General features: G+C 45.3%; 3 protein-coding genes across 4 annotated transcripts; 2 read left to right on the top strand and 1 right to left on the bottom strand.

Annotated features, from left to right (window-relative positions):
• The first annotated feature begins 12,856 nt into the window (after window positions 1-12,856).
• Window positions 12,857-62,787, top strand: B4GALT1 (beta-1,4-galactosyltransferase 1). Its single transcript, XM_024753792.1, has 6 exons — window positions 12,857-13,432; window positions 39,524-39,759; window positions 53,338-53,525; window positions 55,904-56,026; window positions 59,499-59,603; window positions 59,842-62,787. Exons 1-6 carry the CDS (start codon window positions 13,009-13,011, stop codon window positions 59,972-59,974), a joined length of 1,209 nt encoding a protein of 402 aa, XP_024609560.1. The 5' UTR covers window positions 12,857-13,008; the 3' UTR covers window positions 59,975-62,787.
• A 7,920-nt stretch (window positions 62,788-70,707) lies between these two features.
• Window positions 70,708-96,221, top strand: SMU1 (SMU1 DNA replication regulator and spliceosomal factor). Of its 2 annotated transcripts, XM_024753769.1 has the most exons (12): window positions 70,708-70,824; window positions 73,894-74,104; window positions 75,674-75,826; window positions 76,861-76,971; window positions 80,069-80,197; window positions 81,908-82,027; window positions 83,463-83,579; window positions 84,212-84,339; window positions 85,109-85,235; window positions 87,565-87,732; window positions 89,367-89,519; window positions 90,831-96,221. In XM_024753769.1, exons 1-12 carry the CDS (start codon window positions 70,799-70,801, stop codon window positions 90,927-90,929), a joined length of 1,542 nt encoding a protein of 513 aa, XP_024609537.1. In that variant the 5' UTR covers window positions 70,708-70,798; the 3' UTR covers window positions 90,930-96,221. The 2 variants fall into 2 exon arrangements, with proteins under 2 accessions (XP_024609537.1, XP_024609538.1); XM_024753770.1 differs by lacking the exon at window positions 73,894-74,104 and having other exon boundaries at window positions 70,724-70,824.
• A 497-nt stretch (window positions 96,222-96,718) lies between these two features.
• Window positions 96,719-107,771, bottom strand: DNAJA1 (DnaJ heat shock protein family (Hsp40) member A1). Its single transcript, XM_024753771.1, has 9 exons — window positions 107,617-107,771; window positions 106,381-106,522; window positions 106,051-106,228; window positions 103,717-103,821; window positions 102,499-102,726; window positions 99,735-99,849; window positions 98,255-98,370; window positions 97,852-97,952; window positions 96,719-97,104 (listed from the first exon to the last, which is right to left on the bottom strand). The coding sequence occupies exons 2-9, from the start codon at window positions 106,510-106,512 to the stop codon at window positions 96,886-96,888; spliced, it is 1,194 nt and encodes a 397-aa protein (XP_024609539.1). The 5' UTR covers window positions 106,513-106,522; window positions 107,617-107,771; the 3' UTR covers window positions 96,719-96,885.
• Between the last annotated feature and the right edge of the window lie 8,187 nt (window positions 107,772-115,958).

The raw sequence follows: 115,958 nt of genomic DNA, 5'->3' as shown, positions 1-115,958 counted from the left end.
GTGTCCTCTGCATCGGCAGGCGGACTCTTAACCACTGCGCCACCAGGGAAGCCCTCTCCTACCTTTTTATGGGTACATCTGCTTTTGTTCTATTTGAGGGGACAGATGGTACCCTATGGAGTATGGTACAAGGGAGAGATTCAAAGCACATTAACTGAATGGATGGAACCATGTGGAGCACTAAGATGGACGTACAAAGGGCTGCAAGGGGCCCATCCTGACGAGCTGGCCTTCCCCATGGGTCTTGGCTGACTCTGGGGATGGTGTTGTTACAGATAAGTTCTCACTCCTGAACCAACTTCCTGCACTGCTGCTTCTGTCTGACCTGCCGTCTGCTGTCGTCTTGTGCGTCTGTGACCATGAGGTCTGAGCTCCCAGCTTCTCTAATTCATTCCTTTACTCACTAAACCACAGCGATGCCTCCTGGGTGGCCAGTTCTGTGCTCGCTGTTAGGGGCCCAGGGACGATGTCCTGCCTTTAATCCTATCACTGACTTGGGGAGAGTGGGGCAGAGGTGGTGGAAATACGGAGACCTGAGTCCTGGGATTCAAGGAGAAGAAATGTGGGTCCTAAGACAGGAGTAGGGAGGGTGCTGCGGGAGAAAAACAGAGGCTTCTGGGGCAGGGTCGGGGTGGAGGTTGTTGATACATCCACATCCACCAAATTACCTCTTTCTCTATGCTCCTCAGCACCTCATGACTGGGTTGCCTGATTGTCACTGCAAGCTCTGTGCTCCCAAGTTTCAGGGCCCGTATAGATGGAGTCAGGAAAAAAAATTTTTTTTTAACATTTACTTATTTATTTATCTGGTTGTGCTGGGTGTTAGTTGCGGCAGGTGGGCTCCTTAGTTGTGGCTCATGGGTTCCTTAGTTATGGTTCACCGGCTTCTTAGTTGCAACACGTAGGCTCCTTAGCTGTGGCATGTGAACTCTCAGTTATGACATGCATGTGGGATCTAGTTCCCTGACCAGGGATCGAACCCAGGCCCTCTGCATTGGGAACGTGGAGTCTTATCCACTGCACCACCAGGGAAGTCCCAGCGTCAGGAGAAATTTAAACAGCCTCAGTGCATCCTACCACTCCCCATCCCACACAAACACTCAGACCTCAAGAGCCCAGCGCTGATTACCATTCCAGGCCTGAGATCCTCATGCCACCCCTTGGACTCCCTTGAATCTCCTTTGCTGCTGTTCACACCTGGGACTCTGGGCCCAGGTAACCACCCGGGCTCCTGAGCTGCATGGGGGCCCTGGTGTGCCTGTGCCCTGGTGACCACCATGGGCATCTGTGATGTCCCCAAATTATTATAGGGGCTCCAGAATGATTGGCAGATTCACTCAGGCTGCTTTGTCACTCTGGGTTTCTGGTGCCCACCTCCCTCACCCTCCTACCCACTTCCCCTGCTCCTCAACCCACAAATGTGTTTAGGCTGCAGAGCCAGCTGCAGAGCTGTATAGCACTGTTGGCAGGAGATGGGCTGGCTCGAGAGCTGCCTGGAGGGGAACGTGGCAGATCACATTTCTTCAGCTCGTGCCAAATATTATTCAGATGCAGCTTTTCAGACAGACACAAATTGCTCATCCAATAAACACAGAAGGGCTAATCCCAAGACATTTATCAGAGTGGGGAAAGATGAGAGAAAAGATAGACACGAGAGGCCTTTGAGAGCTGGCCTGGTGTGGCTGGCCTGAGGGGAGGTGGGGAGACCTCCAGGCACTCCTGGGGTTTTCTTCTTAAGGGCCTGAAACCCAGCACCAGGGCTTTGGGATTTGCTTTCATTGTGACATACAAAGCCGGCGTTGGTGCAAACACTTCCCCATGGTGAACAGAGTAGAAGAAATGAACACAGGCCAGGGTGCCTCTGTGGGTAGTCAGCTCCCACCTCCAGTTGTCAGTGGTTATGGGGATTAGCTGTCTGCAGAGGCTCCATACACTACCCGACCATGCACACAGAGAAAGTCCTCAAGCCATGCTGTGATTGTTCGCAGAGTTCTCAGGAGACAATGCTCCTGGCCTGGAATCTCTTACTTCTGCCTGACAAGTGTGAGGGCACAGCTGCTGAGAAACAGGTTGAGGGACGCAGCTGACCACGATGGCAGGGGACCAGAGACATGGGGGCCCCCCATCCATACCAGAGCGCTGACCAAGCCATTGAGGTCCTTTGCGCATCCCTTTCTGCTAGGACCTTCTAACGGGCCCCATGAGCGTTCCTCCTCAAGGATTCTGCCCAGAAATGAAAGAAATCAGGCCCTCCTCTGAGGCCCCATCTCAGAGCCCAGGGAGAGGAGGACCAGGTGAAGCCTCTAGAGTCAGGCTGGTCCTCCCACTGTCTGTGCCAGGGTCTGCGCCAAATGTGCCCAGCGGAGAGGTGGGAGTGCCCATTGGAGGGAAGAGGCACTGACTAGATCAGGGTGAGGGCATGGGAATAGTTGCCAACATTTGTATAGTCAGGGACTATTCTCACTTTTCTCACAGCAACACGATGAGCTAGCTGTACTATTATTGGTACGACTTTCCAGCGGGGCACTGAGAGGTTAGATAGCTGCCTAAGCTCACCCAGTTAGTAAGGCCTCAGAATCTGTGCACTTAACTTGCCATACTGCCTGCAGGCCTATGGAGAGATGCGGTGGTTTCAGAAATGCCAGTTGTATGGGAATCCTTAGGAGAGTAGGATTTGGAGGCTGGAGACCCCAGACCTGGGATGGTGCCTTTGAGGCACAATGCTAAGGCAGGCTTCCACTGAGGACCTGGGGGCTCTATAATTAGGCTGATTAACTCTCCTGGTTTTCCCACAACTGAGAGGGGTCCTAGGCTGTGGATTTTCAGTTTTAAAACTGGGGCCACTGTGGGCTAACAGGGGTAAGTTGATCATCCTACCTGTAACGAAAGGGCTGGGCTTGGATCATCGTCTTCAGGACCAACCTGCAGGCCAACTTCCTCCTCACACTCCCAGGCTAGAGACAGACAGAGTGACGTGCTGATGGGGAAGGTGAGCAGAATAACCACCAGCTGGCAGCAGCTCTTTCCAGACACTTAGGAGGAGAGGACTACAATATCAGGTGGCAACAAAGCAGGGACACTGTAGCCCTCAGAACCTAGTGGGAACAGGTGCCTTCTGGCGTGGCCAGTCTTACACAGCTAGAGAAACTGGGAAATTCCCAGGTGAGGATTGGCAGGCAGGCCAGGTGACTTCCAAGGAAGTCTGGGCAGGGCCCAGCTCGCTCTGCCTGTCGGGAGCAAGTTTCTATTCTGGTTCCTGAAACTTCGTTCCTGCCAGGATGGCCTCTCCTCTACTCACCTGCTTGGTGACCCACGTTGACCTGCATTCCTAGGCTCAGCAGCCCTTACCTTTCACCCTCTCCGATTTGTCCCCACCTGTTATATGACCATGGCTCTTTGTCAGTCTCTTTGATTGTAAAGATCTGAAGTTCACTCGTGCAATACCTGGAAGATTCCAGTAGAAGGAGAATGGATCCTGAGGCACAGAATCCATGGGCAGAAATGCTATTAGGTCTCAGGAGGGACAAATGGGGCAAGAAGCCTCAGGAACTTGGGCAGCAATCACTCTTCACTTCTGGGCCCACTTCTCTTTGTGGTCTGTATAAAGCTGGAAGACATTGCAAGAGATTGTCCAGCTGCTCAAAATAAATTTGTTTCCTGGCCAAATGAAGTCAATCCAAGGCACTAAGAGAACTTCCAAATGAGATTGCTCAATCCCTGTCAGAGATTTTGGAGGATGAGTGCAGTAGGAAGAAGTCTGGAACATTGGTCATGTGCAAATGATCTTCCAGTTTTGAAAAAGGAGGGGTGGTAGTTAGTTTCTTTCTGTTACTTCAAACAGACTTAAGGGGGAAAAGGGAAAGGGGATTTGCCAGTTCACATAACTGATCAGTCCAGGGAGAGTCTGATATGGGCATAGCAGGGCACATCCCCCTGCCTCCTTTTTGGCTTCTTGGGCAGGCTCTTTCTGCATGGTAGCTGTAGGGGGCTGAATAGTGAACCTCCCAAATTCATGTCTACCCAAAATCTCAGAATCGATTTTATTTGGAAAGAGGGTCTTTGCAGATGTAATTAGTTAAGGCAAGATGAGGTCATACTGGATTAAGGTGGGCCCTATTTACAGTGATTTGTGCCCTAATAAGAAGAGGACGCATCAACAGAAGAAAAAGATACACACAGAGAAGGCCGTATGAAGACAGAGGCAGATTGGAGTGACGCAGCTAGAAGCCAAGGAATGCCAAGGCTGCTGGGAGCCACTGAAGATAAAAGAGGCAAGGAAGGATTTTTTTCCCTAGAGCTTTCAGAAGGAGCATGGCCCTGCTGACATCTTGTGTTTGGACTTCTAGCTTTCAGAACTGTGAGAGAGTAAATTTCTGTTGTTTTAAGCCAACAAGCATGTGGCAGTTTGTTAGGGAGTCCTAGGAAACTAATACGATACCCTCAGCAACTCCAGGCTGGCCACCCTAGAGGAAAGGAAGAGGCTTTTTTCTCAACACATACAGAAATTTTGGGGCGGAGGGGATCTTTGCTTCCTGAACGTATCACTGTGGCCGAAGGGAAACAGTGCTCTCATTGGCCAGATATGAGTCCCACATCCATTAAGGGGACCGTGGTGAGGTTAGACTATCCCAACCACATGGGGAAGAGTGGACATCTTTTACCAGAATGAGGAGTGAATACAGGGAAGACAAAATTAACACCTGTCCATTACAGGGCGAAAAAGTTGATTCTGCAGACTATGCTCTCATCCAACAATCGATTTTTTTAAATATAAAGGAAGTAGAGGGACTTCCCTGGTGGTGCAGTGGGTAAGAATCTGCCTGCCAGTGCAGGGGACACAGATTCGATCCCTGGTCCAGGAAGATCCCACATGCTGGGGAGCAGCTAAGCCTGTGTGCCACAACTACTGAGCATGTGCTCTAGAGCCCCTGAGCCACGACTACTGAGCCTGTGTGCCACAACTACTGAAGCCTGTGTGCCTGGAGCAACAAGAGCAACAAGCTCCTTAACAAGAGAAGCCACCACAATGAAAAGCCCGTGCACCGCAATGAAGAGTAGCCCCTACTCGCCGCAACTAGAGAAAGTCCACGTGCAGCAAAGAGGACGCAATGCAGCGAAAAAATAATAAATAAATAAATAAATTTTTAAAAAAATAAAGGAAGGAGAGTTTTCTCAGAACAATTTAGGGCAAGGACAATCAAATTGCTTTTTTGACAGGTCCCTGAACTGACAGATCACAGAGCTGCATTTGATAGCCTGTCTGTTAGTAAACTGGGTCTTCAGTAAGGCTTTTAACAATCTCTGCCATGATATCCTTGTGTGGATAAAATGGGAAATATGGGTTAGATGACAGTATGATTAAGAGGAAAAGTAACCTGCTAAATGAACCTATGTCATTACATTTGTCCACTCAGCATGCAAACCCCTATCTTATTTTGCAAGAATTTCCTAATAATAATTTAGTACTAGAGGGCTGTAGTGCCCTGGCTCCCACCATGGAAGCAGAAAGGGGAAGATTTTCCTTTTCACTTCCTTGCAGCCAGGGCTCAATCATGTGAATTAGGCTCAGCCACTCCCACCAAGGACTTTTAATTTTTAGGAGGTGAATTTAAGGGGCAGATGTAGTGTAGGAAGTATTCATGGCAACAGCATCAGCAGCTTGACCAGTCCTGAAGTGGTGATGTTGAGTGTTCCCTGGCAGTGGTGGCCGTGGCAGAGCAGTGGTGTAATTAACTGTTTATGCAATCAAAAACCTTGATTGGTACAAGGACTGTTTTTAAAAGGATTCAAGTTTCCACTGTTCCAGGATTTGTCTTCAGCTCTGTCTTTTTCGGGCCTCTCACTGCTGTGGCCTCACCCGTTGTGGAGCACAGACTCTGGACGCGACGGCTCAGCGGCCATGGCTCACGGGCCCAGCCACTCAGCGGCATGTGGGATCCTCCCGGACCGGGGCACGAACCCGTGTCCCCTGCATCGGCAGGCGGACTCTCAACCACTGCGCCACCAGGGAAGCCCCTACAGCTCTGTCTTTAACATGAACATCAAAAAGTGAAAGTTGTGTTAGAAGGCATTGGTGAAAAAGTACAGTATTTGGGACTATGGAGGTGAGTGATGGTCCTGTTCTCTTCCGTTGCTGAGACCCCAGCTGGAATGTTGAATTCAGTCCTGGGCACTGCTCTTTTTTGGAGGAAAGTGACAAGCTAGAGCCTGGTCAAAGAAGAATGATCAAGACAGGGAAGGAACTCAACTATGAAGCATGAAGAACAGTAGAAATGATGGGTATTAGTCAGCCTAGAGAGGAATTGTCTCTAGGTTGGGAGAAGGCATATGTCTGATCTTTTTAAATAAGTTAAAGACCATCAAGGGACTTCCCTGGTGGCACAGTGGTTAGGAATCTGCCTGCCAGTGCAGGGGACACAGGTTCGATCCCTGGTCCGGGAAGATCCCACATGCCATGGAGCAACTAAGCCCGTGTGCCACAACTACTGAGCCTGCGCTCTAAAGCCTGCAAGCCACAACTACTGAGCCCACGTGCCACAACTACTGAAGCCCGCGCGCCTAGAGCCCACGTGCCTAGAGCCCGCGCACCACAACGAAGACTAGCCCCTGCTCCCTGCAACAAGAGAAAGCCTACACACAGCAACGAAGACCCAACGCAGAAAAAAATAAAATAAAAATAAAGACCATCAAGTGAAAGAGGATTCAGTTTATCCTCTGTGGCTTCATGGAACGTAGCTAGCATCACTGCTACTAGCGAGTTTCAGCTTAAAACGAGAAGGGTTTAATTGTTGGGTCTGTGATATCCACAACAGAGCAGGCTGCCTCATAATATAGTGAGTTCACTGTCGCTGGATGTGTGCACACAAAACTGGATGAACTCTCAGAGAGTATATTGTGTTGGGGGATCCTACTGTGTGGGGGTGAAGGGAGAGTTGGTGTCCTTCCAACTTCTCTCCAATTCTTAAATCTGATCAAGTCCATAGGACAGGTTGGGAAGGGCAGGAAACTGGAGGTGGGGAGACCAGAGGAATTGCAAATTGTGAGTTATTAAAAAAAAAGGAATGGAAGATTGCATTATTCTGAATTCTTCACCACTCCCTGTACCCAATCCTTTTGCCATGTGACTTTGAAGTCCCTCCCACTAGAGACAGAATACACTTTCTTGTCCTGCTAATGTTGGGTTGGCCAAGTGATTTGCTTTGGCTCACGGAGTGTGAGTAGAAGTGACCACTCCAAGCATAGTCTCTAAGAGGCAATGGATTTTTTGCTCACCCATCTTGTGCTTTTGCCATTACCATGTGAAAAACATGCCCTTGGTAGGTATCACAGAATAGAGACACATGGAGTAGACTCATCTAGCCAACTTACAGACCTATAGCCTTAAGCAGAGCTGCCCCAGCTAACACATGGACACATGAGAGAGAAATAAATGCTTTATTGTTGTATAGCACTTAGATTTGGTGGTTATTTGCTATGTAGCATCATTATGGCAATAAGACAGATCGGACATTCCAACAGACTTTCAGATACAGTATTGAAGGCAGTTCTCAGGCTTCTGCTGGCCTTTCTAGGATCTGAGGAAGTAGCACTTGAGGGAAGGAACTCATCCCAACAGATTGTGGGTATATCCTGTCCTGAGTATAGATGTTGCTGGGAATGGATAGCCAAGGTCACTTTGTGGGGCACAGACCCAGTGCTGGAGGCACTTTGTGGGTTTGGGGTAAAGAGTGAGAGGAGGAAGCCAACCTCACTTCAGGTCATGGGAAGAAGTCCAGCTGGACACTCAAAAGAAAGTGTGGATGGGAGTACCATCCTGAGAAACAGTTTGTGTTGTGGTGGATTAAAGATGACCACAAATTCTTTACCACATCTCTCATCAAGAGGTGAAGTCTATTTCCCCTCCTCTTGTATCTGGGCTGGCTCTGTGACTTGTTCTGACTGATAGAATGTGGCATATGTGTCACTGAATAACTTCCAAGGCTTGACCTTAACAGATCTTCCACTCCCTCCTATGCATTTGGAATATGCCTTCTTAGAGTCTAGCTGCCATGCTGTTAGGAAGCCCAAGCAGTCATGTGGAGAGGTCCACATGGAGGAAAACTGAGACCTTTGGCTAAGGGTTCCAGCTAAACACCCAGACAGCAACCAGCACTAACTTTTAGCCATGTGAATGAGGCCATCTATACCTTCCAGACATTCTATTACCCCAGCCAACACTATATGAAGCAGAAAACCACCTAGTTTTTCTAAGAAACCCCAATCAAGGTTTTTGACTGCAAAAACAGCTTACTCGGGTTTCTCTGGTGGCACAGTGGTTGAGAGTCTGCCTGCTGATGCAGGGGACACGGGTTTGTGCCCCGGTCCGGGAGGATCCCACATGCCGCAGAGTGGCTGGGCCCGTGAGCCATGGCCACTGAGCCGGCACGTCCGGGGCCTGTGCTCCGCAACGGGAGAGGTCACAGCAGTGAGAGGCCCACGTACCGCAAAAAAAACCCAAAAAAACAAAAAAACAAAAAACAGCTTACTCAAAGTAAACTAAAACCTAGAGAAAAGATTAATTCTAGGGCACTCCCAGTAAAGTTTGGATAAAGTCAAGAATGTGACTGTGACTCTTTACGATCTCATAGATTTCAAGCAGTGTCTTATAGACCGCTCAGCTAGACAAAAGTGCTTCTAAGAATCTTAAGGATTTGTCCCATAGTACCCCGACTCACAGCCTAAAGAAGGGAGGAACTTATCTTAAGATTTGGGGATATAGTTTTTGTCTAATGGAGTGAAACTCAATAAGGTTCATGGGAAATGCACAATATTTTTGTTTATTTTCTTCCCCTCCAAGGGAATTGTACCAGCATAAGTACCACTAGCTTGGACTAAAATAGGCAAAGACAATTCAAATGAAATGAGGACACTGGGCACTTAGCGAAGCAGACTGAACAAATTACTCTGCTGCAAACAAGGGAAAGGAGCAATGACCAAGAGGATGGAGCCAAGAGCCCAGAGGGTGAAGAGCCACAGAGAATCACATTCCCTGCTCCTGGAGCAGGGGGAATTGGTGACATTTGCGCTATTGGATCTCAGATTTCCTAAAGACCTAAGGACCGCTATGTACCTTTTATTACCCCTTTTTAAGTGGGAGTTTCTATTATGATTTTCCTGTCTCTGTCTTCCCATTGTATGTTGGATCTGTACGGGAAAAGATAACTTACAGGAAAGTTGCAAGTTTAGTACAAATACTTTTTTGGACTCTTGAGAGTAAATTTCTGACATGATGCCACATTACCCAAAACCTTACATGCATATTTCCAACATAACCACAATCATCAAAATAAATAAACATTATATGTTACTATCATCTTTTTGTGTGTGTGTGATGGCCCAACAGGGCAAATACTTTTATTTTTTTTAATTAATTTTTATTGGAGTATCGTTGCTGTACAATGTTGTGTTCGTTTCTAATGTACAGCAAAGTGAATCAGCTATATGTATACATATATTCCCTCTTTTTGGATTCCCTTCCCGTTTAGGTCACCACAGAACACTGAGTAGAGTTCTCTGAGCTATACAGTAGTTTCTCATTAATTATCTATTTTACACATAGTGTCAATAGTGTGTATACGTCAATCCCAATCTCCCAATTCGTCCCATCCACCCGCTTCCTCCCTTGGTGTCCATTCATTTGTTCTCTACATCTGTGTCTCTATTTCTGTTTTGCAAATAAGATCATTTATACCATTTTTCTAGATTCCACATATATGCGTTAACATATGATATTTGTTTTTCTCTTTTTTTTTTTTTTCTCGGTACGCGGGCCTCTCACTGTTGTGGCCTCTCTCATTGCGGAGCACAGGCTCAGGACGCGCAAGCTCAGCGGCCATGGCTCACGGGCTCAGCTGCTCCGCGGCATGTGGGATCTTCCCGGACCGGGGCACGAACCCGTGTCCCCTGCATCGGCAGGCGGACTCTCAACCACTGCGCCACCAGGGAAGCCCTCTCTTTCTTTCTTTTATATGTAACTCTTTTTTTATTCTTTCATTTTTAAATGGCAGTGAATTGCTTTTTTTTTTCTGTTCCTTTTATAATTTTTTTTAATTGGGGTATAGTTGTTTTACAATGTTATGTTAGTTTCTACTGTACAGCGAAGTGGAGTTCCCTGTGCTATACAGCAGGTTCTTATTAGTTATCTGTTTTATACATATTAGTGTATCTATGTCCATCCCAATCTCCCAATTCATCCCAGCCTCTTCCCCCATTGGTGTCCATACACTTGTTCTCTACATCTGTGTCTCTATTTCTGCCTTGCAAACCGGTTCATCTGTACCATTTTAATAGATTCCACATTGTTTTTCTCTTTCTGACTTACTTCATTCTGTATGACAGTCTAGGCATAGACTGTTGGGGCCAGCTTCACCCTCACCAGTTCCCTGGTGAACAACTCTTGAATTTGTGTTCTAACTACAATAGTTCTTCCCCTCTTCCCTTCCCACATTATCAAGATGATCATAAGCATTCATTAACAGGTATTTTAACAAATATCTATTCAGTGCCAACTACGTGTCCGGTTCATTTCTAGGAGCTGAGGATATAGTAGTGAACAAGAGAGAAAGTTCTTGCACTCATGCAGCTGATCTTCTATTGAGACAGACAGACAACAAACAATAAATTAAATGTATAATTCTGGGTAGTGATACCTACTCTGAAAAAAATCAAGCAGGTTAAGCAGCTTTGGTTGGGGGACTATTCTACATAGTGTAGTCTGAGAAGACCCCTCTCATAAGGTGACATTTGAGAGATCTGAATGAAGTATGGGACTAAGTATTTCATAAGTGTTTCAGGCTAAGTGAACAGCAAGTAAAAAGGTCCTGAGGCAGGAAGTAACAGGGCAAGTTCAAGGAATAGCAGCAGTTAGGTCAGTGTGGCTAAAGTACATAGAGCGTGGTAGAGGGTGTTAGGAGAAGAGGGTGGGGAATAGAGATAGAAACCAGATTAGACAGGGCTTCTACAAAGTTGGAGTTCGTTCTCAATAAAATGGCATGAATTGATTTACGCTTACAAAGATCTCCCTAGCTGCTGTTTGGAGAATAGACTGGGGAGGGGGCATGGTGGAGGTAGAAGCAGGGTGACCAAGTAGGAGGCTACCTTATAACCCAGGTCAACATGATGGTGGCTTGGTCTAGGACAGTTAGAGCAGAGTTAGCAAGTGGCTAATTCTGATAATTTGAAGGTAGCACTGACAAGACTTGCTGACGGATTGGAAATGGCATTTAAGAATAAGGAAAGCACATTGAGGACACCTTTTAGGTTCGGGGCTTGGGGGAAATGGATGAACAACAGTGCCATTCTCTGAGGTAAGTAAGAATGGGAGTGGAGTGTAGGGCGTAGGTGCTGAGTTTGAGATGCCAGTAAGAGGGAGTAGAATATGAGTTGGTTGGTCAGGGCTTGGAGATGGAAAATTTTGCAGTCATCAGCATACAGGTATTACTGAATATAAATCACACTCTCTTCTGTGTAGACAGAAAAGAGCATCATGGACTATGGCCTGGGGCCTTCAACAACCAGGAAAGAGAGAAGCCCAGAAAAGAGACAGAGGAGTGGCCAGTGAAATGAGGAAGATCAGAAAAGCCTGATGTTCAGGAAGCCAAGTGAAGAAAGTAGATTCTGTGTGATCACAACCACGTCAACTCCTGAGCCTCAGTTTTCTCATCCATGAAATGGTGAGAGTAACAACTGCCCACTTCATGGTGTTGTTAGGATTGAGGCAATGTATGTAAAGCAGTTAACACTTGTGTCTGACTGGTATATAGGAAACTCTCAGTCTATGGTAGCATTGTTATTATTTCCTCCACTTCAGAGTAGGCTGCCACAGCCCTCAGCTTCCCCATCCACGTAAGTGACAGCACCTCCATGAGTCCTTCTCAGAAATGAGGTGTCCCTGCTCACTCAGGCAACCAGGTGGGCCTGACGAGTGGCCTCTGGGTCAAATTTGAACCAAGTGACTTCAGTGCCTAAACCTCTCACCCACACAGATTCCAGCCCTTACTTGGAAATCAGCAAGTGGTAAATAAAGGTTTTAGAGCCAGAATTCTGCCTCTGCCTCTCACCAGCTGTGGGATCCTAAGCAAGCTTCTTAACCTTCCTGAGCCTTGAATTCTATCTGTAAAATGGGAATAATTCCTACTTCATGACATTGTGTCCAGGCCCGCGCGGACTATAAATAAAGCCGGCTGATCTCCTCCTGCATGGCGGCGTGGGAGTCACTGGGGCTCTTTGACACCCTCCCACGCATCCCCACAACCTAGCTGGGCGGGTCTCTGGGATCCCCTAACCTGCGCTGTAGGACAGTTAGCTCAGAGAGGTGGAGACTCGTTCACTTTCTTTTCCGCAGGGCGCCGGATGAGCCGCGCCTAGTTGCTGGGCCCCCACCTCGGTAGAGGGGCCTAGCTCGGCCAAGGGAGGGGGTTCCGAACGTCCCAGAGACTCCCTCTTCCGCTGTCCTACCTCCGGCTGGGCGTCGAAGCCGTTTGCTGGGCAACCCTTCTCCGCCCCTCTTCCTGACCCTCCCCCCAGGTCTACCGAGGTCCACCGTCAGGAAAGCCGCCGCGGCCCCCGACCCCTCAAGACCACGACCACTCTGCTCTGTTCTCTTCCCTCCTCTCTGACGCCGCACTGCAGGCCCAGGCGCATAACCCAGCCCTTCAGCACCGCAGGAAGTGGCGGCTCCTCTTGGGGGCAGCTCGGAGGAAGAGGAGGAGGAGGAGGAAGCATGGCTTAGTAGGGACCGAAGCCCCATGGGGCAGGCTGCGGAGCAGGGCGGCGTGAGGACCTGAGAGCTCAGCTCCAAGGCTGCGGGCTGCCAACTGCCGCCCCGAACGGCTCCGCCCCTACGGCCCACCCTCCACAGGGTGATCCCTCCCCCAATCGCAGTCGTCTGGTAGTGTCTGGCCGGAGGCCCGCGGGCGGGCCGCCCTCCCCGCGGTAGCCCACCCCCCCTCTTAAAGCGACGGCGGGAAGATGAGGTTTCGGGAGCCGCTCCTGGGCGGCAGCGCCGCGATGCCGGGCGCGTCCCTGCAACGGGCCTGCCGCCTGCTCGTGGCTGTCTGCGCGCTGCATCTTGGCGTCACCCTCGTCTACTACCTGGTCGGCCGCGACCTGAGCCGCTTGCCTCAGCTGGTCGGAGTCCCCACACCGCTGCAGGGCAGCTCTAACGGCGCCGCCGCCATCGGGCAGCCCTCTGGGGAACTCCAGCCCCGAGGGGCCGCACCGCCACCGCCTTCGCGCACCTCTTCCAAGCCGCGCTTGGGTGGCGCCTCCAACCCCGACGCGGACTCTCGCCCCGGCCCCGGCCCCGGCCTCGGGAGCAACTTGACTTCGGCCCCAGTGACCCCCGCCACAGCACTGTCGCTGCCCGCATGTCCTGAGGAGTCCCCGCTGCTCGGTAAGGTACCATGCACGTTCGCCCATGCCCTCTTCCTCGACAGCCAGTCAGTCTCCTATTCCGGATCAGAGCCCCTAATCCCAAACAGGTTCCGGGCTGGATGGGGGTGAGAGGTTGGGAGGTGAGTCCCTTCGGATTCATGCTGGAGACTGGGTCGGGGACGGTTTAAGTAAGCCGTAAACACCGCCACCCACCCACCCCCGATCCCAGAACCGGAGAAGGCCTTGGAGACTTCCCTGCTCTGGCCCAAGCCTCAAGAAGTTTTGGGAGTTTGAGTCTGCTTAGAACTCGGAGCAGCCTTCTCTCTGCTAACTCTGGACTACGAGGCAGCTCAGAGTAACCCGCTCTCTCTAGTTTGGAACGCTGATGATGAGGCCTCCAGGAGGGAAGGGAGCAGACCTCCCAGGTCACATCTCCTGTCTTCACATAGAACCACTGTCTCCTGAGTGTGGGTTAACCCTTTTCCTAAGCTTTTGGGCAAGTGACTTGTCCCTAAACCTCTGGTTTTTCATCTATTAAATGGGAATAATAAGTGGTACCTGTTTGAGGGGGGTGTTTTGGAAGATTAGACCAAACAGTGTAAACAAGCATTTACAAGAATGAGGGTAACCCCTCAGTAAATTGTCACTATTGTGTTCAGTTCCTCCTCTGCTTAGATCCCTGCCTTGGGGCCCTCCTACCCTGCTTCCTGCCCTTGTAGCTTCCCAAGAGCAGGGCCCTCCCAGGGGCCGAGGGTATTTGTACCAGTATAATGTGTGTACCCTGGGGGCTGGAGGGCTAAAATATAATCAGTTAGCACCAAGTTGTCCCTTCCTGGTAGCAGCAGCCTGGAGTCTCAGGTATCTTGCCCAGATGTTCTGAACTGGAACTCCAGCCTCTGTTTCAGCACTAGCAGAGAGCTTGGGTCGGTGGGTTTGCATTCCTTATGTCACGAGGAGGCTGAGCCCATGCCCACCGGGACCTCCCCTTGACCTGTAATCCACAGGCAGTCAGGCCCAAGGCAGCCACAGGTTGCTCCCAAGATTACCAGACAGGTGGCTGCTCAGTTTCAATGCCAGGGTGTAGAGAATGTCGTTCTGAGTGAGGGGCCCTGGCAGGAGAGCAGGCATCCTGCCAGTAGGAACTCTGTCACTTTTTCACAGAGCCCAGACAGAGCAGGCCTCCTACCCACTCTTGCTCAATTTCTCCAATAATTACTTCAATATTTTCATATCAAGTTTGGGAGGATGCTCCTGGAACTGGTCAGACATGAATTGTGGTAATAAAGGGGACTTTTTTTTTTTTTTAAAGCAGAAACTTGAATTCTTTTGGACTTGATGGTTAGTCTGGGAAGCAGACTGGTCCTGTAAAATGAAATGGAATCTTTGCCATGCTGCTAAGTGTCTGACCTCAGGCATGTTAGAACTCAGACTCTGAGTTCCTCAGAGTCTCTTTCTCTTGTGTAAAATGGGGTTGTCCATGCTTAACTCACAGAGTTATTTTCAGGACTAAATGAGATTGTGTATGTTAAGTACATGGCAAATAGGACCTGGGACTTGAAGTTTCATTTTTCTCAGACTCTGGAGATGGCTGTGAACAGCAGAGAAGGAGGAAGAGGGTTGGTGAGTTCTCAGACCCCAGAGAGGCCAGATTTTGATCTTTTGTTTTTAATTGTTGCCTGGATATTATGTAGAAGGAAAGAGAAATTAATTAGCAAATTAAAGGAAAGTACCCCAAAGTTCATTAGATTGGTGTTTGAGGTGTAGGATCTTCTCAATGAATCATGAGAGGCAGTGGTGGCCCACCTTGGTGTTGCCCAGTGACTGGGTGACGAGTTACTGCCGTTTCTGCGTTGACTCTGAACTGGAGGCACGAACAGACTTCCTGAGAGATACAGTTTTGGAGGGTAAGGGGAGAGGCCCTAGGCTTTCTGTAGCTTGTCCGCCTTTGTGTGACATGCATGGGACCGTGACGTTTCAGCTGCTGCGGAGGTAGCCCCGGAAGGTGAGGGTGGAGTGTTTTTCTTCACTTTTATTGAGCCCTTGGGTTTGAGGTTTGGGTGCTCTCTAAGTGGAGGCTCCTGGGTAGAAGAGAGCCTTGAGAAAGCTGAAAGTCTCCCAGGGAGTGTGTGGGCTGGGGGAGTCAAGCCCATCTGTTCAGCTGGCCAGGTGTCAGCCAAAGCCATTACGTGGTGGTTTCGAGGTTGGTGGGAGAAAGCATCCGTGGGGTTTAAAGCTGTGGCTTTTTCACTACTTGCAGTTCCTTTCCACAACTGGGCTGTACTTTCTGGTGTCCAAGGGTCTATGCCAGATGCTATGATCCCTCCGGGCTGGTAGGTGGTGGGTAACGGGCATGCCCTTCCCTGCAGGAGCCAGGCACCAGACTGGGCTGCCGACGGGTCACTGTTGGATCTGTCCTGGGTTGTTAGAGCCTCAGGATAGACTTCAGATAGACTTGGGTTTGAATCCTGCCTGTGTCTACACTGTGCATTAGGGCAGGTTGCAGTGTTTGGAGCCATAGTAGGCTCTGCCCCGGGACACCTGCTGGGCTGATGTGAGGCTTTCAGGAGTGAGGGCTGCAGGGGAAAGGTGGGTCTTTCCTGAGGATTCCTGCAAGTTCCCCAGGGAGTTCTCCCGGGGAGTCCAGGCCTGTAGGTGCTGTCGTCTTGGCCCTTGGGCTGTGCGGCATCTCACTGACCATGGCAGTGAGGCTCCCTTTTCTGGCAGCCTGGGTGTTTGCCTGAGATGTAGTCAGCCTGGGAGGAGCAGCAGCCTTGCGTTGAGTTACTTTTCCCGGAATGAATGTTTATCTGTGCTTAGATTTGGCGGCAGCTCCACGTGACTTGACTAGCACTGGCGCTGCCCGCCCAGAGAGGGGCTGGCTGGGGGCGGGGCGGGGTCAGTATCTCAGGTAGGACTGGTTAGGGGAGGCTGGGCTGACCTGGACAGTTGGTACAGTCTATGGGTGGGAGGCAGGCGGTGGTGAGTATAAGACTGCCTAAACCTGAGGCGGCTCTTGCCCAGCTATGCTTTGAAGAGAGCCTCTTCCTTTGTTCAGAAAAGGACTCTGATCTAGAGGTGGGCACCAGAGAGTCATGGGCACTAGAGAGTCATGGGCACCTGGGCCAGCAAACAGCCACAGGTAGCCAGGGCCCTGGGAGAGCACTTATCCGTGAGCCGTTTTCCCCAGGTTTCATGGGGGGTGTCAGCCGAGCCTCTGCCGTGGTTTGTACCCTTGGCAAGACAGAGCACTTGCTGGGTGTCTGCCGGGCTCTCGGCTGTCAGGTGTTTCTCCACCAGCACACTGTTCCCGCTTCTCCCCCTTCCCCCATATGCACACATGTGGACACAAGCACGCTGCCTGGGACATAGTGTACTTTGAGGACATCTGTCTTGGCCTCAGCTCCGGAAGGGGCTCTCTATCTTCTTTGGGATGAGTCCTAGAGCCTCATCACCTTCTGGCTTGCGGTGGAGCCTCATCCTGAGGATTGGGGAGGCACCAGGAGCCTCCCCTGTGTCCAGATCTTTAAGCTTTGGGAGGTTAGGTAACTAGTTTTTTAAACCAGTTTTGTCCTGTTGCTTTTCCTGGGGAAAATAATTTCTTGACCTACACACAGACATGCCTTCTTGTCTAACAGTCTGAGGTGGAGAAATACCCTCCATGACTATTTGGCTCATTTTTTTCCACTCAGCCTGATGGTCGCAGAAGTGTCTCCAGCCTGTTGTAATTCGTCCCAGACTCTGAGCAAGCACGGGGGCCTCCACCTGATGAACCAGGTGCAAGTTCCTTGGGTTACAGGTTGCAAGAGCCACATGTGAGATTGGACTCAAGCTGCAGCATCTTGGAACCACAGCATCCCAGGATGGGTCTCTGCAGTTCCCTGGCCCCCATCCCACATTGTGCTAGAGGGGAAGGGTCTTGCCTCAGGCCATACAGCCAGGCAGTAGCCAGCTGGGGCTGCAAAAACCAGGTCTCCTGCTTCCCAGTCTAATGCTTTTCCTTAAAGTTATTGCCCAGTAGACAGTTAGTGCAGAGGCTCAGGGTGGCCTAATGTGGCACTGAGTTTGGGAAGATCCCTGCTAGGTGTGTCTGTGGGTCCATCTGAGAGGTCTGATAAGGTGACAGCTTTCCTGGATTCAACAATATGCCTGTCCTAGTCTGGGCGCTAGAGCTACAGAGAGGGAGATGACAAAACGCCTTCTCTTTTGGAACTCACAATTTAGGCAGAGGAGGCATAATTAAACCATGCCGATGTCATTTAAGGAAGCCAGAGTGTGTGTGTGTGTGTGTGTGTGTATGTTTAGTCTCTGCCTCCCTAGCCATCCCCTTCCCTTCCTTTCTTCCTTCTTTCTTTCCCTTATTCAGAAACCCAGAGTTGGTATTAAAGTTCTCCAGTTCCGGTTTTATCTGATTGTGTGAAAATGTTCCTCTAATTTCTGAAGCCGTGCATTAGCTCTGTGGGTAATCTTTAACTTGCTGCTTTATAATGACTATAATGATACATCAGCAGCCATATGGTTGGGTATTACGGTCTTTGGATAGCAGCAGAGTAGGGGTTTCCAGGCTGGGGCTAGACTAATTTATGGTTTGGGAAAGACGGGACAGTTAATGCCCAGGTAGTCCCAGCCCTTCCGTGGATTCCACCCTGGGGACCTCCCAGACTTTGGGGGCAGGGCCAGGAGGCTCATACCCTTCGGGCTCAGCTGGGCTCTGGATGTGTGTGAAAGGGGCCCAGGCATCCTGGGGCCAAGCCAAACCTGGTGATTTCTTCACTGACTGTTTACCCAGTGCCTCCTATGCCTTATTCCCTGCTCAGTGTTCCTTGCCTGTAGTTGATAAGAAGCAGAGACTGAAATTCTGCTTGAATCCATGTCCACCTGGAAATTCCAGTTATTCTTATCTGGTTAAGCAGCAGTCCAATTGTTTTAGGACAGATAGTCTAACTCCCTTGAGGGCCTCCGCTGTGGCCATTTTACCTTTGCCTCTGGTACTGCCCATGTGGCCCAGGTGATGAGGTCACTGTAAGACAGACCCTGACTCCTGGGGAGTTAGCAAGGCATGAGATTGGATTCGGTGATCTCCACAGGGTCCCTCCTGTCCCTTAACTTGGCGAGGGATCCTAAGAGCCAGACTGTGGCTGTGATGGCAAAAGCCTCAGTTGTGAGGCCCTCTGTGTTTACCTGGGCCTACGCAGGTCGCCGGCTTAGGGGAGAGATCTTGGATAACTTTTCTAAAGGTCAGAGACCTCCAGGTTGGAAGGTTGTGGTGGCTTGGCGGGTAGGGGACAGGGTCTGGTGGGGAGCTGGTTCTGGGAGAACGTGGCCTAAGGGGATTCGTCCTTAGGAGGCAGAAGGGCTGAGTCACACTCTCAGTGTTTCAGGTTCTACTTTTCAGCCTGGCTCAGCCCGCCCCTTCCTTGCACAGATGAAGGCCAGGGGCTGTATTATTGGCTGTTGCTGAATTCTTGGGCAGTGATTTTAATGTCTGGTCTGGGTGTGTAATGTAGCTGCTTCTCTTTCCCCCTGCCGTCTCTCCAAGCCCCTCACAAAGCCCTGAGAGAAAGGAGGAGGATTTGTCTCCCCGGGATGCCAGGGAGGCCAGGGTTGTGGGTCTTTGCTTTTGCCTGTTTTTTTGAGGAGTGGGTAATCTCTTCCTCCTTTTTGTAAAAAGTAATGCAGGCTCATTGAAAACCATTTGAGAAGTTAAAAGAGGTTGAAAAGCACATCTATATTCCTATCACCTAGAGGACACATGTTGGCAAATTTCCTGCTAGTCTTTTTTCTCGTACATGTTTCAGAATTTAGTTGATATCTTTATAAATGGATAGATAGATTGGTATAGATAGATATAGATAGCCTGGTGTCCAGGATTTTTCCCTTAAGATTCTGTCACAGGCTTGGTCCTACACCTTTAAAAACAACAAAGGGTTTTATTATTCAACTGTTGCCGAACACATACAGATAGTTTTTGGTTTTTTGTTAGTGGTCCAGTGAGGCTCATGCCTAAAGCTTTAGGTACTTTTTGGATTGTTTCCATAGTAGAGTTTTTTAAAAAGGAAGAAAAGGGATGAATGCTTTTTGAGAAGGGCTTGGTTTTTAAACCAGTCTTTCTAAAGGATAGACTCATTGAAAATTTCAGGTTTGCTTAGTGGTGGCAGATGAACATCATTTATTGCTGAATAAAAGATGTGTCTAGAATTCTGATTAAAAACTAGGTGCAGGGGCTTCCCTGGTGGCGCAGTGGTTGGGAGTCCGCCTGCCGACGTGGGGGGCGCGGGTTCGTGCCCCGGTCTGGGGGGATCTAAAAAAAAAAAAAAAAAAAAAAAACTAGGTACAGGAAGCGCTTGGGGCAGGGGCAGAGGGCCAGGCTGCAGGACGGACTGTGCAGCGGGGGTGATGCCCTAGGAGTCAGCTTCCTCAGGAATTGCTCCGTTTGTCTCCTTAGCAGCCAAGTCCCTGGGCCGGGCTTACGTGCATGGCCCTGGGGCCATGGTGCTGGGTGAGCACCAGTGCTAACCCAGTGCTGGTGACGTGACTGAGATGTGACCGTGTCCACAGGAGGTGTGGGAACAAGCTAGCAAACCAGGTTCTGAAACATACAGCACAGTTCTCCTACCTCCAGAGGGTCCGGAGATCTGGAGAAGGGCCAGGAGGTGAGAACCTGTAGGTTTCTGGGAATTCCTTTCAGGAGAAGCCTCAGAGACCAGCAGAGCTGGCACTCAGGCTCTTCACAAGGCGCCTGTTTTGAAGTTATGCCACTTTGTCCTCACTGGAGCTAAATTCTCCTCTTCTGAGGGGCACTTTGGATTTGGGACTCTGCCGAGGATCACTGGCCCAGAGCCTGTGGGTCAAGGGGGAGGCTGCACTGCGGGAAGGGGCAGGGTATGTCAGACCAGCGTGACCAGTAGGGTGTGAGGTCAGGCTCCTTCCTGCCTCGCCACGTGGGTCTCCAGGTCCTGGGGAGGGGCCCTGGCAGGGGTTTCAGTAACTACCTGGCCTCATGACAGGTTGCATTCTGAAAATGCCTTTAAACATTTCTTTAAAAGTTTCTTCCTGTTTTGCATAATGTCCTTTTGCCTTTGACGTTCCTGAAACTGAACTGCAGGGCTGTCGTTGTGTTTCAGGACACCACCAGCTTGAAAAAACAGGAAAGGACTCCCAGTTAGGGTGGACCTAGGGAAACTGGTATTTGCAACATAGGACCTCAGACACTCGGCATGGAGGTGTTAGGTAGCTCCTGTCATTCAGATGATTGCTTCAGGCAGCCTGGGCAGGGTGCCCCCCTGGCTGAGAATGGGTAGACTTTAATCTTCCCTCCAAAGTCAGAAGGGCACCCGCCCCCGAGGAAGAGGATGAATGGGGACTCATTTGCTCATTCAGCAAACTTTTCTTGGTAACTACACTATATGAAGCATAGGAGACAGACATGAGCAAGGGCTGGCCCCCACTCTCGGGGAGCCCCTCAGCGGTGGGCAGATCCTGGCAAAGAGAGGACGAAGCGTGGGTGTTCCCAGGGCACTAAGGAGGTCCAGGGAGTTGGATGGGTGGTCTGGGCGAGGGCCAGAGTCAAAATGAAGGGCCTTTCTTCCAAGCACTGATTTCTAGCATCCCTGTCTCTCAGCATGTTTGAACAGTCTCCCTGGTTGGGAGGGGCAGGGGTCTACTGCCTGTCATTTCCTCTAGTTGCTGTTACATGGGGAGACTGCCATAACCAAAGTCCCAGCTGTTGCATGCAGTTGCCGGCAGGGCAGGAGAGGACAGGAAGTAGAGGCGGCGTGAAGGAAAGATGATAAAAGAGAGAGAAGATGGTGTAGCTGGGACTGTGCTGGACGAGGGAAGGCCGAGGATAGCTAGACTGGGGACCAAAGGGAGGAAGGAGAAGGGAAGAGGTCAGAAGGAGGTGCTTGTGGTCTGCAGAGCATGGGGGCGAGCCTTGAGGGCCTCTGGAGCGAGGATTCTGAATTCTGGTTCTAGCTCATTATATCATTTAGGGCAAACCCCGACTGCCTTGGTCCCTTCTCCCCTCTCTGAAGTTTGAGTCATGCTAAACCTGTTGGTCTTTAGTGCCCTTCCTCTTGTTCCTCCTGGAGTCTAGGCTGGGGTGGAGGGAAATCCTGGTTGTATCTGCAACGTTAAAGCCCTCTGAGAGTTCCTGTGAGGCTCATTACCCACTACCCATTTCAGGGGTCTCGTGGTGAAGCTTCTGCTGAAGATTTTGTCATCTCTGTTTAAGCAGGCATAAAGATTTTTAGGTGGGTGACCTTTGAAATGGCGTGGGTAGTGTTTCTTTCTGTCATGCTGACTAGCTGTGTGATTTGGGAAAGCTGTTATCCTCCCCGTGCCTCACTGCTCTCACCTGTAAAATGAGGATAATAAAAGTACCTCATAGATGTTGTGAAGTTAATAGGAACAAAAGGGCCTGAAACAGTGCCTAACACAGAATAAGCTCCAAATATATGTTGTCTTTTATTGGTAGTACTAATAGTTCTTATTTGTGAAGATTTTGGCATTTGCTTTGTAGGATTTCTTCTTCTTCCGTTTTCGATTGAAAATGCAATGTCACCACATTAAATGTTTAAAAATGTATCATTTTACTCCCTACCATTGTAACAAAACATGCATCTATCACTGTAACAAAACTTGCCATTACTTTCCAAATGCATACATGTTTTACACTGTTGCAACCATAGTGTGAACTATTTTGCCTTCTGCTATATTTGTTCAACATTATCTTATCAACTGTTATGTTGCTTATAATTATCAGAATTATCTTTAGTAGCTGCTGTCTAAAATCCTTATGGCTATTCCCTTAGCGCTCAACATCACGTTTCGCCCTCACAGATCATCTTGAACATCTTTGCTGCATGTAGCTCCTTGCTTCAGTTGAATTATTTCCTGGGGATAAATTCCTAGAGGGGAATTTCCAGGCCAGAGGATATGGTCATCTTTAGGACACTGGTTCACACTGCCACTTTGCTTTCCTGGAGGGCTGGAATAATCCACAGGCCCTAAATTGTAAATTCCAGGGACAGGGATATGGGCTTTTAAAGAGTGTAGATTCCAAGAGAGAGTCAGATTTATCTGGAGTTTCACCCTTACACTCTCAGCTCTCTGTGTGTGAGCGTGTGTGAAGTTCCCTGTGTAGGACACTGCACCTGCTCTGGACATGAGGCTTTTCCTACAAGCCATTGCTTCTGGGCAGTTCCTGCTGAAGTTACTGGGTATCCACAAAGGAGCCTTACTGGTGGCTCTTTCTACACTTCACACACACACCTTTGCCCAAAATGTTGATTTACACAGCATAAGGACCTTTCCTTCTTCCTTTATTTGTGGAGTCAAACCTGTAGATTGTGGACAGATCCTAGCTTTAAAAGCCTGGCTTTAAAATGTTGTTGATCTAAAACTTTGCAGGTTGGTTGCTGGAAACACTGCATGCAGAACCCATGTTTGACTCTAATGGGTTAGCCTGGGCATCTGACCATTTACCCCATGCGGACTAACTCTGATCTGACAGCCCTGGTTTATGGGATCCAGACATGGGGCCCAAATGAAGAAAGGCCTTTAAATTATATTGGGTATAAATAAGTTGATCAGTAGCCCAAGGTCTGCAAACATGAATTGCCGTTTCTGTCCCTGCCACCCCCCATGCACATGCCTCTTTTGTAGACAAACAGGAGCCTGCTACTTGCATAAATGTAGGAATGGCTTTAGAGCTAGTGATTTCAGTGACCAAAGGTTTACAGACTCAATAGACGGAGTGCATTCAACCTGTGACAGCTGCTCCATTCATCTTGTAGCCCCTCCACGTGTCCTCTCTTCTGCTGCATTCCTCAGCAATCAGCTGTGACTTAACAGGGTACTCTCAGGGGTCCATTTGGAACTAGGCCAGAGCTGCTGTCAAGAAGCATCTTGTTCCTGGGGGACCCAGGGCAAGAATTCCTTCCTGTGTAAAGTGGAGAGATAATTCCTACCTCAGAGGTTTGATAAGAGGATTGGACGAGATGAGGTACTTGGTAATGGCAGTACTTTGTCTTTTGATCAATTCATCCCCTTGGGCAGCAAAGGTATACATTCAATACAGTAGACTGCAGGGTAAAAGTTTTTTCAAATGAAGTTTTTCCCCCCGCTGCCCTGGGGCAGTGAAGAGGAAGAGGAAGAGGTCTGAGACTGTAACCACAGTTTAGGGACAGGGTTTAGCCTGGAGCCATAGTTTGGTAGAGATATTGGCCTGGCTTATCTGAGCAGACCCCAGGCCACAAGGAGAAGCCTCCATCTTGTTGAATCCACAACACTGGGAACTTGGAGTGCAGGTTGCTGTGTCTTAGGCGTGCCAGGATTCTGTGGTCGTCCAGAGCCTTCCCTTCTCCATGTGGCCATTGTTCATCAGCGTCCTGGGGAGAGGCCATCACAGATTATATGTAGCTGAGTGGTCGGGGAGAGGAGCTGGAGGGAGCATTGGATATTTGGTGGAGTCTCAGGGGGTAAGAAAAGGGCTGTGTTAAAAAAAAAAAAATGAGGGCTGGACATAGGTGGGCTTAGGCTGGGCTGCCCAGTGGCCTATACCAGTGTTGTTAGAAAACCTAAGACACAGGCCTGTAGATCACTTGTCTTTACTCTACCCAGGGGCTGGTGATGGAAGCCAGGATGCCAAGCCCTGAAGTTCAGTTTTGACATCAACCTACTGAGTGATCTGAAAGAAGTCACGTTCTCTCACTGGGCCTCACTTTGCGCATCTATAAAACGAGATGAGGGGGTTGGCCTGGATATTCTCCGGAGTCTCTTCCTGCCTGGGAATTCTGATGTAGCCTTGTACTCCTGCCTAATACAGCTTAATGTCTTGGCCGCAGGTGGGCCAGCCATGTAGAGCTGGGTGACTGTCAGTGCACCCTGAGCCAGGATTGAGTCAGTTACTGGGCAAATCCACACCCAGCTGACCCTTCCAGCAATTCCAGTTTCTAGGCCCCAAGTCACAAGTAAATTGGTCAGCTTGAAAACCCAATCAGTGGGAGCTGCTGTGAATCTTGGGTTCTAGGCTCCAGCAATAATCATACCAACCACTCCCACAACAGGTAATGCTTACTCGGCACTTACTGACATGCCAAGTGTGGGAAGAGTACTACATATGCATTATTTTCAGTAACTCTCACAGCAACTCTTTTTCTTGCCTAATTGACCTGGTTAGACCTTCCAGCACTAGTTGAATAGACACAGTAAGAGAGGACATCCTTGTCTTGTTTCTGATCTTAGGGGGAAAACATTCAGTCTTTCACATTCAGTCTTTAAGTATGATGTTAGCAGTGGGATTTTTGCAGATGCTCTTTATCACATGAGGAAGTTCCCTTCTGTTCCTAGTTTGTTGAGTGTTTTTTATCATGCATAGGTGTTGATGTGTTTTGTCACATGCTTTTCTGTGTCTGTTGAGATGGTCATGTGGTTTTTTGTCATTTGTCATTCTATTGATAACGGTGTTTCTCAGGTATAAATCAAACTTGATCCCTGGGATAAATCCCACTTGGTTGTGGTGTGTCATCCTTTTTATATGCTGCTTGCTTCAGTTTACTAATATTTTAGTTGAGAATTCTTATTCATAAGAGACATTGATCTATAGGGACTATTTTCCAAATTTATTGAGGTATAATTGGCAAATAAATCTGTAGTTTTCCTTCTCATCCTTCTCATGATGTCTTTGTCTGAATTTGGTATCAAGGTAACACAGCCTCACAGAATAAGTAGGGATGTGTTCCCTCCTCTTCAGTTTTGGGGAGAGTTTGTGAGGGTTGTATTAATTCTTCTTTGAATTTCTGGTAGAATTCACTAGTGAGACCATCTGGGCCTGGGCTTTTATTTGTGGGAAGCTTTTTGACTACTGATTCAATTTCTTTATTTGTTATAGGTCTATTCAGATTTTCTTTTTATTCTTAAGTCAGTTTTGGTAGTTTGTGTCTTCCTAGGAATTTGTCTACTTCATCTAAGTCATCTAATTTGTTGGCATACAGTTATTCATAGTATTCCCTATAATCCTTTTTATTACTCTAAGTTTGTTAGGAATATTTCTGCTTTCATTCCCAACTTTGATAATTTGGTCTTCTCTCTTTTTTTTTTCTTGGTCAGTCTAGCCAAAAGTATGGCATTTTTGTTGATCTTTTCAAAGAACCAACTTTGGGTTCATGGATTTTCTCTATTTTTCTGTTCTCTTTTTCATTACTTTCTGCTCTAATCTTTATTATCTTCTTCCTTCTGTTTTGCTTTAGCTTTGGGTGTAGTTTGCTTTTCTTTTTCTTAAAACCCTTTTTAAGGTGGAAGGTTAGGTTATTGATTTGGGATCTAAAGATCACATACTTTTAACATTTTAATACATACTGTCAAATTGCCCTCCAATTTAGCCTCATCAGCAGTGTATGAGAGGTGCCTGTTTCCCACACAGGATGTTATCAGTCTTTTTACATTTGTCAATATGATGGTCAAATGTGGCATCTTGTTTTAGTTTGTTTCTCTGATTACTGATGGTGTTGAGCAAATTTCATGTGTTAGTTGGCCATTCGTATTTCTTCTGTAAACTACTTGTTAATATTTTTACCCATTTTTCTATTATTTTTTGAAATAAGTTTATAGGAGTTTTTAATACTATGGATATTACTCCATTTGCAAATATGAGCTCCATGTGTCACGTGTCTTTTAATTTTACCTCTGGTATCTTCGATCATACAAAAGTTTTATGTATTTAAGTCTGTCTTTTCCTTTATGACTTCAGGTTGTTTTGCACTTAGGAAGGTCTTCATCATCCCAAGATTGTAAAAATTTTCTTTTGTATTCTTTTCTTTTTTAAAAAATATTTATTTATTTTTGGCTGCGTTGGGTCTTCGTTTCTGTGCGCGGGTTTTCTCTAGTTGCGGTGAGCAGGGGCTACTCTTCATTGTGGTGTGCGGGCTTCTCATCGCGGTAGCTTCTCTTGTTGTGGAGCATGGGCTCTAAGCGTGTGGGCTTCAGTAGTTGTGGCCCATGGGTTCTAGAGCGCAGGCTCAGTAGTTGTGACGCACGGGCTTAGTTGCTCCGTGGCATGTGGGATCTTCCTGGACCAGGGCTTGAACCCGTGTCCCCTGTGTTGGCAGGCAGATTCTTAACCACTGCGCCACCAGGAAAGCCCTGTATTCTTTTCTAAGCTGGTTCTTTAACATTTTAGTACTTGTCCCTGACAGTAAAAGATGAACAGAATCACTCTTTAACCCTCATATGTTGTAAGAAGCCTTGTATCATACCCACAGGACCCTTTGAGGTCCTGGACTCTTTTTCCAAATCTATCACTTATGCTGGTGGCTTAGAATAGAAATGTGAAATTTTAGCTGCTTGTGATTATAGAGTTGTAATAATCTGTAGGCTTTGAAGTTCTAGGGAGTCAGGGGAGAAGGCGGAGTAATGCTTATTGAACATCTGTTAGTGCTAAGCACTGTGATAGGAATGTATATGTGTTATCTCATTTACCATGTAAAGAGAACACATTATTATCTCCATTCCTTAGAGGAAGAAATTGGAACTGGCTGCATTTAAAGAGGTCTTGATGCCAGAGAGGTATTGCTAGGAGTGCATGGCTGGCTGACTGCCCAGGTGGCCTATAGGGCAGCAGGCTTTCCACAGTGCAAGGTCTGGGTCTAGTGGGAGAGAGAAGGATGTACTTGGAACCAGCATTGCAGATCCAGAAATGCATTCAGGGCTCCAAAACTGATCAGAGGGTCAGCTGACTCAGTAATAAAACTTATTTGCATTCTGGAATGCTAAATCTCTGCACTACTGCAAGATTGGAACTGTCAGGTGGCTTAGAATTCTCTGGCTGCTGGCAGCACTATAAGGGAAGCCATAGTATAATCAGGGCAGCTGCTAAGTCAGAAGTCACAGCAGGGAGGTGAGTTGTACTCTAATGATGGATGGTGTCAGGCTGTCAGGCTGATGAACCCATCCCCACAGTGTTGCAGAACTCCTTCAGGGACCTTGGTCTGATCCAGAGGTCAGGGCTCCTTTCTCCCTTGTACACCCCTGGAAGGACACATCCAGCTCCAGCCTCCACCACTCCCCTATTTATTTCCTTGTGTACTTTCTTCCTTCTTTTCTTCCTTTCCATCCAGCCATCCAACTTTTTATTTCATGCCTATTATCATCAAGGACTCTCTTGCCTTATTTTCTTGTGTTATTTTATCCTCATTCCCCCTTCCATTTCCCAACCCCACCATGGGCAGCGATTCTAAAGTGTTTAATGTGTATCTGTTTTTGCTCTTGCTAAATGGGAGCCACTGCTTCATATATATGCAATTTCTAATTTAAATTCAATTTTTTAGATTAACATACAGTAAAATTGGCCCTTTTTTGGTTCTATGAATTTATATATATGTGTGTATATATACATATATATAAAACTACCGCCACAATCCAGATGCAGAATAGTTCTGTCACCCCCCAAAATCCCCCTGTAGTCACATTTTCCCCTCACCCTTCACCCCTGTTAACCACTGATCATTACTGTTGTTTTGTCTTTTTGAGAAGGCCATATAAATGGATCATACAGTATATGTATTTTTAACTTATGTAAATGGTATTTTTTATAGCTCATTTTGATTCTATTTCTTTTAACCCAGATCTGCTTTTTCTTTTTTTTCAATTTTTAAAAATTTGACATAACGGCAAACTTACAGAAAAGTTGCTAGAATTATACAAAGAGTTTCTGGATATCCCTGGATCCCCCTAAATTCCCAAAACGTTAACATTTTACTGTATTTCCTTTTTCTTCTCTCTCTCCCTGGTTGTGCCTGTGTGATATTCCAAATCATGCCCCTTTACCCCTAATTATTCAGTATGTATTTCCTAAAAACAAGGATTTTTTATATAACCATAGTATAATGATCAAATCAGGAAGTCAACATTGAAAAATTTCTATTATCTCATCTACAGACCTTATGAAGATTTTGTCAGTTGTCCCAAGAATGTCCTTGTAGTAAAAGAAAATTGAAGAGCACGCATTTTTTTCAGTCATCATGTCTCTTTCGGCTCTTAATCTGGAACAATGCCTGACACTTCTTTGTATTACACGACACTGAAAATATTGAAGAGTGTGGGCCAGTTGTTCTGTGAAGGCCCCTCAATCTGAGTCTGTCTGATGTTTCCTTGTGATGAGGTTCAGGTTATGCCTTGAATAAGAATACCAGTGAACGATGCTGAGTTCTTCTCGGTACATAATATCTGGAGGCACATGCTGTTAATTCGTTCCTTACTGGCCATGTGAACTTTGATCATTTCATTATGGTGGTGCCTGCTGTTTCTCCATTATCAAGTTTGCTATTTTACCCCCCCCTTTTTTTTTTTGCGGTGCACGGGCCTCTCACTGCTGTGGCCTCTCTCGTTGGAGAGCACAGGCTCCAGATGCGCAGGCCCAGCGGCCATGGCTCACGGGCCCAGCCGCTCTGCGGCATGCGGGATCCCCCCGGACTGGGGCATGAACCCGCGTCCCCTGCATCGGCAGGCGGACTCTCAACCACTGCGCCACCAGGGAAGCCCTATTTTACCCCTTTTAATTAAAATGTGTCTTATGGGCATTTACTTTGAGATTATGTAAATACCTTGTTATTCCTCATACTTTCATCCATTGATTTTTAGTGCCTATTGATGATTCTTACCTGAATTATTATTATCATGGTGGTTGGTGATCTATCATTGCTTCTACATTTATTAGTTGGCATTTTCCTGTGAGGAAGAGTTTTCCCATTTCCCTATTTTCATATATTAGTACAGAGTTGTGGATTCTTACTTTATTCAATAGTTCATAATCCTTTACTAACATTATTTATTTTGATGCTCAGACTGTCCCAGCTTTGGCCAATGAGATCCCCTTCGAGCTGGCTTCTGTGTCATTTTGGCATATCCCTTCATTCTTTGAGCATTTCCTTTCTTTTAGGCAAATCAAGATGTTCCGGGCTCCTCTTGTTAATTCTCTGACCCAGCCCTGGAATCAGCCACTTCTCCGATGAGCACTGTTTCTTTTTAGTAGATAATGGTATTTAGAAACTAAGAGCTGGGCTGCAGATGCTCACCCTTGATTATAAGGTCCATCCACATTGCTGTGTGTAATCTAGTGTCTGTGGTGTTCACACCAATTTTCTCTCTCCATTAATGGTAGACTCCCACACTGCCTTCAACACTGCCTTCACACATAATGCTGTAAGGAATGGCCTTCTACGTGTCCTTTATGGACCTATGTGTGTATTTATGCTGCTTCGAGGGTGCCAGATATGGGTCCAGAATGGCTGCCCCCATTTATGTTTCCACCAGCAGAGCAAGAGCGACTCTACAAATACTTGGCATTAACCAACTTCCTAATTTTTGCCAAACGCATAGATACAATGGGTGAGCTCTTTTTAAAAATAATTAATTAATTAATTAATTTACTTGACTGCGTTGAGTCTTAGTTGCAGCACACGGGATCTTTCATTGAGGTGCGCAGGCCTCTCTCTCTAGTTGTGGCACGCGGGCTCTAGAGTGCGCGGGCTTAGTTGCCCAGCGGCATGTGGGATCTTAGTTCCCCGACCAGGGATCAAACCCGTGTTCCCTGCATGGGAAGGCAGATTCTTAACCACTGGACCACCAGGGAAGTCCCTGGGTAAGCTCTTGTTTTAACGTGGTTTTCTCTGATTTCAAATGAGCTGGAGCATCTTTTCATATGCTTGATGGCCTTTGGGATTCTTCTTTGGTAAATTGTTTATTCATAATAATTCTTTGGCTGTTTTTTCACAGGGACTCATATTTTTCTTGATGACATGGAAGGTTTCCTTATACATCCTGGATACTAAACTGCAGACCTCTTCTCTCAATCTGTCAGCTCTCTGTTTGCTTTGCCCACGCTATCTTTTGTTTGAACAGAAGACTTTTTTCCCCATTGTTTTGTGCATTCTCTCACCAGTACTCTTTTTGTGTAACTATGTTAATACCGTTAGTCCCTCTGCATTTTAAATGTGCTGGTATAATTTAACTCTGCTGATTCTCCTCAGCAGTCTGTCTTAAGACTTTTAGCCTCTATTAAATTCTATTAAGAATGACTTTGCCTCTTAGAGTGTAAGGCCCGCACGCAAGTATTATTCATATATTTACTCAGCAAATACATGTTGTAGACCTACTGTGTGTTAGGCACTGTGCTATATTACAGACAAGGTTTAGAGGTTATGAAACGTGCCTGTGGCTTTTCAGAGGTGGAGCCGAGATTTGAATCCTGGTCTGTAACCTTTCCTACCATGCTGCTTCCCTTGCAAATTGCATTTGGTTCATGTAGAGCTGTGTGTCAAATTTCTACATCTTTTCTAACAAATGGCCTAAGAAGGTGCAGAGCAAAGTGTTCTCCCGCAGCATCCTGAGGAGGGGAAAATCAGGCAAGGAATGGAGGTAAATGTGGCTCTGGCCATCCTGGGCCTGGCAGGCCCGGGGCCTACCTGCTGGTGACTGACCCCAGGCTGAGAGTGCAAGACCCGGAGGAGACTGGGAGGCTGCCTCAGCCTGCAGAGGAAGGTCTTTAAATAACGCCCAGGCCTGTATCATCTAATCCTTCCTGAGAAGCTCAAATCATCCTTTCCAGAAGTGCTCTAGTTCTAAGGGGTGAGAGATCCAGCACGATCATCCTGGGGCTAATTTCCAGGCAAGTTGGCCTCCCAAGCCTTTCCTGGTAGTGATAACTGTGGGCAGGCACAGTTTTCACAAATTCCAGTGGAGGGAGGGCAGCCAGTCAGGAGAAGTGCTGGGTGAGGAGGAAATCTGCGTTTGGGCCGGAACCAAACAAAGCAGAAATTCCTCCTGGGACAGTTTTTCCCCAGAGGACAAACACTGGGAAGCCTGTTTACTGGGCTTTAAAAGCCTTGATCCCTGGCCACTGCTTCTTGACCTCAGGCCTTGCATCTCTGTGGTTCCACTGCTGGTGGAAACCTCCTCGGGTCACCCCAGGACAGACGTGTACTGTTATGCCCCGAGTTCTGGGGTCTCCCAGGGTTTCCCAGTGCTCTATCCTTGTTTCTACTGCCCCCTTGAATTCTGAGCCATGACCATGTATGTATAGAAATGCACTTGAGAAGGGTTTAGATCAGTGATGTCACATCAGGTTCACTTTTAGGCTCCTTGGATCAGTTGGTGGCTTGCTGGAATCCCCACAGATTCTGAACCCTAGGATTCTGAGATGGAATCCCCATGGGCACAGTGGAGGGAGAGTGGAGGGGCACATGAGCTGTAATCTGTTGTCTGCTGTGTAGATGCATCCATGAACATCAGAACCCTAAAGGATTAATAAGGAAAAGATAAGGATGGCTTTTTTGCAAATCCAAGAGTGTCCTTGAGGAAGGCTGTTAGTCTCTCTGGCCTTCAGTTTCCCTTATGTGTAATGCTGGGGTTGAAATATAATTCTCGAGGTCCCTCCAGCCCTGGTCTGCCAGGATTATCCACAGGTCTGTTTCAAGGTGGATCCTGACCCTTCGAGGTGATGGAATCTGACCTTGACTTTGCTCCCTTAGGTTTAGGCCTTGGTACCCTTGGTAACAGGATCCTGGACTGAGTGACCACCCAAGGCTTTTCTGGTGATCTTAATGACCCATATTAGACTTTGAGCTTTGGGGTTATTCTCTCAAGGAACAAGTGGTATTTGGTGAAATGCCTGTTTGCTCTGGCAGTGTGAGGTTTAGGTGAGGAAATAGCAACATTTTCATTAGGAGGTTAGGCTGTCCACTGCCACAGTCTCAAATTATAGGTCTAGAATCTGGAGGAAACTCATTTAAAATTGAGGGCAGGGGATGTGCCTGTAGATCATGAATCAGGTGCTATACCTGGAAACCAAAGGCATCTTTGGAGCCCGGAAAGGAGAGTGTTCTTGCCCTTGGTCGCCTTGGGTGTAGGTGTGTACTTAGGACAGCACTCTAGATTCTCAAGCATCACGTAGGCAAGATGGTTCCCTACTCTGCTAATTCACATTCTTACCTCGTAGTTGAATAAGTGCTGTGGGGTCACCACATGTTTGTGCAGCCTGTTCTGCCAGAAACTGTCCCAAGTACAAAAAGGAATGGTGTACAACTCCTGCCCTCAAGGAGACGAGGGTCTGCTGGAAGAAGCAGGGAGGTAGACTGGCACCCGCCCCCTGTGGGGGGGGCTTGGATGCGTGCTTGTGAAGGTTGTGATGTTGGTACGTAAAGGGTGTTTGTAGGCATCTGGAGCAGGGACCAGTTGGCCTGAGGGAGTTGGGGCAAGCTTTGAAGTTCAAAGTTTGAACTTTGAAGGACTGTTCCCTTACCTACTTCACAAAGGTTTTTGAGGTAACTTATAAGAATACACACCATAAAAAGGGTCAACATAAATAAATTAAAACAAGAGAAAGAGAAAATGTGGCTTAAAAAGTTAAGATTCGGGAAGAGTTAAAATGTAGATATTCAGGCTCTGCAGCCCAGAATAGCTATTACATCTGTCCCTTTACAAAAGCCAAAAGTGAAACATCGTCAGAGAGCAGCCGTACGCGGTAAGTTGTTTTTCTTGGTGCCTCACTCTTAAAGAGCTTCATGGGGGTGGGAGGGAGGTGGTGGTGAACAGGTGAGCCTGTAAACCAGCGTTTCTCAAAATATGCTCTAGGGACCTGCATTAAAGCTACATAGAGTAGTTGTAAAAAGGCAGAGTCCGGGACCCCAGCCCCAGACTTTGCACCTCAAAAGCTCTGGGGAGGAGGATCCAAGAATCTGCAGTTTTACACGCTTCCCCAGATGATTCTTTGTGTACTCCACAATTTGAGAACCTCTGCAATAGATGGAAACCTCAACAGTATCTTGAAAGCAAATGCAATAAAGCGAGTGAGGGTGCTTGGCCCTTGTTTGAAGGCTGGGTGAGAATTTAATGGGAGCGAGAGCAGTGCACAAGAAAAGGCAGTTCCCCTGAGGTTCATCCCTCGCCGGGTCACTTGCAGGTCATATTTTGGAAGACCTACACAGTGTGGCAGTCCAGGCACACGGCAGGGCCACGCCTTAGCACAGAGATGGACGGAGGAGCAGCTGGCCCCACTATGCCCTATTGGCCCAGCTTCCCCTTGGCCACCTGGGTTCTGCTCTGCAGCCTTCCTCTGGCAGGATCTTTTATTTTTTGAACAAATATTTTGTTTTTCTCTGCACCCCCAAATGCAGGGTTCTGAGACCACAAATATGCTCTGCTTCCTGTTGAAAAAGTGTTTTTCCCCCCAGGGTCTAATAGTGGCTTGGATGGTGAGTTGGCAGAAAGAACAGTGGGTGTTGAAATTGTATTCTGCACGCACTGTGCCCAAGACATATCAAGTCAGCCTTTGGAATAGATTATTCCTGTTTTCTGGTCACGGAGTTGTATGTTTTGAAGTCTTTATTTTGGAAGACACTTCTTTATTGAGAAAGGGATGAAGGAGGGGTCACAACTGTTGTCCTTGGGTTATATTTTTAAATATTTATTGTTCAATTTTAAAGATATACCGAGAGGTATAAAGAAAAATACCCTGAACATCTGGTTTAAGAAATAAATCATTTCCAGTATTTTTGAAGCCTTTGTGATTTAGATTTTAAAACCCAATAAGACATGGTTAACGTGAGCCTTGAGCAGTCCCAGCTGGTGGCTCTCTGTCCTGTGCTCCTCCATCAGGTTTTCTTGAGGTTTATTGAAATCCTCTTGGTTGCTTGTGTTGGTGGCAGGGAGAATAGCTGTGCACCATTCACTCAGCTCAGAGTTGTTGACATACTCCGTGTCCATGGCAGCCAAGTGGACACTCACAACTCTTCTCCCAGAGGGGAGCTGAGGGGCCCAGTGGAGTCAGCTGCTTCTCTGCAAAGCTTTTCTTGACTCTGTTCCCTGGCCCCGGAGTTGACTCCCCTTCCTTTGTGCCATTTCAGCTGTTCTCACCACTGTCACCCTCACCGTCATTGTTTGCTTTGCTGGTCTCCCCCCTGCCAAGGGCAAAGACCTCTTCTTAACCCAGCCCCACTGCTGCATGCCTGGCACCAACTGGCATGTGGTGTGTGCTAACCGGGTACATGGTTGAATGGATGTGGTGCTATGAGTGTTTAAAGAAGGCGGAGGAAAAGTAAGAACCAACCTTGAGTGGTCTGAGAAGGCTTCCTAGGGGAGGTGATGTTTGAGCTGAGGCCAGGCAGCTGTTAGATTGGTGATAAGGAAGTCCTTGGAGAATTCTGGAGAGCTTCTCTTCCCTGAAGGACTGGGGAGAAGATTTGGAATGAGCCCCATGCAGTGGACGGTGCTTCTCATTTTTAGTGTAAGGGGTTACAAGGGGCATCATGAGTTGGTGGCTTGAAGGGGGGCTCTGCCGTACTGTCAGGTCTGAGGCTTGACCAAGGAAGAGATTCCAACACCTCAGCTTGTTGAACCACAAAGCTAGTTCCCAAATCAGTGAATTTCATTGCTCAAGAAAAAAATTGTTTTTAAACTTGGAGGCCTGACCCATGGCTGCAAGTAAGGGTTTTTTAAAAAATTAAATTAAAAAAGATCAATCCAGCATCAAAATCCACTGTGATCATTTCATAAAAGAAAGGGAATTTTAACATTTAAAGAGTAAGAAGCACTTCATCTTGGAAGAATGGGCATTCTGATATATTGATTACCTTGAGCTTAATGAAGGACCACTTACATTATCTTTGACCATTTTGTCTCAGGCTCATGAAACATTGTCACCACTCCACAACAGGCCAAGGACTGTCTTGACCCATTGGTTGGTCCGTTGGGAAGCAGTGGCTAGACGTTCCAGCCTCTTTGGCTGAGGCTAGAGGAATGAACGAGTGGTTCAGCCAGCCTGGAAGTGAGGCAGGGAGTCTGTGCTGGGCTGGCTCTGGATTCACAGGGCTTTTGATGGAGGGGCATATGTGTGTTTGGGTTTGCCGTGCTGGGCGAGGGAGCAGTGGAATCTGTCTGAGTTGAGTTCACACATTGAAGTTATTGAGCGACTTACATGCAAGGCTGTGACCTAGACTCCCAGCTGAGAGGCCCACGTGGCAGGGCTTTAGTGGGGGGAGCCGAGGACAGGCTCACATCTGCTCATCTGCTTACGTAACCCTGCTTCCCAGCTCTTAGAGCCAAGAAAACACACAAGCCGGCCCAGCAGGGCCGAGGGCTTGTGGTAGCACGCGCCACGCGCTGCACAGCAAGGGGGCCTTGGCTCGGCCCGAGGACCGTCAGGAAGCCTCAGCCCTCTGCTTCCTCCCCCACGCCTCTCCCGAGGCCCCCGCGGTGGCTCTGAGACCTGCTGGCAGGTCAGTGTGGTTCTAGGCAGAGCTGGTCACTGCCCTCTTGGAGTCTGAGCTCTTTGGACTTTCTAATTAGGGCAAAGCCAGGTGTGCCACGAAGGACGTCCCCTGCCTCGTGGCAGGAGGTGTGCCGGGTATGCAGGGAGGCCTCCCGGCTAGTGCCGGCTCCAGGAAAACGTTCAGCCCCGGATCTGGAGCCACCACAGCTGCCAAGCACTGACCCATCTCTGGGGTGTGAACGGGGAGGGGCGGTCCTCAGAACGGTGGCAGCTTCAAGGAAAGAAGGCAGGGAAAAGAATTGCCAGATTGAGCCAGAAGGGGTGTCAAGGTGCTCTAGATGTGTGGGAGACAGGGCAGGGTTGTGAGAGGGCACAGGGAGGAGTAGGGGAGTGAGAAAGGCTGTTTGGTGATCAAGCTCTGCATGGAGCCGCTGGGGCAGCAAGTCCCTCGGACAGCCTTGAACGAGGGTGGTTTTCACGTGGGTCCTGCCACGCTCAGCAGGGGGCTCCTTGAAGTCAGGAACTGTCCTGTCCATCCCATCACCTCCCACCTCCCTGACCTGGCACACAGTAGGTGTCCAGAAAGTATTGATTGAAACGAATTGAAAGTGGCCTTGACACACCACAGAAAGCGTTTATGTTAAACAAACTCTTCTGGCTTGATGGTTGAGTAGGCTCCCGTGGATGGACGGTCACATGCTGTTAACCCCTATGCGGGGGCTGAAGGAAGAGGAGGGGGATAGAAGATGGACCACCCAGGTTATCAGCTCCCATAATTGGGTAGACAGTGTTTTCAGTTGCTGAAGGAACTCTGGAGCAGAAGCGGATTGGCCATAGGTGGTGGTGGTGGTGGTGGTGGTGAGGTTAAATAAGTGTTCGTGTGAGTTCCAATCCCTGCAGTTTGCAAATGGAAGCCAGTATCCTGAGAGTGGCTGGCTGGTAGTTGCCCAAAGATCATCCAACAAGTCACTTGTAGAGCTGAACTAGGACCCAGGCAGCCTTTCTTCTGACCAGGAAACTACCTCAGGACCATCTTTCTGGAACTGCTGAAGGGGTGAAATTAAGACGCTTCTAGCCTGCAGGTGTCTGCTCCAGGGAGGGTGGGCAGACCAAGTGTGAATTCCTGTTTTCTGGTTTGGTTTCAGAAGTTGTGAGAAGTTTGGTAGGGTGACAGTCCAGATGCCTCTTGGGTTCCCAAAAATGGAGCGATGTTTAGCAGCATTTTCAGAACCAAAGGTGGGGCAGGCTGGGGATGGGGTGCAGATGTCGTGGGGCCTTCTGAAGTGAGAAGAGCCCAATGACAGGTCTTCTTTTCATGTTTTTCACAAGCACCCTGTGCAGCAGGGTCCCCCAAAAGGCTTTGCCCAAGGTTGGGGAGTAGAGCAACCCAGGCCTGCTGGACCCTGTGGGAAAGGGCTCCCTCCATGAAAGCCCCAAGGCTTGTGAAGATGGGCGGTCCGGCTCCCCTCTGCCCATCGTGCCCAATAAGAATCCCTTGGGCTCCTTGTTATTTACGTGGGTCCTTCCCAAGATCTACCGAGTCAGGTTCTCTAGGGGAGAGGCCTGAGATTCCATATTTTTACTGATTACCTCACATGATTCTGATGATAGAATGTGTTCACACTCCTCACATTTTTCTGTAGAGACAATGGCCAGGCTGACCCCTTACTTGGTTCTGGGACATAGTACCTACTCACCTGAGGGCACCCTGGGAGGTTGGAGCTGGGTCAGCAGGCAGTCATGTGAGGGACTGATCTGTGAGGCCTCTGTTCCTCCAGAGACCGAGGTGCACGGCCAGGCAGAGACTAGGGCTTTTGATCCCTGAAGACCTCCTTCCTGCCGCACGGGGTCTGCCGTCTGAGCTCTGGACAGGCCAGAGCAAAAGGACAAGGCCAGACTGGGGCTTTGATTTTAAGATCCTAGTCTCTCAATGACGTTAGAGGGAAGAGGGAAGAGCGTTTCTGGCAAAGGGAAAAGTGTGGGCATAGGCACAGTTTATTGGAACGGGAAGGAGGGTAGAGCTGAGACTGAAGGGCCTTGTTGCCAAGCTAAGAGGCTTAGCCCTACCTTGTCCAAGGCTATGTCCAAGGCCATCAGAGGGTTTTAGCAGGAAAGTGATAGGATCAGAGCTGTGTCTCAGAAGAAAATGAACTAATGTGAGCGGGTGCTGTGATGATAGAACTGGGTCAGCGTCAGAGGGAGGGAAGGTGTGAGGAGTCCTGGGGATCCAGGAGAGGGGAGAAGAGGAGGAGATGCAGGTCCATACCTGCTGACAGGCAAGGGGAGCGAGAGTCACAGCTTCCTTTTCTTGGGCTGCCTCATTTCAGGAGGGTGAGGGATCCCTGAAGACAAGAGGTGCTTGGAGAGCTACATACTATTGACAAACAAACAGGGCAACAGAGGGCTGCACACTGGACCCTGGGTGGTTCTCACCAGCATGTTTCAGGTGAACTTGCTCTGAGTTTGTGGTCTGGGTCTGGCTTCTGTTCTGTAGTGTTTAGGTTCCTTCCTTTGTTCCTGTGGATAGTTTACTCCATAGGTAAAGCTGGTTATGCTAGAGTAATGGTTCCTAAAGTATGTTCCCTGATAAAATGATTCTATGGCCAAATAAGTTTAGGAAGTGGTGAGATAGATAAAGTGAACTTCTTGACTGCACAGCTTCTCAGAGCTTTTGGTATGCATTATGACTTCCCAGAAGCAAGATTTAGTGTGCAGCGTTCCCAAACTTATTTGACCAGGGGACGTGTTCTTCCATTGAGCATCTCACTGGGACTAGTGTTTCCTGGAACCCACTTTGAGAAAGTCTGGCCTACAGGGAATACTGGGGACCTGGGTTCAAGTGTTGACTCTGTTCCCAATTCCCTGTGTGTCCCTAGGCTAGTCATTTTTCTCCTGCCCTCCCCATGTGTGCTGTGGCAGGGGTGGTTGTCAGACTTGGAGGAGTGAGGTCCTCTCTCAGCTCCACCTGTTTCTACTTAGGAGACGGGGACTTTTATGTCTGTATCTGGATCTTCACCCTTGCCTTTTCCTCTACTCCTAACCTGCCACTACCTCACAAGCCACCATCCACGTCTCATCAATTTGTCTTCTGAGCCCAGAGCTCTCTTACTAACTTAGTTCTCTCATTTGGAGCCATGTTCTTCTAGGCCAGAAACTTTGGAGTTGCCCCTGACTTTTCCTCCCTTCTTCATCCCCTGCTTATTCTAAGCACTCTTCTTTGATGTTTGTTCTGGCTGTTTCTTCTCTCTGTTTCCCCTTAGTTCCTCCAGTCCCTACCCGTTGAGTTTGTTTCATCTGTGCATCACTTCCCTTCCTGAGACATGGGTTACTCATACCACTCTCTGCCGCTTGTAATTTCAGGCTCATTTTCTCCACAGGGACCTCCCCAACACACACGCACACTTTCCCCCGACTAGGTTAGGTTCAGAGAGATGATGTGAGTCATTTGTCCAAGGCCACACAGCTGGGAGGTGGCAGAGTTTCAACCTCAGGATTTCTGACAAAGTGCTTTCTCAGCCATGCTTTCTGATCCTTACTACAGCTTGTCAGGAAGTCTGAGCAGGAATTACTCCATTTCCATTTTTCAGTTGAGCAACATAGTCTGAGAGGAGTGGGTCCTAGGAAGGTGAAGTGCTTCAGAGGGTGACCAGCTGTCTGGGTTTGCCTGATACTGAAGGGTTTCCTGGGATGGTCAGTCATGCTAGTTCTGGACATGGTACCCAGTGCTGGGCCTGAGTGCCTTTTCCACAGCCACACTGTCTCCCAGGAGGAGATGCTTCCAGCGGTAGCGGCCTGGCCACCTGCAGAGTCCTGTGGCCTGATATCTTCTCCTTCCCTCCACCTCTCTAGTTGGCCCCATGCTGATTGAGTTTAACAAAGCTGTGGACCTGAAGCTTGTGGAGGAACAGAACCCGAAGGTGAAGGTGGGTGGTCGCTATACCCCCAAGGACTGCGTCTCTCCTCACAAGGTGGCCATCATCATTCCGTTCCGCAACCGGCAGGAACACCTCAAGTACTGGCTGTATTATTTGCACCCAGTCCTACAGCGTCAGCAGTTGGACTATGGCATCTATGTTATCAACCAGGTGAGGTCTGGGAAGGTGGAGGGAGGGAGGGAAGGAGTGTACACGTGTGTGCATGTGTGTGCGTGTGTGTGTGCGCACGTGCGTGCGCGTGCTTCTGTACTCAAATATGTGAGTAATGAGGGGTGAAGGAATGGAAGTGATTTTTTAGACACCTGGCATTTTGCAACTCCACTACCACCCCCACCCCCCTCCTTATCTTGGTGCAAATGAGCTAAATGCCATACAGTGTTGTTTTGTTTTGTTTTTTCCCAAGAGTATAACTTTGGTGTTTCAAGTTTATCCTGAATACCTAAATTCCTATCTTTAGACTATAACCTCCCAGTTGGAATAACACATCTAACTTATCTATATTCCAAATTCCCTTGAAATTCATCTGAAGAGACAGGCTGCATTTCCATTTCTAAAAGGTCCAGTGTCCATTTCATTTCAAGTTAAACTCTGGGTCTGCTTGTAGTAAGTTAGCTTGAGTAGTAAGATTACTAGCAGTTGACAGCTTCCATCAAAGTTGAGGGACTTGGTGGGCCTTCCTTGGACCAGAAGACTTGCTTAAGAAAAACCCTGCCATCAAGGAACACTTGTCTGACGCCAGTGAGCACGTGTTGACCATGGCAAGATTCAGGAGCCTGTTATTAAAGCAACGGCAGTGAGCGCCTGGGAGAGGAAGCCACCAGCACCAGGGGCCAGCAGAGATTACGAGGAACAGGCCATGCCAGCTGCATCTCCTTTCCCTCTTTGACAGTTGTTTTACCAGTAGATGAATGATACACTGTAGACACCGTGTCAGATCTTATTCATCAAGGCATTTGGTGGCCTCCCACAAATCTGCCTGAGCAGAGGAGAGACAGCTGTGGTCTGGATGGCATATAAACTAGATTAAAATATATACTTGGGTAAAGAGTGTAAAAGATAGTTAGTGATGATGCCAAGTTTTTGAATTTAGGTGATTGTGGTCAAGGAAGACTTGGTGTGGGTGCCCGGGGGGGAGAATGCGAATGTATAGAAAGCTTGTATTTTAGGTGAATGTGAGATTTCCCTTCGATTATGAAGTCAAAACAAATATTGGACCAGTGAAATTTAGCCGCTATCTTAAATTCCTATGACATGCTTATATAGATATTCCCCACGTTTCCAATAACAGATTTCCAAATGTCCTATACCAGCTCTTTGCTCCTGCCCGCCCCAGTCCAAGCTGGCAGAACAACTAAGCAAGCCAGCTTGGACCAGTGGCCCCGCTGTGCCAGCTGACACTGGACACTGCCTGAGATGGGGCTTCTCCCACAGTGTGCTTTCCGAAATGGAGATCTGAGGCCAAACGCATCTGAGAAATGCTGGACTGAACAACACGAAGCAGGTTTCATTCCTGCAGAGCCTTCAGTGTACTGGTGTACATTACAGCCTCCGGAAGGACTCCGCACATAGTGTTTCCCGAGCTCATCTGACTGGAGAGCCGTTTTCCAAGAACCACCTCAAGCGAAGAGTGTTCCGTGAATTAAACATTAGGGAAAGCAGGCCTACATTAACACCTCTCCTCCCCTCCTACCTTCTTACTTTCCCTAGGATACTGAGAAACACCCCCAATTCCTATCTTTTCCCACATGTATCTCAGCATCGGAAGTACTTTATTTTTCGTTTTTCAAACATTTACGTCTTTTTTTTTTCTTCTTCTTTATGCAGGTTTTTAATTGTAAAATACGATATGCCTACTGAGAAGTGCACAGAACAAAACTGTCAATGTAACAAATAAAAAGAGGATACTTACATAACCACTACTCGAATCTGAAAGTATTGATACTTGTCAGCATCTTAAAAACCTCCCATCTCCTTTTCTCATCACAAGCTCCTTCCCTCTTCCCGGTTAAACACCATCCTCACTTCTTGACAATCATTTCCTTTAACCTGCATGCATCCCTAACAAAAGAGTTTAGTTTTGTCAACATCTAACTTTATTATTATTTTTCACACACACACTGTATTTTATTTTTACAAGAGAAAAGCATTGTAACATTTACTTCTTTTTTTCCTTTAGTCTTGTCTGTATTGTCGTCTCCCCCCCCCCCCCCCCCCCCCCCCCCTGCCCCCAGTGCGTGTCTTTTTGCTTCTTCATCTTTTCCTTCTCTTCCAAGGGTTAACTTTTCACCTTCGGTGAATAATTTCCTCTTTATCTCCCTCTCCCCCAGTTAATCTAGTTTGTTCTGCTCCAGCTCCGCCCTGATTATTTCTTTGGGAAAATATGATCTGACTTCCAGGTAACCAAGTCATAAAGAAACTTGAAGTCTGCTCTACCTTTCCAGTGAAGAATATCTTTGTATAAAGAACCCATAATAAAGTGATGATAGGAAACCTAAGCCTTGAAAAGAAAGAGGTGGGAGGGGAAACATTTGGAGCGTGCCCCGTCTACAAATTAGGACCTTCCTGTGTTCTCTGTTTTACTGTTATAGTAAGGGAAAGGGAGTTCATAGCATCTGGCTTGGGCTTTGTGTACCATTTGTTGAGCAAATAGGCTTCTCAGCGTCTTCCTGTCTCAGACACCCTGCTGTCATTTTGATGCTTCATTCACCACCACCCCCAACACATACCCCATTTAAGATGAGAAAGTGCTTAAAATAGGAGGGGCCCCTGAGACATCTAGTCCCGGGGTTCTCAGACAGGTTTTTAAGAACAAAACCTCTTCCTGCCACTTTAAAATCCTCCACAGCCCCCATCCACAGTGGGTCACAATGGTGCTATTCTACTTGAAGTGGGGGCCGTGTCCCCATCTCTGTCCCCTGACTTCCCCTTCAGTCTTTGCTGGGATTCATGTGTACCCCTGTGGCCAGATAGTGTGAAAACTGTTCTATTTTGCAGGTGAGGAAACTGAGGCTCAGAGAAGGGAAGTGACGGGTAGGAAGCCACATAAGCCACGGTAGGGCTGCAGCTCAGAGGCCAGTCCCCGTCTCCTAGTGCCCTCTCAGTGCATCAGCACTAACTCCCTCCTCAAGGCCATTTAGTTCCTCCTTCTCAAAGCTGGGTGTCCAGGGCTGGGAGTGAGCACCAGGTTCAGGCTGCCTGGGTTCCGGCTCTGCTCCTTGCCAGCTCAGTGACCTTGGGCTTGAGTCCTTCACACCTCGGTTTCCTCAGTAGTGGGAAGGCAAGGTTTTAGTCCTTAGCACACAGGGCTGTGACGCACCTGGCACACAGTGAACCCTTGGTAAACATTAGCTGATTTGAGTTCTTTCTCCACACCCCCCGCCCCCCGCCCCATCCTGTCCCCTTCTTCCTGCCTATTTTCTCTGCCTAGGACTGTGGTGATAAACTCTTTACTGCTCTCTCCCCGCCTCCTGCTTCACCCCCACTCAATACCAGCGTTGAGACCCTCTCTCCCACTTGTGTGGCCTCCGTGGGGTCAGATAGTGGACTTAGGGACCACGGCAAGCCCACCAGCTTCTTCAGAGAAGGGTTGTGTCTCAAGCTCCACACACAGGGATGAGCTTTCCTGGGCTTTTGTGGCTCCTACCCTGTCCATACTAAGCTATTAACCACTTTCGTTTGGCTTAGTCCCCTCCAATCACCGTAATAACTTCCATCTCACAATAAGCGGGGTAGAGGTGGGTGGTGTGCTTTACTGGTTGAGTAAACCTGGAGAAGCAGCAGCATTGCTGTTGGTTCTGTGTCCAGCTCTCTTCCTGCCCTAGCCGGCTGGCATCTGAACATCTCATTAGCGTTCTGGCAGGTCCAGCCTCTCGGAGACAAGGGTACTTCTCTGAGGCACAGGTGTCCTGCCCAAGGTCCAGCACTGGGACCTTGGTGCGGAGGAGGACATCAAGACGTCGTAGCAGATGGGAGGTGGGGTGCACACTACACTCCTTCATACTTTAATTGGGAAAGGAAACCATAAAACCACCAAAGGTAAGGGGAAGGCAGGTTGTCACCCTGGCGGCACTAGCCCTAAATAAGAAATACAGGATGTTTGTGGGATTAGCTGCCATGGGAATTAGCAAACAGGTGAGGAATGCAGGCCAGCTGGCCAGGTGGGCTCGTAATAACCATGGCAGCCCTTTGCCCCAGAAGCAGTGCCCAGGATCTGTCTCTCTGATTCTGTTTGTATATCCCCTGGTGCCTCTGATCTCACTCAGCTGCCTCCAATTTTTCTAGTTCCGGCCATGTCATGCCCTCTCTAAACTCTTTAGTATGTCCCTGCCGTCCACAGGCGAGGGTCTAAAGGGCCTGAAGGCCTGAGCTTGGCATCTGAGGGAGGCCCTCTGCAGCCCACCCTGACCGACCTCTGGCCACCTCCTCTCAGGCCTCCTTCACACCTTTAGGCCACAGCCACGCTGGACTCGCCATCATCCCCGAGACACGCCCAGCTGCCCTCCTTTCCCTTTGCTTATGCTGCACCGTCCACCTTCCCCCTGCATGCCTCCCCTTCCCTCCCCGGTTGCTCTTTTTCTGGCCACTATGGGAGGCCCTCCCCAGCCTTATTAGCTCTGTGAAGGCCTGGAGTGGAGCCGACTTCTCCATCCGAGCTGTCCCAGGCCATGTTGTGCTTTCTAGTGAGGCGGGGAGAGTGGAGGGATGATTCCCTGTGTGCGTGCTCTCCCCGCCCAGCGGCCCCTAGACCGTCAGGTCTGACTTGCTCATCTCCCTGACCACGCAGCTCCATGCACGGTCCACCGCAGGGTCAGGGTTTGGAGCACGGAGTTGCTTCCTATGGCTCCTGCCCTTTTACTTACACCTGCTCTCAGGACCCCTTGCTCTGGGTTCTCTGGAGAGGTCTGTGTCTCTTAGAAGTCAAGCCTCCTTTCCCCTCCAGGCCAGGTCATGACCCTTGGGAACCTGCACAGCCTTCTCCCTCTGCTCCCTCCCCCAGGCCTCTCCCCAAAGCTTCCTGTCCCTGGTGGACCAGGGGTGACCTCCCTTTTCAGGAAAAATGTAGAGAACCTACTCTAAGCCCTGTGGTATTTGATGGTCATAAAACTTTGTGGTCTTTGGTACTGAACCTCTTTCACGGTCTCACTTTGAATTTTGACCCTAACAGCCCCTCAGTGAGGCAATGGGTACCCTCACTGCCCTGCTGAGGGAAGGCTTCGGAGGCGAGCAGGTTGCTGGGGGTCCCGTGACGGCTGGGTGGCAGAGCTAAGATTTGGACAGAAATCACCCGAGGCCGAAGGAATGCCTCACCTTGCCACGTGTATTCCCCTCACTGGGGAACAGCTCCACATCCACTTGGCAATGCCCCCATGAGTGCCACTGGGTCACGAGAGGGGGGGCAGCAGCTTTGGAGTAGCAGCCTCAGAACCTTCTGAAAGGCTTGTGCAATTGTCATGCTTACAGGTAAAACCTGGCCTGAAAGGGAGCCCCAGCTTGCACCTGAGGAGTCTCCGTCTAGCTTTGGAATTTTTTCCCTCTTCCTTTTCATCTGTGCACAGTCGTGAGGTGATTCTAGGCTGCTTGTCTGAGACCAGGTTTGGGCAGGTTTGGAGACCACCCTTTGCACGCTCAGTGAGTGAGAGCATCTGTCACCACCCCTCAGCAGCTTACCTCTGTCACTGGGCCAGGCAGCTGGTTCCTAAACGAGGCCAAGACGAATTAGAGTGAAGCAGGCTCGTGAGGACAGCTGCCTGGTCCTGAGGCCCCCCTGGTTTGGTTTCATCTTGACTGTGTCTATTTACCATCACCCCTTCCATTTGCTGCCTGAGCTGGTAGCGCCCAGATTGATGTGTGCAGGAGTGGGGCTCGGGAGGGGTGAGGCCAGTCCTGTTCTGTAGCACCCCCTGCTGCGGATATCTGTACCCTACCTGCTTGCGTGCTGCCCCAGTGATTGGTCGTTTCCTTTGCTGTGTTTTTTCCCCTCTCTCTGTTGCGTGGCTCACTCCAGTCTCCTGGGGAATGTGTAGAAGCACTTTCAGGTACTCGCAGAGCTGGGGAATTGCCTCCCTGGGCATTGTTCTGGGAAATGTCATTTTCTCTGTTCACCGTTGACTTCGTGACAGGGAATGACAGCTTATTAGGAATTTGCCTTTGCCCTGGAACAAGGGTGGTCACAGCCTAGATGTTTGCCTCTCCTCCTTACGTCTCTCCCTTGCAGCTATCTTTGTCTCTTTGTTCTTTTTCTTTTTTTTTCCTTCTAGTGGGGGCCTTTTGCTTTTATTTGTTAATCCTGTTTGTAGCAAAGCAAGCTGAAGGAGGACCTCCTCTCTGTGATCTGCTTCTTGCTCTCCACCTACTTCCTCTTCTGTGCCCTTCACCTCCTAGAGAGAGAAAGAAAGAGAGGAATGCCGACCTAACTACTGCTGTGACTGCTGCTGCTGCTGCCACCACTGCTGCCACCCTGGTAATGTCCACACGCCCCCAAATCCAACCCAGAGCCCAGGCCCTGCTGGTCAGGGGGAAGCTGTGTAAATAATCCTGAGAGGATGCCGTCTCGAGCCCTGGGGTCTCCTGGGCAAGGCCACGGCCTCTGTGGGCTCACTCAGAAATGCTGAGGCTGGTGGGAGCCAGCCTGTTGCGCAGAGGTCGAAGAGACTTTGCCTTAAAATCAAGCCACAGTTGTGCTCATACTGTATGTGTATATACTTTTGTATCTTGCTATTTTTCTTAAATTCTATATCATCTGCATCTTCCCATGTTATTTCATAGTCTTCATAATCATCACTTTCCATGCCGTCATAGTAGTTGAACATGTAGTGCTACCATAATTAACATAGACATTCCTATATTAGAAGACATTTAGATAATTTCCACTTTCTCACTAGTGTAAATAATGCTGTAATGAACATCTTTCAGTCTGCAGCTTATTCTGTGTTTGCTTCTTCCACATTTAGATTCATTTCCCCAGGCTAGATTTCAGATACGAGACTATGGGTTCAGAAATGGTTTAAACATTTTTCTGGTTTGTAACATAAGTGGCCAAATTGCTTTCTGGAAAAGAAGTCTTTATTTTCTAAGTGTTTTTCTGCAGAAAATATCATCTCAGTGCCTTGCGCCCTGGGAGAGAGGCAGGCATCCTGCTGTGGCTGCTGTTGAGCTGGGGTTTTAAAACTGTTCTCTGTGTTTACCTTGCCCAGAATCCCTGCTAAGCTGTTCTATTAGCTCAGTTCTCTCTGAAGGTACCTTATGGCTCTGACGTGTGTCCTAGTCCAGGAGAGGCCAAGGATGTGTTCACTCTTGTGACTAATTACTTTGGCAAACAGAGAACCACCCCCTCAGCACCCTGAACCTGAAAGGGCCCATTTCCTTCACTTGCTGGGAGAAGAGCTTAAGTCTCAGATCAGGTTTTACTGAGGGCCCCGTCCAAGCTCAGGGCTACCATATTATTATGGTTCAAAGCCAGAGACCCAACTGTTGTGAAATCCTGGGTGAGTGGATATTTGCCCTCCACAAACTCAGCATCTGTATAATCCCAGTAATTCTCTGGAGATCACCTCTCAGCCAGCCTGTCTACCATCCCAAGGCCTGCAGGTCAGTCCTGCCGCAGGGCTGCCCAGCCAGAGCTTCCTCTGCTTTCCTACCACCCATTCGGCCTAAGTCTTTCCTTTTGGCATCTGAGTGGGCACAGAAAAGTATGAAAGAGGGTATTTCTGCAAACATTTGCACTGCCTGCAGACCTACCTCTGGATCTGTGGGCTTGAGAGCCTGTGGGTTACTGTCGGTGTTGCGGGGGTGGCTTTGTGATGGGCAGGGCACGTGTACAGCAGCAAAATTATCTCTCCCATCACATAGAAATTCTGATTCTTTGAGACCCTGGGCTTCCGGTTGATGTTTCCAACCTCACTGCTGCTGTGTCTCTTGGTGGAGGAGGGGCCAGGTATAGTCAGCCCCCAAGCCATCATGGTCGGGGGATATGTGTGCTGGTGTACACACTGGGGCCTGACATCCAGGAAGCCTGGTGGATCTTCTAGAGACTGTTAGAATTTGCACAATTGGGGCTGTGGTTTTCTGTAGTTGGTCATCTGTCCCCTGTTGCAATCAGGGAAAGGCTGCTCTTGCCGTAACCACAGGATTTGCCTGGGGATTAGACCAGATTCTGGTACCTTTTCTGAAAGCCCCACAAAGGCTGCTTGCAGGTGCAGTACACAGGCCGAGGGAGCAGGTGAGGCATGAAATGGGGAAGTGGAATCCTTGCCTTAGCCCTTCCAGGGAGGCGTTCTCTGCTTGCCCAATGCCATTGCCTCGTCTCCGATGTCTCTCGCATGAATCATGCAACAGCTTCCAAACTGCCCTCATTTGGGGAGTAGGGCACAAATCCCTCCTTGACGCACAAAGCATAATTCTTGTTTAAAACCTCAAGGGCTCCTGAATAAAAGATGAAACCTTGAGTATTTTAGCAGAGTTCCCAGCCTCCCTCTCCCCCACCATGTTTTGGTCCACGTCCACCTTCATGTCTTATTCTGGCTTTCCCAGTCTGTATTTCTTGTAGTTCCTTGAATGCTCTCTTTTCCTAACAGCCTTTACAAATGCTGCTCGCTCTTCTAGGAATATTCTTCTCATGCCACCCAACTAAACTTGGCTAACTTCTTCGAGGCCTTCTCTGAATTTCTAGAATTGGGTTTGTGTTTCCACCTCCACTTCTCCACATGTGCCGGGCTTCAGAGCTCCTTCTCTTCCCTCCCGGGTAACTGTCCACCCTAAAGAGCTCATTGCCTCATAACAATTGCCTGTTTAACTTGGAACTCCTCGAAAGCAAGGCTTGTGTCTTTTCTTTTTCTGTCTCCCTACTGCTAAGCATGGACTAGACACCCAATAAATGACAAGAATGATATATGAGAAAGAGGGAGAAACAGGACACTCTGGTCCTCTCCTGTCTCTGGAGCTGGCTTTTCTTTCTTTTTTGATAATCACTTAATTGAGATATACCATACAATTTACCTATTTAAAGTATATAACTCGGTGGCTTTTTAGTATACTCAGAGTTGTGCATCTGTCACCACAATCAGTTTTAGAACATTTTCATTAAGCCAAAAAAAAAAAAAAAACCACCCTGTACTTCTTAGCTACCAATTCCTCCATTCCTTCCAGCCCTAGTAGCCACTAATCTACATTCTGTCTCTATGGATTTGCCTATTGTGGACATTTCATATAAATGGAATCTTATATGTGATCCTTTGTGACTGGTTTCTTTCACTTAGCATGGTGTTTAAAATTTTTTGGTGGATGTGTTTTCATTTCTCTTGGGTATATACCTGAGAGTAGAATTGCTGGATCATATGGTGACTCTTTGTTTATCCATCTGAGGAACTCCAGACTGTTTTCCAAGATGGCGGCACCATTTTATATTCCCACTAGCAGTGTATGAGGATTGTTTTCAGTGGACATACTACTTGCCTTCTCTTATGTTTAGTATAAATGAGGGCTCTAGGAAAAGGTTTTAATGCCCTGGAGAGCCATCTGATGCTTTTTAAAATTTTATTTGTTTATTTTTGGCTTCGTTGGGTCTTCGTTGCTGCGCACGGGCTTTCTCTAGTTGCGGCGAGGGTGAGCTACTCTTCGTTGCGGTGCGTGGGCTTCTCATTGTGGTGGCTTCCCTTGTTGCGGAGCACGGGGTCTAGGCGCGTGGGCTTCAGTAGTTGTGGCTCATGGGCTCCAGAGCACAGCCTCAGTAGTTGTGGCACACGGGCTTTGTTGCTCCGTGGCATGTGGATCTTCCCAGACCAGGGCTCGAACCCCTGTCCCCTGCACTGGCAGGCAGATTCTTAACCACTGTGCCAACAGGGAAGCCCCATCTGATGCTTTTTAAGACATTTGTCCCTGCCGCCCAGATCTGCCAGAAGGGCACTGGGTTTGCTGCGTGAAGTGTCTAAGGGTGTAGACCCTGCCAGGCTTCCCACCTCACGTCTCCTCCCTCTACCCCAGGCCAGCACGCCTGACCAGGCCCAGGCTTCTGTCCTCTCTGGATTGATCGTTGTTGGCTTCGCTTGACTGATACACCCACTGTCAGGATTGTATGCCCTGTCATAAACAGTTTACAGGCTTTTCTGCGTGCTTTGGTCAGTGAGATAGTTGCCCTGTCCAGCTGTGGGAATGTCATATTGTTTTTTGGCCTTTCTTCTTTCTCCCTGTTCTCTCCCTCTGTTAAGCGGGGCCATTCCTAGAAGGAATGGATAAGTATAACTAACTCTTGTCTATCAGTGTAAGATGAAGCCTGCACTTAAAAAGCTCGGCCTTTCAGAGGGACATCTGCTCCCAGTGCACCAACTTCTCTATGCTGAGTATGACTTCCCAAGCTTATCACACATCTCTCAAGGTCTCTCTGACTTTTTTCTACTGCTATAGAGGTCCTGATCATATGAGCCACAGGCTAACTCACTTGAGCCTTAATCGTTTTTAAAAACCCCTTCCTCCATCAGAGAAGCAGGATTTGGGAGGAATCTTGAAGCTGATTAGGAGGGACACATACAAACATGAGAGAAGGAGGAGTCTCCAGGTTGGATCTGAAAAGGGCTGACTGTTCAAGATGGATGGGAAAACCTACTCCTGTGATAATGAGAGTAGCTGCCATTCGTTCATTGCCAGGCAGTGTGCTAAAGCCTTTTCGTGCATTGTCCCTTTGAACACAACTCATCTGTTTTCATCTCTGTGCCCAAATGAGGAAATGGAGGCCTAGTCCCAAAGTCATATAGCTAATAAGTGAAGAAGCTGGCATTCCTAGGATAAGAGTGCATGTGTCTCTCACAATTGTGTATTTGGCTTTGCCAGACAGTAGGTGCTTGACCAGTGTTTCCCTGAGTGCATAAAGGAGTGGATGCACTGGATGAACGTGCCCGATGAAGAGGGGCAGGAATGAGAGCTGGGTGTCTTCCTATTCCCTGGAGAGGAACGAGAACCTCGGGTTATTCGTGGTGATTGGCAGACTGCCCAGGGCCTTTCTTATCCGGGAAGTTACCCAAGGTGTTGTACCATTTCATCCAAAGAAGCCTAGAACTGACTTTTCTATAATCCCAGGGGAGGAAGAGAAACACACACACACACACACACACACACACACACACACACACACACACACACTTACTTTCCTAATCTACCATTCTGCTGCTCTGGTGTTCCTAGGGGCCCTGGTAGGTACACCTGCAAAAGTGTACCCTGCCCTTTCCAGCTCCCAGGATCACACAGGTGAGGCTAGGCTGAGAGGGAGGATGGGAGGAATGATGTATAGTTTTGGGTATTTTGGAAAACTGCCTCACTAGTTGTAAGTGTGGGCCAGACACTGCGGCACCTTATTGAGTTGAAGGAGTTGTTACGCCACACACGTGGAAAGGGGTAGAACAGGTCTGCTCCTTGGGTTTCTCTTCCAGGCTTCCACTGGTCTTGGGGTTTGGCACCAGAGGTGCCCACTCATAGTTTCATGTTTCTGGTTCCTGAGAGAGGAGAATGCTTAGTGTAGTCTCATTCAGGCATCTGCTTAGATCAAACAGTCGTGGCCAGTAGGCCAGGTCCTGTGGTTCAGACATGGCCACCAACACCCTGCTCCTGTTATTGGGGAGTGGACCAAGAGAAGGGAGCGTTGGGCAGCCACCCTTGGGGGCCTACTACACAGCTGGGAAAAGGCTTTGTTGGAATATTGCCTTTTCACTTGTTGGAAAAATGTTCAGTGGGGCTGAATTTTATCTCACAGTGTTAGAGAACGCTATCTCTTTTAGGGTCTTTATGGGGCAGGAGGAGGAAGATGGTACAGGCCTCTCTCCCATCACTGGGAGGTAGAAGGGTGCGGGAGGCATGAAGTTAATCTGATTTGGGGTGAAGGTTGTTACAAGACTGTTGAGATGATTAAGTGATGCACCATGCTTGAAAAGTACTTACCTGTGCCTGGTGTATCATCTCCCCCAGAGAATATTAGCAATGTGTTATTGTAATAATTCCAACAACTTCATATTCTTCATATGCACTTCCTAAACTTTGGCTGTTTTTTTTTTTGACCTCATGACTTACACAGAGTTAGCTGAAGGCAGAATTCTAAATGATTCTTAACTGGTGAGGCAGCCAGAGAACACCCTGAGTGCCACAGGGCACAGCCTTCTCCCTTTACCACACATGGTGAGAAAGCTTTGTCACGGACTGAAGAAAGGAGCTCTTGTGTAAGATGTTTCATTTACTCTTCTGGGCTGCTTTTTCTGACTTTCTGGTACTTGTCTTTCTCAAGTGGTTTGTTTCCCTGAGTCGCCCTCCTGAGACAGGGGGCTGTGGCACTGTCTGTGCTCTCCGTACTCACACAGGCAGCCTGGTGGAGTCCTGGGGAGAGGATATTCAGCATTCTACCTTTGAGGCTGTATAGCTACTGCAGGCCCTTCTGGGGCACATTTTTTCCCCAAAGTAGAGGGCCCTGATCTTGTTGATCCCAAGAGATATTGGGAACGAGCACTCAGTGAGGATTCCAGGGTGTTGGGCTCCAGCACCAGCTGTGTCATTTATGTGGCCTTAGTTTCTTCATGGCAACATTGGGAGAATTCTGGCCAGGATGAGAGCATGGGTATGGAAGGGCTTGTGAACTAAGTGTAAGGGTGGCTGTGTCAATGCTGTTACTATCCTTACTAACCTGGGGTCATGGGAATTGGTAATTGGTAAGAGCACAGACCCATGGTGGTGACCCTGAGGGGCCCCTTAGGTCGGAGTCTCCCAAAAGGATTGCCATCTGCCATTGTATGTTGAAGTCCATCTTTGGTCTACTTATCCATCCATCCATCCATCCATCCATCCATCCATCCATCCATCCATCCAGTGGTTATTTACTGAGATCTTATTATATGCCAGGCAGTATTCTAGGCAGTGGGTGAATAAAAAGTAAAAAATTCCAGCCTTCATTGACCTTATGTTCTAGTGGGGGGAGACTGGAAATTAGAGAAGTAAATAAAATGTGAAGTACCTTTGCACCAACACACTTGATTCTGGGGGACCCGATGGTTGGCACCCTGAAGCAGGTGTCCTCCTCGCTCATACACACTGTGTCTATCGTGCCGAGGATCACACTGCCCCCCACTCTGCACTTTGAGCACTGCGAGGGCAGAGATTGATTTGGGTTTGCCGTATTTCCCTGGTACCTAGTTTAGTGACAAACACCTGGAAGGCACACAATGTGGTGATCAAACCATAGTCAACCACACAAAGCAGGTAGAAGTGAAAAAGTCCCATGGTCACCAGGTACCTGAGTGACCCACAATTAGCTTATATATACTATATGAATAAATGACATGTATCTTTAAATGCCTTTCACCTAACAATACCATCTTGATGATCATTTCCTTTTAGAGCCTCCTTATTTTTTGTAAACAGCTCTATTCCATTGTATGGCTGTACCATGGTTTATTTAAGCAGTTTCCTGGTCATGCTTACGTCATTGCTTGCAATCTTTTGTGTTGGTGAACGTGTGATGAACAGAGTGAACACGTTCACCTGTCATTTGCACACTTGCAAGTCCTACAGGATAACTCCTAGAAGTGGGATTGCTGATTCAGGGAATGCCATTCGGTATTGAGTTGTAAAGTGAGGGCAGAAAATGAGGCCCAAGAATGGTCTAATGACCACGTGGAGTGGACAAGTCACCAGTCCCCATGAGCGTTCTGCTCAAAGGCCTTATAGCATCTGATACCACTTTTTTTGTTTCTGCACCAGGCTGGAGAATCCATGTTCAACCGTGCGAAGCTCCTCAACGTTGGCTTTAAAGAGGCCCTGAAGGACTATGGCTACAACTGCTTTGTGTTTAGTGACGTGGACCTCATTCCAATGAACGACCATAACACCTACAGGTGTTTTTCACAGCCACGGCACATTTCTGTAGCAATGGATAAGTTTGGATTTAGGTAAGAGATGTTCACCGGAATCTGCAGAAAACATATTTGTCTCTTATGTGACAACTAGGGAACGCAATTCCTCCAGCCCAGGAGGAGTGCCTCGTAGGCTCTGGAGGAGAACGCCTCCTCTGAGAATTAAGCCCATAGTCAGTTATTATTTAAGGAGGAAAATGGAGTCCAGAAACACCCATACCTCTGCACATCCAGGCAAGAAGAGTTTTTATATTTGGGATGGTGTTCGTCTTTAGGCTCCAAACAGCAGCTGTATTACCTCACTTTCTTCTCTCCCCTTCCCCACACAGTTTGGGAAACAAATTGGAATCATCTTCCCCCAGTAAATTCTTGGGCTTGGATACTTCAGTAGATGTTCCTTGGCACTTTAAGAAGGAACATGGTTCTGTGTCCCTGCAAAGCACAGGCTTCTGCTCAAACACTGGGGCTCAAACTTCTCCACCAAAATGCCCCTTGTGAGGAAGCTGGCTGAAGCCTGTCCCCAGGAGCAGCAGTGTTATCTAAAGCACATTGTCACAGGTGGAAAATAGCCTGGTAGTCCTTTTTTTTTTTAATCTTAAAAAAGAAATTTGCGTTTTGTTCCGTAATTTAGCCACGTTTGTATCAACACAAAATTGTTTTAAGCCACCTCTCAGTTGAGAACCCTGAGCTCTCCCTCCCTGTTCTGAGTCAACATGGGAGCTCTGGGAAGCTGCGCTGCGGGTACCCGTGTTGGTGTAGATACAACAACTTCTTTCAGACTCATTTATTCTCATTGTTCCTTTCTGTCCTCCCTTGCTGGGAGCATGAGAGCTGTGAGATGAATGTAGGGATGCTCTGAAGTCCTTCCTCCAAATTAAAGGCATTCAGACCATAAACTTACTGCCTTAAAGGGGGGAAATTTGACTACAAACGGCACTCTGTACCCTCCTATCTTCCCTCTCTCCCTCCCTGTTTGTGTATCTCCTTCCCTTTGAGATACACCAGCTCTTCTGAGTCCTCCCTTGAAGCGTGGTGGTGCTTACCTAATTCTTTACCACAGCATCGTGTTTGTTTTACCCAGAACTAGTTAGGCTTGGGAGACGAGGCAGGTAGGTAAGAGAAAGCAGCAGAGACAGGAAAACCAAATATTGTCAAAATAGCATATACTTCCCCCTTGAAGTGGCTAAGAGTCCATTTCTATAAGAACACTGATTATGAAGAAGCCTTAATGGCCTGGCTACCTCTGGTTCAAACCCTCACATTACAAGTGCAGACTGTAATGTGCGGTATGCCAAAGGGGGATGACTTGGCACTTAAATGATGACACCTATTTACAAGTAGATTATTTTTGATTTGTTAAAGCAGGCTCCCAGGGATCTTTGCTTGTGTATGCTTACAGTCAGAATTCCGGAACATATTTGAAAATAATAATTGCATCTTTTTTTCATATGTTCTATATGGTTTGGCTGACTTCCCCCTCAAAGTCTGAGTTAGAGTTTTCCTTCATTTGTGTGATGGGTTTTGGTCTCTTTGGATTACAGTAAGAGCCCAAGTGTGGTTTGGAGCTGCACACAGGGTTGTCACAAAACCGCAAGCTTTAAAAGACCCACAGGAAGGCTTTTGCTTGGCCTCTAGGCATGTCCACGTTCTTAACATGTCTCGTCAGTTCTTCCTCTGCATCCCTCAGGAGTCCCCAATTCATAACCACTAAAATATTGAAATACAAAAAGGTTTGGAAGGATGAGAGCCCAGATGCCCTACTCCTTGAAAATGTGTCAAAATAGATTCACCATTATACATTTTGCTAAGTCAGGATATGGTAGAATTTTCCAAGAAAATTTTATTTTAGCAAATTTTCAGAAATGCTGTCTTGACTGTTGGGGTCAGTGTTGAAGCCAGTATATCTCTGGAAGAATGAAAGCTAGACTGTAGATGGGCTGGGGGTGGAAAGGGGGGGTTGGCAGGGTGGGCACAGGAGACTCTAAAGCAGTTGCAGTTTCTAGGACCTTCTGGACAAGGATTTCCTGTGCAGGAACAAGCAAGACACATGGGAAGCAGGTTCCTGAGTGGTGCAACAGAACTGGGCTTATGTTCTTGTCACAGACTGATTTTCTAGATAACCACAGGGGCAACACAATGTTCTTAGAAAGAGCAAGATTCTACTTTCTGGTATCTGTGTCTTCTCTAAGATAATCTTGAGTCTGATCTGAAAACAAAACAAACAAGGAGAACCCGCATAAATCCCTAATTTAAAAGTTCCAGAGAATAAAAATAACTTTACAAGTGTTTATATTTTGAACAAGCTTTATTTCAAAAAGTCAAAACTTACTAACCACTGGTCGTGTGTGTGTGTGTGTGTGTGTGTGTGTGTGTGTGTGTGTGTGTGTGTTTTGGTTTTTGTTTTTTTCCCCCAGCCTACCTTATGTGCAGTATTTTGGAGGTGTCTCTGCTCTAAGTAAACAACAGTTTCTCACCATCAATGGATTTCCTAATAACTACTGGGGCTGGGGAGGTGAAGATGATGACATTTTTAACAGGTAATGGTCACGAATTAGATCTCTTTCTTCCGTGTCTCCCTTCACTTCTGGTCTCTCTACCAGTGCTTGGTTATTCTGCAAGGATTGACCCTCAGGAGGAATGCAGTTCCCACCAAGCCCAAATTCTTAGGTGTGCCCTGCTATAGGTGCTATAGGTGATAAAGAGTGTCTTTAGGTGGGACTTCCCTGGTGGCGCAGTGGTTAAGAATCTGCCTGCCGGGCTTCCCTGGTGGCGCAGTGGTTGAGAGTCCGCCTGCCGATGCAGGGGATAAAAAAAAAAAAAAAAATCCGCCTGCCAATGCAGGGAACACAGGTTCGAGCCTTGGTTCGGGAAGATCCCACATGTCGCAGAGCAACTAAGCCCGTGCGCCACAACTATTGAGCCTGCGCTCTAGAGCCTGCGAGCCACAACTACTGAAGCCCGCATGCCTAGAGCCCGTGCTCCACAACAAGAGAAGCCACCGCAATGAGAAGCCTGCGCACCGCAACGAAGAGTAGCCCCCGCTCTCCGCAATTAGAGAAAGCTCACGCCCAGCAATGAAAACCCAACGCAGCCAAAATAAATTGAAAAAGTGTCTTTAGGAAAAGGAGCTTCTGTGATTTTGGCATTACCCTTTTGGAAAATGTAAAATAAGAACCCTGTGAAGAGGTGAATTTACTTTTGACTCGTGCTGTGTGGCCGTCCACACCCTGGGCCTCTTTGTAAGCTGGTAAACCTTTATCATGTGAGTTGGCGTCACAGATGGTAAAAAGCCATTTGTCCGTGGCATTTGAATCCACATCCTGCTCACTTCTGCCCGGCAATGGAATTTCCAGCCCTGCTGGCTGCAGGCAGAAAGCACCTGCTCCCTCTGGGAGCCAGTCTGAACTTGTCACTGAGTTTGATATCAGAATACACTCTAGTGCCTTTCTGAATTGGAGTACGTTAATTGGATAATTAACGGAAGGTGTCTGTCAGAGCAGCACCCAAAGTCATTTAAGGTTAGCTTCGTGTGGGAACTTGACATCAACCCAAGTCTTTAATACAGGCCTTGAAGAAAACGTTTTAGAGTGTCCAGATTTGTTATCAGTATGCAGAGAACTGGGCCAGGAAGGCCCAGTGAGGAGGACACTGAAGCCCTGAGCAGGGAGTCCAGACAGAAACAAACCTGCTTTCACAGCACCACACCTGGCAGCTGGGCCCGTATGATGGTGTACAGGGCTGCTGTGATGCACAGACCTGAGTGATCAGGAAGGCTGGCAGGAGCGAGCCCCGAGGACGGACTTCCGAGGGTGGAGGGACTAGAAGATGAGTGGTCTGTGGGGGAGCTTTCTTCTCTTTTTCAATTTTTTTTATTTTTTAAGTTGAGGTATAGTTGATGTACAGTGTATATGTTTCAGGTGTACCATAGTGATTCACAATTTTTTTTTTTTCCGGTACGCGGGCCTCTCACTGTTGTGGCCTCTCCCGTTGCGGAGCGCAGGCTCCGGATGCGCAGGCTCAGCGGCCATGGCTCACGGGCCCAGCCGCTCCACGGCATGTGGGATCTTCCCGGACCGGGGCACGAACCCGTGTCCCCTGCATCGGCAGGCGGACTCTCAACCACTGCGCCACCAGGGAATCCCCTGATTCACAATTTTTAAAGGTTAAACTCCATGTATAGTTCCTATAAAATATTGGCTATATTCCCTGTGCTGTACAGTATATCCTTGTAGCTTATTTATTTCATACATAGTAGGTTCTACCTCTTAATCCCCTACCCCTATCTTGCTCCTCCCCCTGGAGCAGCTTTCCTGAAAGATAAGGAACCTAACTCCTACTGTGTACCGACTGGCTGTGTGCCAGGCACTAGTTCAGCACTGAGGGAGGCCAGGCTGGGAACCTTGAAGTCATCTAGGACCGGCCATTCCTGCCTCTTAGCTTACTTTTGTATTCCTGCTGTCAAGGCTTTGGTTTTGGTCCTCATTCCTTTCTCCCCCAGAACCTACACAGAATCTTGCACCCCGTTCTGGCTGCCTCTAGTCTTGTTCCCAGCTCTCCATTCTGATACTGCTTATCAGAGAGACTTCCCTTTGGCCCAAAACCTTTGGGAAACACTGTATACAGTCACCTCTCCATATCTGCGGATTCCACATCCACAGATTCAACCAACCTTCGATCGAAAATATTTGGGAGAAAAGATTCCAGAAAGCTCTAAAAAGCAAAACTTGACTTTGTTGTGCACGGGCGACTATTCGCATAACATTTACATCGTATTTACAAATAGCTACGTATCATTTACATAGTATTAGGTTTTATTTTTAATTAATTAATTTATTTTTGGCTGCGTTGGGTCTTCGTTGCCGCACGCCGGCTTTCTCTAGTTGCAGTGAGCAGGAGCTACTCTTGGTTGTGGTGCACGGGCTCCTCATTGCGGTGGCTTCTCTTGTTGTGGAGCACAGGCTCTAGGTGCGCAGACTTCAGTAGTTGTGGCACGTGGGCTCAGTAGTTGTGGCTCACGGGCTCTAGGGTGCAGGCTCGGTAGTTGTGGCGCACGGGCTTAGTTGCTCCGCGGCACGTGGGATCTTCCCGGACCAGGGCTCAAACCCGTGTCCCCTGCATTGCCAGGCAGATTCTTAACCACTGCGCCACCAGATAAGTCCCTGTGTTAGGTATTGTAAGTAATCTAGAGGTGATTTAAAGTAGATGGGAGCGATACCCCAATAAAAATTAAATAAATAAATAAGGCTTAAAGAAAAGTATATGGGAGGGTGAGGATGTGCATAGGTTATATGCAAATGCTACACCATTTTATATAAGGGACTTGAGCATCCACTGTGAAGGGGGGGTGTTGTCCTGGAACCAGTCCCCCGCGGATACCGAGGGATGACTGTGTTATGTCCCTGTCCGACACTGGCACTGTTCTTGGGGATGCTAAAAGCTCTAAGAAGGCCTCCATGATGTCATCTTTGCCCTTCCTTCCGGCTTCATCTCCGGCCACTTCCTACCCCAGACCCTGTTCACCAGTCCCCAGAAGCTTGTGGTACTCCCTGAGGGCACTGTGCTTGCTCTCGCCTCCCTGCCTTTGCCTGTGCTGTCCTGACTGCCCGAAATGCTCTGGCAAGAGCAGCCACTCATCTTCAAGATTTGGCTGTGCCTAGTCTTGTTCAGGTAGAGTCGGTTGCTTCTCCCTCTGTCGCGCGCATCGCCACCCTTCCCTCGTCCCCTCCGTACTGGCACCGATGGCCCTGTGTTCTAAGCACACCCACGTTATAAAGTCCGTGAGGGCAGACACCCCCAGTGCTTGGCACAGGGTGGTCACCAACACGATCTAGACCCAGTGGTAAAATGTTATGGGAAAGGCGTGTGAGTTTTAAGCAATGCCTGTACACTGGGCTGGGGTGTGGGCTGGGTGAGAACAGCTGGACAGGACAAGAGTCTTGCAGCTGGGACTGTGGGACCCGAGACTTATGGAAGCTCTGTGATGACGACTTGTCTCTTTACGCCTTACAGATTAGCTTTTAAAGGCATGTCTGTATCTCGCCCAAGTGCAGTGATCGGCAAGTGTCGGATGATCCGCCACTCAAGAGACAAGAAAAATGAACCTAATCCTCAGAGGTGTGTTCTGTGTTTTATTCTCTCCCTTGTGTGTGTTTCCTTCTTTCCCCTTTCAGGTGGGGCAGGCTGTAGGAATGAAGCTCTGGAATGGGCTTCATGCCTTGAGGGTTCAATCCACGGGACAGGATTGGAGTAGAAGTGGGGAGGAGGGGCCAAAAAGTACAAATGTTTAAAGTTTTTTTTTTTTTTTTAAGATTTTTGTTTTGGCTTCAACCCTTTGCCCGTTTGTTCCTTGTAGGTTCGACCGAATTGCACACACAAAGGAGACAATGCTCTCTGACGGTTTGAACACACTCACCTACCTGGTGTTGGACGTGCAGAGATACCCGTTGTATACCAAAATCACAGTGGACATCGGGACACCGAGCTAGCATTTTGGTGCAATGATAAGAGACCTGAAAATGGCCAGGGACCTCTGCTGTGTGTCTCTGCCAATCTGCTGGGCTGGTCCCTCTCATTCTTACCAATCAGAGTGATAGACCCTCTCGGCTCCTCATTCAGACGCCTTTCCAGACGACCAGGACGAGTGGGATATTTTGCCCCCAACTTGGCTCGGCATGTGACTTCTTAGCCCCACGAGGTGTATGTAAGCATAGCAACTGTCAGCCTTTGGGGGGTTCTCAACATGTTCACAGTGTCACCCCAAAGAATCAGAGCTATACACAGCCCCAAATTTGGTGACTGTGGGACTCATTCCCTGCGAAAAACTGCTAATTTGTTGTGATATAGGTAAGGATTTTGCTTTAAATTGAGGTATTATTACTTTATGAAAATTGGAGAGTGCTGCTGAAATTGGATTGGTGTGATGTTTTTTCGGTGTCACATTATAACAGAAAAACACACGATTTCAACCATTCTCATTTTACCCCCTTCTCCCCACCCTCTTTCCGTGGTATGCAACTGTTACAATCACTGTGTGTGTGTGTGTGTGTCTTTCCTTAGCAAAAGAATTTTAAAACTTGAGCCTTGGACCTTTCACCCTGCTAACGTGTAAATTCCAAGGCGACTTTAGCCACCAGAGCAAAAGCCTTGGGTGTTATCACATTCAGTGGCCTTTCTCCAGATTGTCTGATTTCTGAATGTACATCCTTTTTTTAAATAGCAGTTTGTAGTATTTTAAAGAAAGAACAAATCAGGTTCTAATTACGAGCTAGCTTGATTTTGTGTTGATCCAGAATTGCATAGTGTTTAGTCGTGGCAATTTATTTTTCTGAGCATGCTATATAAACTTGAATTTCCCATGTATTTTTATTGTGGTGTTTTAAATGTGGGGAGGGGACTGAGCATTTTTTAAGGGAAAAAATGATGTATGCTATAGTGGCCACGCATGGGCCTCTGATGTAGCTGGCAGGCCAGGTTTTCTGAAGAGCAGAGTCATCTTTGGACCCCTTGATGAGAGCTAGGCCTCCACATCAGCACTACTGAGCTGGACTCCTGGGGGAGACAGAAGCCTCGGCCTGCCTGGCTGACCTCTCCACCTCCCTTCCCTCCCCCCGGTGGGCAGGGCTGAGGGAACCCTCACCTCCTCAGACTGACCCCAAGACCTCCCGCTAGGGCCCTAAGCTGTGGAGCTGTAAATGACAGCCGTGAGGTTGTTCACTGGCCCTTAGCCAAGGCAGGAGGAGGAAGCCTCCCTCTGGCCCCTGGGTGCTGCCTCCTGGGCTCTGATGGCCACGCTGCCTGGCCCACCTTGCAGGACCGGTTCTCCTTCCTCTTTCTCCTTCCTCCCTTCTGCTGCCTCTCTCTTCCCTCCCTCCCCCTTTTTGTTCCTTTTCCTCTTGCCTGTTCCCTAAAACTGGCCTGTGGCGCTCAGGGTCAAACATTCATTCTCCAGCGTGAATGTGCCTTTTCATTAGAGATCTAGAAAGAAGTTCGGCTGAAACCACCCACAGTCCCCCACGACCACTCTGGTGCCTAAAGCCTCCCATTCCCCCTCAGGTTTTTAGCAGGTGCTCCCACTTCTGGGAGGCTGACCCACAGCGGTATCTTCCCCAAGCCCACCTCTGCTGCCAGAGGTTTTAGCCTGCCTGGGTTGAGATGCACAAGGCAGTTCCTGCCACTGGGTGCCCTTGCTGGGTCCAGCCTGGGCTGAGGGCTTAAAATTCAGCTTTCTAACCCCAGAGTGGACCTTACAGCTGGTGGCAGCCTGGAAACCAGCCCTCAGTGTAGAGGCTGAGCTGATGGCTGGCCCCAGTCTGAACCTGTGCCTTTATCACTTTGAGCATCTCAGATGCTAATGTGGTTCTTTTTCCAGAAGCCTTTGTATTGGTTACAAATTATTTTCCACTGCAGAAGCAGCTGGGCTATGCAAAGAGTATTCCTTCTGTCAGTTCCCCACTCCTTAACAGTGATGTTGATAAAGCCAGGAATGTACTGACAGGGAGTTTTGGGAAGTGCAAAGAATGAAGGCCTCTTTTTCTATCCCCAGATCCTGACTTTTCCAAAGTGCCTTAGAAGAAAGGAGACAAATATCCTGGGTGGTAACCTCTTTGTTACTTACTTTACTCTTAAAACAAAATTCTGACTTTTTTTCCTTTTTTGTTTTCCTATTGCATTTTCTTTCATGTTCCATTGTAATAGTCAAGTATGTGGTTCATTCTCAGGACCAAGGGAAATCCTGCTGCACCTCTTCCCCATTTGCTGATCTTCCGGTGCGCTAATGGGGTCCCAGGGTTAGGCCTGGACCTTGCCTGGTTCATGAGGTGCTGCAGGTCCTGTTTCCTCACTGGGGAGTTCAGGGCTGAGGGTTCAGGGACCATTTCCTTCACCTGGAAATTGTCACCATGAAGTTGTCATGTGCTGTGACTTTCTCTATTTCTGTCCATTCTGTTGCTGGTCACCCTGTAAAGTGGCCTTTGGGAAAGATCGGAGGGCAGAGGTGGCATAAGAGGGTAAAGGAAATGCTGGTGCTGACTCAGCCTGGGCAGGGTCTCTGCTGACCTGAGGGCTGGATGTGGGGCACCCCACACGGCTGGGAGGGGAGCGTCCACCCCACACAGCTGGGAGGGGAGCGTCCCTGTCCTAGAGACCTGTTGTGCTGTGTATCTCAATTTCCCGTGTATGCAAATGTATGTATTTACCATTGTAAGTGGGGGAATGTCTGACCTTGGTGTTCAAAACAGAACTGTATTTTTGCCTTTAAAAGCCAGTAATATAACGTGAATAAATGACCCTATCTTTGTAACGGCAGGTGGTTTCTCTTCTGACGTAAGGGGTTTGGGTTCTCCCAGAGCTGGAGGGCAGTGACTGGGGCTGCCTGCTGGGAGGATGTGAGGAAAGCAGAGGTCTGCCTCCTGTGCCTGCCTCATGTGGGAGGCTGGGGGATTGGGTGGGGGGAGGAGGTGGCGCCTCACCTGGCCACGCTCCACGGCCCTGCCTGGGATCACACAGGGTGCACGCACCTCACTGGGATCAGCCGTTTCCCCATCTGAGCCTCATATTCATATCTGTAAAATGGGAGTAATAACACGTAGAGACTTTTTGAGGCTTAAAAGGGATGATGTGTCTGAAACAGTGACTGACACCTCACAGGTACTCACTATGCAGCAGCTGGTGCCACTTCAGAGTAGAAGTTTCCCTAGCAGTTCTCTGGCCACATTCTGCTGTTTTCCACCAATGCCAGCATGGTTCTGAGATAGTTCTCAGAGCCATTTACACAAGGTATTCACAGGGTAGCTTAGATAAATAAGCTTTCTTGTCAGCCCCAGGAAATTTAACCAGACGCTCTCAAAGGTCTTAGCTGTGACCCAAGGACTTGAGACAGTAAGTACCCTGGGCACCACCTGCTCCTCCTCTGCAGCGCCCCTGGGGTCAGGCATCAGCAGCCTCTGACATGCTGCTTCGATTGAATTGGCATCTGGAAGAAATGGGCCGGAGGAAGCCAGTGTGTAGGAGAGGTCACTCCCGCCGTCCAGGCTGAGGGGGCTGCAGGCCCTGCTGGGATGGAGCTGTGCTTGTGGGACCGGTTGGAAACAGAGCAGGAAGGGCAGCCCCTTGTAGCCCCACCAGGGCCATCTGGCTGTCTCCACCCATCCCTGTGACTGCTGGAAGGAGCCCTAGTGGCCTCAGGCTTGAGCAGAGGTGGCTAGTACTCAGATCTGACTTTCCAGCCAGGAGACTCCTTTGGACAAAGTGCTGCCTTACAGGGCTTTCCAAACTGTAAGGTCTGGGTTAAGTGGGGCACCCTTCCCTCCCCAGAGATGCACATATCCACGCAGATGCATATATGCTGACATGTGCCTAGGAGAGGCCAGAATGCTCGGGTTCAAATCCTATTGCTCCTTCTTCCTAGTTCCACGACCTTGAGTGAGTGATTTAGCCTCTCTGTGCCTCGCTTTGTTCATCTGTGTAATGGGGATAACAGTACTTCTTTCATAGGATTGTCAAGTGAGTTAATCTTATAAAGCACTCAGACTGGCTCATAATAAGCATTATACATGTTACAAATATTTGTTAAATTTTTTAAAGTGCAGGTGAACACACGTGCTGAGATATACATAGAGACTGCTGTGCACACATTACCCACATATACACATGCACACACCAGGTGTTCTGGGGATCTTCCTTTTTTCCTCTTCTAGGGCACGTGTCTGTGGCAGATGGGTGAGTGGATCTCAGGGCAAGTGACCGCTCCTCTTCTGGAGACACCCAGGACCTCACCAGTGCTGCTTCCTCACCCCTTCCTGCCTCCCCTGAGTGAAGGTGTTTGGACTGGCGGCCTTGGTGATGGAGGGGGGCTTGAACCCCGCCTTGGTGGGCTCCAAGGTGCCAGGGAGGAAGGGGGCCAGGGCCAGGCTCTTGGGGTTGCCATTTCCTTGAGAAGTGCCCTTAGTCTCCCACTTCACCTGAGAACCAAACCAAGTCTGAGCCAGGCAGAGCCCAGTAGCCGTGGGTGAGGATTTGGTGGACACCAGACCCCCCCCCACCCAGTATAGTATCTCTTTTCCATGGGAGAATGTGACCTGGATGCCTAATCACTAATGTCCTTTGGAAGCAGGGCTGTGGTGCCCAGGCGGGTGGGTGCCCATGCAGGTATTGATATATGAGTAAAACCTCCCCAGGCAGGAGCATTTGCTGCTGGTGACAGAGGGAAGCTGTGTGTGGGAAGGATGGGGGAGAGGTTGAGGAAATGAGAAGATGACTGAGTTCTAGGTTGCCAAGTCTCCACCACACTCCCAGACACACTCTCCTCCTGTTTCTTCCAGGAGGTGGGAGTTCGGACATTCCTAGAGGCCAATTTCTTCTTAGAACTGGAACTTCTTCCCCCATCAGAAAGGAAATGAGGTTTGCCTGGCTGAGCCGGTTGTGCCAGACAAGCCTCGTTTCCTTCTCTGGCACAGTCCCTGGGCAGGGAACGTGGCTGCTGCCTTCATCTGGGCTCCAGGACCTATACCCAGCTTGGGAGGCAGAGGAACCGGCGGTGTGTGGATGTCATGTGAAGTGATAGGCTCAATGGACCAGAAACCAGAGGACCGTGGCATTGCCGAGACAGCTGCCCTTGTGCAAGTTGTGTGCCAGGTCACCAGGGAGGGGGCCCGGGAAGAGGGCCAGGAAGAAGCCATACAAACAATGGTCATTATGTCTGGCCCTCCGCTTTCCCATTTGCTGTGTCACTCTGGGCAAGTCCACTCCCCTCTCTGAGCCTCAGTTTGCTCGTCTGTTTTATGAATCCACCTCTGGTCTCTCCCGCCAGAAGGAAGTGCCGTGGTCTTGGGTTTCCCCTTGTCCCTGAGGCTCACCCTTCATACTGCCTTGAAGAAAGTCATTTTATCTGAGTCTTCATTTGTAAAAATAGCAGGATCACCCCTGCCTTCCCCCCTCCTTTCCCAGGAAGGCCTTGAGCATCACAGGATAATCTGCTAAAGCTCTACCTGGTGGGGCAGGCTGAGATGCTGTGGCTTTGCCATCTCCCTCTTCTGTCAGTCCCCTCCAAGCTCTGGCAGACTCCTTTCACCTGCTCCCCCTTAGGTTTTCCAAACTCAGGCTTCCTGATTATCCCATCGGCCCTGAGGGAGAAGCGCGGGAGGGAGTGTTTGTTGCGTGCAGCAGTGTTCACCCTGCCATTCCTCGTAACACTGAAAACCTAGACGCCACCATCAGTGGGGGACTGTGCTAAGTAAAATGAGGATCATCCAAACAATGAAGTACTAGGCGACCACTGAGAATGATGAAGTGGATCTATACTTACTGATTAGAAAGAGGTCTGAGGGAAAAAAGCAAACTACAGAATGGTATTTGCACATATGGCAGGAAAATGTCTGAATAATTTAGTGCAGAGATTATTCTGCAGTTGTTTGTGGGAGCAGATGCACAAGCGATAAAATGAAGAGATGATCTCCCTTCTCTGCACAGACAGTGTGGCCAGGCTCCCATTCTGGGGTAACAACCTTTAGTGTTTTGGGGGCTGCCTGAGGGCCGAGGCCTTTAACAAGTACTAGCCCCATTGAGAGAATGAGCTGGGTTGCTCCCCAGGGGAGTTGCATTCCATGAAAGTGCCCAGACTTGGAAGAGAGACGGGGGCTTCCTCCTATGGGGGGAATGATGGAGGTCTGTGCCCTATTCACATTGAGGGGGGACGTGGCATGCTCTGGGAATGTTCATGGAGGGTGGACGGGATCAATTCCGGCCGGAGAGCTTCTAGCAATTCTCTCGGATTTAGAAAAATAAAGTTAGGACAGTTTTGCCACTCTTTCCTGAGTTCCATTAAATATTCGTGCCTGTTATACTTGGGTAATAAAAATGTTAACCAACAGAAAAAATGGTGGGGATGGGGGCACTGTGCCCTGGCTTTGGAGGGGCAAGATTGGCCTGAGGCACCTGATCAGGGCCCTGGGAGGACTATGAACCCAGCAGGAAGCCGAGGCGATCCCACTGCCTGTGGATCTCTGGCCCCGGAATCCAGGCGTCCTGCTGCTGAGGGAGGCCCTGACATCTGGATTTTGACACAGACCCAAGCCTGCAGCTATCGTAGATTCATTTCCGGGCCAGATGTGAGTGCCAGACAATTGGCGTGTCCTCCTGGCCCTTGTCCCTGCCTGGGAGGCATGTGCCACAGGAGGGAGGGTAGCAGGTTGTGACCAGTGAGAGTGCATGCCACTATCTTTGACGCTGTCTCTGGTGGGGTGCCAAGAGCTGGGTGCCGAGCCCTGCACCCCACCCCCTCACTCAGCTCCCCGGGGGCCCAGACAGCTGGAGCTTCCTGCACTGAGAGCCTTGGTCAGGGTGGGCCACCAGCGGTTATCCAGCCGGGGACTTGGGCCATTGGTGGGGCCTTCAGAGTATTCCCTTTCTGTGAAATGTCCTGTTGCTTTGTGTTCGGCGACTTGGCTTTCCCCTGATGACAGCAGCGCAGGAGACAGGCCAGTTCCCAGGCCCCAGCTCTCTGGTTCCCCACTTCACCAAAGGCACGTCTATAATGAGGGAGGGAACAGGAGGACTTGGCGAACTGCTGCACCACTGTGATCCCTCACACGGCTTCTCCCCTTATGAGCACACCTGGCCCTTTTTGCACTGCGTTGCTCATTACAGTAATCCCCATCATGAGAATCATACGTTCACGGAGGTCATGTGACTTGCACAAGGTCACATAGAGTTAGTGTCTGATCCAGGAGTCCCAGCCCGGGGTTCTGGCCACAGAACCATGATCCAGCCACTCATCCAGCCTCAGCTGCTCTCCCTCCACAAAACAGTGTGAGAGCTGGAGGCCTGAGGCTGAGTGGTGCCCAGCCTCAGCCAGAAGACACGGCCCTCGCTTTGAGCCTGGCCTCAGCAGCGTTGCCAAGAGAAGTGCAGTGTAGACAGGGGGCTAGAACCAAGACCTGGTTTCTGTTTTGTGTTGTTTGGGTTTTGTTTGGTTTTCCTTTTACAGTTTTAGAGCACTTGGGAATCTGGCATACTTAGTGGCAGCAGCTCCCTATACCAGGGACATTAGTGCGGCCTCCATCTGGGAGACACATGGGAGTGGCAAACACTGAAATAATCCACGAGGATGCAGGGGGCCTGGGTCATGGGTACAGGGAGGAAGGGAGACCCCTGAGAGCTGAGGACCCACGTAGACCTGAAGAAGAAGCTGGGCTCCTTTTTGCCTGTGGAAGCGTCGCTCTGTGAGGCGAGAAGCAGCCCCTGGTTCACAGACAGTACAGCTCCTTCATTGCAGTGCTCAGCCCTGTCCCTTCCCTGGGCTGACACTTGGTGTCCAGGGGAGCTTGGCACAGTATTGTCCCAAGGCTGCTGGGGACATGGGGAGGACAGAGAGACAGGCAGCTCTGCTGAGGCCTGGACTCCTGCTCAGCTCTCCCTTTTCCTTCTAGGCACCTCTTCTCCCCCCTCCCCGTGCACCCTCTCCCCAAAGGAGGGCAGCGCAGCACCATTCCCAATCCTCCCAAAACTTCTTAGCCAATGGCGCTTTCCTAGATGAAACCAGGGGCTGTGTCTGATGATTCATGGTTTTTAGACAGGCTGAATCAAGAGTTCTAAAAAGCTCTGCTGGGTTTAACTTCATCAGACTCCAGACCTCAGTGATTTATGTTTCATGCGGTTTGCTCTGGATGGAAGCTGACCCAGCCACAATGAGAAATGGAATGAGGAGAACTGACCATCTGATGCTGAGGAAGGAAGAAATCTCCACCGTGACCAATTTGTTGGGCAATGTCTCTCAGATGCTAGCCTGGGCCCTGCCTGCCAGCTCAGAACACTCTGTCTCTGACTCAGGTGCTGGGGCTCAACTTCGTCTCTCGCAGGCCCTGGGCTTGGTACCTGGTGGGCTTGGCTAATGACCTTGGCCCTGCTGGCTCCGTGGGGCCTGTGGGTACTCTCGTCACCTTGGGTCTGCCCTGCCTTGCAGGTTCACTGCCCACACTCTCCAGAAGACCTTTCCAGAGCTTTTCTTCATAGGAAACAAGGCCTGCTAGGTCTTTCCCTGGTCCTCCACCAACCCTGAGGTGAGCACACATCCTAGCACACTGCTGGGGGTGCCTGGCTTTGGGAGGATGAAGGCAGGAGAGAAACCTGAGGAAGCCCTGGACTGGAAGACCAGTGTTGACTGGCTAGGTGACCAAGACCAGATTATCTCTGATCCCCATCCAGAAACTGGGTGGGGAGGCTGTGAGAGCCTGCTGGGGCTGCCAGCTTGTGGTTCTAGGAAAACTCTTTAGGGTGCTTTATTCCGCCTGGCCCCTCTGCCTGTTTGAGGTTGCTGCTGGGGCACTTAAACTAGGACTCAAGGCCAGAAACAAAAGTTCTCTTTGTCAATCCTGGAAACCAGGGAGGGGGAGGGTGGAAGGAAGGGAAGCTCTGGGCAGTCCCGAGGCACCCCCAGGGGCATGGTCCAGAGTCCAAAGGGAATGAGCCTTTGCTGCAAGCCTTCCTGGAGAGCTCTATTGCTTTTCCTTCTTTTTTTAACATATTTATTGGAGTATAATTGCTTTACAATGGTGTGTTAGTTTCTGCTTCATAACAAGGTGAATCAGCTATACATATACATATATCCCCATACCCCCTCCTTCTTGTGTCTCCCTCCCGCCCCCCCTATCCCACCCCTCTAGGTGGTTGCAAAGCACCGAGCTGATCTCCCTGTTCCATGCTTCCCAGGTGGCGCAGTGGTTAAGAATCCCCCTCCCAACACAGGGGACGTGAGTTCGTAGCCCTGGTCTGGGAAGATCCCACATGCTGCGGAGCAAATAAGCCCATGAGCCACAACTACTGAGCCCGCGTGCCTAGAGCCCGTGGTCCGCAACAAGAAAAGCCACCACAACGAAAAGCCACCGCAACGAAGAGTAGCCCTTGCTAGCTTTTTCTTTTTTATAGCTATTTTTTCTTCCCACTAGCTATCTGTTTTACATTTGGTAGTGTATATATGTCAATGCCACTCTCTCACTTCGTCCCAGCTTACCCTTCCCCCTCCCCGTGTCCTCAAGTCCATTCTCTACATCTGCGTCTTTATACCTGTCCTGCCCCTACCTTTTTTTTTTTTAGATTCCATATATGTGTGTTAGCATACAGTATTCGTTTTTCTCTTTCTGACTTACTTCACCCTGTATGACAGTCTCTTGCTTTTCCTTCTTCCGTCTGCTTTATCACCTGGACTGAAGCTGCAAGAACACAAAGTTCAGCTCACAAGGTGAAACACAAAACTTGTCCCCAGGGTCTCTGGTGGCATCAGATAAGACTGACAGCCAATAGGAACTCTCCAAATAAGTCATTTCAATATGTAATTTTCACAGCAGAGATTTCTTATCATTGTGCTGCAAATATATTTTAAAATTTATATAGGATGGCAATAAAATATTTTTTAAAAATAATCTTTATGAAATTCATTGATATCTTTACATTTGTCTCTACTAATTTAATAATGTATGGTTTAAAGTCTATTAAAGGACGTCTCAAATCGCCCTTTACACATTTGCATTTGGTTTCATTGTTTTTCCAGTAATTGTACCACTGCTGTGAAACCATTTTCAACTAAATACTTAGTTGGAAACGTTACAAGTAATTTAGCTCGTTCCAAGAATTGAGTATGCAAATCCTGAGTCCCCAACTTTTCATAATTAAACTGTGTTTTGGCTTCAAAATCTTTCATTTATTTATTTAACACTCAAGGAATTTTCCTGCAAATGTTGCCTAGTGGTCCACTGGTTTCCAATGTATTAATCAACCCTACCTTTAAATCTAGTCAACTCATTAAAAATTTAAAAAGCAAAATTTAGGGCTTCCCTGGTGGCGCAGTGGTTGAGAGTCCGCCTGCCGATGCAGGGGACACAGGTTCGTGCCGCGGTCCGGGAAGATCGCACATGCCGCGGAGCGGCTGGGCCCGTGAGCCATGGCCGCTGGGCCTGCGCGTCCGGAGCCTGTGCTCCGCAACGGAAAGGCCACAACAGTGAGAAGCCCGCGCACCGCAGAAAAAACAAACAAAAAAACTAGTCCTTTAAAGGCAACTCTTCCTCTAGGGAGGAGAACGCAAAATTGTCTGCAGCAGGCGCCCAGGTTCCGACTTTTGACAGCCCCTCGACGCTCCGCCTCTCAAAACCCCGCTCCTCACGCACTCCACGCCCCTCTTCCGTACAGACCGCCTCCAGAGCGGGCGTCGGACGTCGGACGTCGAGCGGAAGTGACGTACGGGGGCCGCCGGAGGTGTCGCTGGTGCGTTCCGCCACTGGGCCTGAGAGTGCTGTGGCCCCTGCGCCAGGGAAGATAGCGCTATGTCGATCGAAATTGAGTCCTCCGAGTGAGTCCCGTGGTGGTGGATGTTCGCGAGGTTGCGGGGGCCGGGAGGCGAAGGGTGGGGTCGTAGGACCTGCTCGGGGGAGGCGTTCGAGAGGCTGGGGAGTGGAGGGGCATTTCCTTTCCCTCAAAGAAGCTTCTTGGATCTGGCTACCTCGGAGGCGGGCCCACAAGAAAGTAGCGGACGGGAAGCCCAAAGCCCGGTGGGAGGCGGCGCGGGGTTGGGGGTAAGACATGCCTGGAAGACCTGAGTTCTAGCCCTCGCCGACTCCTGGTCTCTGTGACTGAGCAAATTAACCATCCAATCTGGACTCCGGTCTAATCTGCACAGGGGGGCCGCACTCGCGGCCTTCTTTCTCTTCCCGCCCCCAGTGAGCAGTGTTGTTTGTTTCCTCCCCTGTGCTTATAGGGCCCTCTGCTTTTTTCTGCCCAGCACTTAATCCAGTATTGTCACCGTTTGCCCTCCCTACTAGCCTGTGTAGGCGTCTAGGGGCTCCTTTTCATTACAGTCCCAGTTCCTAGCACATCGTCGAGGCTCAATGATTGTCTTTGGAATGAATGATTGTCTTTGGAATGAATGAGCGACTAGCTATTTTATGAAGTTCCATGTGGCGCTGAATTTTGGTTAGTCTGTGAGCTCTGTGTAGCCCAAAGGAGGGACAGAATGTGGAAATTGGGCCAGGAGAATGATAGACTTGGGGGAGAGGGGGGCTAATGAGTGACTGAAGGTCTTTAGTGAACTTTTCCAGGATTCCATCCTCTACCTTGCTCTTGCCAACACTTAATAATTAAATCAGCAGACGTATCATTTGTGTCCTGAGTGTAAGGGAGAGAGGACTTGTCCTCAAGGTCTGCCATAGGAAGAAGGGAGGTTTATTCATTCAACAAATACTGAAGTCTGCTGTGTACTTGTTTTAGACCCTGAGAATATAGTAGTGAACGAAGCAAACAAAAATCCGTGCCCTTATAGAAAGTACATTGTTATTGAGGAAGGCAAACAGCAGGCAAAAGCAGTAAGTAAAATAGGCTTAGCAAATGGTGGTAAGTGTTTTGGAGAAAAAGTAAAGCAAAGAAGGGTGATGGAGAGTGCTGGCGATGAAGACACCTAAGTCAGGGCAGGAGTTGGAAAGGATTCCACGCTTTGAGCCTGAATCAAAGTGGGAGCTAACCATTCTCCCAGCTGCATGTTTTCATTATCAATAATTGCTGCTTTTTACTAAGTATTTTCCATGCTAGTCACACTATAAGCAGTGTAGTCAACTCCTTGACCAACCCCTACAGAGTAGTTATTTTTCTTAACAGATGAGGAAACAGGCAAAGAGATGTTAACTGACTTGTCCATAGTCACAGTAAGTGACAGAACTCTGACTCAAATCCCAGCCTATCTCCAAAGCTTTTAGCTCTTTATGTATTACACTGTGTTTGAAGGACGTGAATTTGATTTTGGCTATGTCAAATATGAGTTCTTTTCAAGCGTGGTGTTTCATTTGGGGAGTGTAAATGGAAGCGTGCTATGGAAGACAGTGTGATACTGGAACAGCAGGTATCTCTTAAAGGGGCCATGAGAGAAAAAACTACTGTAAGTAGCAGTAATCAGTTCCCTTCTGCAGGAAGGGAACCCTTTTTAAGAAGAGGGTGTTTGCTTTCCTGTCCAGGGTGTATGTTCACCTGCCACGCTGCCAGTTTGAATCTTCATTTTTCCACTTATCTCTGTTACCTGGTCAAATTCTCATCTGTAAAATGGATGTAAGAGTAATGCCTTCCTCATAGGGTTGTTTTGAGGAGTAAATGAATCCAAAATGCTTAGAACAGTACCTGATATATAGTGAACACATAGAAAACATTGGTTATTATTTTTTGATTATTATTTCTCTCCTGGGAAAGAGAATTGACTAAATTCCAGTCTGAAATCGCTTCCAACCAGGACAGTGTGACCCCTGATACTAGTGCTGTCCAGTAGAAATATCTTGTGTGCCACATATTTACTTTTAAGGCAAGAGAAGAACAGTGTAGTATAGCCTGTAAAGTGAACTTTTACTGTCTATATGAACAACATTCTTCACTAGACTCCTTAACACTAAGCCGAAGATCAAGAAGCTTTAATTATATCAGGCTTCCCTGGTGGCGCAGTGGTTGAGAGTCCGCCTGCCGGTGCAGGGGACACGGGTTCGTGCCCCAGTCCAGGAGGATCCCACATGCCGCGGAGTGGCTGGGCCCCTGAGCCATGGCCGCTGAGCCTGCGCATCCGGAGCCTGTGCTCCGCAACGGGAGAGGCCACAACAGTGAGAGGCCCGCATACCGCAAAAAAAACAAAACAACAACAACAACAACAAAAAAAGAAGCTTTAATTATATATATTTAACTTGAAATGACGTGTCACATGCTGAAAACCGTTGCTTGTTCTCTGAGTATTTGGAGATTGTCTGGGTCCTCTTTTCCTTGGGAAACTGAATCCACATGTTTTTATTTCATTTGTCCTGAACATTTGGTAATAAAGGCGGTGGGTAGGTGTTATTTTTGCAAGTGAGGACACATAGCTTTGTTTTGCTTTTACATACAGTATAGCTCTATTTATTTGTGTTCAACAAATCCCTTTTAAGAAGGTCTCAATTCATATTTTTTGTTGTCATTTGAAAAATGGACCAAATCATCCAATCACTTACTTTGTGTCAGTGACTAGACTTGGTTTAAAGTATTTACTGTAGTATGCAACAGTGTAATCATATGAATGAATAAGAAACTTGGCATAATAAAAACATCTGTGACCATGGAAGTAAGAGAGTCTTCTTGGTACTAACTTGCTTTCTAGCTGACTGTGAGACATTGGGCAAATTATTTCCCTTCACTGAACCCCAGTTCTCCTATTTCTGAGTTGGAAGTAGGACTGGATGATATCTTGTAACTTAGGTTCTGTGATTTTTTTTGGAAAGTTTTACTCACACAATAAAGAAACAGAAAGTAGGCAGTGAAAGGAGGATGGTTGTGTAGAAAAATAAACTGGGGTGGGATTTATTTTGTGACCTCTTTGGTGAGTGAGGATCCATGAGCTGAATGACTTGCTTTCTTCTTTCAGTGTGATCCGTCTTATCATGCAGTACCTAAAGGAGAACAGTTTACATCGGGCATTAGCCACCTTGCAGGAAGAGACTACTGTGTCTCTGAATACTGTGGACAGCATTGAGAGTTTTGTGGCTGACATTAATAGCGGCCATTGGGACACTGTTTTACAGGCTATACAATCTCTGAAATTGCCAGACAAAACCCTCATTGACCTCTATGAACAGGTAAGAGTGGGGGTGATGCTGATCCCTGTATGTTGGTTTATTGTGGGCCCCCTGACTGGAAAGCATCTGTGAACATTTCTTCAAGCATTATGGGGCTTTAACAGCCCTAAAGTTTACACTGTCAAAGCTTGAGTGCTACTCTTATTTTTTTTTTTTTGCGGTACACGGGCCTCTCACTGTTGTGGCCTCTCCTGTTGAGGAGCACAGGCTCCGGATGCGCAGGCTCAGTGGCCATGGCTCATGGGCCCAGCCGCTCCGCGGCATGTGGGATCTTCCCGGACTGGGGCACAAACCCGTGTCCCCTGCATCAGCAGGCGGACTCTCAACCACTGCGCCACCAGGGAAGCCCAGCTACTCTGTATTTTTATCTCTCTTCTTGGAAAAGCCAAGATTTTCCCAAATTGAAATTCTTTCTTAAGTGACCATTGAATGATCTATTCTAACACCAACTGTTCTGACACCAATAGTGTGCTGCAATTTAGTTCTGACACTAACCACCCAGAGTTAGTGCAGACCCCACTAGTTAAGGGCTTGGTCCTCTACAAGACTGTCTTTACTTCACACACCAGCCACACTTTGGGGTTTTGGGCCATCTATACTTCTGACCAACTGGCTACAAATTTGAGGGTCCCCACGACCCCCTCAGAGTTGATAATTAACTAGAATGACACAGACCTCAGGAAAGTGACATACTGATGATTGCAGTTTTATTATCAAGGGGAAAGATCAGTACCAGCTGAATGAAGAGACATATAGGGTGAAGTTTGGGAGGGTACTGAACCAGAATTTCCAGTGCCTTCCCCCCATGGAGTTAGGGTTTGTCTCTTACCTGGCACATTAAAGTATTCACCAACCAGGAAGCTCCATTGAGATTTTTCATTCAAATTCTAGTTCCTTGACCCTCTGCAGGGTTGGGCTGGCTCAGAGCATCAACCCTCTAATCATATGGTTGGTCCTTTTGATAGCCAGCCCTTGTCCTGAGCCATCTCCTTAGCACTAACTCAGGTGTGATGTAGAGGGCTTATGAATAACAAAGATATTTCTATCACTGGGGAAATGCCAAGGTTTTTAGAAGATGTGTGCCAGGAAACCAGGACATAGATCGTAAAATTACTTATTATATAACAGAACAGAGTGGATTTTCTGGAAATAAGAATGTCGTGTGGTTTGAAGTAAAAATAGGGAAATGGGTTTGTTTCTTAACAGTCCACGTGAGTTTAGTTAATTCCCTAAAGAAAATTTTGGTAATTGGAGAAAGGTTTCTCTGGAGCCTATAGAGATATTTCCATCTTTAGTTTTCTCTAGCATCTACATTCTGAGTAAGAGACCTAAGAGGAGAGGAGATTGGTAGAGGAGAGGAGATTGGTAGATAAAAATGAAGGACTGAAGTTATTACTTTATAATTACTGTAGTTGTCTGCCTGAAATTACTTGTGAAAAGGAGAAGGGGCATTTCCTGATTTGTGATTTGGAGATCATTTTGATAGGCCATTTCTATGTCAGAAATAGTACTGAAAAAGAAAAATTAATAAGCGAATGCATTGACAGCCATTTTCTTTCAATTATACAGGTTGTTTTGGAATTAATAGAGCTCCGTGAATTGGGTGCTGCCAGATCTCTTCTGAGACAGACTGATCCCATGATTATGTTAAAACAAACACAGCCAGAACGGTATATTCATCTGGAAAACCTCTTGGCCAGGTCTTATTTCGATCCTCGAGAGGTATGACTGTGGTAATGAAAAGAAACTGTTGTTAACTTTGAGCAATAATGTGATCTTTTTAAAACATTTTATTGGATACTTTTCGTATTTTTGATTTAGTTTTTGAAAATGATACTTTTTTGTTTATTTACATTGGTTGAAATTTGCATATGTTAAAGAGAATAATCTAGTTTAGTATTTGAGGACCTTCCCTCCACCACACACCTCATCATATAGGATTGTGTGTTGATTAGTAAAAAAGTAGACAGTTTATTCTGGTATCATTTCCACATTAGCCCACGTACTTAACTGGCCCAGAAGTGCTGCTCTACTGCTGGTATGTTCACTGTGCATTTGTGTCCCTTTGGAAGTGCAGAGTCTTAACCACTGGACCACCAGGGAAGTCCTGGTTCTTTTAGTTCTTAAAAGCTTGTGTTTTTGCTTCTCAGCTGATTATGCTTACTGGAGCATGATGATTGTTATTCTTTTATTCTTCCAAAACCATATATATATAGTTTCATTCTTTTTCACCCAGCCTTTTACTAGAAGCTTGTCTAAATAGGAGGAAGAAGAATTTAATAGGCACTGGATAATGGGAAGTTGTTAGAGTAAACTCACAGAAACCGTGAGGATAAAGGAAAGAGTTTGGATTGCCAGGACAGGATTTAATTTAGAGGTGGTGAAGAATTTCTGGGCTGGGAGTCATTTGACTGAACAGAATTATTAAAGAATATAAAAGAATCCTTGGCTCTGCAGATTTTTCAAAAATTGGAAAAACAACTCTGGCTTTGACATAGTTTACTTAGGCTCTTTTCAGAAGTAATGGTGTGGATTGGCTGACCTCAGTTCTCTCTCAGCTCATACTTTTGAAATGCAAGTGGGTAGAATTGAGAAGTTGTTTTAAAAAACTAAATGGTTTGATTAATCTTCTGTTTAACTTTTTATGTTTTCCTTTTTGACTGTTTCTCCTTGATTACTGTTACTTTTTAAAAAATAAGCACATTTATGTCTTTTGCCATTTCTTGGAAATGATGCTACTGCTGCTCCTTTTTCAGGCATACCCCGATGGAAGTAGCAAAGAGAAGAGAAGAGCAGCGATTGCCCAGGCCTTAGCTGGGGAAGTCAGCGTGGTGCCTCCATCTCGTCTCATGGCATTGCTGGGTCAGGTAATTACAGTCTGTGGAACTGAAATGACTCTGAACTCCTGGTAGTGTTTCCTGTACCATATAAAGTCTATGTATGAGCTAAAGAAATCAGACATCCTAAGAACTGGGAAATACTTGTAGAGCTGCTTGTACCAACAGCTGTGCCATGCCACATTCATCTTTCCTGGGAGTGGCAGTATAGATTAGTGGTTAAGGGCATACACTCTAGAGACAGAATTAGGGTAACAATAGAATTTATCATCCAATCTTGAGGGCATTGTTGACCATCGTGCCAGAACACTGTCTAAAACAAATTGGAACAAATGTTTACCATAGTTAGAATCTGAGCTCTCTCATTTACCAGCTATGTGGTCTTGGGCATATTACCTAACTTTTTTGATCCCAGTTACTCATCTTGGTGTTGTAGTAAGGATTAAATGAGATAAAATGTACTTAAAACAATTGTATTTTGCCTGGCACCTTGTAAACACACAGTAACTGGTAGCTGCTGGTGGTGTTTCTTTTTTCTTTTTCTTTTCTTTTTTTTTAGTAGTAGTATTACTAGCATTGTCATTCCAATTTTAATGCGACCTAGAGTACAGACTCCTTTCTGACCTCATCTTCCCTGTGCTCTTGGTTGCTCTCAACCATGATAACCACTCGTCTTCATGAAACTCCTCTCTTGGTTTTTCTAACGCTTTTCTTCTTGGCTTCCCTTTTCATCTCTCAAGTTGTTCCTTTCTTGGTTGTTAAAGGAAGGAGACAGGGGTGATGTAGAGAGGGGTTTTCATTTTTGTTTTTTCCTTTTAAAGTTGGGAGTGATTTGAAGCTGCTGTAGACTAAGGGTAAAGAGCCTGTAGAGAGTACCTGTTGATTGGAGACAGGTCAAGTTCTCCAGTCATTAAAGTAAAATATGAAAAATAAGCAACATATGAATTTTGGAAAGAAATAAAATTAATAGTATTTATAAACATTAAATATTTCATCTATAATCATAGAATTAATTTAAAAGTTTGGTAAAGTTGTGAGATATAAAATATACAAAAGTTGATTACATTTCTACGTATCAGCACTGGCCAGTTCGAATATTGAGTGAAAAAAAGAGCTTTTGTTTATAGCAACAGCATACAATATAAGAATTCTAGCATTAACTTTTGTGGGTAATACATGATTTATTTCCACTTTTTAAAAAAGCAAAAGCCTTTCAAAACTTTCAAGAGAAATGAAAGAAGATTTGAGTAGTTGGTGAAACATTGATTTTCCTGGATAAGACTGATGTTGATGCCAGTTCTTCTTAGATTTAAGGCAGTTTATAATAAAGATCACAATAGGATTAGAACTGTTTCACAGAAGAATTCTAGTGTTCACTTGAAAAAATAAACTTGGAAGTATATTCATCAAAGAAATTTTGGAAAGGAAGAATGTTGAGAGCATACTAGCCCTAGAAGTAGTGAAGCTTTTAACAGGTTTATAGTTTGAATCATTTTGGTACTTGGCATCCAGTGCAACAGCAGTGCAAGAAATTGATCCTGTTATTTATAAGAATTCAATAGATGTTAATGGGAATGTCACAGAACCTAGGAACAGGGAGGAATTATTAAGTATATGGTGTTGGGGCACCTACTTTAGAATGGGGGAGAAATGTCAGATTAGAGCCTTCTCTCATATTTTATAAGCATAATTTCAGATAGAGTGAAAGTTATGTATTTTAAGAATATAGAAAAACTTAGGCGGTGATACAATGTATCAAACCTCTTGATAGAGAAGGATTTCCTGTGAGTAGGGAGTAAACACCAAGGTAAAGGTCAACAAATTTCATTACTTGAGAGTTTAACTTAAGATAAAAAGAAAGCTTTAAAGCTATAATAAAAAAAAATGGGTAGATTGGGAAAAAAATTCTTTTTGGTGAACATAAACAACAAATACAATGTCTTGATCACATTAAAAGCTCACAAATTGATAAGAAAAATAGTAAGACCACAATAGATGAGTGAGCGAAGAACATGAATAAACAGCTAACAGAAGAAATATATGTAGTTAATAAACATGCAGAAAAGCTCAAACTCTAATCAGAGAATTGACTAAAGTAGGGCGTAACTTTCCACTCATTAGAGTTTTTAAGTGACATCCAAAATTATTGTTTTCTTGATATAGTAAAGGGTAAAAGGAATCAACATTGATCATGTCCCTGTGTTATATAGACTTTACATATATTATTTTATTTTATCCTTTCATCAGCTCTAGGAATTAGGCTTTTCCCCTGAATTTAGTTGGTGAAATTGGGAGTCAGAATAGCATAGTTGACAAACTAGGACCATTTGTCTTCAAAGTCCATGGTTTTTCTACTCCCCATAATGCAGTCGTGAATGCTATTGAAGTTGTGTCTTTTGGGGAAAACACTTTGGCAGTGTATATAAAGAGCCTTAACCATTTGTGTTCTTTTCTTGATTCAGTAAGTCCTCTTCTAGGAACCTATTGCAAGTGGGGAATATGCTCATAATAGAAAAAGCCTTATGTCCAAAGGTGTTCACTGCAGCATTATTTAGATGAGTGCAAAAATTAGAAGCAGTATAAATGTCCATTAATATATTAAATAAACTGTGAAACATCCACTACATAGGATATATTGTACAGCCATTGAAATGTTAGTCATGTCATAGCATGATCTAATGATAGGTGAAAACAATATAAAATTTTACATATGGTATAATTACAGCTATATAAATTAAACATATATGTCAGGGGAAAAATACTACAAGGTAACATATGAAATGCTTTAAACATATATGTCAGGGGAAAAATACTACAAGGTAACATATGAAATGCTAACAGTAGCTGTGTTTGGATGTTGGAACTATGGGAGATTTCTGTTTTTCAAATTTTATTTATAATAAGAGACACCTATAAGAAAATAGGTGTAAAAACATGGCCCTGTTGTCTCTCAGAGTCCTCTTCTACCCTGAGATCAGCCTGTGTTCCTAGGACACAGAATAGCCGAGCTTATGTTGTGTTTGGATGGCCAAAGATGGTTGGGTCTGGATGGCTCATAGTTTCAGGCTTTGTCTGAACAATCAGGACCAGATCTTAAAAGCACCCAAGTGGATTTCTTTTCTCATAGGCACTGAAGTGGCAGCAGCACCAGGGATTGCTTCCTCCTGGTATGACTATAGATTTGTTCCGAGGCAAAGCAGCTGTCAAAGATGTGGAAGAAGAAAAGTTTCCTACGCAGCTGAGCAGGCATATTAAGGTAGGATCCTTGGACACTCAGCCAGTCGGTAATCATTTGTTGGGGACTCAATGTATGCTTGCTTAGCCAGGCCCTGTGCCAGGAGCTTGGGTTGGGGAGCAGAACTCATTCTCCAGCTCTGACAACATTCATGGTTGCTGCCGGTGATCACTGAGGTCTCCCTGCAGCCAGGCAGTGGCACACCTCAGCTGTATTACCGAGTGGACATACATTGGACATCTGGCCCATCATCTGCCCTTGGACTTCCTCCAAGGAATCCTGCATTTGGAAGACTGCTTAGCTCTTTGGTTAAGCCTGGGACTAAGAACCATGAAATTTCTATATATTTGTCCTGTTCAACATTTGTGTTTTTGCTTGCTACATGTTAGGCAAAGTACCAGGCATGGATTGTAAAGTGGGCTTGAGTGGTGTTTGAGGAAAATAATTTTATCACCTTGATGGCTGGTTCTTGGTGTTTTTTGTTTTGTTTTTTGACTTTTCTAAGAAAAAGCATAATGAAATAATTGTTGCAGTCCTCAGAATTACAACCATATTTGCTACTTTAGCATCTCCTTTTTTTTTTTTTTTTGCGGTATGCAGGCCTCTCACTGTTGTGGCCTCTCCCGTTGCGGAGCACAGGCTCCAGACGTGCAGGCTCCGTGGCCATGTCTCACGGGCCCAGCCGCTCCGCGGCATGTGAGATCTTCCTGGACCGGGGCACGAACCTGCGTCCCCTGCATCGGCAGGTGGACTCTCAACCACTGCGCCACCAGGGAAGCCCTAGCATCTCCTTTTTATTAGTTTCTTTCTGGGTTTGTGCTCTGATTGAATTTATAGATTTAAAAATAATTCATATTCCTCAAATCTTTGACTTTGGCTTAGTGTTTTGAATTTGTCTTTTCTGGATTATATGTTTTGCTTTGCATGTAAAGGTATTTTGGGGCAGCACTTTTATTTACCCTGGTTAAAACCTTGCGACAAATAGAAATCCATTATAATTATGCTGCTGGACTAAGATTTTGTTATAAACACTTCCTTTTTTGGCATTTAAAATGAAACTCATAATAGAGCTTTTCTCTGTTCCCATCTGTCTAACGTTCTGTAGTTTTTATCTGTTAATGGAAGCATCTTTGCTGGTAAATGCTCAGGATACATTTCCCAGGCAAACAATCTGTCAGCTCTAATCAGTTCTCCTAGAGTTAGTCAGCCACACATTATCACTTGATTAAATGAAGGTCATGAAAAGAAGCAGTGAATTCGTTTAAAAAATAGTGGAGGAAAATAGCCATTTATTTTGAAAAAAGAATTTTTTCCCCCAGATGAAAAAAAAATAGGAACATTTGCCATATTTAGTTGAGTGTGAAAGTCATGCCAACAGTGGCTGATTCTGGTAAAACTTTATTGCTTGAGTTAACAGGATTATTTGTTCTAAGTCCCTTGCTAAAGTAGTTTTTTTGCTTTTCTTTGGAAATACCAACTTCATTTAAAAAAAAGAAACAACAAAAACAAGAACAAAAACTAGTTTCAGTGGAGAGCCTAGACGCTAAACTGTTTGGAGAAAATATATCTAGCATCTCTTGGTGTCTGGGTACAGAAACACCCCTCCCAAACTCCATGATACAGGCTAGCTATGGCTTTATGCTAGGACAGAGCTCTCAAAAGTTTAAAATGGGAATTGTTTTAAGGCCACTACATAAAAGTACATCTGTTTCATTGTTTCATTTGAAACAGTTTGGTCAGAAATCACATGTGGAGTGTGCTCGATTTTCTCCAGATGGTCAGTATCTGGTTACTGGGTCTGTTGATGGATTCATTGAAGTATGGAATTTTACGACTGGAAAAATCAGGAAGGTAAAGTATTTTAAATACATTAATTTTTCTAGTGGGAGAATTATCTGTTACTGTTTTTAAATTATCTGTTATTTTTGCAATTTAAATTTACTTTTTGAATGGGTAATATGTACATCTGATAAAACATTTTATAAAATAGAACTGTTATTCAGTAAAGAGTCTTGTTCCCCACCTTGTCCCTCAGCCAGTCAGTTCCCTTCCTTCCTTGGTCCACTCAGGGTTACCAGTTTCTTATGTAACTTTTCTGGAATATTCTATGTGTATATGTAAGCAGTTGCTTATTGTTTCCACTCTAACCTTATTGTAGGACTAATTGTGTTTCATTCTGAATGAAGTGGAATATCTTTTTATATGTGAAAAACCACCAGTATTTCCTATTCTGTGAAGTCTTTTCATATCCTTTGCCCATTTCTCTTTTGGATTGCTTCTGATTCAATATTTGTGTATATTGCAAAACGATCACCACAATAAGTCTAATTAACATCCATCATCACACATAGTTGGAAGCTTTTTTTTTTCTTGTGATGAGAACTTTTAAGATCTACTCTTTTAGCAACTTTCAAATATACATACAGTATTACTAACTGTAGTCACCATGCTGTACATTACATCCCCATGGCACTTATTTTACAACTGGAAGTTTGTACCTTTGGACTTCCCTTCATTATGTTTCTTTTTATGTTTAATTTTTGATCCATCTGGCATTTGTTTAGGGTGCTAAAATTGGTGTAGATCCAACTTAACTTTTTCCCAAATAGCTACTTGTTGACTAACCCCTGATTTAAAATGTAATCTTGATCATAGAGTACTAAATTCCACTCCATGCTTAATGGATTTATGAGTGATTTTCACTTTCTACATTTCTTTATAATTTACCTTTTTTTTTAACCATGAAGCAGTCTCTTTCTGTACTTCAGAAAAAATATATTTCAGCAGAAACTAACCCACCATTGTAAAGCAATTATACTCCAATAAAGATGTAAAAAAAAATGTATATACAAATTTCAATATGAACAGTAATGGATGATAAAAGAAAAATAACAAATAAATAGATTAATCAATACATGGTTTTAGGAAAGGTAGCTGACAGTATGGACAAAACATTAATTTCTCATGTCATACCCTAAAAACAAATAAATTCAGATTTATTAAAGATGTACAATATGTACTGTAGGGAAATTTTGCTTAGAAAGGATCATAAGCAAAAGATGTAGGCTAATATGCTTGCATTTTTTATAATAGTTACTTGAATTGTGTAAAAACGTTATTCCCAGTATTATCAGTTGTTCATCAGAATAGTGTGCATGACACTGTTTGCTTTGCAGATTTAGAGTTGGCATAGTCCAATTATCTTGCTTTTAGTGAGTTTGCAGAGACCTGGGGTAACTGGTGTTTTTGTGTTATTTTGATAACTGCTTATCATTGTTTCCTTTAGGATCTTAAGTACCAGGCCCAGGATAACTTTATGATGATGGATGATGCTGTCCTCTGCATGTGCTTCAGCAGAGATACAGAAATGTTAGCAACTGGTGCCCAAGATGGAAAAATCAAGGTATGAGTTAGTGGCATGAACTCTTGTATGTAGACATTTTGAGAGTTCTGTAATGAGTTAGTGTCCTACATAGGTTTTTTGCTTAATAACAGCTACTCTTTATGGAGCATCAGCTTTATGCCAGTGACTTTAGTTTTTCTTGTTTAATCCTAATAATAACTCTGCCTAGGGAGGTCCAATAATTTAAGGTCACACAGTTGGTAAGTGACAGATCTGGGACTTCAGTCCAGATCTGCTTGTGCCCTTTCTGCTGTGCCACTGTGGCTCACCTTATGGTGTGTTGTGCTTAGGGGATGGGGTGGTCTGCAGGTGATTAGCAGTTGATTAGCTGTGGCTTGTATTTAATTGCTGTTAAAATCCCCTGGGCTAGATAAAATACAGAAATGGTCTCTGCTAAGTGAACTTAGAGTCTGAATTTTTGTTTTAATAATTTAAAAGGAAAGAGGCTTAAGTTTCAAAGGATTCTAGTTATCATTGTCCTGTGTGAACCAGACATATCATATTCAGCTATTAGCATGCATTTTTAATGCTGTTTTTAGCATATTAGTGAGCACTGCATCTTGCTTGGCTCTGCAGAGTAGAGTGGGACAGTATTTACAGGTTTTCACTATTCTTTTTTTTTTTTAATAAAGGTATGGAAGATTCAGAGTGGACAGTGTTTAAGGAGATTTGAAAGAGCACACAGTAAAGGTGTCACCTGTCTAAGCTTTTCTAAGGATAGCAGTCAGATCCTTAGTGCCTCATTTGACCAGACAATTAGGTAAGTAAGAATCCCCAGGGGCTTCCCTGGTGGCTCAGTGGTTGAGAGTCCACCTGCCGATGCAGGGGACACGGGTTCATGCCCTGGTCTGGGAAGATCCCATATGCCACAGAGCGGCTGGGCCCGTGAGCCATGGCCTTTGAGCCTGCGTGTCCGGAGCCTGTGCGAGAGGCCCACGTACTGCAAAAAAAAAAAAAAAAGAATCCCCAAACTGCCCTCACTTGGGTTTAATATGGTGAAGCCTTACAGGGAGGTACTAGTGATTCCTTATGTTTTCACCAGGATGCTTTTATATGGAGAGTGAGGGTATGTGAGACCTTATTTCCCCAAAGTACAGCTGACACAGTGCTATTGTGTTGTCCATTTGGGTCTTTACCTAGAAGAGAGATTAGAAAGGGATTATAGCAGTACTTCATATTTCTCAAAGTGTGGTCTATGGACCCACCTGCCTCAGAGTCACCTTAGAGGACATGTGACAAATACAGATTCCTGGGACCCGGCAGAGACCTAGAAGTTTGTTGCTGAACAGAAGCTTGTGGTATTATTGGCATATTTTCTTCCAGTCTCGGTGCAAAGCTTTTGTTGTGGTTTTGTTTGATTGTTTGACATAATGAAAATAATACTGCATACATAATTGCATAGCCCTCATTCTTCATTTAATATTTTAACATGAGCTTCTATAATTCATCTAAAATGCTTTCAACAGTTGGTCCCAACCATAATATATAGAATATTAATTGTTCTTTTCATTTGCTTTTATTTGTGATAGAATTCATGGTTTAAAATCTGGAAAAACCCTGAAGGAATTTCGTGGCCATTCCTCCTTCGTTAATGAAGCAACATTTACACAGGATGGGCATTATATTATTAGTGCATCCTCTGATGGCACTGTGAAGGTTAAGTATTTGCTACCGGTTTGTTTTGGGGTGTCTGTTCCACTTTTGCCCTTTGAGGAGTTTTCAGTGGTGATAATGGTGAGAATTGTGGTGGTTAAACCTCTTTACTAAGTATTTTAGCCATAATTGAGGTGAGTCTGTGACAATAGTAATATTCTGTGGTAATTCGTATTGGCCTAGGGACCTCAAATCTCAAAAGCATTTTACAGACGCTATCATGTGTAGGAGAAGAGGAAAGGTGTGGAGTTCTAAACTTAAGTCCACCCCCATTTACAGTGGTGAAATTCTATCTTGCCATAGGTACGGTCCACCGCAACAAGTTCACGAAGAGCTCAGTGGCTAAATAAATAGGTCAGCCTCATCCCACCTCGAGCCTCCACATTGGGGCCTTTCTAATAGCATTTAAAGAGGAGCAGGAGGGGCGTAGAGTAGAACCAAGTCCTCTCAGATACTTATTTATTGCCTTCAGCTCTCATCTGAAAGTAGTGGCTCTTCGGTACCTTAAGAGATTTAGTTATTTCAACAGAGGGCCTCATTTCCTAGAAAAGATGGGAAATCCAAATAGAAAATCGCTAGAGATCTTTGAGACACTCCATTTACATTCTAGATCTGCTTTTAAATTGCCTTATGTAAGTGAGTGTTACGTGGCAGAAGACCCTAAACATTCTAACACAAATCCCTAACAGTCAGACCACCTTCTGCAGTGGCTTCTTCTGGCTTGGGAATTGAACCAGAAACCTGAAGGTAGGAGATGTACTCTTCCTCAGGATAGGTGGCGAAATACACAGAGCTCTTAGTGCTTTAGTCATGCGGTTTGCCTTCTTTGTGCTATGTATCAATATATGGGCCTCACAACTTGTAAAAATACCATTGGGAGGTGGCTTGTGTAGGTCTCTGTTTTGTGGTCTTTTCGTTTAGTTCTGCAATAAGTGGGGTAAAGCATCTCACTGACCTTTTGGACAGAAAACCCTAGAAGTCTTAGAACTCTTGATCCCTGAAATGTTCATTTCTTTTCTAGGCTGCTGGGCTTTGGAGAGGAGATTGGGGTAGATGATACAGTATTTATTAAGAAAATAAATACTGGGACAACTAGTGGGGCAAATATTTCCTCCTCTCTATAGGTATTCATTCAACATCTGTTTTGTGCTGGGTTCCTTTGAAGGCACAGAAGAAACACAACATAGTCCATGCCTTTGAAGTTTTTATACCTCATGAAGTGAGTGCTGTCCAGACGATGCCAGGCAATAGTTGGTCCATCCCTTCTCTAAGCACATTTCAGATTTTAATAACTGTGATGTCTGATTTAACCACTTCAGTTCATAGTAGCTCAGAAGGGCCAGGTGAAAAGCATTAGGGTGGAGAACTATTAGCAGAAGAAATGTTGGACTGGGAGAGGTCACACAAGTGGCCAAGAGTAGCTTCCGCTTCATGGATCCTCACGTGTGTCTGTTAACATTGTGACTTCTGCAGTGGTTCTCAGTACAAGGTGAGAATCACTTGTGGAGCTTTTAAAAAATGCACAGGGACTTCCCTGGTGGTGCAGTGGTTAAGAATCCGCCTGACGATGCAGGAGACATGGGTTCGATCCTTGGTCCGGGAAGATCCCACATGCTCGCTCTAGAGTCCACGAGCCACAACTACTGAACTCTCACACCACAACTACTGAAGCCCGTGCGCACTAGGGTCCGCCTGCCGCAGCTACTGAAGCCTGCATGCCTAGAGCCCGTGCTCTGCAACAAGAGAAGCCACTGCAATAAGCCACTGCTATCACACCGCGATGAAGAGCAGCCCCTGCTCACCACAACTAGAGAAAGCCCGCGCACAGCAACAAAGACCCAACGCAGCCACATAATTAATTAAAAACAAAAAAAGATTAAAAAAATTGCACAAACCTACATCCCACTCCAGACCTACCAAGTCTGAATCTCAGGGTCCTGAGCATGTAAATCTAAAGAACCCTCATTTCATTTTGGTGTCCAGAGAAGGGTAGCTTTCTGGTTGTTTATGACAGTAGCAGTGTTGACACAAAGCTGATATTAAAGATAGGTAGCTTGTCAGCCAAGGAAAATTTTGTAGGAAAAGATCATAAGTTTTAAAAGGGTTTTATTATTTCACTTTCTGATTTTTATTTTGTTTATACCAGTTAATCAGCAAATGGGGAGCTCTTATGTATATGGCAATGCTAGGTATTTGGACTGTAAGAAGCTTTTTTTTCTGAGTCAATTTTTTTCTTTTTTAGTAATATAATTTTCAACTGCAAAACATTAGAAATTGTTAACCTTCCTCCTCCGCCCCCCAAATGTTTATGCCTTATATTTTTGTGTTGTAGATCTGGAACATGAAGACCACAGAATGTTCAAATACCTTTAAATCCTTGGGCAGCACTGCAGGGACAGACATCACTGTCAACAGTGTGATACTGCTTCCTAAAAACCCAGAGCACTTTGTGGTTTGCAACAGATCAAACACAGTGGTCATCATGAACATGCAGGGACAGGTGAGTGCTCAGAAAGTGCCTTTGCTCAAGCCCTGTGGGCTGTTCCCAAATCAGCGTGTCTTGGTCCTGGCACTTTCAGTAACCAAATATGGGTTCACCACTTGGAAAACCATATACACTATATTTGTTTTTCAGACACATATTTAATATTTTAAATTCTATGTCTACAAAACATCTTTTTGGCATCTCAGTAGTTAATCTGCTTTCCCCAGGATGTTTGTATACTGTTCTCTTTCTTTTGCATCCTTTGGATAAATGAGACCTTGATCTGTCTTTAAGCCTCCTGCAGAACCTCACTGAAGATTTTGATATAACAATCCCTGTGTGAGTGAGGGAGATACAGTGTATGGATTACCAGCTTGGGACATCTGCTAGCTACTATGTGATCTAAGGTGGAACTCGAATAGGAGAAGGGCAACAGTGTCTTTATGATGTGTATTTATAATCAGAACACCTGCTGGTTCCCAAGGAACCTCACTTTTATAGCACCAGGGACATTAGGAGTAGCAAGGTTGAGGTCTCAAGCCCTGGGAATGTGTTGTGATCCTACTGAAATGTTGGGCTGGGCACTTGGGGATCCTGCTGAGCATGGAGAAGACGCAGGGGCTGGTGTATGGAACTCTCTCTCCATTGCTTGAGTCCCTGTAAATGATAAATTGGTAGTGACGAACCTATGGTTGAGATGGCTGGTCTGCAGTACCTGTTGGGACACTGCATAATAGCCATAGTTGCCCACTTCCTAGTTTTCTGCTTGGCTTTTCCAAAACTTAAAGTTCTTGTACACCCTTGACCTGCATCCCCCAATGATAACATCTTACATAAACATTGTACAGTTATCAAAACCAGGAAATTGACATCGGTACAACACTGTTAGCTCACATACAAACCTTATTCAGATTTTACGTCTTTACATGCATTCATTTTGAGGTGGGACATGAATAGTTCTGTGAAATTTCATCTCGTGTTGATTTATGTAACCACCACGATTAAGATACAGAACTGTTTCATCACTCCCAAAGAAACTCCCTTGTGCTACACTTTTATAGTTAAACCCTTCCCCCGCAGCTTTAGCCCCTGGCGGCCACTAATCTGTTTTCCATTATTACAGTTTTTCATTTTGAGAATAGTAATTAAATGGAATCATACAATATGTAGCCTTTTAACCTTTTGAGATTGGTTTCTCTCCATTGATTTATGGTGATCTTAATGGTATGTAAAATAGAGCAAGCAAGGTCTTGGAGACAGAGTTCCATCATGAATGGAGAGGGCATCTCATTCTGTTAGAAAGAGGAAACTGGGGAGCATGGGTCCACAGAGCATTGAGAACCAGTAGTATGTTGATTTAGGAAATTGTGTATGCTAACGAATTTGCTACTGGGTAAAATGGCTCAGTAGACTAAAGAGTAGGATTGGTGACTTGGGACAAGTGAATTGTAAATGTCTGTCTGCCACTGACTTAGGATAGCTTATCCTTTGAATATTTCAGGACATGGTGAATGGAACTGGTAACCTAATTATAAATGACAGTAAACCAAAGTACAAAGTAACATAAAGATGTCAGTTTAAACTGCTGCAGTAGAACTGTTGCTAATCCAGGTGTTTTATTTTTACCTTGGGCTGCGTTAATGATCTAGATTGTCAGAAGCTTCAGCTCTGGTAAGAGAGAAGGTGGTGACTTTGTTTGCTGTGCCCTCTCTCCCCGTGGTGAATGGATCTACTGTGTAGGGGAGGACTTTGTGCTCTACTGTTTCAGCACAGTCACTGGCAAACTGGAGAGAACTTTGACAGTAAGTATTACTGACTTACGGCCATCTACAGAAATTGTTAATGCTTATGTCTTTCTGAACTCTGAAGTAAACCTTTTCCAGACTGCTATCTGTGTGAACCTTGGTATAAAAAAATGTAAAAATGTTATCACTAAATAAAAAAAAGGCCCATAAGTAATTGTATGGAATTAACTCCTGTATCAGGAAAAGTCATCCTTTATAGTGAGCCTTCAGCTTCAAGTGGATAGGATGGGTGTACATAAAGCAGAGAAGAAGGAAGGGAACACGCCTGTCTAGCCAGCTAGATTGGTTAGACCTTATCCAGGGCGATTGGAGAGTGGCAGATATAGCTAGTCCTCTCCGTGTCCTTTCAAAGACAAATTACTTATATATTATCCTATCAGATTATGTTTTTTAAGCAGCTTTGTGTTGTAAGAGGGCTCAATCAGTAACAAGGAATAATTAATGCTAGCTGCTGTAACAAACAATCTTTAAATGTCAGTGGTCTAACACAGTGAAAGTTTCTTACTATGTCACAGTGTGATATAAATTGCATCGTCCTCCTCTTTTAGCTGTGCCATTTGGAATATGTGGCCCCCGAGATCTTAGAAGGAGAAAAGATAGTTGAAGGGGTATACTGGATGTTTTAAAGACCCACATCTGGAAGTGGTTTGTTTATATTACTTTGTCATTCTTTTTTGATTAGAATTAGTCACATGCCGCCCACAGCCCAAATGCAGAGGGGTGGCTGGGCAGGGAAAATGAAGTCGTCTGCAGTCGAGGAAAAAGAAATGGTCCGGTGAATGTATAAAAAATTATACACATAGCTCTGTTAGAGAATAACCTCATCTCAAACTGTTCTTGAGTGAACTGTTGGCACGTCTGCCTTGTGAAGCCTCCAGTATAGATCCAAGATGTGAACAAAACAAGATGAGGTGGAAGGTGTCCTCTAGTTGAGGAAAATACTAATAAGTTCACTGAGTTGAAGGAATTGTTTGGTCTCAGCCACTGTCTTGGCTTAATATTTATAAAATGGCTTAATATTTATAAAATGGTGATGATGAGCCACTGTAGTGCAGGAGTGGTTTGGCTCAAAGTGTTATTTATACATTATGAAGAAAAGTACAGAAAATGTCATCAGCCATGTGATAGCCTCGTTTGAGTTTTTGGTTTGTGTGTTTGGTTAGCACTCTTTGAGGCTGCCTTGGGCTTGATTCCTTTGGTGAGAAGTAGGAGCTTCACTCTTCTTCCCTCCCACTCAGCTCTGGAAGCTTCTTCAGAGTGATTTGTTAGAGACCTGTATACCCTAATCCTGTGCTTTACCTATTCCAGGTTCATGAGAAGGATGTGATTGGTATCGCACATCACCCTCATCAGAACCTGATTGCTACTTACAGTGAAGATGGACTCCTAAAACTCTGGAAACCCTAATTCAACTTTTCTTTTTAAACTAGCTTGAGAGCATGTACTTAAAATGAAGACATATTCATGTGTTGCTTTTTTTTTTTTAGGCCAGCTTTTCTAAGTAAATTGTCTGAATTAGGCACAAGAATAATTTTGTGAAAATTCATGTTTAAGTAGCAGTTACTCTTTTTTATATATTTTCAAGGTATTCGCTTATCCGTTTCTAACTGGGGCAGTCACTCAATGTTTTCAATAGTCTTTTACCTGGAGAGTGAAATACTGATATTTCTAGGGAAAAACTGTACTCCTTTGATTATGTGAAATGCTGATTAAAACAGGCCTCCTGCAGTAAAGCTTGTAAATAAGGAACTATCCCAAATTCAGTAGCTGTTTACTGTCCCATCTTTTTTTTAAAAGATGTTAATAAACTTTACACCTTTCTGGAGGCTTTGTTTTTAAATGTAAGTAAGTGCTCATCTAGTTAACATATCTACTTAGAATCAGATGAAGAGGGTGGGACACTACATTATTATTCCTGAATCTTAAGTACAGCCGGAAGTCAATTCCTGGGTAGGACAGACTGAATGTAAAGTCAGGTGTCACATAGGACGTCTCATTTCACTGCCCTCCCCCAGGCATTCATTTTTCTTAGCTGTGACTTTTCCAGGGAATATCGTCTTCATTTTATGGATAGAACTAGTTGCAGGATACATTATATGAGAATTCAGTTTTGGCATATTTGGAAATGCACGTGGGTGTCTCTTTTCTGTTTCAACCAAAGGTGTATATGGAATGCCTATGTTGACGTGCGACAGTACTATTCTAGGTACCATTTCAAGAAAGTGAGCTTGTTTGCTTGTGTGGGCCTTTTATGCCCCCTTTTAATTTTCCCAATTAGTAGGTACAAACAAGTGGGGAAAGTTTTGTATAGTCTTATAAACCTTCGTCCCTTGAAATATAGCCTGATCCTGTATTTGGGATCAGCTAGCTGTTGCCTAGCACATAAAAATGCTTAATATTGGGTGAATAATTCTTAGCAGCACTATGAAATCCATCTTTCCCAGTCATATTCCCAACTGTCTTGCTGCCACAAAACCTGCAGCTTTTTCACAGAATGTCATTTGCTGCCGATTTGAGAGTTGAATAGCGGTGAGTCTATATGAATGTAGTCTGCCATTCCTCCCAGTGAAGAGGCTTTCACTTAAGTAAAAAAAGTTTAAGGTGCAAAGAGCTTATACTAAAATTCCTTAGAAAAATCTTCAAGAAACTGGAGTTTTGATTTAGCCCATGACCTTGTGAACTGGCAGTTGTGAGATGCACACTTTGTGCCAAGGCTCATGGAGAGCAAGAATCTTTTCAGCACATGTACACTTACTTATTCTAGGAATTTTTAGCAAACAACTCCTCTACTCCTGCACCTAGTGCTCAGGATGGTTAAAAACACTAGTTTCTGTCACAGGATAGGGGAGAAAAACAAGTTAACAGGATTAATTAAAATAGTGCAATAACAGAAAATCTGGAGTTGTTTTTTTTGATGATCTAGACCTAATGGGTTAGGAAAGGCTTTCTGGAGTTGACCATAAAAGGACCAACAGGAGCAGAAGGTAAAGGGCTTTGGTGATCCTAGGAGCACTGCAGTGTGCCATAGCTGCAAGGCATGTATGTGCTAGACATATGGTAGGATCTGGGGAGACCAGGCAAAGAGGAGAGGACTGGACTGAGAGCCATGAAGTTTATTTTCTTTTTTAATGAAGTAGTGCCTTGGTGTAACAAGTAAACAAAAAATGGGGGGAAAAAATGAATTTTCTGCTTTTCCCAGGTCACCCATGTTTATCGGTCCACAACTTCATTTTGCACAATGAAGACCTGTATTAGGTCTTCATTGCACAAACCTAAAAATTGTGTTGTTTAAAAGTGGAAATGAGCTTCCCTTACTCCGCGCCTAGTTTTTTTTTTCTTTTAGCCCCCATGGCCATCTCCAGTACAAAAGGCAGGGGGCGCCCCTGGGTAAGAGGCAGAGGTGGGAGAAGGGCTGTCTAGCTCCTGGACACCATGGCAACTGCCCAACACTTCCACTCCAGGAGGAGAGGTGGTGGAGGGTGTGCTGCCCAAACTCTGGGGTGGGGTGTGCCCGGTTGGGTGTGGCTGTGCAGCAGGGGAATGCGACAGGCATCCTGGGCCCTTGCCCCCCTTGGTTCTTAAGACAGCTGCTCTGTTGCTGCAGCCCACCTATTTAACTGATACTCCTCTAGCACTTAAAACCCAAAATACATGGCATTAAAGTTAACTCTGTGAGTTGTCCCATCCCCCACTGAGTTGCTGAATGGCTCTGGAAAACACTGAATGACCTGATATTTCACACCAAAAAAAAATTTTTCTTTTAAATACAAGTCTCAGGTACAACTCAGTGTGTTCTCCACTAGTTACTAATAATAACAATTATTAATAACTGTTAATTAAAATAATTAACTAATAATAATAGTTACTACCATTAATAACATTTATTGAGCCCTTCCTTACTATGTAAGCAGTGCTATTTAATTCTCAGAACTGCTTTATGAGCTCTAGCCTATTCTGAGTCCTATCCCATGAAACAGATTTCAAGATTCCATACCTTGCTCCTGGAGCGCGACTGACTGAGGTGGGATTCTAAAACTCAGTTTCTTGACTCTTTCTTTGAAAGAGTTTTTCCACATTCTGTTAAGACTTACCAAAACCCCACAAAGGCAGACATGAGTAGAAAGAGCACCGAATTACAAGAATCTGGATTCCAGTCTTTGCTGTCATTTCTTTTACGAGGGCCAAGTCACCTGGTAACTTGTTTGAATGGCAGATCTCTCAGGTCCTACCCTAGGCCTACAGACTCCAAGTCCAGTGGGGCTCAGCAAGCATGCTCAGATTTGAGAACCAGTAAGTAGACTAGAGGTCATTTTCATCAACTGTAAGGTAGGTGTTTCAAATTCTTGTTCTGTTGGTCTCAGAAGGTTGCTGCGATAACCAAATTAAGTGATAAAGGCACAAGACTTCAGAAACCCTTGAAAGAGCATCTTTACTGCTATAACTTGCTACCATTTTTCATTCATTGTGGTTTTAGAGCCTATGCTTCATTTTCCCATAGTATTTCAAGAGAGGAAATTACCATAGTGTCTATCTAAGATGGGAAGCAGCCTTGGTCTGAAACAAACTTGCCATAGTTAAGGGCTGCCATTGTTTGACCCTCCACACCAATTCTAACAATGGTGTTACTGTTCTGGTGATTAATATAACTGTCCCCATGGTGCTGATGTAGAGCCTTGGCTATATGTAACCATCCTTTTGCTTATGCTACACTCAGTTCAACTACACCAAAATACCGAGAGGGTGAGACTCAAATCATGTTTTAAAGCTTCCGAGGTAACTTCAATTGTATCCAAGGTTGAGAGGCAGTACTATATGGAGAAAAAATGTGATGCTAATTTCACAAGGGAAGGTCTGCCACCATGTTCCACTAGGACCCTCATGGGACCATAATCAGCTTCTATTTTTATTCCCTCCAAGTATGAACAGACAGGGGAGGCATCACAAAGAAAGCATTAGTGCTGGGGCGATGGAACTACACACTTCCACGGATGCACTTGTATTTCTGTGATGACCTTGGCCATAGTTCTAACAAGAATTTTTTTTTAAATACAGAATACAATCTTGTCAGTTTCTGCCTCTCCAGGTAGTAACTATTTTCATCTTCTATCTTAAGGATTTTTTTTTTTTTTTTACTGTGGTGAAACAAAAGTAAAGCTTACTCTCAACCATTTAAGTATACAATTCAGTAAGTAGCATTAATTATATAAACTCTTGTGCAACCATCACTTTCAAAACTTTCATCACCCCAAACAGAAACAATTAAGCACGCACTAACTTACCGTTCCTCTTCCTCCCAGCCCTCGGTAATCTGTGCCTCTATGAATTTGCCTAAATATTTCATATAAATGAAGTCCTTTTCTGTCATACATACATATAACACATTTTGTTTATCCATCTGTTAAGACACATGGCTTGTTTCCTCTTCTGGTATTGTGAATAATGATACCATAAACATTGGCACACAATGTTCCTGAGTCAAGGAATGGAACTACTGGGTCATATGGTGAATTCCACGTTTGGCTTTTTGAGGAGCCGCTTACAGAAACTGCACCGTTTTAACATTTTCACCAACAAGGTACAGGGTTCTAGTTTCTCCATATTCTCATTTCCATTTGGGATTAGATTTTGGACTACTAGGTGTGAAGTTTTGTATCTCACTGTGATTTTCATTTTATTTTCCTCATGACTAATAATATTGAAAACCTCATGTAAGGATTTTTGTAATTTTTAAAATGTCTGAAAGTATTCTTAAATGTGTTACAATATAAGTTTATTGTAGAATTTAGACTCCCAATATAAATCCAGTGAAAACTAAAATTTGTTGAACCATTATGTTTAGTATTTTGATTTGTTTTCCTTTCCTGGACACCTGCTTCACTATCCAAATGTGACGGTAGCTGTCTGGCCACAAATTTAAAAAGAACCCAAGAATGATGTGGAGAGGCTATCAATTAAAACTGTCACTATGACAAGAAACCTGAAGGTTTGGGAAATGATGCACTTTACACCAAGTTTCAGTCTCTTTTTAACTCAAGTGTTCTGAGGGGAACTTAAGCTGTGGGTTACTTCCAGGTTAGAAATGTTTTAAGCCTCCTGATTACAATGATACAGAATCTGAGCAGAATTAAACAGTAAGCTCTCACATTCTCACTTCAGCGTTTGCAAAGATTTTAAAGCCCCCTTCTTTTGCTCATTACTCACCCCTCAACTTTCAGTCCCCACCCTTGTTTAATATTAAACATTTAACTATGGTTAAATAGTATTTTTTGGTATTACTCACTTTAGTTAAATGAAAAATTATGTATCTTAATTAGTGAAAAGCCAATACTTCAACCTGGGAAAAAAAAGCCTGTGGTGACACATTGGACATGCTTTTGAATCAGTATATTAAGGAGACATTCATACATTTCAATAATTGCTTAAATTCTGATATCCAGATTTAAGCTTGTGAACATATGACTTTAAACATACAATTAAAGCTATTCATAATCTGCTATTCTACTAACATTAAATTACAGTTACTTTGGAGCATAAGTGAAATGGTTTAAAGTAAGCCTGTAACATACCTGCAAAACACCTTCCTAACTCATACATGCAAAGTACTTCTCATCACTCTAACTTCTAAGTTACCCTGCTCCAGAAGTGACTACTCTAAACTATGGCTTACTGTGGTCCAAAGAGAAGGAAGAAAAAAAAAAAGTAACCAGGACCAATAGCTAGATATATTAAAAAAAGATGGCACAGCAGAAGGGAATGCAATCCTACAAGCGCAAGCCCTCAAGAAGCAGCATGTTATATGATAAACCCCTTCTTTAGAAAGGTGTCATTTCTATCACTGATACCACAGGCTAAATTATATAGCATGCCATCTTCAAGTAACAGTTGAGGCAATAGAATAAATGCAGAGGCATCACAATGAATCCCACTTAATACAACTATACAGACCAACACTTCTCTACAAATTCTTCGTCTGACTGCCAGTTAAATACAATTTTAACTTCATAGCTTAACAATTAAGGGTCATACACTGAAGCCAATACATATACCTGGCATTTCAGTCTAAGCTAATCCATGTACATAGCTGAAATCAGTTACAAAGTATGGCCTAACAACTGCTAGGGGAAATTTTTTTAAGTAGTTTTTACAAGTATTAAACTTATCTTGCACACTGAAGTCATCATACATACAGGGCAAAGTCAGAGCTTTTATATTCGAGTTTATTCTTCATTTAACTTTTAAAACACTACTATAATTGAATATTAAAACAAACAATAGCAAGTAGTGAGCATGTTATGATTATAGTCCTTCACTCAATCACTACTGCAAATAAAATGCCAGCAGTGAGTGTTATTCACTGGCCTCATTAGGAGGTCTGACACTGAACACCACCCCGAGGATGATGTTCATCATCCTCATATGCTTCTCCATTGTAATGGCGCCGTCTTTCCTGATTTGGATCAAAGTCCACTAGTTCTACCTGGTCCATTTCATCAGTCTCTTCTACTTCCTTCCTCTCAGGTAGGAGTTTTTCCAGCAAAGAGAGTTTATCCGGGGAGAGAAAGCCATTCTCAGGAAAGTTTACCTATAATAAGAAATTTCTACTTTAAGTTTAAATGACACTTCATCCTTAGCTCCTTAGACAAATACCATTGACCCATTTTCCCCAGGAAAAAAAACATGAAACCACACAATCTTTTGGTAAATCTGCCAATCCCAGGTTAGAACACATGTTCTAAGAAGGCATATATCATCTACTATTCTGAACTAGAGTTCAAGGTAAGGTCTTAAAAAAAAGATCCTAATAAAACTACACTGTAATGATCACTTCTATTCCGCAAATACATTTTAATAGGAGAACCCATCCTAAAACACATTCTCATTCCTTCTAATGGATAATTTAAACAAAGCTATTGTTACTCAAAGACAGTCCCACCCAAAGATGTTTTTAATAAATGTTAAATTTGTGGGTCTGAGGCCACTCAAATTTAGATTGAGGGAAATGGTTGAGTTACTTTAAGAACCAGAGCATTGCAGTATTTTGCCAAAAATCCACACCAGCTAACATGCTTCTGTTGAACTTTAAGATTCCAGTTATAGCCTTTCATTAGTAAATTACCCACCTGCCACCACCCCCCATCTTTAAATAGCCGATAATGATGCAAACAAACCAATACCAACTTAACAAAAAATGTTCAACATAACAAGAGTAACATTAGATCTAGACAAGGGAGACTATAAACTTGGTTTCTGGCCATTCAGAAACTTAACTGCTACTGGATTTTAATAAACTAATCATTCTCAAACATTTCTACAGTACTGTACAGCTTACCTTAAATTCAATGATTAGGTGACCCTTTTCATATGGTCTACGATAAATTGGCATGCCTTCATTTAGCACACACTTGATATCTCCATGCTTGACAATCTGACCTAAAAACATTGAAGCCAAATTCCTTAAATACAGTCACACTTTTACGAGGCAGCGAAAATAAAGAACAGAGCAATGTCCTAGCTCACTGATAGAGGTAAATTTATATGAAATGATGCTGATACCTTTCATTTATAGGTTTTCTAGGGGCTTACAAGAGAGCCAAGAACGCATGATTTCAGCTCAGCTGAAGGACAGACATGTACCGAGCAACTTAAATGCCACTTTCCTCCGTGGCTATACTAGCTACGAGCAGACAATGAAAACACTAGAATAGAAACAGACGCTTATCTAGTTACTGTACCTGGATGAGAAGTGATGACTATGGTTCGGTTGTCAAGAGTAGATATTGGCTTTTGGAAGCCACACAATGCCTCAACCAGCTGTATGTCCATACACATGAAAAGGTCTTCTCCTCGTCTGTACAATGTAAGTACGGCATATACTTAGATCTTCAAACCAGCAATGATTACAACTACCAAAGTAGGCAATTCTGTTCTCTTAAAAACAAATGGTATCTTTTAAAAGATGCCCTTTCTTCCCCATTCTTTTTTGTTTGTTTCCTTTGATAGGTACGAAGTGGATTTATTTAGAGAGAAACACACTCCAGAGTGTGGGCCATCTCAGAAGGTGAGGAAGGCCTCTTTCCCATTCTTAAGATCTGAGAACTGGGTACAGCAAACATATGGAAACTGCCAGCACAGTTTCCTGGACAAGGCTTCAGAATCCCTCCACACACTCTAGGCAGTGGAACAAACCTCAGGCTGGGTCCTGGATAAGTTAGGGTCTATGAAATTAAATAAAAGGCATATGGCCAATTTCAAGGGGAAGTAATTTATTGATGTACATGAATTAAGTAATATAGTGCCTGGCACAGTATGAACACTATTTTTATGTTTAATAACAACCCACTTCTTCCTCCTCATTCTTACTTTCTTTTCCAATTCATATTAATGACATCTTTTCATCAGGCAGAATACTCTCCAGAAATACTCTTGTTGAGGATTCACCTCAAATGATAGCATCAAAATTCTGAGCTCGGGCTTCCGTCACCGAAAAAAAAAAAAAAAAAAAAAAATTCTGAGCTCGATAGCATTTCCCATTATTCTTGAGACACTATTAATCTAAAATCTGTTCCTTGAGATGTCATTCCCAACAGACTTACTGGAACCCTACTCCAGTCTAATGTTTTAAAATTACCCATTGATACATTATTTAACACTGTTAACTTTCTTGTGCGTCACTATAAATTTATCATAAACACAAGATTATTTCCTAATAGACGTGAATTAATATATTACAGCTTCTTACACAGATGATTCTACACTTTTATTTAAAATTAAAAGCAACCCAACTTACCATGAACTCAGGATTGAAGAAACTGGTGAAAGCTTTAGGGTACTTATTTCAAAACCAACTGCTTATAAAAAAAAACTGGGGGCAAAGTTTTGTCTAGGGATGTTTCCCCTACTCTATCTATTTATACTTATACAACACATCTCCTAACTGAAGTATATCTTTCAAAATCCAAATTAGGCAACAATTTACCTACATTTAGACCAAAAAAACCAATGATTTTTGTCTTTAGCTTCTTCTAAGATTGAAACAACGATTAACAATCATTTATAAAAGACATATATAGTCTAACTTTTCTGCTATACTTTTCTAGGTTATTTCTAGGAAATGTATTCTACAAGTAATGAAAAAGCTCACTTATATTTGAGGGAAAAAAAAAAACCCAAATATGCAAGATGTCGGTTTGAGTATTTGATAAAAATTTTTACCGAGTAAAAACAGCATGGTCCTTCTGATCTAAAACGATGATAATATCTCCTGGCTCCAGTCCTGGTTCTTGGTCTCCTTCACCATGGAATGTTATCTTCTGGCCATCTTTCATGCCTAAAAACAAAAGGCTAATTTTATACTCTTAACATCTAAGTAAGGTCAGAATCTCTACTGAAACACAAATGCATGTTTGTGCATGAAAAAAATGTTCAAGTCTTTGCGGATGCTAAAGTTTTACAGAATTTACCAAAAACGCCCACATGCTTATTAGATCAGTCCAATTTCTTACTGAAGAAAGCTATCATAGTGGAGAACACAGATTCTAGAGGCAAACAAGTCAGGCTTTGAATCTCAGAGCTGCTATTTACTACTAGGCCAGATTACCCTAAGGAAGCAAATTGCATAACCTTCCTAAGCATCAACTTTCCCACAGAGACCTATGTCCTCCACCAGGGCTCTTGTGGGGGACTAAAGAAAAAGGTCTATGCTGGCACCAAATCAGTGACTGGCAAACATTATAACCATAAATGTTTTTAACTATTTCATCACTTTAAAAAAACTTAAGTCAAATCATTTCTATTAAGTCTAACAGAAGCTTAAGTCAGATTTTCTTCCTTCTATTGTATTAGCAGTAATATAAAATCTAAAAATTTAAAAAATATGTAATATTTATATTGAATGATTTTAGTCTTTTTTTTTTTTTAAAGAGGATAATTATAGTTGAGTACTTTCAGACCATGTGGTTATCAGTGTCAAAAATAAAGAAGTTTTTCCAACAGGCAAATGCTTTAAAAAAAATTATTATTTTTGGCTGCTTTGGGCGTTTGTTGCTGTGCAGGCTTTCTCTAGTTGTGGCAAGCAGGGGCCACTCTTTGTTGCGGTGCGCAGGCTTCTCTTGTTGCGAAGCACGGGCTCTAGGGTCACAGGCTTCAGTAGTTGCAGCATGCAGGCTCAGTAGTTGTGGCTCGTGGGCTCTAGAGTGCAGGCTCAGCAGTTGTGGTGTATGGGCCTAGTTACTCCGCAGCAGGTGGTATCTTCCTGGACCAGGGCTTAAACCTGTGTCCCCTGCATTGGCAGGCGGATTCTTAACCACTGCGCCACCAGGGAAGTCCATCCAACAGGCAAACGCTTCTTAAAGGCCAACACTTTTACTGAGATTTCTTCCCTCTGGCCCATACAGCTTAGTTCAGTAAGGGCTTACTTAAACCAACTAACACCTCTTTAAACAGAACTCGTGTGTTTGCAGATGATTTCTCTACAGCAGTAGTGCCAGATTTCCTGAATCAATGATCACTGAGGTCACCCAACAAGAGCAACTTTGTTTCACTTTCTATTACGGAAAGTATTAAACTTACATAAAGTAGCCAACAGTACAAGAAGTCCCTATATATCCATCAATATAGATCCAGTAATTACCAGGTCATGACTACTATTTCATGTATTACACACCTCCACCCACATTCCCTGCATATATTTCAATTAAAATCCAGACATACCAATTAACCCAAATACTTCAATATATACCTCTAAAAAGAGAAGGACTTAAACCAAAATATCAGTATTACACATTGACAAAAGTAAACATTTTTTTAAAATGTATTTATTTTTGGCCGCATTGGGTCTTTGTTGCTGTGCGTGGGCTTTCTCTAGTTGTGGCGCACGGGCCTCTCATTGCGTGGCTTCTCTTGTTGTGGAGCACGGGTTCAAGGCAATTGGGCTTCAGTAGTTGTGGCTTGAAGGCTGTAGAGCACAGTCTCAGTAGTCGTGGCGCACGAGCTTAGCTGCTCCGTGGCATGTGGAATCTTCCGGGACCAGGGCTCAAACCTGTGCCCCCTGCATTGGCAGGCTGATTTTAATCACTGTGCCACCAGGGAAGCCCAACAATCTGTCTTTAATCATTCACAAGGCAAAGTAACTATCTCACTACACTAGTGAAGCAATTAAACTCAGCTAAGTTTTGCTGGTTGTTCCATTAATGTTAAGAGTATGGGCAGGGACTTCCCTGGAGGTCCAGTGGTTAAAACCCCACGCTTCCACTGCATGGGGCAGGGGTTCAATCCCTGGTTGGGGAACTAAGATCCCATAGGCTGCAGTGTGGCCAAAAAAACAGGCAAGTACAGCATTCATAAATGGCTTCACTTACTACTAATGCTCTCCTGAGTACATACTGTTGGTAACAAGGGGGGAATCTTACCAGAGAGAAATTCAAACCCTACTCAACAGGGACCAATTAAGGGGAAAAAATGGAGGGAGGGGAGGTACCATGATTCACATGGGTGAATACTATTTCAGGAGCTTAAGTTAATGTAGATGTATATTTTCTAATAACAGTTTCATTTTAAAATAGCAAAGTCTGAAAAAGCCAACCATGCTGATTATTTCAGAGTAAGCAGCACCATTTATTCTGGGGCTATACACATTTCTAAAATTTCTACAATGAGTTTGTACTGCTGTAATACATTTTAAAGCATCTTTAAATAAACTGAAAAAATTAAGGAACTGGCAAAATAAAGTAAATCCTAATAATATTTAAAGGAAATTTTAAGTTATAACCCAAGAGGCAGAAACTGACGTATGTTTACATAATCTGTAAAAACTATTAGAAAGTAACATTCATAGTCTAAGTTCTTACAAATAAGTTAATTAATCAAAATATACCTATTCCTTACTCCAACAGTAGTTTTAAACAACTATAAAATGTAACGTTAATATAATTTGCAATAGCACTCAAGAACTGAAAATAGAAAGTGGCTCAGAACTCACCTTTGTCAATATGAACTTCTAGAATTTTCTTCTCTCGAACTATCTTCCTTCCATTGCAGCTTTTACATCTATCTTTAGGACTGATCCGCTCCCCATGGCCCTGGCACTCCATGCAGACAGACTGAATTTGCTGAACCATTCCAGGTCCTATCTGATGAATTCTTATTTGCATTCCAGTACCTCGGCAATTGGGACAGCACTCTACTGCTCCTTTCTTACCACCTCGGCCTAAATAGTTCAAAAAGAAACTATGTTTGAATTTAGTACTGGACATGGTGACGAATGTTTTAATGAGACAGTTCCTAAACACTCCACTTCATTAATATTTTCAAGGTCTGATGGAATGCCGCATAAGACTACAATTCAGCCTTTTTATTTGATAAAATATCGCCACAATCAGCTTATCTATAAACATATTGACTGCTATTTTCCCAAGGAGTCATTTCAGAATTCTGGATTTTAAACATGTGCTCCCAAAGCACAATTCATTCATTCACTCATTCATTCATTCATGGCTGAGTTGGGTCTTTGTTGCGGTGTGCGGGCTCCTCATTGCAGTGGCTTCTCTTGTTGCGGAGCACAGGCTCTAGGCGCGCGGGCTTCAGTAGTTGCGGCTTGTGGGCTCAGTAGTTGTGGCGCATGGGCTTAGTTGCTCCATGGCATGTGGGATCTTCCCGGACCAGGGCTCAAACCCGTGTCCCCTGCATTGGCAGGTGGATTCTTAACCACTGTGCCACCAGGGAAGCCCCCAAAGCACAATTCTTAAAAGGCTACTTTAACTGTGAGATGAGAACATTTTAGAGTTTATTCTCTTTAGAAAATACCATATTTCCAACAAATAACTTGTATTTATTAGAAAAACACCTTAGAGGTTCATAGCCAATAATTTGACAGCTGCTGATACCCTGAAAGAGGAGACTGTCAAATCATATTACAGATTATGAAGCCACTGAAATGCCTCTGAAGTTCTAGAGGGGATAGAAAAGACTCATCTCTGAACAGTACTGAGAAAAACAGACACCGAATTAGATCAGTCCCACCTGCATTCAAAATAAATACATAAAAGTGCTGATAATTTGCTAATATTTCTCTAGGAGGTGGATTCAGGTGGTTTTCGTACCTGCACTCTTCAGAATTAGGTAGTGCAATATGTCAGTTTTATATATCCAGAACGGCTTCAGTTCCATTTTCAATTATATTATGAATGTTAAGACATACCTTCACATTTGTCACAAATCACGTTCTTTTGCAGAGCTAGTTTTCTTGTTGCACCATTATATAAATCTTCTAAGGTTACTGTGAGTTGATGCACGACATTTTTACCTAGAACAAAACATTGCACATTAAAAATCTAAGATGCTGAATCTTGTGTTCTACACTATAAAAACGGTAAAGGATAATGAAAGATGAGCCCTACAAGGGTACACACATAATCCTCTGTGGTGTAATTTCAAATAAGAAACATCCAGTGAGATTTAAGCAATTTGTATAAGGACGTAGTTACGGCCATCCTACATTTTACGGCAATCAAAAATGTTAACTGCAAAAATCACTTGAGAAAACTCATGTTATTTAAATAGACACATTTCACAGTAAATTAACCCAAACTGCTTTTCTGTCCTAATATATTCTTTGAATCGTTCACTTATTATATTGAGTAACATGACCAATTACATCATCCAAAAATTCTTCAGCACATTAAATTCCAAAAACTAATCAAGTTTGCCCAGGGAACCTGACATATTTATTCAGCACTAACTGTTTAAAGGCTAGATTTCTCGGGCTTCCCTGGTGACACAGTGGTTAAGAATCCGTCCACCAATGCAGGGGGCACAGGTTCGAGCCCTGGTCCAGGAAGATCCCACGTGCCGTGGAATGACTAAGCCCATGGGCCACAACTACTGAGCCTGCGCTCTAGAGCCCGTGAGCCACAACTACTGAGCCCGCACACCACAACAAGAGAAGCCACCACAATGAGAAGGCCGCACACCACAACGATGAGTAGCCCTCGCTCACTGCAACTAGAGAAAGCCTGCACGCACAGCAACAAAGATCCAACACAGCCTCCCCCCCAAAAAAGGCTAGATTTCTCATCCTTTACCATAGTGCTGTCCAACAGAACTTTCTGCAGTGATGGAGATGTTTTGTACCTTATGCTAGCCAACACAACAGCCAGCAGTCACACATGGCTATCGAGCATATAATTATGGCTACTGCAGACTAAGTAACTAAATTTTTTTTTTCTTTGCAGTAATCTAAATTTGATGTGGCCAGTGGCTACAAAAGAGTGACCTATCTCATCTAGCTAGGAATGGGAAGTGGAAGGTGGAGATCATCTAAGAACAGAGGTTACAGAAATGTAGTCACCTGCCGATAGGTAGTAAGTTCCTAGCTAGTGATTCTCCCAGGACTTTATCTACCATGAAATACTGCCTTACGCTTAAGTGAAAGAAGCTCTTGAACTTCTTATCTGCAGAACATGTCCAATGAACATTTTTAGTTACCAATCAAGCGTGAAGTGCCCTCAACTATAACCTGTTCCTAGATCCACTTTTCTGTTCTGCATCACTAATACTGTTCCATGTAATTGGTTCTGGAACGCTGAAAACTGCCCTTCTTACTTTAGCCTTATAGAGTTTACAGTATAGGGAAGAAATAAAGCTTCTAAAATTTAAGCAAATATTTTCCAATATCACACTAAAAAAATGACCTTACATTGATCTAAGCCACACAGTAGAGTTTGCCAATCAACTGACCTTGACTGAAAATTGTTTTAAGGTAAATTTCTTAAAAATAAATAAAATACACCCCCCTCTCCTTTTAAGAGAATCTGAATAAACAATTTCCAGTCCTTCTGAATCCAAAAAAGCTCAGAGAAAATTTAGTGGTTTGCCCATTCCTTCTAGAATGGGCTCTACCCATTAGTCCTTGTTTATATTAACTACACTGGGAACAAAGTAAGATAAACTCTGATCAGAACACTGTACTTCTATGAGCAGTATTTCCACAGCCCAGAAAACCATATTTCTATTAAATGTTAAGGGCACATATTTTCATATAATAAAACTGAAACAAGATTAAACAGATAGCATGCTATTTGGAGGCAATGAACCTGTGTTCCAATCAAGACTCTAATGCATAGCAATATATGACCTTGACAAAAATTTACCATTCTGAACTGTAATTCACTTTTGCCTGTTTAAGGCCACTGTACCTCCCATTGAGGCTGAGGGGTGGGGGTGTGCAGATTGAGAATAAAATAAAACCTGTGAAAAGGGTTTTGAAAATTATGCTCCTATACTTCATTCCTTTAATGCTTGATAACATCACAGAAATCCTATGTACCCCAAGAGCTTTAGAAGCACTCACTTGTTAGCACTCGATTGGCTTAGCTATTTTTAGTCTCATCAAATCTCATTCTTAAACTCTTACCATAAGTCAGTTTACAACATTATGCTAACAAGTAAACAAGCATTTAGTAGGTGAATTCTCAAGAATTTACTTTGACCAACGGCTAATTTTAATTTGCCACATGTGAACTGTCATTCTTACCTCTCCTTTCTCTCTGCATCCTGCCTCCTCCTCCAAAAAACATATCGAAGATGTCCATGGGGGAGCCAAAACCACCACCTGCTCCACCTTCTTTAATTGCCTGCTCTCCTCCTTTGTCATATAATTCCCTTTTCTTTGCATCAGAGAGCACTTCATAAGCTTGAGAAATCTGTTTAAACTGTTTCAGAAAAGGGGGGATAAATTTCACTCAAAAAACTCAACTGTTACAAAGCACAGCCACTACATTAGACATACTCAATTTCATGTTGTAATGGAAATACCGTACACTGGGCAAGACCTATTCAGCTATGTTATGAGTGTACTACTTGCCTTCTCTCCTTCATTTGGATTCTTATCAGGGTGGTACTTCAAGGCCAGTTTCCTGTAAGCCTTTTTCAATTCTTCTTGGGTGGCATTGGGTTTGACCCCCAAAACATCATAATAAGTGGTTTCTTTCACCATTTCCTACAGTCTAAAATAAGAAAGTTCAATTTTAGCCGACTTTCAACTGGTAGTTTAATAAAATTTAGGCATAGAAATCTGTTCTCTGAGAAACCTGATTGTAAGAACACCACCTTCCCTAAATTTCACAGAGAAGGTAACAATTCCTTTGGTAATTTAGCCATCAATTCTAAGACTAAATATAAGTTAATAATTATCAGGGGATAATTCAAAAGCCTCCTATAGCAGCTGGTTCCCACTCTCCCACCTGAAAGCTCCCATAATAACGCGACTATTGTCTGGATTTTTCCTGTTTCCCTTCCCAACCAGCGACAGAGGGCAGTAAAAAAGAGGAGCACTAAGAGGTTCAATCCACTACCATTATTCTTAGTAAATCTGATAAATCATACACTTTCTAGAAAAAACATCTGGGCACAAAGCGGGGAGGCAGTGTTTTATGAAACTAAGAACACCAGCTCCAGAAAGCAAGCTCCCCTCCCCCTCAATCCTGAGGCTGTTTCTCAGTCACAGGACGTACTCCTCTGCTTCGACCGCCGAACCTCTTTCGTCCCCACAAGCCAGCGTAGTTTACACGCTATTAGGTTTTGCCCTGCACTCAATGCCGACCGTTAGGGGTTCCTTCCTTTCCCCTCCCACCCAGGATGAAAGGGGTGGGAGAAGCCCAGCACCCAACAAAGCGAAGGAGGAGAGGCCCGAGAAGCGAACGCCGCAGCCTCCGCCCGGCTCTTCCCGCAGCCCCTCGCCCCCCTAGCTCCTTCTGCGCGTGCGCGAAGGGTCGCCCCCACCCCCACCCCCCCAGCCCGCCCGCCAGCGAGCGCGGGCGGAGGGAAAGACTGAGGCGGCAGGTCCTCGGAGAACCCTGGCTAGATAGATAGGGCATGGAGAAAGCTCCAGGAAGGGTCTCGGGCCCACTCGCTGCGCGCCGGCGAGGGTTGCCGGGGTACCCCCACCAGCCCTCCAGAAGGAGAATCGTGGGTACAGGAATCGACAACCCTCCCGCCCACGCGGAGCCAACCGCCTCACGACCGCGGCTCCATCCGGCTTCCCGGCGCAGCCAACAATGCCGGCCTTGGGACGAGGTGAAGCCCGAAGGTTGAAGCTCACCGGTGAGAGGGCCGATGCCGGTGTGGGGGAGCGGGAAGGAGCGCGTTGCCGTGCGCAGCTCGGGCAGCCGCCGCTCCTCCGCCTTTTCACCGAGCGTTCTGGAAAGTTCCGCCTGGAGCGCCGCAGCCGTTGTCTTTTGTAGCCGAGCGCAGGCGCGTCACCCGCCGGAAGTCCCGCCCTTCCCGCTGCTGCCACCGCCCGCGGTTGCCTGGGCAACGGCGCGGGGGCGCTCGGGCTGGGAGGGGCTGTGCGCAATCCTGGGTCTGGCGTTTGTGGAACTTTCTGGAGCCCTTTCCTCCACCCAGCGAGTGCGAGAGTGCAAAAGTCTCGAGCGGGAACTGGGATTACCTAAGAGCACTGCGATTTTGGGTCGGCAAGGGATTCCCAAATCTGTGGGGCCGCCGCCGCTTGCGGGAGCGCGGAAGACTCGGGAACTGGGCCCGGGCAGGGCCTGTGCGCTGAACAGGAGGAACCTCTCAGAACAAAGCCTTTTGCCGCACCTCTTCCCCGTCGGCGCCTCCTTCACCTCTTTTGGCGTCTCTACCCGGCTTAGTTTTTTAGCCTTGAGATTCTGGGAAGCCGCCGAGCGCGAAATGCTGAGCAAGACGGGCCTGGGCCCCAGAGCAATCACCCATGCAGTCCAAGGCCTCGTAGTTCACCAAACTGCGAAGTTGGAAGAGCTCTTAGTGCAAGTCCAGACCCGTTTGCTTTGGGCCTTGCCATACGTCGGGCTCAGGCGGTGATCAGTGGGGAAACGTTTGCATTACCGTGGTGCAAACCGTGGGCCAGTAGTCTCTCTGGCCAGGCGTTCACCGGGTTTGGCTAGCGGGGGACACAGTAACAGTTACAAGAGTGGCTAACTGGCAAATAGTTTTAATTATTTGACCTAACGTTTAAGTCCTACTAGTCTGTGAATCTGGATCTAGAGTCTGCAGAATGAGTCCTTCAGGCTTTCAAATGTTGAGTTCAGGACATAATGGAAGATGGGGTCTGTCTTCCTTATTCAATAACAAAACAAACACAGGAGGACCTAGCACCAAGGAAGATGGACATGCAAAGCTGAAAAAGCCTGGTTCACTCAGACTTTAGTAGGGAGACAGGCAAGCCAAAGAACTGTAGGGGAACCCTGTTAATCTGATGAAACAGGGAAAGCTTCTCTGGGAAAGTGGCAGTTGAGCTGAGTTGTGAAGAAAGAAGAGTATTCCCAGCAAGGACAAAGTGCAAGGGAAGGCTATGATTAAGGTGTGAAAGAATATGATGTTTTTAGGAAATTGCAGGTACTTGAATATAGCCAGAGCTGAAAGCTGGAGTGACGGAAGGTGAGGCTTCAGAGCTAGTTGGCAAACACCTGTTGGTGTATGTTACTAAAATAAGAATTTTGAACTTTACCCTGGAGGCATCCCATACTTATCAGTTCAGCCTTATCTCTTTAAATTGTAGCTTTGTGCATTTTCCCAAATGCAGTTTTTCACCTGTTTGTGCTTGTGGTACGGCTGAGAAACACCTAACTTTTTTTTTTAAATTTTATTTATGTAATTTTGCTGCGTTGGGTCTTCATTGCTGCACGCAGGCTTTCTTTACTTGTGGTGAGCAGGGGCTGCTCACTGCGGTGGTTTGTTGCGGAGCCCGGGCTCTAGGCATGCAGGCTTCAGTAGTTGTGGCTAGTGGGCTCTAGAGCGCAGGCTCAGTAGTTGTGGTGCACCGGCTTAGTTGATCCGTGGCATGTGGGGTCTTACTGGACTCGGGGCTCGAAACTGTGTCTCCTGAGTTGGCAGGTGAATTCTTAACCACTGTGCCACTAGGGAAGTCCACACCTAATGTTTCTAATCTTAGACATTACCTTCTCAATTATCACCTCAGGTATAAAGGGTTTTGTTTTGTTTTCTTAATCTTCAGTCACTAAAACTCCAGTGCTGCCAGGCAGCGAGCTAGGGCTTGATAATATAAAAATCACGAAAGTCGTTTTCCTTGCTGTCAAGGATAAATGTTGACAAAAAAGTATTGGGGTGCCAAGTAGGGGGAACCTTGCACCATCCAGATGAGTATCCCAGGCGGAGAGACCAACAGTTGTGAAAACATGAACAATTAAAAGAGAACAGTAAACAAACAGCTAATAAATATCGTCCATGTGTTATGTAGGCTTTGAAGTCCTCAAGTCCCTACTTTATTGTAACATGAACTGTGCGTTTGTGAGTCTAACATTGGTTAAGCATATGAAATAAGCATCAATATGGTGTATATCAAATCACTTCAACGGAGAGTTTCCACAATAAATATTACCATGGCTAGCGTTTCTCAAGTATTACCATGTTTAGTGTTTCTTTTTGCCTGAGGAACCCAACTGAAATTCCCACACGTTTTAGAAAGGTGAAAGTGTGATACAAACATGAAGATACCGTCTTGAGACTGAAACATTAAGACTGAAATATGATATTGAAAATACTTTTAAAATCTGCAAGCTCTTTAAGCTTAATTCCTTTTTTCCAGTTATATATATATATATATTTCAGATTATTTTCGAGTATAGATTATTACAAGTTAATTCTTTATTAAGAATAAAATAAAGGGCATAAAATTTGGTTAAAAAAGAAAACTATGTACTCATTTGCTTGTATGTGTGTAGAATATTTCAGAAAGATACCCCAAAACTAGTAATATGGTTGCCCGTGGAGAGAGCTAGCTGCTTGGGGGAGGCAGATGGGAGGAAGAAATTTCACGATATACCGTTTGTAATTTTGGAATATTTAATCCATTTGAATGCAGTACTTATTTAAAAAACTTAAAAATGTATAAAATTCCCTCCTCCCAATTCAAGCTTTGAACTAGTAACTCATCACTCCCGAAGCAAGTTAGGTGATTTTTAGTTGCCTTAAAAAACATCATTACGGGGCTTCCCTGGTGGCGCAGTGGTTGAGAGTCCGCCTGCCGATGCAGGGGACACGGATTTGTGCCCCGGTTGGAGAGGATCCCACACGCCGCGGAGCGGCTGGTCCCGTGGGCCATGGCCGCTGAGCCTGCGCGTCCGGAGCCTGTGCTCCACAATGGGAGAGGCCACAGCGGTGAGAGGCCCGCGTACCGCAAACAAAACAAAACAAAACATCATTACGTATGTTCTGTTTGACGGTTTTTCCTTCATAGAAGCTTATGTCAGTGGTGCTGAAAATATGTGCTGCTAAATATCCTGGTTTTTCAGTAATAGAAGTTAACACTTTTAAGAAGCATTATTTACGTAAAATATGAAAAGATTAGCAGTAATTTAGAATGTGATCTTTTTTGGTGCAGAAATAAGATCACATTATACATGCTGTTTGCAATTTGCCCTTTTGGCTTAATTTATTGTCATCTTACCATGTTAGGATAAATAGTCTAGCTTGTTATTTTTAACGAGTTTATAGTGTATAGCATGCAGGCACTATATTTAACCATTTCCCTATTGAGCATTTTGGTAGTTTCCACTGTTTCATGAACAATGTTGCTGAGATATTCTCAAATAACAGCTTTGGGCAGTCATGAAAGTATTTCTGTAAGACAGACATCTGGAACTGAAATTGCTGTGTCAATGTGAATGCAAATTTAAAATTGAATAAATAACTTTCCATATCAGCTTGTACCTCTGTCAGCAGTGTATGAGTGGACCTTGCCAATGTGAGTTCTGTCTTTTTTTTTTTTTTGTCTTGTCTAACCTTAAAGGTTAAAAAGTGATATCTATTGTTTTAATTTGACTTTCTTGAATTGTGTGGTTAGCATCTTTTAAATGTTTACTGACTCTTCTTCTGTCACCCTGTCTATCCCTCTCATTTGACCATTTTTCTGTGGTGTCCCTCCACTGTTTTAATGATACATAATAGCACCTTTATCTGTGATAGATAGTAGGTGTTAATGTGTCGTAGTTATTTTCTCTAGTGTTTTGTAGCTTTTGACTATATCTATATGTGTATATATTTGGACCATATAAAGTTTTAAATTTTTATGTAGATAAGTTTCAACTTTTTCTTTTGGCTTCTTATTTCTTTTCTTCTCCTCTCTTCTTTTTCCCTCTTACTTCTCCTTCATTTGCTATGTTTAAAAGACTTCACCAATCCAACATTATAAATATATTCTCCCAGGTGTTCTTCTAGCACTTTCATCGTTTAATTTTTCATATTTAAATCTTTATTCCACCTAGAAGTTCTTTTGGTGAAAGGACTGAGGGTTATTTGTAATTAACTGAGCTTTATCTTTCTGCAGATGGTGAGCTAGTTTGTCTAAATATTTTAATACTCCTAACTCGTGTGAGATGCCACTCTTATTGTGTACTAAATTTACTTAAATTTAATGTCTGGTAGGCCTCTTTCTCCTCATTGCTCCTTCTTTTTACAATTTTCCTGGCATTTTCTAGTATTTTTCTTCTTCCAGATGAGCTTAAGAATGTTTCTGGCAGATTACCCAAAATCCCAACATGATTTTTATTGTCATTACAGTGCTTTTATATATCAGTCAGTTTGGGAAGAACTAGCATGTTTATAATGTTGAATCTTACTCTCTGTAAACAAGTTATATTGTGCATATAACTGTATATTCATTTTCTTTATTGTATTTTATGCTTTTTTTTAAGTTGAAGTATAGTTGATTTACAATGCTGTGCCAATTGCTGCTGTACAGCAAAGTGCCTCAGTTATACACATAGAGACATTCTTTTTATAATTTTCTTTTCTATTACGGTTTATTGCAGGAGATTGGATATAGTTCCCTGTGCTATACAGTAGGACCTTGTTGTTTATCTGTTCTACACGTAATATTTTGCATTTACCAACCCAAATTCGCCGTCCATCACTCTCCCTCCCTCCTCTTGGCAACCTCAAGTCTGATCTCTATGTCTGTGAGTCTGTTTCTGTTTTGTAGATAAGTTTGTGTCATATTTTAGATTCCACATATAAGTGATATCATATGCTATTTGTCTTTCTCTTTCTGACTTACTTCATTTGGTATGATAATCTCTAGTTGTGTCCATGTTGCTGCAAATAGCATAATTTTGTTCTTTTAAGGCTGATTAGTATTCCATTGTATATTATGTACCATGTCTTCTTTATTCATTCATGTGTTGATGGACATTTAGGTTGTTTCCATGTTTTGGCTATTGTGAATAGTGCTGCTATGAACATAGGGGTGCATGTATCTTTTTAAATTATAATTTTGTCTGGGTATATGCCCAGGAGTGGGATTGCTGGATCATATGGTAATTCTATTTTGAGTTTTCTAAGGAACCGCCATAATGTTTTCCATAGTGGCTGCACCAACTTACATTCCCACCAACAGTGTGAAAGTGTTCCCTTTTCTCCTCACCCTCTCCAGCATTTGTTATTTGTAGATTTTTTAGTGATGGCCGTTCTGACTGATGTTGAGCATCTTTTCATGTGCCTACGAGCCATCTGTATGTCTTCTTTGGAGAAATGTCTATTAAGGTCTTCTGCCCATTTTTCAATTGGGTTGTTTTTTTGCTGTTGAGTTGTATGAGCTGTTTGTATATTTTGGAGATTAAGCCCTTGTCTGTCTCATCATTTACAAATAGTTTCTCCCATTCTGTAAGTCGTCTTTTTTTTTTTTTTAATGACTTCCTTTGCTGTGCAAAAGCTAGTAAGTTTGATTAGGTCCCATTGGTTTATTTTTGTTTTTATTTCTATTGCCTTGGGAGACTGACCTAAGAAAACGTTTGTAAGATTTATGTCAGAGGATGTTTTTTTTTTTTTTTTTCAGAGGATGTTTTACCTATGCTCTCTTCTAGGAGTTTTATGGTGTCATGTCTTATGTTTAAGTCTTTAAGCCATTTTGAGTTTATTTTTGTGCATGGTGTGAGGGTGTGTTCTAGCTTCATTGGTTTGTATGCAGCTGTCCAACTTTCCCAGCACCACTTGCTGAAGGGACTTTTTCCCACTTTATATTCTTGCCTCCTTTGTTGAAGATTAATTCTTCAACAAAGAATTGTTGACTGTAGGTGTGTGGATTTATTTCTGGGCTCCCTATTCTGTTCCATTGATCCATATCTGTGTTTTTGTACCAATACCAAACTGTTTTGATTACTGTATGCTTTTTGTTTTAAACCAGGTCCTGATCATTTCTTCTTAAAGATGTTATTAGACATTGTCTTTTTGTTTCTATCACGAATGGTCTCTTTTCTTACCATTATATTTTACTTCAGTGGTGTGCTTTATAACTCTTGCCAGATCACAAGTATCCATGGAGATAGCTGGAGATGACTGGAGGCATGGTAGGAGCCAATTTCTTAAGGGCTTGAGAATTATGCTAGAAGCTTGAATTTTATCTTGAAAGCTCTTGAGAGATCCTGGAAGATTTTAGGGATGGGGTGATATAACATCTAACAGCTGACTTTTTTGGGGGGAGTGCCTGTCAGGTACTCTCTATAAATGTCATATTTTAATCATATCAACCTTGTTTTACAGATGATTTGATCATATTTACATTTTAGAACAACCATTTGGGTGCTAATGTGGAAGATGGATTCATAGGAAGCTTTTATGATGAGAGATTAGATTAGAATTGGTAAGGCCAGGACTTCCCTGGTGGTCCAGTGGTTAGGACTCCATGCTTCCATTGCAGGGGGCACAGGTTTGATCCCTGGTCCGGGAACTAGGATCCCGCAAGCCGCACAGCATGGCCAAAAACACAAAAACAAAAACAGAAACAAAAAAACCCCAAAACAAAACAAAAAAAGAATTGGTAAGGCCTACACAGTAGAAATGGAGAGGGAGGGAAATATAAGTATAGAGATAGAATCTACAGGTTGCATTGACTGGATGCAGAGTTGATGGAGAAGGAGTCATGGCTGACTTCCAGCTTTCTGGCCTAAGCAAGAGGTTGGAGATGCCCTTCCTGAGATGGGGAGACCTGAAAGAGGAGGAAGAGGAAGCTGTGGTGGGGGCAGAGTTGGAGGGGAGGAAAGATGAGTTGAGTTTTGGGTGTGTAGAATTACTGCTATACTTTTTTTCTTTAAAAAGGAAAGAAAAATTTTATTAGAAAGTACAAGATGGGAAGTAAATTCTAGCTAAAATTCTAGTTTAAATGCTTGTATGAATTAATTTAAATTTCTTGCAACATTTAGTTTTTAATTGACTGTGGGGCCTAGTGGGGCTGGAATATATATATATATTTTTTGAGTGTCACCAATTTGTTTTGGTTCTCCTCTTATCTCTGTGACTACACATTGTCTCAGTCTTCTTTATGAACTGTTCTCCCTTTCAACCCCCAACCCCCAGTTGTTATTTTTTAATTTTATTTTATTTTAAAAAATTTATTTATTTTATTTATTTATTTTTGGCTGCGTTGGGTCTTCGTTGCTGTGTGCGGGCTTTCTCTAGTTGCGGTGAGCAGGGGCTACTCTTGGTTGTGGTGTGCGGGCTTCCCATTGTGGTGGCTTCTTTTCTTGCGGAGCATGGGCTCTAGGCGCCCCTGGGCTTCAGTAGTTGTGACTTGTGGGCTCAGTAGTTGTGGCTCGTGGGCTCTGGAGCACAGGGTCAGTAGTTGTGGTGCACAGGCTTAGTTGCTACGTGGCATGTGGGATTTTCCTGGACCAGGGCTCGAACCTGTGTCCCCTGCATTGGCAGGTGGATTCTTAACCACTGCGCCACCAGGGAAGCCCTGTTATTTTTTAAGTAAACTTTTAATTTTAGAATAGTTTTACATTTACAGAAATGTTGCAAGGATAGTACAGGGAGTTCCTGTATACCTGGCACCCAGTTTTCCTTGTTGTCAGCTTCTTAATAAAAATGGTACAGTTGTCACAACTGATGAACTAAAATTGTTACATTATTATTAACAAAAGCCCATTCTTTTTTTAAATTGAGTATAGTTGACATATAATATTATATTAGTTTCAGGTGTACAACAGAATGATTTGATATTTGTATACACTGAAAAATGATCACCACAGTAAGTATAGTTACCATTCATCACCATACAAAGTTACAATTTTTTTTCCTTTTTAAAGTCCTTTCTTTATTCTGATTTCCTTAGTTTTTACTTAATGTCCCTTTTCTGTTCCAGGACCCCATCCAGAATACCACATTACTTTTAGTCATCATGTCTCTTTAGGCTTTTCTTGACTGTGACAGCGTCTCAGATTTTCCTTATTTTGGATAATCTTGACAGTTTTAAGGAGTACTGGCCAGGTGTTTTGTAGACTGTCCTTCAATATGGGTTTGTCTCATGTTTTTTTCATGGATAGGCTCGGTTTATGGGTTTTGGGGAGAAAGACCACAGAGGTAAAGTGCTAGTTTCATCATATATCCAAGGTACATACTGTGAACATGACTCATCACTGTTGATGTTGACCTTGATCACCTGGCTGA

Source organism: Neophocaena asiaeorientalis, unplaced genomic scaffold, assembly GCF_003031525.2.
Source record: "Neophocaena asiaeorientalis asiaeorientalis breed wild unplaced genomic scaffold, Neophocaena_asiaeorientalis_V1.1 scaffold220, whole genome shotgun sequence".
Lineage (NCBI taxonomy): Eukaryota > Metazoa > Chordata > Mammalia > Artiodactyla > Phocoenidae > Neophocaena > Neophocaena asiaeorientalis.
Note: the sequence above shows the minus strand (reverse complement) of the source record. Positions and strands in the feature narration are given on the sequence as shown.

Bases quoted from the DNA above. Each gene is read 5' to 3' on its own strand.
- B4GALT1 (XM_024753792.1), top strand. From the start codon at position 13,009: ATGAGGTTTCGGGAGCCGCTCCTGGGCGGCAGCGCCGCGATGCCGGGC. The intron at 56,027-59,498 runs GTAATGGTCACG...TACGCCTTACAG, and splicing joins GATGATGACATTTTTAACAG to ATTAGCTTTTAAAGGCATGT. The intron at 59,604-59,841 runs GTGTGTTCTGTG...TGTTCCTTGTAG, and splicing joins AATGAACCTAATCCTCAGAG to GTTCGACCGAATTGCACACA.
- SMU1 (XM_024753769.1), top strand. From the start codon at position 70,799: ATGTCGATCGAAATTGAGTCCTCCGA. The intron at 83,580-84,211 runs GTATGAGTTAGT...TTTTTAATAAAG, and splicing joins CCCAAGATGGAAAAATCAAG to GTATGGAAGATTCAGAGTGG. The intron at 87,733-89,366 runs GTGAGTGCTCAG...TTAATGATCTAG, and splicing joins TCATGAACATGCAGGGACAG to ATTGTCAGAAGCTTCAGCTC.
- DNAJA1 (XM_024753771.1), bottom strand. From the start codon at position 106,512: ATGGTGAAAGAAACCACTTATTATGATGTTTTGGGGGTCAAACCCAAT. The intron at 103,822-106,050 runs GTAAGAATGACA...GTTTTGTTCTAG, and splicing joins GATGCAGAGAGAAAGGAGAG to GTAAAAATGTCGTGCATCAA. The intron at 102,727-103,716 runs GTATGTCTTAAC...TGAACTATTTAG, and splicing joins GATTTGTGACAAATGTGAAG to GCCGAGGTGGTAAGAAAGGA.